The 131,925-nt window shown below is 26.9% G+C and overlaps 2 protein-coding genes across 3 annotated transcripts; one reads left to right on the top strand and one right to left on the bottom strand.

The window, feature by feature from the left end:
• Positions 1–1,277: 1,277 nt before the first annotated feature.
• LOC112597599 (zinc finger protein 436-like) lies at positions 1,278–9,174 on the top strand (the record flags this gene model as incomplete). The annotated part of the gene is given in 6 exon segments (XM_025343710.1): positions 1,278–1,857; positions 3,457–3,594; positions 5,845–5,920; positions 6,966–7,071; positions 7,155–7,333; positions 7,783–9,174. Coding segments are annotated over 6 exon segments (1,863 nt in total). The 3' UTR covers positions 8,949–9,174.
• Positions 9,175–19,373: 10,199 nt separating this feature from the next.
• LOC112597629 (gamma-aminobutyric acid receptor subunit beta-like) lies at positions 19,374–74,528 on the bottom strand. Of its 2 annotated transcripts, none has more exons than XM_025343747.1 (9): positions 74,044–74,528; positions 65,355–65,452; positions 57,678–57,745; positions 27,542–27,768; positions 25,713–25,795; positions 23,851–23,988; positions 21,664–21,948; positions 20,848–21,248; positions 19,374–20,139 (listed from the first exon to the last, which is right to left on the bottom strand). In XM_025343747.1, the coding sequence occupies exons 1-9, from the start codon at positions 74,139–74,141 to the stop codon at positions 19,840–19,842; spliced, it is 1,698 nt and encodes a 565-aa protein (XP_025199532.1). In that variant the 5' UTR covers positions 74,142–74,528; the 3' UTR covers positions 19,374–19,839. The 2 variants fall into 2 exon arrangements, with proteins under 2 accessions (XP_025199532.1, XP_025199533.1); XM_025343748.1 differs by lacking the exon at positions 57,678–57,745 and adding an exon at positions 38,051–38,118.
• Between the last annotated feature and the right edge of the window lie 57,397 nt (positions 74,529–131,925).

Genomic DNA, 131,925 nt, shown 5'->3' with positions numbered 1-131,925 from the left:
CGCGGTGTACTTCGTTCAGTTACGTATTGCTGTGCATCGACGATATGATAAACGATGCAGCAAGGTAAGGTGAGAAGGGCACCGATAATCTGGATTTTATATTTTCATTTTACTACGTTTGTCAGTACATATTTTACGTGCCGTGTCAAAACGGCGCGACGACGACGAGCGGTCCGCCACTCTACACGGCGGCTCAGTTCCCCTCGGGCGCGCGCGCGTCTGTTCGGATAAACCATTAAATTATAAGCCACCAGTTTGGACGAGCAGGGGCACCAGTGTGGTCGCCGCGTGTATAGGCATAAAGCATATTATGATTATTACGTATACGCGTCGGATTCTCGGTCGCCGATCGGGTGCCCTCTCTGTGAGTCGTCCTCGGCTGAATTTCTATTAAATTTTTCGTTATGCGACCCGAGTTTGACGGACCATATCGCGATGCATTCAGTATTGTAGGTGGATACTTGTTATTTTGATCTTACAAACGCGCGTTAGCTACGAAATCTACCGTCGACTCCCCCTCAACGATGATCAGTTTTGTATAATGTATATAAAACGACATGACATCATAGAACAATAATAAACGATTTTAATAGCATCAATTTTAATCATAATAATAATATGTTGTTGAACACGATAATGATAATAATAATATCATAGTATTCATAGGACGATGGTATTGACATATATTGCGGCAGCCAGACCACTGCACAAAACACAAAATAAGCCCGACAACGCATGTTATAGCAGGTACAGTATTTCAACACCCCGCCGCCGACTGGTTTATTTTCGTGTGGCGGCGCTCGCGTACATTTTATAATATATATATATTTTGTACGGTTTTTCCCGTCGCCTCCCGCACCGGCTGGCCTCGCGCTATCCCCAACCCCCAACCGAGTAAATTCTCACCACCGCCGCCAATGACGAAACGCCGCCGGCAGGCGGAACGCCGAACGACCTCTCTCTCGCAACGAACCGGCCGCCCCGGCTCCCCACAATACGCGCGCTCCACACGCACACGTCCCGTCCGCGGCGCCCGCCACCGATATATCAATTATTGTTCTCGGGAAATTTTGGGTAGGGCTGTGCTTCCACCCGTCGCACCATCGCTGCCGTCGCCGAACCGTTCTTGCCCGCACCGCGCCGACAGGCGGTTCGCCCGTTCGCCTCCCACCAATTTTAATGCGCGCGCGCAACACGGTCGTCGCCCGCGGGCCGCCAGGCGCATCATTTTTCTTTTCGCACTCTTTACCATTTTTATCTAATCCACTCGCACACACCCGTCGTCTACGTGGCCCGCCGCCGCCGCTGTGCTCGTCCCCGGCCGCGCTGCGCCGCAGCCCGCAATAATATTATCCGTGAAACTCTTGTAACCGCCGCCGCAGCACACGGTCGTCTGTTTTTCGCGTACGCCGCCGACGTCCGCGGTTCAGTGGTTGGCGCAGCACAAAATTTTGCGACGGCATTCGCGCGGGGCTTCGATTTTCGTCGTCGTCGTCGCGTCGACGACCGTATTGTTCGTTGTGTTAGTCATTAATTCCGTTTGACGTACAGTGTGCGTGCGTTGACGAACAGCGACCGTTAGCCGTCGTCGAGTGTGCGCGACGACCATAAGTCACGACCACGACGACGTTTCACTCGGACCACAGCAGCCGCACACCGATGGCGCACGACGAAGAGGACGATCCGTCTGTTGCCGCTGCGGCTTCGGATTTTTCGACCAGATGCAGATTATGCTCCATGCCTTCGTTGCCCGAAAATCAACGGCATCCAATCATCACGGTCGCAGACGGCTGTGGCGGGACACGCCCCGGCGACAACGACTTGCGCGACACCATTGTCAAGCACCTGCGAATACAGGTGAGCGACCGCGTGTAATGTGTACACAACTGAACGCAGTGGTTGCGTATTGTAATATTGATATATCGCGTAGTTACTCGCCGCCCGAGTTTTCTACATACGTACCTACTTACTTATCTATAACATTTATCCATCGTTTTTCTCGGACCTGGCCATTCGGCCTTTGTCGCGCTCAAATGACGCGTGTATGTAATAATAATAATAATAATACTTCCCACCCGCCGCCGCTGCCTCCTTAACCGACCTTTTGAAATAACAATACTGCTCCGCTATCAATGACGATTGCGTCACACCTGATAACGACGACATTTGCGATTAAACAGCTGCACGGCCGACGTGTTAGCGGCTTTTCTCCTGTCCGACGTGCTCGGCTAACTCTTCCTCTCACAGTTTCCCGACGTTTGCCGGGGTTGCGGTTATCGGTTGAGTTTTCTATTGGCCTTTGACTAGGTTTTCGTCTGCACACATCGTAATATGTACCTGATTTAGATCGAATCCGTTTAAGTCAGCGACCTTTAAGTGTATCCTTCCACTTGATATTATCGATTTTGCTCCACCTAACTCTAAAATGTCTGTCGATTGCATGTTAGAAGTTAGTTATCATCACTTTTATATTATTACATTAAAATTTTGCACTACACTTTTTACTTGACTCATAATTATATTGAGTTATAAATCTTTATCGTCAGTCTAGTGCGACGTAATGTTACCATACGTAGAACATAATATTATGTAATTTGATTTTACTAGTTCATTCCACTCTCATAATATGACATTCCTAGTAGTTCAATTTGTTTGATTTAGTTGTCGTTTATTTATTCTCAGTACTCTACTGATAAACCAATTTGTCATTATTTAAATAAATTTGATTTAGGTACAAGTTAGTTAATGCTTGCAGTTTGTCGATTTCATTACTAGGTATAAGTAGTACTAAACCTACTTTGACTTGGATTTATAAGCAATTCAATTAATTTAGTTGTTATCTAGTATCCTGGACTATTATTATATATTGATTTAAACAAGAGTACCTATCATTTATTTTATATTAAATGATGTTGCCCCTTACAATTATTATCAATTATGAATATTCAAATCAATGTATTAAACTAATAGATGTCCAAATTGAATTGTAATTTATGCTGTAACACAACATGAATTATTAACCATAATAATCTTGAAATTTAAAAAGTACCTATATTTTTCATGTATTGTGGTTAAATCACTAATAAATATTTAATCCAACTAGTTTTTAATTATTAAATAGATAATTTAAAGTTACCTAATTCTGATTTGTCAATAATTCACCAAATTAGTTAGGTACCTACCTTAAAAGAGTAATATTTTATTGAGCGTTTGAAAAAAAAAAATATTTACTTGAACAGATTAAGTAGATTGGTACTTATGATCAGTTCTTGATAGATACTTACTTTACTTGTCAGTAGCAAAATGTGTACATTTAATACCCTTTAACTATCTAATAAATAATTTGAAAATAAATTATAAGAATATTAAGTATAGAAAATTAAAAATATTACTTATTGTATAATATAATTATGTAGGTGCTATGTATATTAATTAAAAATGTCTTATTTTATTTAGGTTTCAGAAGATGACGGTTTATCCAAATTTGTATGCACTGGATGCTCAAAGTTGTTAAATGAGTGGGTTCAATTTTTTGAGATGTGCTCAGTAAATAACAACATACCCTTGAAACGACTGTCAGATGGAGCTGATAAAGTATATTAAATTCAAATTATACAATTATTATTACTTAATACACTTAATGTAAATATATCTACCTATTAGATATTATTAAAGTACCTATATTATTATTATAAGCATAATTATTAATTGATACAGCAATATTAGAACCAAATTATATGGTATTATTATGTGGGTACCTATTATAAATTTATTAAAGAACAACTTGTTGTATTGTTGATATACTTTTATTTCTCTTTGATAATAATTAATAGGTAGGTAATGCATCATAATTATTTAAAAATATTTTATTTTATTTTAATATCAATATTTCTTTACAATGATAACAATATTTATTTGAAAAGTGATTTTATATTATACATTTTCCTAACCTAGCTTATCGGATAAATATTTACTCACATATTCCTAGAAATATGATAATTATTGTTGGGCTATGTAGACAATTTTATAATTTTAATATTTATTGTAATTTAGTTAAATGTGTTTTTTAATTTGAGATTCTTGTATCTATTAAACCATTCTTCTGTAACATTGACTGTTTTCATATTGTTTTTGTATTTAAAAAGACTGGATATTTGATGACCTATATATATATATATTATGGCTGCTATATACTAAGTTCTGATTATCACCACGTGGCCTCGTGACATATTTATTTTATTATTGCACAACCATACTGCTTGGATGTAGACCAGTTTTAGTTATCAAATTAATTCATTTTATTATTCATAATAAATCATTTACGATAATCTCAAAATGAATATAATTTACAGTATTATTTTATGTTTTTTAATTACCGCTGTTATTAGTCAATACAGGGAAATTGGAATTTTGTGAACACTTGTTTACTATCATATCATAATCTTTATCATTAATTTTCATTTGGTTATCAAAAGCTAATACTTTCATAATTACATGTAAATATTGGATGTGCATATTAATTAAAACTGAATTTAATGGTTCTGTATTTTTATCCAACTAGATTTAAATGGTAAATAAAAGTGTGATAACCCTATGTATAAACATCATATGCATAAGATAATATTATAATTGACATATTTCTGGATTATTCTTGTATTACAAAAAAAAATAATTAATCGTAGTCTGACACAATAACAATCATTCTTTTTTCTAATTATGTTTATGTAATGATATATCTAGTCAAATGCCAGTTTGTGTTCATATTTAATCTTTAGATTAAAGATTAAATTTAACATATTTTTTAATTTGGATAAATCATGTCAGTTATGATAATTAAAAATTATATTTTATTTGTAATAATTAATTGGGTAACCTTCAAGTTATTATTTAATTTGGTTTATAAGCTAATACCAATTACAATATTCAATTCAAAATAAATATGTTTCTATTTTTCATAGAAAGGTACAATAGAAATAATTTATAATTATTTTCTTCCATATTTGAAAAAAAAAGTATATTTTATAATTTTGAAATGATTGTAATAAATTCATAGATGATGTGACCCCTTTTTAGAAGTAATTGTCTAAATGGACAAATAATCATATTTTTCATATTTATTTAACAGAATGTCAACTTATGGATTGTTTTTTATCTTAGGCTTTTATACAATATAATAAAAACACATTCACATAACATAATTTTATATGTTTTTAAATAATCTTAGTCCTTAGAGTAAAATCACTTATTTGCAAAATTTATCGAAAATAATATTTTTTAAGTGATTTGTCTGAATATTGCTTCAAACAATTTAATATTTATTAAAATTAATAAAAAACTTCTTTTTTTAAGTCAAATAATAATGAAATTTAAAATTGATATGCCAAATCCTCAACAATATTAATCTCAATAATTTTTGCAATTATATAATTTTACTCTGAATTTATCCAAAAATCATAAAAAACAATTTTATATGAATGTATTTTATCTATGTTACTAGTGAGTTTTTAAGATAGAAATCAAATAATGTACTGTCATATTAGTAATATTGTTTTATCTTACTTCCTGAAAAACAGCTAAGCTAACTTAATTTCGTGAACTACAGGTTGTTTTAATATTTATTAAAATACTAAAATTTTTTTGAAGCAAAACTTCATTAATCATAATTTTTTATCATTTTTATTAACAACAATTTTAAATTTGTATTTAGATATAAATGGTTTAATTTTTTTTTTTTTTTAAATCATTAGGTATTTTAAAAATTAGGTACAATAGTTTAAAGTTACCCATAAATATGAAATTTTTTTATGTAATATTTATATTTATTTTAAATTATTACTTTTATAGAATGATGATGGTGATGAATTAGCGAACAATTTAGTAATAGACATAACTGATGAAGATGATGAACAAAATTATACAAGTATGTAGACAGAAATTTAAATGTTTAAAAATATTGTTATGTATTAGTAAAGGTATTGATTCTGAAGTCTAGATTTTTATGAAAAATAAAGTCAAAATATAATATTATGTATGCTATGATAAAAACCTATATTAATATTATAAATTGTATGATAAAAAATATTACTACTATAAAATAGTTATAGTTGTATAAAGTTTTGAATTTGTGTTCTATTAAATTTTCATTCCAAAAGAAAAAAATGATAAGTTTGAGTAGTTTGACTAGCTAATTAAGCTTAAGATATTATGTGTTTTGGTAAAATTGTGTGATACAATTATTATGTTTAAATAAAATAAATTCTCTGTAAGTATTTGCTGTAATGAAATAATATTATAATACTCATCAATAGAGTATTTAATTTTCATTGTTTAGAAACTAAGAGGCATCCAAATTGCTAATATCTTATCATGTTACAGATACTTTTCTTAGTTTTATAATTCTGAATGTACTTTAAACCTCTAAGGACACATGATTTGATTTGATCAAATGTAATTTCTATTTTTATCTGTGTTTTTACTGTACAATTGTGCTTTATATAAACTGTTTCCAAATCTTCTATACAATTAATCATAGCAATATTACTTAGATAAATAAAGAATCCAGAAATATACCCTACTTTAAATTGTTCTGTTTGTATCAAAAGCTTTAAAAAACTATGATGACTATTAAATTATGAATAATAATTTAAGTAAGGTTTAGGTACACTTGCTAAGTTGCATAGTTAAACTATATATTACCTTATTAATAAATTTATAGCAATTATAAACTTTTAAAAAACGTATTATTATATGTGTTAATATATTTTCATGGATTAAAACATAATATATTTTAATAATATATTATATTAAATGTTAAAGCGATTTTCAAATTTTAAAGTATTTTTATTATTTCTCGTTAAAATTGTATTCATTACTATTAGCTTATAAATTAATGTTTGATTAGTATGTATATTTTATTAAACAATATTATGATATTATTAATTATTATAACTATGTAAATTTAATAGGTAAAGACAAAAGTAAATCAGAAGCACCTAAAAAATCATTCCTTGGTGAACCATCACCTGAAGATTATGTATTGATGAAAGAAGAAACTTTCAATTTAGAACCAGTGTGAGTATTTTTATAGATTCAATATAAATTATTAAATTTGATCTGTTATAGATTTATATTATTATAATTGTTTGGAATTGCAGAAAGAATGGACCAACAGGTGTTTTGGGTGACTATTTAATAGAATATAATAATTCCAAAAAGTTACCAACAGAATTGAGTAATGCTGATAAAGACATTGTTGATAATTTACGCATCCGAAGAGAAGTATTACCATCCATGTGGGATGTATTTGAAAAAACAATTGAGAAGTTAAAATCAGGTAAAATAAAATTATAAATAATTATATACATTATATACTTATTACCTAATAAACTGTCTATCATAACATTTTAATATTTTTAATTTTTTTAAATTATAGATTTTCTTAAATCTTATTCTTTATTGATTTCAATTTGTAATTTTATATCAAGTTTTACATAAACAACATGTTATCAAATTTTTATCTTTATGGATAGTTTGGACTTTAAATGTTTACTATAAATACTCCATTACTCTATTGTTTCTTTATTACAAATTAAAACAAGTAGTTAAATCTTTAAACTGAATATAATAAATATTAGCAATGAAATTGTCAACTCAATTAAAATAAATACTATTTATCTGAGATAAAAATATTTACAAATTTATATTTTTTACAATGGTTTAGTTTATACTATATTTTAAAATTTTTCGATTCTTAAATATATTTTTATTTTACATTTGTTTTAGGAGAGTCATATTCAACAGTAGTAACACATAGGCGTTATATTATCAACAAAGGTGCATTTCCATGCTCGTTGTGTGGTGAATGTTATGAGTTCGATCAGGGTGTTTGTCGTGACGAAGAAGAACCCCAGCCACCAGTTGAAGTTGATATTCAACAACGTTTATTCATTTGTCCTACCTGTGGTAAATCTTTCCCTCGCCGTAGTTCATGGAAACGTCATCAAATGACTCACGAAGACGTAAAACCATATGTATGCCGTATTTGCACTAGTGGTTTCAATCGCAAAGAACATTTGATGCGTCACATGTTATCGCATAGCACTGTTAGACCATTTCCATGTGAACGATGTGGCAAACGTTTTATACGTAAAGAGCATTTAGCCAGACATCTTTTATGCATACCAAGTTGTTCTAATTCATCCGACATGCCGAGACCTTTCTGTTGTGATATTTGCAAACAGAGATTTGTGCGTAAAGAACATTTGTTCAGACATAGGAAAAGAGCTCATGAACATGCATTAATATTGGATAATCAATTAGAAGAGAAACCATTTGTGTGTTGGCAGTGTGGAAAATGTTTTACCCGCTATGAACATCTGCGCAAACATTTGGATATTCATAATGGTATTATTCCTTCATCTTCATCAGAAATACTTCCTGAAGTAACTCTCTCTGAAATAAGACCTGAAAAAACTTCAGCAGATATTAAAACAGAACATTTATCAGATTCTGAAGGTGAACCTGAAGTTCTCCCTCCAGTGAGTGTGCTTGAACTTAATGAACAACAACCAGAACAAGCAAGGCCAAAACCAAGTACACTTTGTACTATTTGCAAAAAGACCTTCTCTCGCCGTAGTCATTTGTTGCGTCATCTAAAGCGCATACATAAAGTAGAGCCAGTGTTGACTAGAAGACGAGTAAATAAATCTGGTGACGAAAATGGAAATTCTATAGAAGATACCAAATGGGAATGTCATACATGTGGAAAGACGTTTTCCAGACAAGCTCATCTTGAAAGGCATGAAAAAAACTTACACAGCGAAGAGCGTATGGTTGCTGCCCCATATGAATGTGTGTCTTGCGGTCAGGCCTTTTTTGATAGCAATTTACTTAACCAACATATGGCAACCCATGGAAATACTGTGACTGATAATTTTGTTTGGATGTGATGTGGTTTAATATTGGTTTTTTTTTTTTTTATCATTTGATTTTAGATGTGTAAATAGCTTACACAAATTTTAACTATCAACTAGGCATAATTTTAAATTATGTTATACCATAGAATGTTAACAAATCAATATTGTATAGCAGTCTATTGGTATTTTAGAGAAAATAAATAATAAAAGAATCAGTTTAATTTTCAATATTGTTCCCTTCATAGTTTAAAATTAAAGACATGTTATATTGTAGTATTTTGTTTTATATATTGGCTGACTATCTTGATTTGCTAATATTTTTATTTTATTATTACTATTATTTTATGTATAAAGAATGGCCCACTATGATTTCCTGTTTTTCTGTCAGTTAAATAAAAAATAAGAAAACTCAGTGGACCAGGCTATCATACATATTTTATAAAATGTTAATATCTTTTGTTTATTTTCATATTTTGTTATCTACGGTGTAGCCTATTCGGACCAAAAGTCAAACAAAGGCTGTAAAGTAATAATTTAAGTAAAAAAAAAAAATTAATAAAATTTAGTTATTATGTGTTAACAATCATTGACGTTATTTACCAAATTGAGAAATTTTTTGTTTACCAATACAGACTTCTAAAAATATTTATAATTATTACTGCATCGATTTATCTTATTGTTATTATATACAGGGTGTACTTTTAGTGCATAAAAAAAAAAAAAAATTGGTATTTTATTATATTTCATCTTAAACTTGTTTTATTTTTTTAAATTTTACAACTTTGTTCAGATTTCAAAGTTTTATTTAATTAATAATAATTAATTTTCATTATTACTTTTGGATTTATTTAATGATTTTATTCATACTGAAAATTGTAAATAGAAAGTTTTATGGACGGGTACTAATAGTTTTGATTTTGACATATTTTATTTAATCATTAATAACATGATATTTTAAGTTTGAAAGAAACGTGATATTTAGCTTATTATTTCAGTCTTCGAATGCGATAAATGAAATAATATTTTTAACAATATTTAAGTAGGATCAATTGTCCATTATGATATCATTATATTCTGTATTTATTGTTTACCTTGATAATTATAATATAGTTATGTTTTGTTTTTTTTTTTTTTCATTATAATTTTTATTATTATATTATTAATATTATTATTATTACTTACCAAGGTGGTTTTTATTTATCATATTTTATATAAATACATTTAATTAAGTATAGTATATACAAATAGTTGTCGTATCACCATTTGGATACCATCTAAAAATTTAAACACATTTAAAGTTTTTTAAATTATGAAATACAATTTGTTTTATATTAAAACACATATTCTACTATCAATCAATAATGTGGCAAATTTAATTTCAAAATTTAAAGAATTTGATCGCTGTTTTTTTTTTAATATTTAAATTTTTGAACACATATATCAATTATTTAATTTGATTATGACAACTATTTTTTCGAATATTTGTGTACTACTATATTTACATTATTATTTATCATCATATTCTACATATATATATTTGTATTAGGTATTCAAGACAAAAATGTTCTCTGGAGATGGTGGGTTTTGGGTTTATTTTTGTTTTTTATCTACACGTTTGCTCAATTTCTATTTTACACCAATAACATATTTACACACGTGTTATTGTAAAGATTGATAGTATTTTATTTTGTTTGTTTTGATTGTTTCAGAACAACTTAAATATAATACTTGAAATATTATTATTTTGTGTTTTCAGATTATTTTATATTTATTTTATTTTATAGTGATAAAACTAATGTTAACATTTATTAAAGCACTTTTTATAAATACTTATTAAGCTGCTATCAAGAATAAGTGTCCCTCCCACCACACTCCATTGTTTTACTCTTATTGTTTGTTTGTTTATTTAATTTTTATTATTATTATTATTATTATTTTGTTTTTCTACTAATTTAATTGCAGCCAATGCACTTACATTTTTATAAATGACTGATATATAACACATTTCGTATGATACATTTTTAATTGTTTTGCTATTTCATAAAGATATATAGTATATCAATTAAATGTTTGAACAACTCAAGATGAGAATGTTTGTTTATTGTAAAACTAACCGTTATAAATTTACTTGATTACATTAAATTAAAGCGTTATGCTAATGTAGGTCTTAATATATTTATTATATTCATCTGTGTAATATATTAATTATCAGTTATTTATCATTGCAATAATTTATTAATATGTTTACCCATTGTTATTTTTTATTTTTATTATTATTATTATTTAACTTCTCAGTAGTTCATGCAGTCTTCAGAAAATTTATGATGTATTTGATTTAATTGTTTTAACAGTGTTGTTAAGCCTTACATATATCTTTAGACCGCAAAGTGATATTAAACGAATAAATTCATTTTTTATAAATTGGTTTTCTTTGTATAGTTTATTTGTGTTTTTTATTGTATTACTAATTAAATTACCTAGCTCACCACTGAAAACTAATAACAGCAACAGCCGATAACTCTATTAAAAAAGCATTTACACATGATTTTGGCTTATAGACATACTTCATATAGATTGTATAAGTAAGCATATGAATATTTAAAAAAATAGTTTGTACAGAACTACCTATCTGAAACTTCTCTTTAAATAGATTTTAGTATCTACCTAAATGAGAAAAATCCAAGAAATTATAATCAAATTCAGTTCGATAATGTTTGAGTATTTAAATCCCAGCCCGAATTATTCCTTCTATCATTACCAGATGTTCAATTTAACACGGGATACGGCCAAATGTCTGTCGGCCGATTGTACCACACCCATTTAACACTATAACAATAATAATTATTACCGTTAATGGAAATATAGGTATTTATCTTATTTTTTTTTATAATTTTGAGCTACTATAAACAACATTTTTTACTTTATGTTAATGATGTAATAATGTTATGCATTTTCGTACATTATTTTGAATAATATCGGCCTAACTTACAAAAATTTAGTAACTTAAGTTTATAAAATAAATGAGTGCTATAGGTTTCAAAAATAATATTAAAAAAAAGATGTTATATAGACTAACAGACCGGCCATACGTTACTGAGCAGTTTTTTTTTTTAATACAATAACTTTATTATCCATAAGTAGGTACTTACAAAAAAAGACAATTTTCATGATTGTAATTATATTATTAAACAGCTTATAAATTCGACCAATTTTGATAAAAATTTCAAACTGTTTTGAAAGAGATGAGAAAGGCTTAGATAGTGTTTGAACCACGTTCAAAGATATATGCTAAGTACGTTCTAACTAATAGAAATACAACATTTAAATCAAGAGTTAGAAAAGTAGTGTTTCAATATTTTAATATTATGTATGTTAATATTACGCTAAGTGTGAAGAATGAAGAGCGGGATCGACGGCTGACTAGATTTTCTGACATGCGTCGTATAGACCATGGTATACAAAAGTATTCGATGTACTCGTATGCTAGGCAAGAGTGAACAAAAGAAATCGAAAGCGACAGAGAAGAAGACTCCGCGACAGTTCACTGGATATCGGTGATGTTCCTAACAACGATGTACCAAATAAATAATTTATGTGAAGGAATGGGTTTTGAACGTCAAATTATCATATACACTATCAGTTGTGGTGTCCGAAAACTATGATCTCAAATAAAACGGAATTTATGCAAATTTTTTTTCCTTCGTGGGCCACTGTCAATTTTTGGCGTTTTTTTATTTTTAATCACAAAATACGATTTTTTAGTGAGTAGGATGATTATAAATTTGTTTGAAACGCTCTAGAATGTTAATTGGTGTGTCGTTTTACGTGTTTATGTAATGATTTATTTGATTTTCGAAATTTTTACAACAAATGGCCCCGAAAATCCGTTTTTCTAATAAAATTACGTTTCATGCGATATTTATGTGAAGGAATGTGTTTTGAACGTCAAATTATCATATACACTATCAGTTGAGGTGCCCGAAAACTATGATCACAAATAAAACGGAACTTATGCAAATTTATTTTTTCTTTAATTGGCCACTGCCACCTGTTGATGTTTTTTGTTAAAAAATTAGATTTACCAATTATTAAGAGTATTGGGTATTTGTTAATTTAATTGTATCAATCTAGAGTGTTAAATTGAGTTTCGTTCTACCTTTTATGCAATTATTAATTTGATTTTTATGTTTATGATATATTTAATATATATGTATATTTAAATATATTTCTATATTTAATATTTTTTTTTTTTTTTTGTCCCACTACCACCTGTTCATTTTATATTGGTTTTTAATGTATTATTTCTACTTTTTTTTAGTGTACTGTATTTGTAAATGTACCTATGGGTCTTGTTAGTACGTGTTTCATTTATTACTTATTAGTTATTACAGATATTAGACAATTTATAATATTTTAAATAACGTTTAATTAAAAGTGCAATGTTATTATTGAAATGATTTTAATTCATTTTTAATAATTTCCTTAGTAACGGAACTAAAAAAAATATTTGTTAAATACAATTGTTATATTTTATTTTTCAAACAGGTATTTTTTGCCTTTTTTCACCTTTTAAAATTTGCTACATGTAGCGGTTGCACCTTTTGCTTCTTTGTTAACGTGGTTCTGAAATTTATAATCTAGTACTTTAATAAACTTTTTTCAATAAATTTTAAGATTAAATCTTAAAATCAACAATTTTCACTAAGAGAATTAATTAGAGTATAATGTTTAGGAATGATTTGCAATTCCTTTTAACTCTTGTCCCATATTTTGATATTTCTTAAAATTTTAGAGTCACACTAGCTGGAACCCACCTACTCTTATTTTCTAGATACCAACTCTTAAACGGTTATATTGCATATTCTGAAAGTGAATTTACAGTGTTTCACAGTCAACTTGCAAAATATTGTTGATGATTTTGAGCCAGAATGTCAATGGAAGTAGTTCGATGTTACTTACAATTTTATTTTAACTTCTACTTAAAATATTCATACTTATGAGAAAAATAATTGAATGAAAATTTTAAAAACAAATTTTCTAATATGGTAAAAATATCTATTATATTTTGTTAAAAAATATAAAATTTGTAGTTCACACACAGTTCCGTGTAATTTGAGAGTGATTAATTATTATAGGTAAAGTTAAAATAATGTGTAAATTATCTCATGGTAAATATATAAACGTATTTATACATATTTTTTCAATAAGCTGTATAAGGTTTCAACGTCAATGGTTATTATGCTACTTTTAGCTTAAATATGGATGGTTTCGTTGAAAATTAAAAATAGTTACATTATTTAAAATGAATTACAATATGTTATACTATTGAGTTAATACTATTGAAAAATAAACAAAGTTCTTGAATTTTTTCTCCATTCAATTTTATTTACAGTGAAATTGCGTTTTTAATTATATTATTTGATAAGATGTTATAATATTTCTATGAATTATACCGAACAATGAGATTTATTTTACCTAAATATTTAAATAATTATGAGACGATAGTAATAATTACTGCTGGATATTATATAATATTAATTTTATTATATAGGTATAGACGTATTGTTTGTTTTAACATGAAAGGATGAATCCAAAGATATCGTTACGATTTTCAATTTTAATTTAGAAATTACATTTTTCAGTTGGAAAAGATATTCTACACATAACTATGTGCAGCGAAAAGCTGACACAATCGTTTCAATTCATTATTGAATTTATAGCTAATCGATCTATTTAGGGATTTTACTGTGAAACGCAATTCCACAACTCTATTGCATATGAAAAAAAAACTTCTTCATGCGGACCAATTGAAATCGGTACAACTAACATATTTTACTAATGCGACTTGAAATAACTTTTTATCGTTTTTGCCAAGCCAGCCATAGTATAAATTTATTATTCTATTTTAAACAATTTAATAATTATGATAAATTTACTATAAGTAATAAAATCATAGATTTTGTGGCTCTGGAATCCAAAGTGCCGATTACTCTATATGACAACGCACCTATGATATGGACTGAGAAAATTGTTGCAGGGTAAAAGGAACAGCAACGACGATGACGCAAAGAAAAATACTCATTCGCTCTTGGCGACTTTTTGGTTCGCTTCACTTTATTTATTGAGCTCAGTGAGATTTAGTAGACTATAATTTATCGTACACTGCAGATATACATATTATTATATGTAATTATATAGTACTTAAACGTATATATTATATTATTATACATTTATATTTTATATTATGTATAACTTAAAATAATATTACCACCGACACGTAAACAATATAAACAATAATAATAATATACATAATATAATACTATATACGTGTACACATAAACACATGCATACAATAATATGCGTTCAATAAATATGTGTAAGCGCATAAGTACATTTATGTCGTTTTACATAATAATATATGTATTATGTTTGCTAACACAGAGAACGGAAGCACCCAAATAGATAATAATAATAATAATAATAATAATAATAATAATAATAATAATAATAATTAGACTTTATAGTGTTCTTTTTCTCATCGACACAATTTTTTTTTTCGCGAAGGTAAAACATAATAATGTAATATTACGTTTTGTCTAACGGAAAATACAATCAGGTGGTAAATAAGTGAATATAAGGTAATAATAATAATACAATATAATAAACAGTAATTATCAATATCGGAACGAACAAAAACAACTTGTGACAATAAACTACACATACAAACTTAAAATTATAACAATATTTTTTCTTATAGATTCACATTAACCTAATACAAGATTTAGAATATCCGATGGTAGTTATTTGTACACTTTAAAACAACTACCGTTTATCGTTTAATTAATTTGTATTATATTATTATTATTATTTTCATACGTTATTAATTCTAAGGAAGTCAAATTTTTTTTTTTTACGTCAATGCATAAATACAAGTATAATATTATTTTATACGACGTACGTACAAACGTATAAATTATGCTTATTACACATTCTAGTATACGCAGCATTGATTTGATATTTATTTTTTTTTTTATATTTAATATCGTTAAAATGTGCGAATCACAATTAGTTGAAAGTGCTTTTAAAAAGTGTACGTAAAATAAATCAAATCGCATAGGCCTATAACGGTCATAATAATAATAATAATAATAATAATAATAATAATAATAATAATAATAACAATAATATTACAGTGATGTCGTCTACGGAGTTAGAATATTATATACCTACTTATATTATTTTATAGCGTTTAAATAATATAATGATATTATATAATGGGTATACTGATTCGTCACTGTTATGTCCCTTACTATTATAAATACATTAATCGTTTTTGTATGATTTCCGTTATAATTTTACACATTTTTTGATACGTTACTTTTTTAGCTAAGAAACGGAAGTGCAGCTGATGCGATACATCATCGTGCCGGCGACACTTCGGCCGAAAATCGACTAATCTCAAACCCCCCAATAATGTTATTGCAAAAACGTGTATCGTACACATGAGATATAGCGTAGCAGGGAGTCAATATCAAGAATAGTCTGTGACGTAGCCAAGAGGTGGGAAGTTGAAGGGGATGCAGTAATTCTGGAAATTCCAGATACATTTTAAATTGCCTAGTGTTTTGTGAACTTATATTACGTGTCAAAATATTAAAATCGTAATTTATATGAAGATAGTTAAAAAATGTTGTACATCTAAGGCGTCATAATACCAATTACATGTTAAGGATACTAATAGCGTACCCCCTCACTCAAAAAAAGAAAATTCTTGGCCACGTCACTGCATATATTATTGAGATATTGTCTAGATTTCTCGAATGGGTTTCATGACACATGACACATTGGGCACGCGACGATATCACTGAAAATGTAAAAAAAAAAATAGATATATTTCGTCTTAATATCATATACGTCATATTTACATAAAATAAATATGTCGATTTGCATTTTTAATTTTAATCATAATAGAATATAATATTGATCAATTGTATAACAATTTATTCATATTGTTATTATTTCGTTATTTATATCATCAATTTTTTTTTTTTGTACACGCGCATTTATTATTCATTATTCATTAATCGTATTATGGAATAATATAATATATATATAGTTTTTTGCTTATAAAAATAATTTCAAGAAATCAAAATTGTGTTCACTATAACGGCTGAAAATGAAAATCGCAATAACACGAAACGACAATAATAAATATAATAATATATATTAATAATAATAATTGAATTGTATTTACTGTTAAAAATGTGTTTAATTTTGTTTTCGTCTTATCGATAATATTATAATCTACTATCTAATACATACGTATTATAGTATAGTATAACATAATCGATGCAACGTGTGCCATAAAATCATCGAATGAGCGATATTACATTCGTCGACAATGAAATCGACTCCGAAACACGTACACTATATTATTTCATATCATTTATGTATAATATCATAATGTTATATTTTATAATTTCAAATATGTAATATTATATTTACACATTATATCATTATGGAGATATCAAATTAATTTTGTGGTAGTTATTATTTTCAAATTTTTTTCTCTTTTTCCAGTATATAAAACGCTACAAAAACCTTATAATTTTATTCATTTTCGTTTTGTTTAATATCAAATAATAATAACAATCATCGTCGTTTTCATTATAATGTTTACACTTAACAATAATAATAATAATAATAATAATAATAAAGGGACCGAAAATTTAAAATGCGTTGATAAATCATATCACTATAATACTACATAACTACAAACTTAATATCATCGTAGAACATATTTTGTGTGCGCTTTTATCGTGCATTAGGGGGACTTAACATAATAAATTAGAATTATAATATTATTTTTGAGATTTAAGACAACGCTCGTGTTTCGTGTCGATCCGCCGATCTTTTTTCGTATGAGTAATAGATGTAAAATAATATTACTTGGATAATGTACCTATGTTATATACAGCTAGTAGAGTGGAATTAGAACCTTTTTGAAACGATCAGGCGGAGGGTGTCATGAATAAAAACAATTATTTTTAAGTTCTAATCGAAATTTGGGTTATTTATAATAGTATCATAACTTCGAATCTGTACAAATTATATATTTTTAATTAAATAAATACAAATTTATAGTAACAAACAAATCTTATTTTCATAAAAAAATTTTAGGCATTTTTAATGTTTTTTTTTTTTAAATTTACAACAAGCAATGGAAGCATATAATTTTTAGGAGTTGAAAATTTACAGAAAATAAGAATAAAATTCAGCTGGAATTAAAAATAAATTTATAAGTAAATTTGTAGGGTGGGATGAGAAATACGCCGCCAAATAAACGCCCAGGTATACACCATTTTTGAGAATGGATTAGGAATATTAACAGCTATATGATAACAATTATTGTTATCATAAGTAAGTGTGAATATCACGATTTAATATCGAACATAAAAACGATGATTGAGCACTGTAGTTAATGGTTTATTAAATCACGCGTTGCTACGAAAATATAATATTGATATAACGTTATGATATATCGAAATTCGAAAACTTGACGTGACAACCGCTACTCCAGAGCTATATAGCCTATATTGTCGTAGTAATAATAATAATGCTACTAATGTAGGTACTATTTTGAATTTTATTTGAAAAATATTTTATTCTGAGAGACGGAAAATAACCGCAGTCAATTCGAATCACGTGATAAATGCCTCTTAAAAACGAAATATCGGTTGGCCGTTGTGAAATGTTGAGATATAGTTATTATAATTATTATCATGACAACGGTCGAATAGTTAGGTCAGATTAGAATAAAGTTTTTAGTTGTATAATAATAATTTAGATAGTCGTTTTACTATTTTAAATCGCAATACATGTTTTTATTTTATAGACGGAATGTTTTCGGAAAGAGGATTTCAAAGTATTTTTTGAGACGGTATTTTTGTTAAGACATTTATTTTGTTTTGTTTTATTTCGTAGCCGACTTTTTTTTGGGGTTGAATTCGTGGACTCTTTTTGTATTAATTAGAGTGATAAAATAGAGATTTGATCACGCGAAAGACCCTGCAGATAAAATAAAGAAGAAAATTCTGTCTATAGGTACCTATATTAATTTATGTTGGTATGACTAGGGTACATTTTATTATGATTTTTAATGTATTTTTGTTGGTTAAGGAAACAAATAGCTGGTTTATAGTTTTATACCAAAATGTGTTTGTGGTTTATATTGCATAGGGAATATTTTTGAATTTCATCCAATTTTAAACTTTAATGTATAATTTAGATTTTTCTAGAATAAATTACCTACTAAAATTTTAATATTTTTTACATTTTAGAAAATAACAAACATTGTGTTTGATTTTCAGGCTCAAAAAAAGTAAAACTTAATCCGTTTTTTAAAGAAATATTATTAATTAATAAGTGAATTTTTTTTTGACATTAAACATTAGAAATTTATTTACCATTTTTATTTTAAAGATCACATTTTTATCATTAGATATCATAGGTAAAAATCAAGGTATTCAAAAAGTAATTAATTTAATATCAAACGTTGGTATTAAAATATTTTCATATAACTACATTAGAATTTACTTTTTTCTTAGAGCATATTTTTGGGCATAATTTGTTAATTTTTAGGGCATATCATCATGAATATTGTTTAGTTAGTTTTTAGGGCATATAATTCTCGGCCCTAATAATCATTTAATAATAATGTTATAATCGTACAATAATTACTATAATAATAATAATAATAATAATAATTTAATATACTCGGGATGCAGTATTTTTTGTAGTTGAGCTCTTATACTAAACCTAGATAAAAATTTTATATTTTATAATAGTATTGTATTATAATATAAATATATTATCAAGTCATTGATGTCGTTATCATCGGTGTGGCGCAAATTTATGAATAAGTCTACTTGTCCGCCTCGAGCAGCACTAGGTCGTCGGCCACCACGTCGCTGATGTGTAGGTAAATGATCCAGTACATAAGATTAAAGCACACGAAGCACACCGGAAACACAATTCTTGAGTACTTGTCAATGTCACTGGGCGTTATTCCGTACAGCTTATTGATGTCCTTGTTGGGGTGCATGACGTGTTGCGGTTGCAATGGGGTAATGTTGCCGTCGTCGTCCCCGCGACCGTTGATAGTGTTTTCCAGTGATCCACCCTTGAGATAGTTCTTTGAATCGTGAGCCTTGAAGCGCACATTCTGGAACCAATGAGAAACCTTACAGTGATGTTGTTACAACAATGATTGTAGATCTCAAAATGAATACTTCATTATATGTTTCTGGGAAAGGGGGTGTACACAATTGTAATTAAATGCATTATGCGTTATTCGTATGTGTTCAAATTTTAGTTTAAGTATAAGATTCAGAAAACATTGGAAATTTATCATTAATTTTCTTTATAAATAGCCTTACATGATAAAAATTGTGAGAACCAAAATAATTATACAACTAATTATAATATTTTAAGACATTTTTTTTATTTATAACTTGGAGCAGTTCATAACTAGAGTATATATTAAGCTAAAAGCAGAAAAACCTTTTATTTAATGGACGTGTAACGTAAAATTACAAGTATATACCTACCTAAATATATGGTAATGTTTATCAATAATTTTTGTTTAAAAAAATGAAATTTTAAACTTTATTATAGACTTATTGAACTTGTAATAGACCACTATGCTACACACATTGTATTGAAGCATATTATATTACTCAATTACAGCAAAACTATGTTTATATTTAAACAATATGTATTTTTGTTACTCGCTGTATCAAACATTTTAGAACTTTAACCGTAAAATTAATCTTGTCAGGAATATATTTGACTCAGGAAAAATATGGCAGCAGTCATTTAATAGAACCTATCTTTTTCCGGTTAAAAAATCACTTGGCACAAAGACACTTACAGCTTGTCTGGGCAGGTGATCCATGTCCCCAGAAAGGAGTTGGCCGCTGTGACCACCGTGGCCGCCATGACTGTGCCGAGAGTGGCTGTCGTGTCCACCATAACCCGCCATCGTCCCGTGGGAAGATGGCAAGCCGTGACTAGACAAGCCGTGTGACAGCGTACCGTGGCCAGAGAGTGTATTATGGCCGGAGAGCGTATTGTGGCCGGAAAGCGTATTGTGGCCGGACATCGTACTGTGACCGGACATGTTTCCATGACTGGAGCGCGGCTGTTGATGAGAATGCACGTGGCCGAGTGTGTCATGGCCGCCTTTCTTCTGTTCAGCGATCTTTTGTATGGCAAGAAAACGATTTTTTCTCATCTGTATCCTCTTCGCCATATACCCGACAGTAGCGTACTCTGTCAAAAACGAATAATGTTTTACGGCATTAGGTGGTATAAGGTATCATAAAATATAATTGAAAATCGTATATACGTAATTGGCATAGCTTTAAGTTGTTGTATAGTAATTCTAAATTATTATAAAAACTAATTTAATACTAAACTTTATCATAACGGTTTTTAATTTTAATTTAATTCATATTTGATATTTTTACCTTTATATAAAAATAAATTGAAAAATTGTAAGTACCTATTCAAATAAATAAAAAGGGCGACAATTTCTCATTTTTAATGCGATGGTAAACGGACAGCGGGGAAAAGTAGTAAATGAATACTGTATCTCATTTTTTGAGAAAAACGGCTAGTTACAGTCATTAAAATGCCGTTAACGTATTACACAATAAAAACGATAACAGTCGTTTTGCACACTAACCCAACAGCGAAGCGAACACCATGACGAAACACGTGCCCAAGTACACGTCGATCGATTTCACGTACGATATCTTCGGCAGTGCTGCGTTTGTAGAAGACATGAGCGTGGTCATGGTCAACACAGTGGTGACGCCCAACGCCACTCTGGCTGGCGTGGCATTTCGGTTCAGCCAAAAGCTCACCCAAGATATGATGACGATCAGTCCGCTGGGTATGTAGATTTGGATTAGATAGTAGCCCATGGATCGCACGAATTGGATCTCGCAAGCCAACCTCGAATAGTTACCTGTATAGCGTATAATTAGCATAATGGACGTGCAAGTTGGATTCGGGTATAGTTAAAAATGTTCTATGACCAGGGCTCGAAACCGTTTTAAAATTAATCAGGTTTAAATCGATTTGAAAGTACGGATTTTGAAATTTTTATGTGAATATCAGTATTTGATATTTTTTAGTTTTGGTTTCAAGAATGGTTTTTTCGATATTTTAGTTTTGGTTTGGGTTTTTTGATCCTTGTTCTTAATAAGGTAGTAATCACTATAGATTAGATATTTATTATTTATAAAAGATTTATTATCTCAAACTTTAAAATGCTATATTATAATATTATGTTCATAGTAAATATTAACAAAACACAAAATATGCATAATAATTCAGTTGTAGGGTAGAGGGACAGAAATATACTATATTTAGTGCCTATACTGGGGTCTGTGACCTTTAGGCTTACAGAGAAATATCTAAAATAACCACAGTTAAATGTAGTGATATAAAACCTTCGTGATATTGTTATCGTAATGATAGTAATAACAGAAATATAATAAATACATTTTACTTCGTTACATAATAAAGATTTTTATTAATAAATTCAAATACAAATAGTATTTACTTCTTATAAAATTACTTATTTTAATTAAAATTGTAAAAGTAATAATTTGCAATTAACTTTTAAAACATTGGAATCAACCAATATGAGTTTTCACTTTTCACTTTAAACGTTTTTGGTTTTATGAGAAGTTTTTTTTTTTAATTCTTAAGTTTTGTAAACAGTTTTTCAGTTTTTGGGTTTAAGTAATGGTTTAACTATGTTTTTTAAGCGTTTAATTTTAGTTGCGGTTTCGGTGATGCTAAATAAAAAAAACCAAGGTTTTAAGAGGTTTTCGATTAACCGATCTCGAGCCCTGACTACTACCATTTTTTGTGGCTTATATAGCTATATTATAAAATATGACGGCACTGTAACGTATACCCTACTAAGACTATCGGTTATATAAATTGATTACTGCCCTCCTAAATAGAACGAAATACATCTCCATAAATCAACGTTGTCGGAAAAACAATTTTTTGATATATACGTTTTCTAATTTAAAAATATTCTTTTCGCTGTTTTTTGCAAATCATAATGTGGGAGTTGTTAATAATAAGTGATATCGATACATAATATATATTATATATTAAATTAAGATTTTCAGTGATATTTACTATTTCAATATTCTAATATAATACGTTAACCAAATATTTTTTTGCAGTAGCTCTGTAACAGTAAAATGTGATTTGCCATTAACCAATATACTCATAAGTGTAGATAACGAATTAATGATTTAATATATATGTTTGATAAGTACTAATTGTATCTAATTAGATATTCAAGTATGTGTTTTGATTCATTAGTGCGTGTGAATACTGTAAATTAATGTTATAGCAAAAAGAATCATTGTAAATAATATCAAGTAAACAATATAAGATTTGAAAAAAGTTAATTTTACAAAAATACTTTTAATTATATCACAGGATATGTCACACAAACTGCATTTTATGGTGGTAGGCTAATGGTGGTGGTCATTTAGTCGAAAAAACATGAAATGTCTTCAATTTTTTCTTTCCAAATTTGCCATGTACTGCGTTTTTTCAGGAGGGCAGAATACTCAATTACTACTGTTGTTGATGATAATATAATTACGTGGCAGTTCATTTTCCAGAAAGTTGTTGAAAATTTAAGTTTGTTATAACGTACATAATTATATAATTGTATGCACGTTATTTTACAACTGAGTATTATTATCAAATAATTCTAACATTATATACGTTGACGTCAAAACACCAAAAACAATACTATTACGTTGCAATACAATTTTTATTCATTATTACTATTATACTTGCGTTGGAAATATTTTTTCGTTCAAAACATTACCTGTTGTCAGGCTAATTTCCATAGCTCTCTGCCGATGTCCCAGCACTTTAAACTGAGGCAAGGACACTTCGTTGGACACGCCCACCGAGTTCGGTCCCTCATTCCACTTATATCGGATGTCTCTCATCGTATAACCAACTGGGGAAATTACAAATGCACACCTCTAACGTTTAGACCTGTCTTCGGAGCCAGAGACCCACCCATCACGTGTCGGGCACGCGCTCGACAGAATATCGAACAATGTATTAATATATTATTTTGTATATCACATAATTATTATGACATTGGGCGTATTACTATCAATTAATATTGTATACAATTGTATAGGTACGCGTGTCGATCACACGTCGTAAATCTTACGTTCATGTATACATAGTAAAAATCTATACAATATTTTATACGTTATTTATTGTAATTATGTGTAATCACGTGATTAAAAGTCGCGTGTGCGTGATGGTTAGGTCGCGTGTCAATAATCTACCTGTAGATAGGTTAATTTCGGTGGCCCTCTGCCTGTGCCCGAGAATTCGGAACTGCGGCAACTGCACCTGGTTGCTAATCCCGACCGATTTAAAACCACTTTTCCACTTGTACCGGATATCACGCATCGTATAACCGACTGTGAAATGACGTGACAAAAAAAAAAAAAAAAAAAAAAAAATGAAAAACAAAAAACCATCAGTACGCGCAGAACGCCGCACGTGGCGCGTCACTCACCACAAGTCGTCGCAACGCAAACGATGATAATGTGACGCGCGCAAAATTTTAAGATAAGTCTTTACATAAATAGCATTTGAAATTTAATTTTTCTTGTTATTTTTGTAATTATTATTAAGTATAAAATATGTATGCGTAATATAAGCATCGTCTTATGTGTGTGTGTGTATGTAGCATATTTTTTAGGTGTGCGAATTTAATAAAAGTTATTTTATACCGGTGATTCATTTAACGTAAAACACTCATTATTTTAAAAATTATTAACATAGTTATTCAGAAATATTATTTTTACATATATTTCGATCGTTAAGAACAACATTTAAAAAATATGCGTTCATAAATGTACATAAATTCTAGTATAATAATTATATTTTTTATTGTGTTTCATTTTTTAAATTGTATACTTTTTTTTAATGACAGTATGCATTTTAAATTATTTATTATAAGTTATAAGAATTTATAGTTTAGATGAGCGGAGTTTATCATATTATAAAGAAATATAACGGGCGTTACCAAAAAATATTGATTCAGTACTCTGCTCATCTAGAATTAAAATAACTATAATAACCAATGAACTACTTGTCTAAAATTTGATTTTTATAGATCGGAATACTTCGAATAATATTCTTCTTTGAATTTTAATGACTTAAAGTTATTTTAATATTTTTAAACTGTTAGTGTTTTCTCAAATAATGATTGTCTTACGTTAAATTGATCTTCCTGTATTGATTATTTAGTAAAAAAACAAAACAAATCATATAATGCGGTATATATTGTGATGCGTGCGCGTTGTAAATTATTGTAAAACGTCAGAGAATCATTTAATAAAATAATACTCGCGTGATGGTTGTATGGCAAAAGTTTATTGATAATAATATATTGTTATATAGCGTAGCTTTATTTTATTTTTGTTTGTATAATATAGTTTAGGTGCAATGTGCCTGGTCCTTCTCTCCTCGGGCACGTGGCTCAGTGCTGTCTGCTGGGTAGAAGGATACCGAAATTAACAAAAAAAAAAAAATGAAAAAAAAAAATGTACAGATAGATTTTTGTTTGCTGTCGTTATCATACGATAACGATAGATTATAAAATATTTAAAATAATAAAAGATGCATCGTATAAAGTTGATACGCATAGACACTTACAGCTCTCGATTTCGATGTGACACAACTGTCGGTCCATCGGGAAGTACTGCAGGTTCATGGGACACGACGCGGTGATCGTCAAACTGTACACAACATGGAAAACGATATATATATATATAGGTATTATTACAATCATTATTTTATACAGGTATGGAAGTACACAAATGCGCATCACGACAATTATTATAATAGTATATATAGTATACTATAATAGTATTAAATTACCATTAAAATACATCAGTTACGTCACACATCCATGACATATCGTATTTTCGCGCTCATCTGGGACCGTATATTGTAGTAATATATTATACAATATGTACAACGTTAGCTATTGGGTAGGTAGCATAATATATTAAACATGTTCGGCCCGAGTATGTATGTATTTATAATTCAATCATTGTCTTGCCAATGCGCACGAAACTGTTTCGTGAAATACGTATAATAATATTACATTAAACGTGTACGACTTGAACGTTTCTACAGGCGATGTATTACGACGAAGGTTACTTTACGAACGGCAAGTACAAAATTATGTAGGGCGATACAATTATTGTATGTTTTATAGTAAAATTACTCATTTTCAAAATACTATATGTATCTATTTTAGACACGGATAACCTATACTCGCGTAGTTGCACTGAAATGTGTATTTAAGCGGCAGATGATGACGAGAGCGATTGATCCCATTTAAAACTTCCTCAAATAAACTTTAAATCTTATGGCTTATACTAATAATATACGTCAAAATTATACTTGATGTTATTTTTTCAGTTTTATAAACAAATATTGAATAATTTAAAAAAAAATAATAAATATTTATTTGTATAGTTATTATATAATATATTGTATAACACATTTATGATACAACTATTCTCACTACAATATGAAAATCTAATTGATTTAAAAGAAAACAAGTTTTTTGCAATTTCACTGGAAAACGAAATATTCTAGACTTTAAACAGCGCTGTACCTACTGTTCCACGTAGTGTTCTAAAATCTTTCATACAAAATATATATTATCGTTACAAGCATTAAGGAAAACACGATATCGAAATAACATAAACAAAAAAGTTACTTACGTACCACGAGAACCACCCCAATAAATATAATATATAGATACTGCAAATTGTAATATATACCAATAATATGATATAGACAATAACTTTCAAAGTACCTACTATAGACTATAATATATATTATTATTTATGACGGCGTGAAAATCATAATTTATGTATCTTTGTGTATACAATAATATGCGTTTTTTCTGTTTTTGTAATCGGAAGATTTGAAATCACAATATTATGATGTAGGTAAGTATATTTATCATGACAAGAGTTCACAGATTATTCCTACGAGTGGTTGCATCTATACTCTTGATATATTTTTCCCAAAATCTGACTAGATTACATCTCCGCAAAGATTTTAAATCTTGCTGATCGCAGATAAGCCGCAAGTCTTGAATTTCTATCTGATTTTCAAACTGGTAAAATGAAATGGACTCTCCAACATTTCTAGCACTCATAATTTTCGACATACTTACTATTTATACCCGTTAACATTATAATACGTTTATGTAACTCAATTTCTTAGGCTAACTATTTCGACGATTTTACAATTATCTGGCTTACGTACAATATAAACCATGAACTCATAAAATTTTTCATTTTAGCTTGTACATTTGTATATTATACTGTATATAAACTATAATCTTATGTTATCGTTCTACATTTTTAACATTGTTATTTTTTTTTGCGCTTTTCTTATATATATATATATGTATAAAAAAATGAAATTAATAATAATAATCTAATAGTCGTAATATTTACCGAATGCTCCGCGTTATGCTCCCTGAATGGTGTATCCGGATGAATTCGTTGCTGGTGGTCGCTATATGGAAATACGACTGCTTCTCGTTGACGAAGAACGTGTCGGGCACCCAGATGTTCTTTATGAACTCTGATCCCACAGATAGGGTCTCAACACCCTGCCGTTTAGTGAACGCCAACCGGGGATCGGTCCAGAATTGTCTGAAGTAGAAATCTAACGTGAAGTCCTATATTTTCGATGCGGGAAAAAAACAACGAAAACGATTAGTTTTATTGCACTGATAAACCAAATACAATAATAAGTCGAGTATTTCAAACCTTTCACAGGATAATTAACTTTACAGGGCCGGATTTAGCGAAGGGGTAACTGAGTGAGCTGCAGATCCAGAATATCCACAGTTTTAAAATTGTTTGACGGAAAATACAGAATATGTAATAAATTTTAACTTATATGACTCTATTTTTCTATTCAAAATTAATTTTTATAAAAAAAAAAAAATTTTTTTTCTATTCTATTTTATTAATTTAAGTTACATTTATGTTAAGGAAATATATATTTAAATAACGTAACTTCAAATGATTTAACTTATACGATTTGAATGTTTTTATAATTTACTATTATGTAAATTAATTAAATAAGTAAGTAGCAAGTTTAAAATATCAAATTAAATTTAATAATAAAAACACGGTGTATGTTTATTTTTTTGGTACCACTACATATGTAAATCCGTCCCTGGTAATAAGCAAAATATTAATAATTATAATATTAAAGCGTGTTTGACAAATTAATTTTTTTAATTTCAATTATATAATATGAAATTATGATACACAATAATTAAACTGTTTTTGAAATATTATCATAAAACACTTAATAGTAGACTTTTTTGATTTCAAATACTCGACGTATTAATGTTAGTATTACGACTAGGAAACTATTATGTTTATATTGCATTTTGATGATGAAAATAGTTTTAATTTTACAATGAAATTATAATGATTTACACGAAGTGTACTACACTATATAATAATAATTTACACGTAGTAATTAATATGAATTTTAACGTAGACTAGGTATATTATTATTGTTTGTAAACTAAAAAATAAAAATGTGTTTACATGCAGCTAGCAAGCCTAAATTCAAAATTGCACGCCAAGGACTTGCGTAAGTGGGTTTGGTAAAATGCCCATTTATTTCTCTTATTAAGTACAGTGATATTCAAACGTTGCGTGTCGTGCAATTTATCTAACATGCGTTGAACATGCAATTTTAATTGACCATGCACCATTTGTCGGCTAGCACGGAACATCCATAGTACAATATATTATTATAATGAAAGCTAAATGGTGTGAAAACGTTTTAATAAAGTATGTATATAGAGGGAAACAACTATTTCACCGTTGATTGCTATAATTAGTATCTGAATTTTTACTAGTCTATAACTGTATATGCATTTACGTAGCCAGATGGAAGGGGTTTTTGAAAGGGTTCATAGGCGTTGAAAACGTTACGGACTCTGTTTTAACTCTAACCACGTTTTCGTTTTGCTTTTTCGGATTATGCCTAAATAATATGTTACCATGATGTTATACATTTACTGGGATTGTTTGCAAAGAAATGCACCTCACCCTCACAATATTACGGCTTTATTTTTTTTTTTTGTATCACTACTGTTCAGTTAGAAATTGTAGTATTTCAGTAATCGAAAATTCTTAAGCAATATACACCATTGTAAAGAATTTTGATTAAGATTTAAATAAATTCATAACTATAATATTGTTTATAATTAAATCATTATTTTTCTGTAGCTATGATTTCAAACTATTCTTGATTTAGTAAATAGTTATGACGTTTAAAATAATTATTATGTAATTGCAAGTGTTGCAAGTTTTATCTAATTATATTCAGTTTTAAAACCCCTCCTACATATGAATCCTGGCTACGCACCTGCTTCTAATGTATAATATGATATTATGTCTTTTAATGGTAAAAAAATATTTTTTAAATTTTTAAGAGATAAAAGCACTATAAACTATAATATTATTTTCATAAATAACGACGTAAGTACGATACTGCTAAAAATCGTATTATTGTTTTTACTGGAAAACATATCAATATTTTATTTACTAGGTAATAAGTTTGTATTCACAACTATGTAGATACATTGTGAATATATAATGTCATAACTTCGATTGACTATTTCATTGATCGTCACAGATAATAATATTTTTATAATTTAATATTAAAATTACTACTAACTGTTATTATTTTATAGAACGGACGAAAAAATAATATAATAAAATTCAGTTGAATTTCGTGTGTTGTAGGTGGGATCTGCCACTGGTGCACAAGCCGAATAAACTCATTGAAATTCAAACGCTAAAACGGATGTGACCTTTGCTGAAAAAATGAACGAGTTTTTGGAAGGTTTTCCGAAAAAAAAAAAATTATAACGTTTGCCCTTTTCTCCACCTCGTTTTACATTTAGTGGTATACTTTATTGGCCCGCTCTCCCGTGATAACGCAATGCGGTGGACGACAATAAAGGTCGTTGAGCGTAAACTTTGTTTAAAATAATAACACATATATTATGTATGTTCGAGTATAATAATTATATAGCGCAGCATGTTGTAGGTATATTATAATATATTATACACTGTTATTTCCGGGGGATGACCAATTATATTATGTGCCTGGGTTAAAGCGGTGAGACTTATCTGTGGCGCCCGGAAACGACGCCGGGTGGTCCGAGTATATTCGGGAAGGGCGAGAGAAAAAAATATTACTGAAAAAATAACGATAAATAAATAAATCAAAATATGAATCGAGCTCGTTTACCGGCCAACCCTTCCGATGCCACCCGCGTCTAGCCGAGCAAAACATGCAAAACGCTTCCCACGCGACAACACCACCAACGTATATTTTATATTCAAACTTAATCGGCCGTATAGTATTATTTCACAGCCTTTGCATGGACTAATCGAAATTATATACCACATACACACACACACACACATACACAAATTACATTTATATAATGTATAAATTGTATACTACATGGTAAACTATTTAACCGGAGGCACTAAATTTCCAAGTCAACAATTTGCATTTTTGAAGAAACATAGTATTTTTACGTGAAGTCAACCCTATATATATTATAGTAGATTAACCAAAAATAAGACAAAACATTTTGGCCCAACTCTAAAAAAAAAAACCTTGAAAATCGTAAAGCGATTTTTGTATTATTTTAGTATCATAGTTTTATAAATAATGTTTTGCATTTTACAACATAAAACAGTTTATTATAAGTTATAACTTATAACTATTAAATTTGGTTTTAATATTTAAATACAAAACAGTAAAAAAATATATTGTTTTTTAATTTTTTTCAGTTAACAGGTTTTTTTTTTTTCACATACCTATCTAATGTATAATAATTTTAAGATAACGGAATTCAAAAAAAAAACTATATACTTAAAAGCATCCTTTCATTTTATATTTGTTATGATAGAAAAACATAATAATGATACCTACTCAAATAAGGAACAAACCCATTTTAAATTACATAATATATAGTTATTGCAGTATACTATAAATAGCTTTACGAAAAACTGTAATTTTAAATTTCATTTAGACTAAAAATGCTTATAATTATTGAAAAGGAAAAAATGTGTCTAGTATTCTATATAAATTTTATATTTTAAATTTTTGTAAAAGTATCGTGTATCTGATTATAAATTTAAAAAAAACACTTATAGATTGTTTTGGATTGGTTTTTTAAAATGATTTATTGTATTTATTTGTTTTATCAAAATAAAAATTAGACATTTTTGTAATTATTAAAATAGCATAAAAATGTTATAAAATAATTTTTATACTAAAAAAAAACAAACATAAAACATGACTTGGGAAATCAGTATACCCAGTTAAACGGATCACTCTGTATATATGCGTATATAGTTTCATATATTATAATATATGTATATATTATGTAATATGTATATGTTGATGTATAATCCTAGTCATTAATTATACATTCGGACTTTTTGTTTTTCGTTTTATTTATGTGTGTTGCCATTTTGTTACGTGTATACTCTATATACATATAAGATATTTATACACACACACGCATTTTACTGCTGACGGACATTCAATTTTGAATAACAAGTGTGGTATAATATATAATATTATATATATTAAATAATAAGGATTTAAGGAGCCGTAGAAAAACCAAATCAAAATACAAAAAAAATATATATATATAATGTAATAAAAACCATCATCGAAAACACCAAAAACAATAATATCGTAATATCGTGTATATTGTTTCACTACTTTACAAAAGTATAATATTGCACACATTTTACTCTTTTAAACGGTCTGTTACCATTCGTTTTCAGCGCAAATGACATGTATAAAGGAATATTCGAAATTCGATGCTCACTGTGAAAAATAATTAAGATATATCTTTACAATAAGTTATTATTATCTTTATATTTGTAATACGAGTCTTTGTGATGCATTGAGTAAATCATATTATTATGTTTGTGGGTACATAATTACTGAATATTGAAAACAAATTCTCAAGCATATAAAAACAATTACTATTGGCGTTTAGTAATTGTAATATAATATTTCGATTATTTTTATTATTTTTCACTAACACGTTTTACAATATTTACGTTGCCTGAAAACATCGGTTATTATACAAGATATAGTATATACGAAATCTACAAAATTACATGTGACAAAAATATAGTGTAGATTATGTCTGTTCTTATATGATTTCCACCATTTTTGTCAAATAAAATTTAAAAGGTCCTGTATGTATACATTTTATTTTAAAGCTCCGAATTTCGAATTACCTTTGGCAGCGAAAACACAACGGTATAATAATATATATAATATTAGGCGTATCAATAATATTATCATAGGCAAGGTGACACACGCTTGCGGTACCATCTGAAATAATAATTTGTAGGTAATAATACATTTAGGGGTTTACTCAAAATGCAAACGAACGCTGGACCAACCAGGACACTTCTATTAACACGAACGCGTTGAATATATTATTATACCTACTGTACTTTTATTACAACGACTGCAGTAACCATACTCATATTAATCATAAAATACATTTTTTAATATTTTTAAAATTTCTTAAATTTGAAATAAAACCTAAGCACAACGTTTATTTTCGGTACAGGAATTGTGTTCGAATTTTAAAATAAATATTTTGTATAATTAATAATATTCATGGTGTGAAAATCTTATTATAATGTGTATAAAATGTATATGTATAATATTTTCAGAAATGCTTAAAAAATTAAATTTTAAGAAGTCAAAAATTTCCTACGAACATTACTACCCATATTTTATTATTCATAGAATATATAATGTATTATACGTATAGATAAAATATAATATCAACTGTAAGTTAGTTATAACGCAGTAAAGAGTGTTAAAAATGTTGATGAATAGCAGTATTGATTTATATTCCGTTAACCGTAGTTAAATATCTTAAAATGTGATACATGAAATCTTCAAAAATTGCTTGTTATGAAATAAAAAGGATAAAATAAGTAGGTAGATGAATCTTATTGATAAAATTCGAGTCGTTTATTTGTTTTAAAAATGTAAAACACTAAGTGAACAGTATAATTATTAAAATAGTTAAATAATTAGAAATATAATGTTTATCATCGATGAAAAATCAAACATAGGCTTAAAACTATTTATTTCTAAATAAATAGTTAATTCGTAGTTATACCTAATAATATGTGGTTTTACGATTATTATTCGTTGCACGAAATCAGATAAACTATATTGATAATAATCACTAACAATTGGCGACAGTCGTGTTAAAATCGAAATATTTATAAATATTTTAATTTAAATATAATGTAAGAACTTGTATAATAATTAAAAAAAAAATAACCGTGAACATAATATGTAATAAAAAACTTAACTCATTTAATTCAGAACCTTTTGAAATATATTTGACACAAGTCAATTTTTTTAAGCTATACTGAAAACATAGTATTATGTGTTTACTGTCTTATATCATACATATGAGCTCGAGTCGTTATTAAAGTAGAAAAGAAATAAATTCACTGACTTGCAAACCCATCATTGATTCAATTCATTTTCTTGGGTATTGAATTGCAAGTACCTATATAAAATATTTAATAATATTTTATCCTTTAGTGCTGTTATTTTTTGAATATTTTAAAACGACTATTTTTTCAATGATCTGACAACAGCTACATGTACATATAATAGAAAATATTATAATAAATCGTCGAAACTGTTTATGATGACATTTCGGTGCGTCATGATATATTATACATGCGTAACATTATATACATTGAGTGTTTCACCGTATTTTTTCGCAGTAATGACTTTTATATTTAAAAAATATTGTAATATAGTTTTGGAAAATAATTATTTTTATCAGAATTTTTTAAAATTGTGTATTTTTATTCGAGTTTCTTTTATTTAATAGTTGTGGATTTTATAAAGATAGTTAATAATACGAGTATTATAGAATTGAATAATTACGCACATTACTATAAAAGTTTAAATACCAATTTTCAAACACTATGATACAGATTTCACAGAATGTAAATACTTTACCTATTCCAAAATACATTGTTATTAAAAAAATAAAAAATGTATTTATGATTCAAATAATATGATATCTACAAGAAAAAAAATTGGTTCATAGACGTTCATAAATTTTAGAATAATTTTGGTCTATCTCTACCCTACGATTTTTTTTCACTTGAACCATTGTGTAAAAATGATACTTACTGGTTTTATTGATAATATCTTAGACGTTAAGATAATCTCATATTTAAATAAGTCTAAAGTAACCGTGATGTAAAAATTTTAGGTAGAATACAATATTGTAAACTCCAAGTGGAAAAATGGGTGATTAGAACTGTTCAAGTTGTCATGTATGTTTGTTTGAAACAAAAAAATAAAAGATCGCTTGTCGTAAATCTCTAAATTCTATAATAATTTTCAAAATATACGTACAATATGTTGTATGCATTATCTGCAGCAGTTGAACACCACTTCAATACCGTGAAACGTCGCAGCATAAATTTTTAAACTGATGTATTCGTTACTACTTAGGTATCTTCAGGGAATCGAATTTAAACGTAAGAATTCGATTACCGCCATCATTCGGGATGCAATGTAATATGTTTTTCTTGTCACCAAAAGCAATTTTACACAAACCATGTTGACTACGCAGTTTATCTGTATCTATCAATATTTTATTTATTGGTCCGTACGTAGCATACAAAAACCACCAACTATATGTACCAGTTATATATACATATTATATGTTATGTTAGTGCTAAAGGAAGATGATAAACTATGTTATAATTTATAATTTAACTCAAAGCCTTAAACTCCCCACCATTGTTCAGTTATATTGTGTACATTGGAAGTAATTAGGATAAAATTTAATTTGAGTGACGTGTAAAATAATTGATAAATAGTTCAGATTATTGATAATTGATCCGACGATTGAATATATTTGTTATTTAATAACAATAATATTTATACATTATGCGTCCAGACAGTAAAATACATAATATTTCTACAATTGACAGTACGCATTGATACGTATATCATAACGAACATATGATGTATGAACATATTGGTTTTATTCACTCCTACAATATTTATTACACTTATAAGAACTGTATGATTCAAAATGTCAGCAAAAGTGAATATTGTAATAATAAACAGTAGGTAGATATTCCACTATCTCTCATTTTAAATTCTGTATTTAATCTTCTGCAATTAGTTAACGATGTGTATATTTTAAAATTAATATTTTAAATCGAAAACTAAGAATGGGACAAATAGTTATACTTGGTTTCATATTTTAACAGTAATATATATATACATACATAAAATGATGTATATTATACAGGGTGTGGTTTTCTGGCGATATTTATCAAATAATATATTCGATTGACGTATGGCATTCGACAATTATATATGCATGACGTGAACCTAGCGAAGGGATCGTAATAGAATATACAATATGCGGATAAGATATTGTTCAGTACCGTTAAAAAAAAAAATACTTTCTATACTGCAATACATAATATATATATATATATAAATAATAATATTATAGTAATGGGAAACTGTATTCGAATTCAATTCAGAACTCACGAAGCAAATAGTCACTTATTTTATAACAATAATATATCGTACACACAATATACAATATGCTATACATATATATTATTGAAGTTATATATATCTACCTGCGAAATAGTAACTGTATAAATAAATATACATTTGTAAATAACGTAAGTATCAAATATCGCGTCGTCTACAGCGCAAGCCACTAGAAACATGAAGTATAGAATATTACACGCATGTCGTTGTAAATATTGTACACAAAACAATATTATATTTTACTCGTTTTGTAAACATTAAGTGCGCATCTTGTATTTGATGGACGAAACGCGATTGCGAACGTTTTACGGTACATTTTATTTGTATACAATCTATTCAAAAAAATGTTGGACTGTATGGTTTGTGTGACGAGAAAGTAAGGAAAATAAAATTTTTTTGCTCACTACACGACTATGTGTACGTTGTCCAATCGTGTTAATTTTTATACACTCACTCGGAGACTTTGAACTACGACAGATCGTGGATACTCCCGAGAGTAATATAAATATAATTAAGCTCTCGTATTCACTCTAAACCTCTTTAGTGTGATTGGTAAATCACACTCGCTCCTATTTTTTCTTTGATAGTAACTTTATTCAAATCATGAATTTTAAAACTTTCAAGTATACCCGAGGATTAAATTATATAATACTAAATTATTTAGATTTGTATATCATTTAAAAAGTGTCCTGTAGCAAGAAGCTACGTATTAAAATTTAATTTTCGAATGAGATCCACTATTTTTACTTAAAAATATCACTCTGTCACAACGTTCAATGTATTATATTATTGTTAAGTCAAATGGTGGAAATAAGTTTATGATAGTCAATGAACAGTATAATACGTTTTTATATAATTATATATAATAACATTAATTATAATTTTGATCTACCTAGTTTTATTAGCCAAAACGAAAAAAAAATCAGATACAACTAGTGATATGAAGAACCACAGTAAATCATGAGACGAGTGAAGAACCCAACAAAAAATACCACAGTTATTACCTTTAGAAAATAGATTTGTAAAAATCGGCTTTAGTTTCACTAAAACCATGTCATACTTTCGCACATTTTAACTAAATAAAATATGATGTAAGCTCAGGTACATAGAAATAATAACAGTACAACAACAACAAAATAAGCAAATAAAACACAGCAAGGTCGTTTGGATGAGGATGCGGGTAGTAAAAACTAAAATAATAAAAAAAAAACGTTCGCAATCGTGGTACATACACGGAAAAAGTTAATCATCCCATATAGGTAATATAATATTCTACCCACAAAGCACAGTATCGTTGGTGTTCATAATAATGTATTATATACAGGGCATAAATCGAATATTATATTAAAGTCTTGTAGAAAGAATTCTATGTTAAATAATATTTTGTTTATGTAAATGGTGCAAATTCGCAATATACCCCGCCATCCCACAATATTATTATATTATTATTTTAGTTGCTGTACGACCGTGCCCAATGAACTGCGGTTTTCGAGCTCTTCCGGTCATGCGCTGCTATAATAATAAATATATATTTTTATCGTAATAAAACAATGTATAATAATAATAATTTCATAAGCGATATATAACGAAAACGTCATTAATATGTTATGTGTAATAGGGAGTGGCACCTGGTTGGCAAAGCAACGGACTTGCATGCAGGGAACGTCATTTAGTCCCATTCTGAAACGCATCGCTTATTGTTATCATAATTTATTATTGTTATTAATTATTGTGTGATCGTTCTTTCGATGTATAATACAACACGAACACTTAGCAACAGTACGAAACATTAATATAATAGTGAGTATACCAATAACGAAAGTATACGCGTTGTTTGTGTATAGGTATAATATGGAAAAACTCGTTTTCGTTTAGGATTCTCAAACGATGAAGCGAAAAAAAGCATCAATATATAATATCAATCATACCGATATAATATAATATTATCATAGACAGGTATGATAGTTGACGATATTGGTATTACATTTTGTTGTTCAAAAAAATATGTAAAACCCAAATACATCGAAATATAATATTATATTATAGGTAGTAAATATTATAATGTATGCGCATAATAATTATATAATATGTAGAAAACACTCTTCAAAAACATCATAAAATAATGCATATTCAATAATTATAATAATATTGTGTCGTTCGTACAATATTATTGTCAATATTACTATCAAAAAAAAAAAAAAAAAAAAAAAACAAAAATAAAACACGAAACATTTAAAAAAAAAGTAACAGTATATATATTATTATTGTATTATATTATTATATTATTATCGTCATATTTGTACCATTAGTACTTCGGACACGGAGCTTATACTGAGAACATACATGGTGACTCCGACCTCTACTGGGGGCCCTGCAACGATATGTTAAAACGTCAGTGCCATATATTATAATAATATAATATAATATTATCACGTATTTTTAAATTATTAAACAATATATTATATTTATTTAGGTATAATATAATGATCATCGTTTTTGACAAACAAACTGAATTCGTACACGATTTAGTATTATATTATTCAAACATACACATATATATATAGTATAAATATAGTATCCGTCGAGACAAGCGTGATTTTAAGTATAGGTACATATAAAGATACAGCAGATTGTTTATGATGAATATTATTTTATTCTATCGAAATAAATTTTTAAATATTAAGAGGTGATACAATTGTTTTACAAATACTTATTAAGTCCACATATTAAAAAAAAATCTTTTTCAAAAAAAAAAAAATCTGAAAATTATCGTTTAAAAAGTTTTAATTATATTTCTATGTTTTTGAATATATTATAAATTGAAATATTTAAGATCGATGAAGATTATAATTGTAACAAAAATAATCACTTAAATTATATTATTTAAAAAGCAGACTATTAAATTAAATAGATTATAACAAAACAATTTATAAATTGAAAAGTAAATTTCTTTTAGTTTGATATTTTTGGGCTAAATAATTTATTTCCACTGCCTAACCTGCATAACTTGTCCCTTAATCACTTGTCAGTCTCATCTCTACTATAAAGTGCTGAAAATTTTGAAATTTAAAACAAAATTTTACATAGTTAAATACTTAACCAATTAATTATTTATTACAATATAATTTATACACAACTAGTTTTTCACAGCACTAAAAAAAGGATCGATATCTCAATATAATATAATAATAAAGTATTATATTATATTTAATTTTATTAAATCGATATTTAATATTAATCGAAATCTTTTTTGTACCTGTTATTATCACAACTATGGAATATTTAACACTCGTTATACCTATATCATATTATTAACAAACGTAGAACAAATAATTTACCTATATTATTATACTGTACAATTATTATATATTTTTATATGGTTCTGTCCATCACAACACGTTAAGTGTTTGTGGTAAAACAGATTGAAAATATTCCATGTGTTCAACATCGTGCCAATCATTGATAAACAATCAAAATTTGTGATTTCGATCGATTTAATTCGACTTATCTGTTATACTTTTATTTCATAATGCATAATAAATATATAACAATGGAAACGTCTCGTGAAAACTAACATGCACACTGTATTTTCAACAAGAAGTTAACTATATTATTAAATACTACTGCAGCTATCGCAAGTATAGAAAATAAGCCCATATAATTTTATACTGATATTTAAATTATGCCATATGATAAATTAGAAAAATTAGAAAAAATATTTATATTATACCAAATTTTAGGATATAATACAAAGATTTCGAAAAATTTGCCGAATTTTACTTAAAAACAATCGTCGTGACAGTGCCGCTTACATACCTACTACCACTTCATTCGCATGCAACTGGAATTCGTCTGACGATGTTAAATTATTTTTATGCGAACTGTTTTACGTATTACATTTCGCAAACACGCCTATTCTATTACAGTTGCATACCTAGGTATTACCTTAATAATATGCGTACATGTCGAGCTGGTACCATTTTTCCTTTTGGTTGTATCGTATTTTTTTTTTTTGTTTTTGTTTTATTACGAGGTTTGGTTATTATTACCGTTGTTGCGACATGCGCGGAGTGGAACGAATTTTATAGTTATCGACATGCAAACCGTAAATGTACCTATATTATACGAAACAACGTGATTTTTCTTGTTCTCCGGCGTATATTGTATCGAGATTTTAAGTCACCCTTATATATTTTTATCAGAGTGAACTGCAGTCTGTGACAGACTATTTATAAGGTGAGAGGCTTTGATGGCTCACCCAACAGCGTCGAATAAATAATAACTGGTAACCGATGTAATATTTATTATTGTCTTGTCAAAAATAAAATTGTTCTTAATTATTTTCAAATATGTTTTTAACTCTATTCGAATTCCATAGGCGTAATATTACAGTATTATTCATAAAAATATATAATTTATTTTTAAGAACCATATGGTATTACGCTAATCAGCCATTAATAGGTGGCTTTAATATTATTGTGACCAAACGTACTAAGGAAAGAACTGTTATAAATTATTATTATTGTTGTATTCGTATTAGCCGGCACTGTGTATAGGCAATTTCGGTACACCAACGTGTAGGCGTTAAATAATATTATACTCTTAGCATAATATTATTATGTATTTGTTACAACATTTTATACATAGGTATATCCAAAACGATATTATTATTATTAGAGATATTTTTGCGGCCATACATAACAAGTTTCTTTTAGTATATCTTTTTAACGTTAAACGAATAATAGTATTGAATTGTTACTTGTAATTAACGCAGTACGCTAAAATAATTATATAGTATTATAATATTATTATACGGATATCGAAAACACGGAGTTTAATCAACGGAAATGATACACGCAGTTGGATATTGTATTATTAAATCGATTCTCACGTTATGGCTGATGGTAGCTGCAGGTTATATAGATACCTATAGGCAATTTGGTCGTATAGTGGTTGTATACGAATGAATTAATTTGTGTTATTAATAAACAGCGCACGTTCACCGAGACCGTTGTGCAGATAAAATTACCTCCACGTCCTCCGATAGAACTGAAGTCTCCGCGCGCATATGCACACACACACACACAGTCACACACAGAAATATTGTATACTGGACGGTGGGGAATTTTAATAACATGGCGCGGTGGGTTGAAGGACTAAATATTATTAATATCCTGCCTGCCTGGCATGCCATCACCACTTCCCTGCCTAAACGATCCTTCACTTTATACATAATAAATATATTTATATATATATATATATATATATATATGCACGTCATACAATTAATAGAATCCCGTTCCGGGCTGCACCAGCACACGGAGAGTCATTGGTTCTGTGCAATATAATAAACATATACACTATACACGACTTCCCACACATAATAATAATATGATCTCTGCGGAATGTCTTCAGTCCCGGAAAGTGTGGTCGAAATAATGCGTACAATATATATTATGTAATGTATAATTGATCGTTGGCCCCGAAAACGGACTCGGTAAGAGCAGTGTACATATATATGTGTGTGTGTGTATTATAGAAGTGGATAACAGTACGACGGGAATTTCTTCGTAGAGGGTTGTAAATAGTCGCGTGGTACTCATGTTTCCGTGCTTATGTATATATATATATATACGAGTTTATATAAATAGTTTATTATATGTAGGTCATGTTTTTCTAGTCCCGTCGCGATGGCGCCGTTATATACATACCAATTCGACGGCATTAATACAGTATAATACAAATACATACGTACATCTTATGATATGCTCTTAGCGAACTGAGCTGGTTCGCTTCAATGTACAACTCGTAACGTGTAACGTGTATATACGGATGTGTTATAAATCGTATGTGTGGCGTATAAATTACGCGTTCTACGACGTTTTTCTGGGCCACAACTATAGTATAAATGTACATATACCGAGTGACCAATTTAATGTAAGACACTCATTATTTAAAAAATATTAATGTTTTAAAAATATTTTTTTGACATACATTCAAGTTGTTAAAAAAAAAAAACATTTTTCTAAACAATTTATGTTTTTATTATTTGTTTTTAATGAAAGCACGCATGTTAAAATTCGAACTATTTCAAAATATTAAACTAAAATTATATGTTTAAATCAGGAAAAATAATTTTTTTTTTCAAATATTTACAATTATGTAAAAAAAAAAAAAATACCAAGTTAACGTTTTCTTAAAATAATAAATGTTTCACGTTAAATAGATCATTTTGTATAAATACATTATACACAAATTTTAAATTAGTTTTATATATCACTATCACAAACCACTGGAACGTGTGCTGCTGTCACCGATGTATAGATTCCATTATTATATATCGTCCTGATGCAGTATTTGAAATGCGCTGAAAGAAGTTATTTCCGAAAAATAACTTTCTTAAAACTGTGTAGAATTTAAAATGTAATTTTTTTTCACATATTTAAACCTATAGAGGCAAATGTGTGTTAATAGATACAACTTCTCTGTGTATTTTTACTGCTCCTATCTGAGTATAGGTAAATAAATAATATCGATGCCAAAAACTGATTATTAGACCTTTATCACGAAATCTAAATCTTTCTAACCAGATCACTTATATAACAGCAATAGTCACTAAAATATATTATTATCTAAGACATATGATTACGATTGAAGACATCCTATTAAACATGATATATTTTCCAAGTTTTTTCAATATTGTATACTTGTATCATGATTAAAATTAAAAATTCAGTGTTTGGTCACGAGTTTAATAAAAAATTTTCCTATACAGTTATTTTGATATAATTTATTTTGTATTGGTGGTTGGTATGTTATAATTTTAGTACCTACCTGCATATAGGGTTTTCTAAATCAATTTCAAGTGGCTCAAATATTATATTTAAATTGAAGTTTCGTGTTCATCGAATTAAAATATTTAAATTTGCTAATCCTAGGACTCAACCCAGTAATTTCGATAAAACTGAATTCAATTCGAATGTATTGACAATTTTTAAAACTATGTCACGGTGTCAAATATTTTTTACTTAACCGATATCGTTGGATATTTATGGTTATATACTGTAATATATTACATTAAATGAACCAATAAATTAGTGTCTGTAGTAAATATTGTATAATTTAGTGTATTAAATGTACACGCATACATAATATAATAGTCGTAGTGCACGGTGTCGACAGTAACTAACAGCTTCTTATTAGTCGTGACTCGTGAGAAACTCCCGTGAAAACATTGATTAATGTTTTATAATTATACGCGTGCACGCATAACTCTGTATTGAATTGATAGGTACACAATTTTGATCAGTATACGTAACACGAATGCCTATCACATTAAAGTCGTGTCATAATGTGTACACACACGTAAGGATACAAAAATAAATAACCATAACTGTGAAAATCGCATGGAAAAAAACGTAAAAACCTTTCTTTCATGATATTAATTTACTGCATTTATTGGTTTAACTATAAATACGTAAGTGACGGGTGGAATCTTGAGCGTTTCATAGTTAAAAATAATTCGTACATAAAATCCAAACTGAATTTTATTAGATTTTTCATAATTTTAAGGTAATTAACTGTAGTGACTTTAGAATTATCCATTAGAGAACGTGAAGTTAGTTGTTAGTAAGTTAGATTTTTGAAATTTTTCCATAATGATATAAGTCTGTATAAAACTGTAACCGTTTACTAAAATTTGTATTTCAATTTTTTTTTTTACAGAATCGAATAATGATCGAGGGCGTGGGAAAGTCAGATGGGTAGGTATGGAAAATTAATTTAAATATTAAATATAGTAATAATTGCATTCATATAATATATACTGTAGTCATTCGAAATTCTTGAGCATGCTATGCAGACTGACATATTATAAATATTTGATGGTTGTTGGTACTATAACAATACATCGTGTTATAACAAATAGAATTATTGAAAATGTTATCGAACGTTTCGCCAACAATATAATAATATATAATATAGGATCCAACCTCTACGTTTGTGATTTATATTGTTAAATATTTAAACGATGTAATGATATAGATATAATACACGACGTTAAGTTTAATTCGGTATACTTTTATTGTTAACAACTATTATGCCGGAATCATGTTGTTGATATTATTGATAAGATCATGAAGTCATTGAAAGTCGAGCGATTAGAACAAAAATAACAAATATAAAATTATGTATGCTACGTATCGAGTATGATATATATTTAGCGTCCTATCATAAAACATTTATTTTAATAACTAGGGCATGGATTTAAATGTAAATATCATATTTTTTTCTAAATATAAAAAAAATGCTTCTCAACAACAAAGTTTATTTTAAACACAAAAAAATTTGAAAATAAAACTTTAAGTTTGGTTTTTTTTAAATTTTAAGGGTGTTTTTTAAAGTTTGAGTAAATATTTACATATTGTATTGATAAATTTAAATAAAAAATTTCTATGGACTACATTAGTAATAGTTAAACTAAATGTTATTTATTTTGTTTCATCAAACTATTTTAAATACATAGATAATTTTACTTATGCATCAGATAACTGGTGCAACTGTACCATAAGTTGCAACTTATGCAACTGTACGATGGTGTGTCAAACAAAATAATTTTTGTCCCATTTATTTAGGTATAAAAAAATAAATAGTTAAACAGTCGTTTTGTTTTAAAAGTACATCAATTGCGATAATGCTAAATAATGTAAATATTTAAATATTATTGCAAATCGGTTTTTGTTTAAAAATTTTATTTTACTTTTTTCAAAGTTTTCTTAAATTACTCGTGTATTAAGCAGTTTATTTTAAAGGCTTTTTTTTTTTTTAGTCCATTAAAAACCGTACCCTAATAATAATAATAATAATAATAATAACGATCTGCTAGATTGGAGGCTGTAAAAAGAGCACAAGGCTTGTTCGCTGCGTGTCGCGTAGCATCGAATTACCAGCACAGGATTGGTTGCCTTAACACAGAAGTGGTGGCGTGTGAGGGAAAATGAGCCATGATACGCGGGGGTGTGACTGGACCAAAAAGCACGAAGTTGCAGTTCATATATATATATATCATATAATAATAACTACATTATACAGGATGCTATAAAGCACACTAACCCCCTTTTTTCTCTTTAATAATGCAGTCATTCAAAATCTAATATTTAAAATTTTGAAATAAATGAAAATACCGTATTTTCAAGTATTAATTTTTGTTACCATATAAATATAACGTTTTGCAATAATACTAATCTTATTCTTTTAAACAAAAATCACCTTTTATATATATATTTTTTTTTTTTAAATTATTAATAGGATAGTCTGTTTAAAAAATTATGATATAATATTAAAATTGGAATTCGAAAGAGTATGGTTTATAAGTTATTTAAGTTTAAGTATTAAGAATAATATTATAAATCTATAATAACGAATTTAGGAAATTTATAAGGTTTGACAATTTGAAAATCTTAGATATTAAATATTTAATTAATTTTTAAAAACGGTTCATGCTCTCATTTTACTCGTATAGTAAATATTAAATCCTACATGACATAGTTCATATTTTTGAAAAATCATTTTCTTATCTTTAATCCTTAAAGTTTTTTAGTGTCTATTCATTTAAATTTTTAGTTAGGTAGGTCTATCAAAATTTTCAAAAAAGTTATAAACTTAAATGATTTATAGTAATAAGGAGATTCTCATTTGACAAATCGAAGTTTATATTGTCATACGACACTCCTCCTTAAGTAGTATAAAAAATATCAAGCATTTGAAAATATGATCTTTAAACTTTTAAAAAAAATCATAATTTGAATAAATACATCATGAGAGAGAAAATTAGGGGTGAGAGTATTAAATGAATCATTCTGTATACGCGCACCATGAGAGCTGACACGCGATTATCTATACTTGTACATAGTCGTATATTATGTACCACTTGGCTTCTTACATATTATTATTATATATACATTATATACTATGATATACACGCGCGCTCAGTTTCTCTCCGTCGCCGAATTGGATTAAAATTATGAACGTCCCTTGATAATGTATTCAAAGAACGTAAGGTTTTATACATTTTGCATGCTCGCGGATTCGCACGCGCGTTTATGGCGGCGGCGGAGGCAACAGTCACTCCGGCGGCCGCGTCCGGAAACCCCATGAATACCAAACACGATGTACAACGCATTCAATAATGCAAAACCATTAAGGTTTACTGGTGCATCGCGTATTACATTAGACCGGCTCGCCAAATATATACATCTACCTGGCTACTTACGCGCGTGACTCACGTGTTCGTATAACGTATTATACAGGGTGTGATTCGTTCATCGTGCTCTTCCTCACTTTTCCCCCGCGACAATGAAGTTATTCAAATTTTGATTTTTGAAATTTTTAAGTGTACTTCATGGCTATATTTTCAAACGATTGGAGTATTGACATCATTCACGGAGTGTCTAGTACCCATATCAATTTGTTTGTTTTTTTTTTTTTTTGTATAACAATCACCCTTTTTCTTTCCAGTTAATATAGTAACTATCAGATGGCTTTTTGAAACTGTCTTTGTATTTAAATTGCAACTAAAAACGAGTAGTTTTTGAGTTATTCTATTTCGTGTACTTATAAAAATTATAATTTTATGATATTATATATAATAGGTTTTGAAGATATAATTCCAAAAATCGTGATGTGAAAAAAATGGGAGTAAGCATGCCTGATAATCGATTTGCGATGATAATAGTTTACATAATTTGTCTATTATAAAATATTATTTGCAGAGCATGTGTGAGTATAATACATAATTCTAAGTACGTTTATGATAGTGAACAGAAATATGGACAAGTTTGACGTTGTATTTTAATAAGATATTATTATGATATCAGTCATTGTTCGATAGGTAAGGCACCATTCAGATATAGATTTAAAGATTTTGTTAATATTTATTTTTTCATGCGTCTATTGAAAACTGTGCATTTTTTTAAAATTAAAACAATTTGGTATTCTGCAAATAGTTTAAATTTAATTTTTGATTTCTATAGTATTTATTATTTTGAGTATAATATATATATATTATACAATGTATTAGATATATTAAACTTGTTTGCGCGCTTAAAAATATATTCAAAAAATATATTGCAGCTTTTAAATATTATTTTGTAATTATTTATTCTAAAAATGTTATTACATAAAAAACGATACAAATTGAATACTATAGTTATGTGATGCAGTGGTCGTTATAGGCTATAAAGCTACCGGCAATGAAATAAAACTAATTAAAATGTTTGTCTATTAAATAATAATAAATAATGGTTATTCATTTTATCATATATTTAAAACATTTTAAAATAAGTAAAAGGGTTCATAAAAAAAATTCAAAATAAAGTTTACTAAGAGCTGGGTTCATTTCCATTGTCTTCTTATCATATAGTCCGTAGGTCAATTATTATCATGGTGATGTGCACATACATTGGATAATGTATAGAATTAATGGATTCATGTCTCGAAAACTTAAAACATTTATTAACGACGAGTCCCTCGATGAAATGTACAATCTATGCATGCATAATGTTGCTTGTACTTAAGATTCTTCCATAATATATTATGAAATAAAAATACCATAGAATAAAGTATATTTATCACCTCATACAAGGACTCATGTAAAATGTATTTTTTAAGATTTCCTGTTAATTATTCTGTGTGTGTCATTACTATCTTAAATCGTGGGAGTAACTGAAACAACTATTTTCATTGGTTTTCTAATCTTTATTGTCTGACTTAAACTATGAATTATTATTGATAAAAATTATTTAAATTTGTTATATTAGTACCTATTACAATTTAAAGTTTTAAAGTTTTAAATATATATTTTGAATGATATATTTATTTTTCAACATTTTAAAAGCAATTTTCGTATTTTTTTCTTGCAAATTTTTATTACATTAGATGACTAATTATAATATAGTACATATTATATAATATGTTAAATTATATACAGACATTTAGGCCGATCCGAATAAAACGAAATTTAATATGTTTGACGTGTCCGACAACGAATGGCGACACTGTGAGAGGTGGATTATGGGATTATAATCCATAGGTACGCCGCAGCGCGTTATCCTTGTCCCCGCACTGACGGATGAGTATAATTTTTAAAATGTTAACCCTTTACACAAAACGAGTGGGAATAAATTAATTTTTTCGGCCCTGGAAATGCTTGTTTTTCGTAAGGTTTTGGGTCATCTGTGTTTTCTATTATTTTATATTCTAATCGACGCGTAATTCATCATGTTAACCAATTGGAAATTTGTCGATATGATTTGGTGGTGTAGCGTGGTGTAACCGGCGACGGCGACGATGGACCGAGTGTAATTTTATAGGTATGCAGTGAAAACTAATAAGGAGAGTGTGAATTAAGTATATGCAACCGAATTAATATGCAACTCGACCACGCACCACCTTTGGAGAGTTCATTGATGAATTTGATGCCCTCACTGTTTATAAAAACACAATTATAATGGAAATTCATTACGAAAATAAGAGATACATATTTAATATCTGATATTTCTCGTAAATGCGTGTTACTTTAAACGGTCTTCTGAAATTTTAAGCTACCTATAGTAAATTAATATTAATAAATTTTAAATAATAGCATAAGACTCCCATTTCTATGATACATTTTTTTATTGTATGTTTTTATTTTTGTAAATTTTGATCGTTCCAGTATCTAAATTAAAATTAATAATGTTTGTTACAGTTTGTAGGTACCTACCTAGAATAATAATTTAAGTATATAACATGAAAGTTTAAACGACTTGAAAAATTATAGTTATTTTATCAAACGTAATTTATCAACGTTCTATAATTTATAAAAACTGTTAATCCAATGTAGGTCCATTGCAAGAGTACATTTTAGAATAGTCACTTTTCAGGCCCACTCATTTACTCCTTAGACACACCAACAGCTATAAGTGAACAATTTCATGAGATATAATTATATATTATATAAACGAAAAGATTATTTATAATAACCAGATGTTCACAGAATTTACACGTTTCGACTAACAATATTTCAGATACGATAATTAAAAATAATATAAAGACGCGCGGTATTGTATTATTGTATATTATAATTTATTATAATCGAAATAGGTATAAAAGGTACAATATTATATTATAAATTATATTATTATTCTATATTGGGTGCGTGCGTGGTTTAATTGAAAAATGTAATTATTACAGCGAACGGGGCATAATAATATTATAATCACGGTCGGCACAAAGGCAAATCCGCCGTCGCATCGCGTGCGCGCCTTTCCGTGACCCAATTTTTGTCGAAGCGCCAACGAGCGCGGATCGTCCTCCCCTTCCCTATCCCATGTTATATAATAAATTATTGTACCTGCAGTGTTAATAGCCGTCGTTTGATTTATAAACACACACACACACACTAACTCATACATATCTATAAATATTATAAAATAGAAATAGAAAACCTCCGCTTTTGACGGATGTAATAACGATTCACACGATAACCTCATAGCTGAAAATCAGTTGTGTAGGGGTCTTTGGCAGGTGTTTGGTAGTTAACACCACTGAAATTTTTTTAAATCTCCCCTCTCTAAAAACAAATTAAAAATAATCATAGTATAATTTTCCGTTATAAATTTTGTCCAAAACGTCCATAGAAAATAACTAAATAATAATAGATAAACAAAATATATTTTTATTACTATTGCAAAATATTTTGAAATTATGAAAATTTCATACCCTCTATTAGACTTTGCAAATAAATGTTTTCTGCAGTTATAATAAGATTACTATTTCTTCTAATATATGTGCTCAGTGTGAGCTACTGCTTCCCTAACGAAAATTAAAAATGGAAATTTCAAAAATCAAGTTAGTAAGAACTAGAACTTAAAACTTTTCAGCTTATGTAAAACAACTGCACATTGACACGGGATAACAATACCTATAAACATAAGCATTGACTAATACAAACACTCAGAAAACAAAAAATTATATAATAAAATAGAAGAAGGTCTCTATTACAAAATATAGCACGAAAAAAAATGGTTTTTATCCTTTTACGAAGACTGTTTAACAACTCACTGACTCGTATTTTATAGACACTGTATTTCAAAACATTTATTATGTTGACTAGTAATAGATTACTGCTGTAAGTTATTATTTTTTAATAACTTAAATATTAAAAATAATTAATCAAGTATAATCTAAAGAGTAGTAGAAAGTAGGGAGGGTGGTTTCTGTATTATAATATTATTACTTTCATCGAGGCGCAAAACCGTTTTTTTTTTTTTATCATTCGGCACAGAGTCCGGACATGGTTGGTTTGGCATGTCCTCTGGGGACTAAAACGTAACTCTATATGTATATACGCGTTCGCCGGAGGTGGATGTTATATATTATAGTAATCCAAAGGGGCAAATAAAAATCGCACGAATTCATAAAATGTAATATGTATGTAACTGCCTTACTACTGGTTAAAGTAGTTACTACAAAAATCAAATATTTGAGGAAATAAAGTTTTGTATTTTTCTTTTCTTAAATATTTTAAGTATACCTTTTTACTGAAATACACGGATCATAATTGTGCCAGAAATTCAAAAGAGCAGTTAATTTTTAGATACATCAAAAATTTAATCAATTTTTTATGAAAAATAATTAATATTTAATAGCTTAAAGGTCATTTATTCAAGTTCTTGATATAGTTATTTTATATTATTAAAAATTATTTAACGAATCATTTTTTGAAAATTTAAATGTACTTAATTCAAAAATCGAACGAGTAGGTAGTGAGTATTTTCATTTTCTAAACCTATTAAAATGAAAATATTATCCTTAATAATTCAAAACTAATAATACTCAAAAACAATTTTCTGATATTCAAAATTGATATTTAAATTAAAAATAAAAATTTAAATCGATAGGAATTTTATGATATATCTTATTAATAATAATAAATTGATTTAAAACTTAAAAAAAGATTTTATTTAAATTAAAATTCAACAAAAACCAACAGATTTATAATATTGTTCATCATTGTCATAATTTATAGGTTATAACTAATAAGAAATTATTATTTCTTTTCTTTTCTTTGGCCTGTCTCGTAACTGAGCGTTTCCAGGCATAAGGTACGTAATAGAAATTAAAATTAAAACCATAAAAACGTAAAAGAGATATTTTAAGTTAAAAAGAAAAAAAAATATGTATGAAATTGAATTATAAATCAGAAAATAATTAAATTTATATTGTACAGCGATATTTATACAAAAAAAAAAAAACCACATGAATATAATTATTATTATAATCGGTATATTACTTAAAAATTAAAACATAAGAAACTAATATCGACATAGTTCAATTTAAAAACTTAAATCGAAAAATATAATTTCGATTTAAAGCTCCGACGGTAGTATGTATAGCTTATTTATATCCAGGCAATCAATTATTCAACTCGTCTGTGGAAAAAAATTGTCGGTTGTTATTATTATATCGTCGTGTATTGTAAATGTCACGCGCGCGTTTCCCGCGAGGGTCGTCGATCGCACGCGTATTCCGGATCACCGTACCATTCGGGTGAATGACAAATAGTAATAATAATAAAAAACCGCTCGTGTCGCTGTACCAATATATTATAATATATACGGGTCACGTTGGTCTTTGATTCCAATGGTCCTCGAGGGGGGTGTGTAAAAAAAAAAAAAAAAAAATCGAAATCGGATTTTTATTCGAATGTATTACCGATAGAGAAAACGTGGTTAAACTCGATATCCGTCGCATTTATACCTTAAACAAAATAATATATTTTTGAGTACTTACATATTTCGAGTATCTCAACAAGTGCTTTTCGTGAGAATTTATTTATAAATAAACGATTAACACACATAAAAAAAAAAAAACAACACAATTATAATAATAATTATTTTGTACACAAATTTTAAAATGAACAAACATCTTGACCAAACAGTTAATTCTAATTGTTTTTTATTTATATTTTAATAACACTAATAATGTAAATAAATATATTTTTAACTATTTAATCCTATATTTCTATGATAGTATATTATTTAAAATTATTAGATTAATTAATTCCCGCTTCATCATAATATCATTAACATTGTACAACGTTCATAACGATATTTCAAATAAATTATCTGACGCAAATAGAACATACAAAAAAAAAAAAAAAAAAATAAACAAATTTTGTTTACCTGTCCTTTGGGCACAATTTACAGTTATTATGCTCGACTTAATATCTCGACCGTAGCCGTAGAAAGTCCATAGTACAATAATTAATTTTATTATTATTATTACACAAATGTGCGTAGGTAGTTTACGTAACTTATCGCTATAACTCAATGAAAGAGTGTCGTAGGTAACTATTTAAAAATATCGCGACACCATCATTTTAAGTACCTATAAATAATACAGTGGTAATACAGATAGTAGTATAGATAATTATTTTTGTGGACATGAACGTTGTAATAATAAATTTAATTCTGAGATACTTAACAGTCTCACGTTTGTATAATAAGGTAAGTTGTTGAAGAAAGAAAAATATTGTTATAATATTAGTATGGTAATGTACTCATATGACTCAGTAAATATGTATGCCGTATGGAAAGAGGGAATTAACTTTGGCGGGAAAATGTAATTATGTAATTGTGAAAATATAATTATCTAAGTTACTAGTTTGGTTTGGACATATACATATAATATAAGCGTCGATGTACCACGCAAAGCAACGACCTGTATAAGCCTTATAAAGTATTGAAAGTAAACTTAGACAATATTAGGCGCATCTATCGACCAACCACCTAAGTCTTGTAGCCTGGAACGATTTTTTAATTTTAATTTTATAGTATAATGAAACCCATAAGTATAATATCTATTAAGACTTGCCAAGTAACACGGCAGAGAAGATCAAAGAAGACCAATCTGCAGACGTTTTCATTGTATAATATATTTTGCATTTTTGTGACTTAAGTAGTTATATAGTATATAAGTAGTACATATAGTTAATACAATGAGTTAAAGATTTAATGAGCGGATTTTTACGAATATTTTTGATAGTTTATTTAGATGTCGAAATTCTTATATTCCTATAAAAAAAAAATTGAAACGACGCTGTTGGGTAATCATGTTTTATGTTAAAAAAAAAACCGCGACAAATTATTTAGATACAGCTTGAAAACAAAACCTCTAACAATTATATAGTTATTTTTATATTATAAATAATATTTTGGTAAAAATATATACTGTTTACATTATGCACAAAAGGTTACCTTTGTTGGAAAGGGTCGGAAGTAATAATCATACACTGTGAAATAGGCAAATAATATGTATTTTTTTCAGTTTATAGAATTTTCTTTTACACATATATCTATAGTAAGTATGTTATTATAAGAAGATAACAGGGTTAAAACAGAACGGGAAAAAAAGTTCTGTTCAAAGTTTGTCGGGGTAAGGGGGCATGATGCTCGAAAAAAGGACAATTCCGTTTTAAATAGAATATGTAGTCACCCTAATTTGTATGATTGCAACACTCGTATAATCAAACAATGATTAATGTTTCATATTCACTATTATGTCCAAATTTAAGCTTCAAAATTAACTGTTTTGGATGTGTTTTAATTTTACAACAGTTATATTACTATATATTATATGCATTATAAATATCTAAATCACTACATATTTATATAGTATAGTGATGATCACACGCTCGGCATTTAAATAATGTATACCCGATAGATAAAAGCGTAAAACGTTACAGTCTATAACATGATAACGTTCTTGACACATACAGAGTGATTCACCAAAGATGCTCAACCCAAAGTTTTCTTTTTATAAACTTTGTATTTTAATTATTTTTATTTTAAGTATTTTTAAATAATTAACTAACTTATATTTTAAAATTGTTGAGAACTTTCATATTACTTAGGCAAAATTCTGTAGCGACACAAACTTCTGTTTTCGAATAAAAACTTTCTTTTTTATTGTAAATTATTTAGTGGGTAGTTTTTTAAAAATTTGAATATACCTAATTTAAAATTTCAACGAATATTTTCTCAGTTATTGAAATAACTAATTCTTAATAATTGATATTATAAGAATAATATTTCTTAAAAATGGTTTTAAAAAATATAAAATTTGAAATCTAGCATTAATTATACTTACATCATACACTTAAACTATCATATCTTCCAAAAACAAAGTTAAATAACTCAAAAAATACTCGTTTAAATTTTGATTTTGAAACGAAAATATTTTCTAAAAAATTATCCACTAAATTATTCTTAATAGAAAAATGGGTTGTCATTTAAAAAACAAAAGTTTGAAACTCTTATTGAATGTTAATTAAATAGTACATTAACGATTTCAAGAATTAAAAAATGTGGATTTTATGTTTTTTTTTTCAAAAATTCCAAAAATAGGATTTTGAACAACTGTATAATTGAAGAAGAAAAGGGTACAAACACCACCGGCGAATCACTTTGCATAATTTTATGCACAAACCTAAACTTACTACATAATTTTACAATTTATAATATATAAAAGCTAACTATTACTACGTTTACCTATGTTTATTATATGATATGCGTTTTATTATTCACTGTAGCCTTCACTATCATAATTTATTATGTACGTATGCTATCATCATATACTGTACGCGTTTTGTTCCAGAGAGGACAATTGAAAAGATAAATAACAATAAAAAATAAAATAAAAACAATGATAATAACGACTCGTGAAACAACTATGCGATATATTGCGTGCTCAACAACCCTACTACACTAACAACAAAACGTTTCTACCGTTTGAATAATACATTTCTTCACTTAATATTACTCGATTGTAGATGAAAATATTTTGTAATCGTTACAGGTATTAATTTTATTGTAACTGACTGTAATGTGAATCATTTAACACGCAAGGTACTGTTGTTTTTATAAATAATTATATAGTTTTTTATATCATTCAATTTTTTTGAAGAGAATATTTCGTCAGTTTTTTGGTTTTTATATGATTTAATTCTAAAAGCTTAAATTATTAGTCAGAATTATTATCTTATTGTATTTAAAAAAAAAAAAAAACAATGAACCTATACTGTTAAGTCAAAGTTAATTCATCGAAGCATCATAAAATAATATAAGAGTATGACACGCACAAACTTACATTATAGTTCAACATTATTGTTGACGAAGGGTTTGTGCAAATATTTATAATTTTCCATTTTAGTATACTTTAAATAATTATTATTTATGATAAATATTATTAAATATAATCGTTGGAATATAGGTAGTCTCTCTAGTTACCTACTTTTGGGTTTCTATTATTTTAACTATTAACGTAAATGTTTTTATATGATACTAAATCAACAAATGTAATTTTCATTTAAAGAAGTTAAATTAATTTTTTTTGTTTTCAATATTATTTTATTAAATTACAAGTGATCTATTTATTATGTTAAAAATAATTTCGTAGCATATAGATGATAATATACTCAATTTCTTTCAAGTTGATAAACAAATGAAACGCCTTATTTCTATAGTATGAATTACTAAAATAATATACGTCTAACATAGTGATGAATCAAAAACATTTGACTATTTCTAGTAAAATATAAGTTTGATAGTTCATAAAGTTGTAATATATTTATTTACTATTTGTACAGGTATCTTTAAAAAATGATATCAGATGTATTAATATTTCGATCAACAATATTATACGCATACTATAAAAACATTTTTTTTTGCAGTAAGGGTTATCTAGATAAAAGTACGAATTCAAAAACGGTGACCGTCCAAATAGTGAATCACTATAAATTTATATTGTACCTATACGAACGGGAAACAATAACAATAAATATTGTTTTCGGAAGGTGAATTACCTACTGTGAAAAAAAATCAAGTTTTTATCGTGCCGTGGCGTGTGTGTATTTTTTTTTTTATTATTACGATAATATATACAGTACATAATGTTACTGACTATATACGTCGTAATAATAATAATAATAATAATAATAATAGTGAGTATATTATAATGTATATTGTATATAATAATAATAATATGTGAACTTGAATGATCGCAGTCGAAAGTGATAATAATAATTTCGTATATCACACGGAAAGAGTAATAACGATAAAAAAAAATTCAAAGTTTGCGATTGCTTTTATGATAAACGCACAAATTGCATGTACATAATATGGAGCGATTGTTGCTAAAGTTTTTTTTTAGCGTTCATAGTCGTTGACCTGACACCTGTAATGTTTTCGAGGGCGTCGAGGTATATAGCGTGTGCCAGACATCGGTGTGTGTATACATATACATAAATATTATACATATTATGTATTATGTACTCGTATATACAATATTTTACAGATATAGGGTGAAGGCAGAATTAAATACCTTAGCGTTTTTATTTGTGCGCTTGAAATATCCACTCGGTCGCCCCGCCGGGAAAATTTATTTGCACGCGATCACGTGACACCGTTTTATACGTGTAGCTTTTCTTTTTCTTTATCGTGTTAAATGTGTTTATTCGTGATAGATATAATATATGTATGTGTAATATTATATGCGTGCACGCGTGTATGTTTGTATGAATTTTGTAGGAAAATGTGTTGTTATTATTATTATTATTATTATTATTTATATCTTTAAAAAAATACAAAATAAAAATAATTACGTTAAGTCCAAGTACTATACCCAAAGTGCACTGTGAAATGCAATAAAAAAAATATGTTCTATGAGTCAGTTATACAGATAGGTACATGTTATGCATACAAGTCAAAAAATTGTACATTAATTATACTATATTATATTAAATGAACAATACGATTTTTATTTTGAAACGATATGATGTCAGTGCCGGCCGTTCAAAATTTATAAATGTATTGATGATTAAAAAAGATCTTTTGAAATAATGCAATATGTCAATATGTGTTGTGCGTTTATGCTTCTACTTATGAAAATATCTATTTAATTATTTAAATAATTTATTTTAGATAACCACTTAAAAATAATTAGTGATATTTAAATAAATGAAAAAAATGCTTTAAATTATTTTTACTTAGATAAAATACACAGATAAATATTTCTACTTAGGTAATGCACAACATTGCCTACAACTAATATAGTCATTATAATATATATTATGTTTCTATGTATATATATTTTTTAAAACTATTAATGGTATAATAAAATTGTCCTCTTCTAATGTACCTAACTATAGATATTTCAGAAATATATAGTATGCCATTTGTACATTAGTATTATCTATAAATTAAGCAAATTTTACTTTTTTATGAGCTCAATAATTGTAATAAAAATAATGATTAAATACATTTTAAAAAGCAAACAATATAATAGACATGGCAGTTAAAAGTACGCGTACTTTCGATTTTTGATCATATTTTATAGATTTTATTTGAAATGTATGTACAGGACACAGGTATATTATTATATTATATTATATTTAAACCGGTGTATGAGTAATTTTACTAAATCAATACCTATGAACTGGTTTTACGTCTTAATATAGGCCTAAATCAAATGCTCGACGATTCTACAGCGTGCTTCTATAGCGTTCTTTCTAGCGGAGAATAATACGTAAGAAATACAAAGCGGAAAGAAGATCGCAATCGCAAAAAAAGACTTATTTTTCTTTAAATAAAATAATATATATAAAAATATCATTATTATATTAAATATTGTATTGTACAAAATACCACGCAACTCTTATTTAAGAAATATTTATAGACACTACTTATTTTTATAATACAGAATGACGTGTAAAAAAATGTTTGTTGTAATACACTATATTATTTAAATAGGCACAAAAAAAAAAAAAATAAAAAATAAAAAAATAAAAAAAAATCATGATTGTTTTGTGTTGTGTTAATATTTTGTGTGTACCATTTTGACTTCTGACAAAGAGCTGATACTCAACACGTACATGGTGACACCGACTTCAATTGGCGTACCTGAAATTCGGTACATTAAAACAAATACATAGATATATTTTGATATGTTTATTTTTCTATTTTTCTAAAGGAACAGGTATAGACGAGACAAGTGTATTGGTAACCGTAATATTAACGCAAGGCCATACTTAAAACAAACTGTCGAAGGGTTTGAAATATTATTATCTCATTCAAACATTTTAATTTCATAACTCACAAAAAACAACACTAACCGATAACCCAATTTCAATGTAAATACGATAGAACGAACCAAATTCGATTTTATTTAATACAAAAAAATAAATATTATATTAATGAGATTGCTATGGTAACGTAATTATATAATTATTAATTGGATGCTAAGGGAAACCTAAGAACTGTAACACAAAAATTCTAATTTTACGTAATTCGAAAAAAATTTTGTGTGTTTGATGACTTGTGGGTGATTAGTTTCATGTACGGCTTTGCATGTACGTATACCAAATACACTGTATTCTACTGCAAGACTATAGTACATTTATAATAGTGTATCTTTTTATATTTTGATTTAATGATAGTTTTGTAGGAGCTCATGAGAGGAATAAAAACACTGACTTAATATTGTTATGTGATTGCATATTTTTAACTTAGATATTATATGAGCGATATCAAACACGTAAAAAATTGATTCTTAGACATTTAAAACTTTTTCCTGCTCCATACCTCGCTCACCGAGCCATAAATTAAATTCGTGACAACGAAACATCGTTAACACTAAACTTAAGTATATATAAAAATAATAGCTCATCCCATAGTTACGGAAAATTAGATTTAAATCTGAACATATAAATAATATCCGCGATATATAAAATGATGATCTTGTAATAAATAAATTATACATATAATAAATATGTATAATTGAAACAAAATATATTAATCTAATGCTGGTATTTAGAAAGGCTGTGAATTTTTAGCGAATTTGTTTTTTTCTCTTTTTGTGACATGACTTTCGTTTTATTATATAACTTTTAATAATATACGATATTTAATTGATATAGGTAATATAATTTTATATTTTTTTCATATTTTTACACCTGTAGATTTTTAAATTATTTATTTTTTTTTTTATGTACAGCCCTTATGGAAATAAATAGATGTTCATATTAAAAAAAAATACATTGTACACAGGAAAGTAGTATACATTATGTGTCAAATGGTTATTAAATAAAATAATGGTTATAATTTGATTAGAAAAGACAATTAAAAATATTAATTATATTCATAATTATATTATGTATTGTGTTAAATTGAAATTTGTAGATTAATTAAGTAAAACGTCGATTTTAGTTATTTTGAATTTAATAGGTTTATTTTTGATATATTTCATGCATAACTTATTTTCATATTCAATGAAAATTTTCAATACGTTTTTTAAATTAATCATTTGAGATTTTATATATATTTAAAAGATTTTATATAGGGTTAAATACATTGAATTTATATAGTAGTTTTATATCAATTATCATATGCACGTGAATAAAATTTATTTTTCAACGAGCGATTATTTTATAGTTATATTCTATTTTCTCGAATAAAATTAAAATAATTTACTTTTTCTTCGGGACGTTTTTTCTCCCTTGTAAAAGTGTTGTTTACTTTTTTTAAATTTACGAGACCTACATATAATATTTTAATACCAACATAATAATATAATAAAAGCACCTCTATGTAGTTGAATATCTTATAAAAAATAAATCAACCACGTACATGAATTCTGGCTGGTTTAATATTCTATTTATGATATACGTGTTAAATAGGGTATGGAAAAAAAATCCGTTTTCATAATATATAATAAACACTTTCTTCGTACAGACAGTTTTCTGGTTTACAGAAAAACTGGCGCTAAGTCTGCACACTTAATGTGTCACGTGATGTCAACGTTTTTTAGACTAAAAGCCACCATGTCATCTGAGACATATCATATACTGCATCGTTCTGTTATATTATGAATAGTGATAAAAACATGCATCATTTCTGCGTAAAGCAAACATGACGCAGCACGAACTTTAAATTGTAATAAAGATAGCTGCCTCATTTTTATTAACAACAATCTGCTGTGGGGTAAATAATATACATATTATAACCGAAGCAATCTTCGATTTTTATTTAATATTGTTGTTATATAAAACGTAGGTATACCGTGGCGTACAGTGAACAAAAGTTCAGTGTACCACTGTATCGATTATTAAAATGTTTTATTGTGCAATTTATTTCGATTATTTGTGTATAATAATAATAATATTTAAATTCATTGTATAGCGAATACGTTTTATAAAAATATTTTATCAGTACCTAAAACGTATTACAGAAATTAAAGTATCATTTTAACATATAACTATAATTTAATATTATACGTATTCGGTAATTATTGGGTTCGATTTATATAACTATTTATATTAGGTAGTCAAACGCGTGATCCACCGGAAAATAGACTTACAATATTGTTTATGCGGCCACACTAATGAATTTAAGCACTTTGTTACACCTAATTAAATATTTAGTAAATATATAATTTGTAGGAATATTTCAAAATTTGAGTCAAATTTTTACGACTTTATTTGTTTTTCCCGTAAACCAAAAAAACTGGTGAATCCAAAATCTTACCGATAACATTGTACTTAAAATAACAAACTAATATAGTGATCTCAATGTCATAATACCATATGCCAATATATCATAATATTATAGATATTATAGCTTTAAATACACAAAAACTATTATCGAATCCATAAAGTTTTAAAATTACGGCTATGTCTTATATTTAAATAATAATTTCCGTAAATTTACATTTGACAAAATTTATAATTTCTATTGGATTGACGTCAAACTATGTTGTCACTTTTTATTTGTATATTTTTAAGAATCCAGATTTTATGTTTCGACTTTTTATTTTGTGCAAAATTACAGTTTTTTTGTTCATGTAAATTTTTTTTCTGTAGCAGAGTAATTTGATTGACAGTAAGTTCCTCAAATCATGAAAAAAAAAATTTGTCATTATTGGTAGGTTACTTTAAAATTACATAAATTGACTTTTATCGAAGAATTAAACCGTTAATCATATTATGGTATTCAGTTATTTTTATCAACTCTCTTAACCGTCACCGATGTTCATTACAGAAACGTATCTGATCATCAGTTTAGTGTCGTGAATATTTAACGCAGTTAAAATCTTTATGGACCTCAATATATCGCATCCTCATGAAAGTAAGTTAATGTGGCTGATACAAAATTATAATGTAAAAAAAAAACCAAATAGCACGCTTCATCGATTGCCCGAATTCAACTGCAGTAAGAGGAATAGAATATAAGTATGATTAGAATAATACTCAATTACCACATATCACTGTTGACGATCTTACAAAACATAAATCACTGTGTATATTAGCCTCCTTTTTTTTTTTTATTTTGATAATGTAATTATAAATCTAATTTTCTGAAATTTTTTAATTTGTTTAGGCTAGATTTTTGAATACTTAAGATTTTCTTATAATATTTAAGGAATATATTGTGGTGGTTCAAACTTCTGTATTTTAAATAAAAATTATCTTTTTGTACTTATACAATAATAAGCAGATATTTTTTTGAAAATGAAGATGTACCTTCGCAATTAAATAAAAACTCAAATTAGTAATTTTCAAGATATTTTATTTTATTGATTACGTATTAAAATATATATATAATATATACTTAGTTAGAAAAAAAATTAAAATATTAATTTGAAATATTTATTTTAGTTTATTTGACAATTATAGTTAATAAATTATATTATGTTAGTATTTTATATTTTATAATAATTGTCTGAACAATGAGTACTTGATAAGAATAGGACTAGACAAATTTTAAATTTGCATACATTTTTATTTTTTATACAACGTACTTGGACTAATATAAATCATGTACAGTTATTGGCATTAGATAATATTAAATTATCATTAGTATATAAGTTGAATAAATCGAGAAATTCTTAAGGGTTTATCTTGTTTGAAAGAAAAAAAATGTTTATATTTTAATACTCTTTAAATGGTATGAAAAAATATGATATTTAACTATATGAAAAATTTAAAAACCAGATTTAGAATAAATGAAAAATTAAATAAAATTAGTGAAAAAAGGGTGTTTGTTCTGGGTAAATTATCTAGTTTATTAGTGCATTAGATTTAGTGCGAAAATTCCGAAGATGAACGAAAATATAGATCACAAAATTACATCAAGGTACCTGTAGATCACGCTTTTGACCTGGGTAATGTTGGTTTAGTTTTCGATTAATACCTATTACTTGGCAAAGATTATTATTTAACGTAATGTCACTATCATCACGGGGCATGCGTTTTAATCCGATATTAATTTTATTATCATATTGATTTCGTTATATAGTCCAACCATATTATTATCATTGTAATGTTTGGCGAGAAAACCACGCGTATGGTCTTATTAATATATTATTATGCAACATTAGAACGCGTTATGTTCTCGCAATCAGTAAAAAAGGGCGGAAAAAAAGTAGGAGTGAATAAACGAACGATGGCGAGCGGCGGCAGCAGCGGCGGTGGCTGAAATCTAAAGTTGTGCACGTACACAATAATAATATAATAATATATACGCGTCGACGACGACGACGACGGCGGCGGCGACGGCCGAAAGGGATGTCGGCGGGCGCTACAGGTCAAATCGATTTCGGCGGCACAAAGATGATGTGGGACCACCGCGAGGTTATAAACGCCCTCGCGCGGGGTGCACGTTCGGCTCGACCACCACCGCTGACGACACATAACTCTCTCTGCGGTTGAGTTTGCGTTATATATATACGTATGTTATACGATAGCATGTCATACAGCGACAACGTTTACGTTATTGTCTTATATCCTATAAATGCAGTAGAGAATTAGAAACCGTTTTTTGGGAAACGTCTTTCTGCCGCGATATTATAATGATAATAATCGTATAGAGAAGAAACGGGCCATGACCGCAGACAATTTGATGTTCATAAAAATATTATTATATAATGTATATTAGGACATGGGATCCGCGAGCCCAAAGAATACCGCGGTGATTACGCGATTATTGAACACGTCTTGGTAACGTCCGATGAGATTTGACGGACGGACAATTTGTACTATGCGTTTTGAGAGGAAGGTCATGACTTATATTGGTGTGTATGAAAAATAAATAATGTTATAAAATGTACCGTGAAAGGAAGGGGAGGGTTCTGTTTTCTGACCGTTTTGTTCTACTGCTGTTTATTTAATAACTATATTACTAATTAATCCTACAATGTTACGGTTGTGCAATTTAGAGCGTTAAATAATACTATACTAAAATAATTGTTCATGTTATTTAAGTTCTACATGTTATTATTATTATTATAATAAACTGTTTAAACATTTTTTTTTCTTTATTTGATATTATATTGTTATTGAAATAATTAATACAAGAAAACAAAATTACTTTTGATTTTAAACCAAAATGTATGCACAATAACAAGATATTATCATCATTAATAATTAAAGTTATAAATTAAGATTTATGTTTGAAATCGATCTTTACCGATATCATTAATTTCGGTAAATCTCCATTAATAATGGATTAATATTTTTTACGATAACTAAAAACGGACAGCCTATCAATTTTCAATTAAATTTATTAAAAAGTAAAATAACGTTCCATGAACTTTTTTATGTACCTATGCGGAAGTAGTCTTATCAAATTACAAGTAAAATATACAGAATGTACGTAAATGGTATTCGCCAAAACTAAAAATTAATTTTTTTAAATTAAAAATATCGTGTGATGTTTTAATAATGAAATAATTTACATTTTCTCTAGAGTATTTTTCTTTTTATTATAAAAGACTTAAAATGTATTAGTTCACAACATGTAATACGTTATTAAAGAAAATAAGTCCGCAAGTCCACTGAGTTTTAATATTAAATTAAACTTTATAAAAATTAAAGTTTTTGGTAGAACAGAGTTTTGTAGCGTCCTTATTAACAATAATAATAAATATTTTAAATTGAATTTAATAACTTTAAGTTAATTAACAAACAATTTTACGGAGTGTATTTGTTTACTTTCGAGGACAGTCCTTCAAGATGGTGAATTGATATGCGATTTTATTTCCAATTTCACAGTGTGGAAATTTCTATAATAATATTATTTTATACGATGAGTTCCCCGAGTGATGGTGATTTGTCACCCCTCGTATAAGACAATCGATTGTACATCTATAAATTAGAACCATATTGAACGATACATATTTTAAAATATTATACTATAGGTATTAGGTATGTATCACACGTCATCAATGTATAAAATGTGATGATTTAACTTAACTATAATTGATTTTTTATAATTAACTTAAGAGCTTAACTAGTTTCATAATTGGATGTTGAAATAGTTCAGGTTTTTTTTTAGTAAACATTGAAAATAATATGTCAAGTTAAAATTAAAAATGTTTTTGAAATGCTCGGTTTTAATGGTTTTGTTCATACATTAATATCTCTTTAAACTTACACGGTTAGGTTAATAATCTGATACTATAAATAGTACTATAATATTAGTGTTATATTTTTAATAAAATAATATTATACATAGATTAACACAAAATATTATTTTTGGGATTCAGATATTAATTGAAAAAGTGGATTATATTTTTCTAAACTGAGTTATATTAATATTTTTTTACACATTAACTTTAATACTTAGAGAGTTAAACTTATTATTTTTTAACTATGTGTTAAATATTCTCTCTAACGGTCTTGTATTAATTTAACTGGAGTTAATTATTTATCTATATTTTAATAAATTAACATGCCGACCTTTGTCAACATAATATCGTGACCGTTCAACACGACCGATTTTCCTGACAAATATTTATCATGTAAATCTGCAAGCTGTAGGGGTTGCAGTGCTGCACTACTGCAGTATAATATTTAATGTAATATACGAATTTGTGTAGTTAAGTGTTTTACAGCAATACCTATAATATGCCTAAAGCCATTGGATTTGGACAATCGCATCTAAAAGACATAACGACGTATATAAAATATGTTTGCTATACAAAATATTAAGTAGGAAATATTATTATCTATGTTTAAAGTACAATATATTATACTATATTAATAAGCACTTTGCGTAATCGCAGTTTATAGAGTGACGACCGATCGAATAGTCGTATATTAAAATGTACACAGGTGTATAATATATGTTGCATGACCTGATCTCCCAGCTTTGTTATCATTGATAACCCGAAGTCGAAATATCGATTTTCTTTTTACCGTGACAATTACCAACGCGCATTGTAAGTCAATTGGACAATACGCGCAACACTATTATTACGTACATGTTATAGGTAATGCATTGTATAATATAATTATATACGTATATATTATCATGATATAATATCCAAGTGATTTTGGAAAATTGAGTTCAAACTATTTAATATTATTATACAATAATAAATGTTAAATAATTTTATTAATTATATTATTAACATAAATTTAACATAATTCATGATATATGTATATATACATATATATATATTTATATGGTTAGTGTAACAATAATAATATTTTAAAACCATGGTAACACTCACCTCCGTAGTTTGGTCTTACTCTTTTGTCATAGCTCAAACTAAACGAATCGAGTATCGCCGATATGTTTACGTCACCGAACATACCACCGCCCTGGGACCTGAAAAATATAATAAATCGGTAAACGTTACATAGGTGTATAGAGGTCTTGAAGCACTCGAATAATATATTTTTATACGTCGAAATGAGAAAACGCCGATCATCTAGACACCTCTTTTACCACTAAGTCGAATTTGAAAATTCATATCACAAATAATGCATTTTATTTATAATAATCAAGTTTAAAAATCATAGAAAGGTATAAAACCTTTAACTCATAGCGAAACATATTATAAAAAATAACGATTGAGCATAATACATTCTAGGTTCACAGATTTAAGCGATAAATAAAATAACACAATTTTAAAAATAAACAGATTTGTGTTATAGACTAATTTTGAAATATAATAAAACGGTAATAATCGAAAAATGAACAAAAAAAAAAAAAGTTAATAAATTACATGTGGATTTGTTATATGATTAAAGCTAATAAAGTTATTGACCATTGTTGTGGTTAAAACGTATTGATTAATATTAATATTAATAAAAAAAGTACATGGCTAGTATATGGCTATCGTTATAGAATCCATCTCTATAGCTACATGAAAAATTTACGATTAGCGGGACTTGTTTAGTTTTGTCAGTTTCATTAAATTTAAAAGTTTAATAACGTATATATAAAATAGTATTCGTTTATTCTCTCATCAGCTTGCTTTTATGATATTTTAACTATAAAGTGAGTTATATAACTTATAAATCCGTAAAAAATTGCGATTAAAAAATCTATATTTCTCGTTTTTAAATTAAATACATAAATTAACCTAATAAGATAACAAATATAATGTTCTAGCATTAATATTTTATTTAACATTTTATTACTAGTGAATTCACTCTAACATTAAAAAAAAAAAAAAATACTAATAAAATAAAATTACGTCGTAAATTTTCTATATTACCCATTTATACGATAGATAAGTGTGAGTGTAACATTCTCTCTCTTAAAAAAAAAAATAAATCAAAAATTTATTACGTTGTCATTAAAAAGAGGAAAAATATAATTTTTTTTTTTTTTTTTAAATGTTGTTCTTTAATGACTTAAAATCATATAAATAAATGTTTTCAAAAATCAAAGCGTGTTTTTTTTTTTTTTAATATTGAGTGTTCACTATTATGTGGATCACTCCGTACAGCATACGATGAAGTCGACAAAAACGCTGCAGCGGAGAGAAACGTACACTACATTGTTGTCCATATAACAACTTCGTACACGTGTATATATTATTTATATCATGTGTATACGACGAAGACGAACTCGTCGCTGATTCGCGGTGCACAGAAAATGAGAGAATACGACAACAAAAAACAAATATATATATATATATAAAGTTTCAGTTCGCGTGCGACGTTACCCCCGATGGCGTCTCTGCAGACGAAAACTTTTCGGAGCGGTAAAAAAATTGTTACGCGAAAAGACGTTCATTTGGTGTATACACACATACCCACATAATATATACATATATATATATAAATGATTTCGAGCAGTTTTGAACGGTGTGCGATTATGTAAATTTCTACACAGCCGAAATACCCTAGGCAAAAAGGTCACCAGTAAAATAAACAAAGCCGCGACACAATACTATGCGTACACATATATTTATATATATATAATGTAATATTACGGTCTGCTGCAGCTCGATATAAATTATTCTTATCATCTCTCTTAGATATTATTTTTCTTTATTTCGTTCTACTTCCCGACAAAACTTAATATACTGTTCAGAACGACCAACGACGACGACGACGACGACGACGACTACAATAAGTACAACAAACAATAACAATGTAAAACGCGTGCTAAAGAAATATAATAATTTATCATAATTATTTATCAATCTATAATATAATATTATATGTATATTATACCGGGTATAATATTTAACGCATAGCACCATTATTATTTCAAAAACATTATTGACATTTTTAAACACTATTTATTTTACCTATTTTCTTTTTATTATTATTATTTTTTTTTATTTTTTCACTTTTTCTAATATCAAAACTCATTTTTGGTTTTTTGTACAAAAGCAGAATACTTTTAGAAGTACTTCGATATATTGCATTTTGAACGAGTAGTAAATGTTTATGAGTTATACGTATTTAAACTTTTAATGAACAGAGTGGAGTGATACGTAGCGGTACCATAAAAAAAAAAGTTGGTCCATTTCAATGTTATTACTAAAACTTTAAATACTTACAGCTAATAAACTAATTACTCAAAATTGTATTTGCATAGATCAAAATACTCCGGATAATATTCTCATTAAAGTATGGAATTAAAAATGTATGTTATAATTTTAAAGAGTAAACTGTCACCATATTTATACTATTTACAGCCACGGTCTCACACGTGTCAATCCCTTACAATATTTATAAACTTGATGGATTTATAAACATTGCTGAATAATATGATTGGTAGTAAACTGTGCAGTTTTATGAAATTATTAACACAACTTTTATAAGGGTTATGATATCTGCACAAGACCTTACTAAATATGGGATGATAAAAAAATATACAAGTAGATTTACTATGATTAGCACATTCTCTTTTTATATTTTAACAATTCTAATTTTTGAAATTTCAAATCAGATATTAATCAGTACATATAGATTTTATATATTCAAAGAAATGTTGATAAAAAGATTATTTTTTTTTTCAAATTTGAACCACTTTTTTAAATATCCAAATTCGAATAATTAGTTTTTAACTTGTTTAAATGTATGTGGGTACTAAGAATAATAGTCTTAAATAAATGATGATAATACATTAAATATAATATTTAAATTATTGTGGGGAAATGTTTACGAATTACAAATAAAATATTAATGTATTAATTGTACAGGTACTACCTAATAAATTATGAATACTTGAAATTGTACGTTTAGTTTTCTTACATAATATTTTATCGGATTGAATAACGGTTTAGAAATGAAAAAAAATGTTAGTTTGTATACCTACCTACATGAAAATAAATAAATATAATAAAATATTTCCAATTATTCAAAACTTCTCAATGTTGATCACAATTTAATTTAAATCGGTGAGAGTACGCAGTTTCTGTTGCATTATAATTTCTTAATTAGAACATTAAAACGAATTATAGATTTTATGATTCAAGCATTTATGACTTAATTATAATAATTTTCTTTGGAGCGTATTTTCTTGCACGTTATACGGAAACGTGAGAAAATCAAATAAACGATATCTTTAAAACACTGCAATTATGTCCAATTTATTAGCGGGGACAAAGATAGAATGAGAACGAGGTGATTGGGACTCTCTCTTCCTAAATTTCTTTTCTAAAAAGAAAAGCGACCAAAGACATATTAAATATAAATAAAAACACATCGTTGTTAAACTAAATATATTAATACATTCCTCGTTTCGCTCTGAATCTATAAAAATGTTTACGACATGAAAACGATTTCAGGCAGCCATGTACCTATACGATGTTTTATTGCGTTCGTTTGAAATAAAACAAAATAAATGTATAACAAGTACAATAAATAAGACCGACGATAATTGAACGCCTAGTATGAATAAATATAATAGAACATGCACATGTAGATACTAGATATACATGAAAAGTTGAAAAACAAAGTACATCGCGTTTCAGCTATAAGGGACGGGCCAAGGATGAGTGTACATGCGGACGACCTTGAGCACTTAATGAGACAAAATGCATTTTATTTTCAGGGTGGTTTTTTTTTTTTTTTTTTTTTAATAACATCGTTACACAGCGTTTCTCCCTTCCTCCCGTGTGGCCTGCGCTGCTTATTACACACCGCTGCAACCGGTGGCGGTGACGTAATAATACTACGACGTTTCGCCGGTGGTTCTCAAATGTCACCCTATTATTGTAGCCCTGACACGAGATAATAAACATAATGATATTCCGTTATAAAATATTGGGCATTTAACAATGTGCACGATAATAATAACATGCGTAATCTTTATACTTTAGTATAGTATGCGATCGTTCAGAATAAAAGTTCGTATGCACGTAGAATATTACAAAATAACGACATACAATTTATATTACTATTATATTAAATCAGGTTTTATACAGTATACTGCAGTACGTATACTTTTATGATCGTAGCTCGACGTTATCTTACACGACTCAAAAGAGACCGCCCTAAGCGATTATATTTACTATAATATATTATGGCATAGGATCCCTAACACGTGACATACAAATTAATAATGTTATTATAGTAATGTATGCTATGAGCATGTTCTGATATTCTAATAAGAAATGTATACGAATAATAAAATATATAAATAATAAGGTTCAAGTAGCATAATGATATTATTATTATGTGATCAAAAACAGCGATGGATCGGCGTGTTGTGTGAATTACGATCGAATAACGTGAAAATAGAATAGACGTGTCGTTGGCGTTACATGAAGGGTGTTGAGTAATTTTGTACGAGAATTGGTGGTTGGGTGGTGAACATCGTCGAATTTACCGATACGGCCGATACGCCACTTAAATCCCATACAATATTAAGGTCGTATAATGTATAGCAGCTATATTTGCGTGTCTTATAATTTGTACACGTCGGTAAGAGACAAAAACTTGGTAATCTACTACATTATTATAATATATTAGGTAACAAAATGTTTATGCTAGATTAATAATATACGATTTTTGTGTGTACTCAATAGTGCTGATTTAAATCGTCCAAGGAGTGATAAATGAAAACATTCAACTATTAGCTTAAATAATATTATTGTTATACTTTAATGGTATTGAATTCTAAAATATTTGAAAATTGTATATTTTTATGATAATTTTGTAATTATTAAATCAAGTATGATCGATTTAAATATTTATCGTTTAATACAAGATGGTAGTATAAAAACTCATGTCTCCATAACAAGCTTAGTTTCTGGAGTTAATCATTTACGTATAAATACTATATTTTTAAAATATAAATATTTGTATTATTTACATGTACCTAAGTATAATATTTAAGTTTTCAACGAAAAAAAAAATAAATATAATATATACATATAAAAATATATATATATATGTATATATCAAGTTGCTGCCTAACCTCTTTTGAAGGGTTTATAAACAGTCATAAACAAAATATATACTCATAAAAAAATAAAAAAAATAAAACACGTAAAAAATTTAATTTATCAGTAATTGTTTCTCCTCTCAACATCCAAAATAATAAAACGTTTCTTAAAATAATATTATATCATTCCATCCATTAATCACTCTAAATTCACTGCAGATATATAACCTATAGAGTACCTATTGTTAAAGTGATCAACAAAACAACTAATATTTAGTGTATTATATTGTACGAAATTTGAAAATTACAAAAACGTTCAATCAATAAGCAGGTGTAAAATATAAATTAGGGAAACCATGGGGGCAAGAGGCAATAACTGTTTCATAATCTTTTCTATTAAATCTGCCGCAAGAAAGATTTGTGACTCATATATATATATTATGATGAAAATATAATACAAAATCATTTTGTAAGAAAACTAGACATGGATTATACACAGATATATTGATCTATACACATATACAATGCTATAAAAATGATTATTTTTGAAAGGACGTTTTCATTTCATGTATTGCGTAATAATACACATTGTATACATTATAGTATTGTACAAAGAAAAAATAAACGATTCAGCACTGTTTTTGTATATTGTATACAACTGCGATGACACCTGTTTTTATATGAATAAATATTGCAGTACATATTAAATTATATGTATATATAATATATTGTATATTTTATAAATATAATATAATATCTATCCATTATATTATAAAAAAAGTTTTGTGAATTTTTTCTTCCACTCAATATAATTGTTACAGAAATCCAAAAATAAATTAATATTTACTTAATACTCTTTATTATTTAAAAAGTTTCGTGTACCAACTTTATTTTTGAATATTTTAAATTTCAAGATGCAAAGGGAGTTGAACGAATCGACCGGGGGTCAGAGTCTACTATAGTGTGCATTATAAATATATATAATATATTGTATTTAGTTATATAATTTATTGTGTAAACTTATTACTTAAACAATAGACTTAATCTTTTATAAGATATACGTATATTGCTATATGCATATATTTTGCAATAATCAATGGTGTTAATATATGATTGGAAACTTGAGAGGAGTGGACTATATCGTCCTTAATGGAAAAAATTAGAAAACAAAAAATGTATACATTGATTTGATTTTATAATTTCTTTAATCAATTGTCATATAAATAATATTGAATATTAAAAAATGAAAATGTTGTGTATACTTATTATTTACATACTAATAAGTATGTTTTATATATCTACAATATCTATATCCGTTGTAACTTTATGGAATCATGAGACATGAGTCTTATATGATATAAAACAACAGTATTATACAATTAGGTATACTGTGCTTTTTTATATATGACATATATTATACTTTTATACAATATAATGACAATTCAATTTTATTTTGGTATGTCGTTCAACGTTTTTAGTGTTTAATTTCACCTGAAAACACAATTATATTATGATATTATATTTTCATATTCTGTTTTTCTTGTATATTTGGTGTAGATAGGTGTAATAGTAAACTTTTTTTCTTTTTCTTTTTTGTAAAAAAATCGAATCAATGTTTACAAACAATTTTTATCGCAACATACTTTTTTTAGATTTGTTTACATTGTGCAATAGCCCATTTATGTTATTAATTTTCTATTACAAATCAGAATATATTAAAAAAAAAAAAAAATACACCGTGCATGAAGTTATAATCAGAGTAGCCGTATTAATTTGTCGTTAAAAATGCCCTTTATAACACATCACCGATTTCCCGACTATTACGTGTGTATTTGTATATGCGTGTGTATATGTGTGTCATACAAACATAATTATATTATAAATGTCATACAAAATGCCGAACACAGCCGTAGACAAGACGTCCCCAAGAGAATGTATTATATATAGTAGATAAGCGTATGTGAAAAAATATTATTGCTACAATGGAAAACGACAGAATAAATGTTTTTAAATATTAAAAAACCTCTTTGAACGTCCGAGTGGAGGGCCGTGCATGTGTGATGCACACACGACGATTCGGAAAGGCGAAAAAAAAAAACGGGGGAAAAACTAACATCCGTTACACGCGCAATAGTATTTATCACGGGCACGCACACTTAAAATACACAATATTATGTAGGTATATAATGCTTGCGTACAACAATAATAGTTTTAATATAAAAGCGATGCAAAGTCAAAGCAGGGATGGTGAAACTCATATTTTCGCCGTTTTTATTGTTCTTCGATAGGTATAGAAAAACTACTGCTGCACTTAGTGACCGTTAAATAAAAGCGTAGGTTTTCCGACCAGCGCTTCTCTGTATGATAATACATACACACATACACGTTGCAGTAGCACATCATAACTATAATATTAACCATTTATTGATCCGTTTAGATCGGTTTTCAAACTCGACTGTGTGTTGTATTTATAATGAATTGATACGTACGTGAGCGGTCAGAAAAACTATTTAATTTCAAAGTGATACTATATTCGTTCATGAAAATTGGCAAGAGGGGAAACAAGGTTAGGTTAGAGTTTTGGTCCACTAAAAAATCGTTTAAGCCTACTATTTATATAATATATTACACAAATTGACAATAGTTGTTTTTCTATATGCATATAGAATATTTTCTTGGTTAATAGAAAAAACACAGAAAAAAAATCTTTATTTTCTTTAAAGCGTGTTTTTGTATACGGCAATCGACTGTCATCATTTTAAACATAGTTAGTAGAGTTTGATTTTTCTGCATAGTTGGTTTCATTAAATTTAATTATTCGGTAATATGAAAAAATAGTTCCAGTGAAGAACACGGAAAGTTTGAACTTGGAACGTTTGTTAAAATACTTTTATTCTCGATATTTTTAAATTTTTTTCATTTATTTGAATTTTAAGAAATTAGATCCTCCAACCATAATAATAGCTGATTTTCACCCATGTCTACTTTTTTCATTAATGCTTTATAACAGTGATAAAATACTAATAAATGTTTTATTCTACTCTAAATCGAATGATCCTAATGTTACCATTAACGTAATAATATAATAATTATGTTGACCGGTCCGCGCCAGTCCGAACTAAAGACTGGGCGGGGTTGGACGAGTGGTTTTATGGATTTCAAACGTCGTCTTCTGCAGAACAACCGACGAATACCGTGATTCCGCGGTCGTGGTATGTCACGACATTATCGTAACTATATGAATATTATTAAGCGCCGGGTTTACCGCTCCGTCGGTTGTCATTTTACCGTGTCAAAAATTCGATAGGTTAGCCCAAGTCTGAAAATGTTGCTGTAGATCGTGGTCAATGAACGATACCGCGATCCCAAAGCAGCCCATCTTTACGTATACGTTAAACGGCAAACCACGCGAAAGTGACTGCGAACCCCCTCCCCCCTCCCCACGTCATTTTTTTGAGGTCCTCAGCAGATCGGCAATATGCCATCCACCCACACCTCGTCTAGTGATCACGTGTATAACGACAAGACAACATAGCAAAATGATTTTCATAATTTGTACTTACGCGGCGTGCGCGTCCGGCGGCGCTATCGGCGCCATAAAGACGACGCAGGCCACGAGCCATGCCGTCGCGGTCACCGTGTGCGTGGCGCGGCCGGTCATCGCGACTCGGGCGTGGCGGTGTGATCGTCGAAGCAGCAGCAGCACGCAGTCACCATCGCCGCCGCCACCTCTGCTCCCGCTAACGTCTTCGGCGTCGTCGTCCTCGTCCTCGTTGTGGTCAGCAGCGGCCCACCGGTGTGCCGTGAACAGGACGCGCAGTAGGATTTCGTCAGCAGCGCTGGTTGCGGACCACTTACATAGTGGTCGGAAGGAAAACGGAAAACGGGCAGGAGAGAGGAAACCGCTCCGGAAAAACGGAAAAACTGCAATAAAGGCGTCCCCCGCGCGCGTCTCGCGAGCGTTTTCCGGGACTGGCCGGAGGATTGGACGGGAAAAGGTTTCTGGGGAAAATAACGGAACGAACGCGACGAGTGTGAAAATCGGGCGCGCACGCGCGCGACGGCGGCGGCGAAAACGATTCAAACAACGACACGACAGCGACAACAACAGCGACAGCAACAACAGCGGTGGTGCGCGCGTCGTGGTCCGCCGCTGTCTCCGGTGCGAACGTTCCCGGAGGATCTCCGCTTTCGAGCAGTGCTTACCCGCAAGCAGCTGCTTGGCGGCGGTGGCGGCGGTGGCGGCAGCAGCGGCGGCGGCGGCGGTGTACGACGACGCCCGCCCCGCCGCAGGTGCCGCCGGCGCGCACCGCCGCGGAATATGTGCACGGCACAAGCGCGGCGGCGGTTACCGTTCATGCGCCGTAAGCACGCCGCCGCCGTATTGATTCAATCGGGCCGACCTCTCCCGTCGCCGCCCGTGCGTTGTCGTTAAACTTCTCTCAGCCCGCGAACACTGCACACACACACACACACACACACACACGCGCGCGCACACACACGCGCGCGCGAGCGTTCTCTCCGGCGCGTCTCCGTCGACCGAAATCTCTAAACGTAAACGACACAAGTACCACCCCTCAGCCCTCAAAACTGAAGAAATATGGCATAATAAGAGGGGTGATTCACCTGCAAGCATGCACCCTCCCTTATTTTTCTTCCGATAAAAGAATTTATTTAAATTTTGATTTCTGAAATTTTCAAGCAGACTTATCAAGGGCTACCGTATCGTTAATATTTATTTTTTCAAAACGCAAACATTTTTCACACTGTATATATGGAGTGTGCTGCGATGGTGATAATTTTTTTTTTTGTTTTTTGACTATGCTTATTTGTGTGTACTTTAAATTATTGTGAACCGGATGATTGTTTTTATTTTATTTTTTTTTTTTTAAACGACAGTTTTATTTTGAATGAGTAGTTTTTGAGTTATTTAATTGTATGGATTATGGATAAAAATCCTCAAACGTGTTTTTACAAAACTATGAAATATATATATATATAATATTTATTATTTATTCTGATGTTTATTCTAGATTAGTGTATTAATCACTTAAATTTTCAAATCATCATATTCTTCACCTTTTCCAAACCTACTATCCCGGACCTATTATCTAACTTCATTTGATAAAAAAAAAGTTTGCATTGAACACTCCTTGAATGGTGTAAAACATCTGAATATTTGTAAATATGCCACTTAAGTATATTGTTATATTGTGCATTAAAAATCCATACGTATAGAATTAAATTAAGAAAATAATTATGCAATAAGTAACTTGCAGATTTAGTAGTAAGCCGTAATTAGTAAACATCAGTAGGCCAATAAAAATTAATTATATAAACATAAGAAACTAGGTTAACCTATGATAATAGGTATATATAATAACAAGAGAAGATTAAAAGGAGGTTTTATGTGGTGACCGCTCTATTCGGTCACTATATAGAACATCATGGTTTAATAAAGTGCTTAAATTTTAAATTGTGTGTGTTTTATTTTTATTCGTGTGCGTCGAAGTAATTGGCGTGTACGACAAAGTGGCGCCAAACTTGGGGCTCGAACCCACGACCCTGATATAACGGGATAAGATTAAGAGTTTTTAAATAAAAAATAATCTAATACTTATAATATACGACAATATTTAAAACCTTTATTAAACAAAACTTGAAAAAAAAATGAATATTTATTACATTAATAATAAACGTTAGCATGTTAGTGAATTACTCTATGGTATATTATAAAAATGTATATTATACAACTAAATTTCTAATCCAAAATTGACCAGTGTTTCATCAATGATTTTTTGGAAAATGGAATTTACACTAATTATGTAAATTATGACGAAAACCACTTTATTGTAAATTCTAAGAAACGTGATAAACGGTCAAATATTTATATAACGTATATAACTGTAATTTTAAATTTTAGTGTAGGTATATTATTATATTTGAGAAATATAGCTTGAAAACACAAAAGTCAGATTTATTTTTATCCTCCTTGATACTCGAGTGGTCATACTTGATTGTACATACATATAATAGGTTTGTATATTTCGGACTAGGGGAATGTGTTGTTGGTGAGATTATATTATTATATATTATCGTTGTGATTTTCTAATATATTATGATTGTTCCCCGTCGATCGAAATCTTTAAACGTAAATGACATAAGTGCCCAGTTGCCAAAGATATTTAAGATTTTATATGATATAATATGTAATGAAATGCATGCATTAAAATCTAAATACGTTTCAAAGATAATTTGACAATCTAATGACATAATATTACGTATACTAATTATGTAAATATAATATGTTCGCGACGAAGACATAAAATATTGTACATAATTAATACGTGACAATTACAGACGAGTCTCAATATGACTCAACTGTCCCTTGAAGTTATATACACTCAATTCTCTGCACCGCGGTTCTTTTAAAAATAATTGTTGTGCAATAATGTTAGTAAAGAGAAATTCTGTAGCCAAATCTGTTTCTATTTAACTGAATTGATATCCGTTTGAAAAACGAATTTTGTTAAAGCGTGTTTAATTGTTTCCCAATTAAACTTGAGATGTATTCACTGACAACTTATACTAGATAAGTTGGTTACCGTTTTTCTTGGTGAGGCAGCCAAAAACGTGTATTTCATTTCTCATTTTTACAGAGAAGATGGGGTGAACACACTCGGTGAATCATCCTATACATAATAATGTGTACAATATGTATTTTTGAACGGAAGAACGTATCTTTGGAGAGATTATAGTACTTAATTATATTTTTATTTAAATATAAACAACTTTATTAAATGTAGATTTTCTTGGTTATGTTTAAAATTATCACATTTCATGATAAGTTGTTAAATATTCCACATACTTTAAATAGGTACATTTTTTCAAATAGTTTACCAATAAGTACATAATAATAATTTATTATACAGTGTTTTAATAAATATAATATATTGTATTTTTATATTTACTTATTTACAGGCATAATATTATATTCAAAAATATTTCTATAAGAAATCTGTTCAATCTGTGTTAATTTTAATTGAGAACGTCCTGATAAATAAGTTAATAATGGTAAACCATTTTTAATATAGCCACACATACTTTATAATTTATTACTTTAATGGCTACTGTTCCTTGCACATTTATTTGTTTTTATTTTTAATTTAATTTTATTTTTATGCGATTATAATTTTAAAAATGAATGTTAAATAAAAACTTTTTTTATAGATATCTGGGCAAAACTAACTTTACAAATATTTACAGTTTTTGACTTTTTTTATTACATAAAAATCCGCTTATTATTGTAATTGTATGATATGTGTGTATATTGGTTGTGAATAAACTATAAACACCAAATTTTTAAAATTGATATTATTTTATATTTGAGATGATTGGATAATTTTGCGTTTTTTCCTTAAGAAAAACACAATTAATCCACTGTAAGTGATTTTTTAAGTTTCAAAGAAATTATAAAATATCCTATTGACCAAAATATCTTCTAATATTAGAGAAAACGTAGTATGTAGCATGTTTTAGAGAATAAAACAGTATTTACAATGGAAACACTTTATATTTTCTTAGTAAACTGATTTTCCAATGCATATTTACCTAGTAATCTTAGCTAAAACCGTTTTGCAGTATGTACACATCCTGTACATACAGAACGTTTTTGTGGAGAGATGTTGCACTTAGCAAAGTTTATTTTTCCCGTAATACACACGATCGCGTACTAGAGGATAACGGAGTATTTCTTCAAAATGTAAGAAAAAAAAAAATGTTTAAAAACGAAGGACGTCTGTGACTAATAACGCGTGCAAAAAAAAACTAAATAAATAAATGAGCGAAAAACGATTGTTACAAAGTGAACAACAAATTAATCGAAAAACTCTGCATTTTCCCAACCGTATATCATGATTTTTTAGTTTCACTATCATCAGGCGGTATATTCATAGCTGTTAATCACCTAATATTTCAAACATCTAGGTATTTGCCGTATTATACGACGTATAACAATATACGGCGTGAATAGAAGACGAGCGCGGCGGGCGGCGAGACCGACAATTTCGCATCTCCACGTCGCGCGAGCCCATTCATACGGAACGAGTTTCGGGGCAGCTGCGGCATCGGCGACGACGACGACGGCGGCGGACCCGAGAGAAGTACACCCAGGCGCCGGGCCCACCCTTGTCGCCCACCCATCGCCGTCGCCGCACCCGCCGCCCGGGTTCGACCCGGCTTTCGTCCGAAACGGTTTTGTCTTCAATGGCAAAACGATCAATGGACAGACGAAAACAATGGCCAACGCGCGTTCTCGACGCTGCCGCCGTTGCTTTTTTTTTCCACCTTCCAACACCCTTCACAACAATATTATTATTGTTTACTAAATATGATGATTTTTATTTATTTGTTATTTTTTTTTTGTCGCTCGTTCGAAAACCGTTCGGAGTGTTTAAAACACAATTTTATTTTCCATCTCTTTTCGCGAAAATGCTAATAGTATTATGATGTACATCGAATAATATTCTAATATTTATATGTTACTCTTGCGACAGTGTATCGACGAGTTACTTCACTTAATAGCTACAAATTACTGTAACGAAATTAATTTTTAATTAATTTGATGGTAATTTAATTACGTTTTACTTTGAGTAATTTATACGCAATTTAAGTTTCTTTTTTGTGATAAAATTATTAAGTTACTCGTTGCTTTTTTTTTCTAATACATACTTATTAAAAATTAATGTATAATATTATATATTTTTTCTGACAGTAATATATATTTTTTTTTTAAGTATTTGATAAATATATACAATAAATGATTATTTAGAAAAAATTTGTTATTTAAAATACATTTAAAAAAAATAAAGAAAAATTTGTTAAGTAATTGTTTTTTTGATTCTTTCATAACATTTTTACATTTTACCATATTGATGATTGTCATTATATCTTGCTAAGATCAGCCAAATGTTGGTCCAATTCATAAGGTCGATATAATGTTTCGTCCACAAATTTTAATCCAATATATTTTTCGTCCAATTTATTCAGTCTAAAAAACTTATTTAAAAAATTCATTATTTGTTCAAATTTTAATTACTTTGGTTTCAACAATAGGATTATATTGATAGGACTTTTTAATTTTAAACTATTATTCTTAATTAATTATTATTTCTTTAAAAATAACGTTTTTAACTTAAAAACCACACAATTAAGTATGATTCAAAGACCTGACCCAAGAAATATTAAATATAAAAAAAAACAAATCTTACTTATAAACAATGGGTTTTGCTATCATTATTTGTTTAACGAAAACTGTCACAAGTAATATTGGAGATGTAAAAACCGATCAGTTTATAACACAAGGTTATATATAACATGAAGTCATTTAGAGAATTTAATTATTTTTAACGTAATGAATCGAAACAGCTACTAAAGAATCACGTAACTCGAAACCAAGAGAAATATTACAAGGTACAGACAATATTTGTAATGAAGAAAATTTTGTAAAATTTATATAATAAAACAGATGAATAATTTACAAAACAATAGAACAAGACCTACTATACCGCATAAGTTATAACTTTCATAAGTTATAATATTACGACACGTGATGAACCATTTGTTGTATGTGATAGTGAAATAATGAGCCTAACAGATTAAAAATACTTTCAACAGAAGAAAATATTTGATTATAGACTGAATGTAACATTATTTCTTCGATGGGACTTTTAAAACCGTATCATGAATGAATAATATAATATAAGCTAGCATTGTTGAATTTGCTATTTATATAAGCTGATATATAGTATATAAAAGTACATTGGATATTACAAATAGTTGATTTAAATTATATTAAAAACAATTTATAATGGACATAATTGGTAGGTGGACTAAAATAAAAATAGACCTTACGTATAGGACCAATATTTTTGTAATATTATTATTAATATATTGAAAAAATTAAAATCATTAAGCTTTAATGATATTTTTGAAAATAAAAAATAAAAATTTGCTTTGTTGTAATGAAATGAAAATTAACATAAGAAACATTTAATTAACATTTTTAAAGGTGATACGCAGTGTAATTTAATTACATAATGAAATAGTTAATTTCCCGGCATTTGATTCGAGTTTTATCAGACATCGTTTACACGAGAAATTTCTAAGATGAATCATCGTGTAATCAATATACACAATTGATTAAAATTTAACAGAAAATTAACGGCATAATATATAGGTAATTCATACCGTACAAAAACGTCTAAGAGTGAACGTGTGAAAATAATATCATTACAACTCGCCACATATTTCGATAGTACAGATATTAAGATAATATTATTACGTGACTGCGCCTTTTTTTATAGTCCAAAATCGTATTTTTCATTTATTATAACCCACTTTATCTTAGCACTGTTGAGTCATTTTGCCTTTAATAATAGCCGTTATGATTAAAAAAAAAAATAATAATAATAATAATAAAATAATATAAAAAAATAATAAAAAAAATAAAATAAAGGACTGTAAATTATATTATATTAAAAAAGACATTGTCATCAATCTGTAATGCTATGCCAATAGCAATTAATTATTCTATATGAATTTGATAACTACATATTTACTCTTGTTTTCGAATAATGTGACGAAAATGTCTACAATGATTTCCAAATGGTTTGTGGAACTTCATAGACATATAAAATATATACTAATAGTTAAGAAAGTAGGTATGGAAAACAGCATACAATTTCGTCCAGTCCATCATTTCACATAACGAGAGAAAATGTGATAACGAAGTTCAACAACATTTTTAGAAAAAGATCCGATTTATAACTTGGTCCTATTCACATCTGTAGAACTATCTACTTTTAATTAGTACCGTGATCCTATCATAATGGTATAAATTAGCTATTTCTTTTTAACAATACTTGCAACACGTTACCTGTAAGTTGTGACGTCACTCAAGTGTTAAGATGAATAGGACGGATGATAACTAATAACCATTGATATATTAATTTGGGATTTGTCTGTTGCTTTATTGCTTGATTTTAAACCCCATCGATATTATAAATATGTTTTATAGAGTCACATAACATAAACTAAAAATACGCGAGTATAAAATACAAAAAATAAAAATAAAATTATTATTAATATTATTATTTTTTTATTGTATAAAATATTATATAATTCTAAAAATAGAGAATAACTGTTAAAAACGATGTATTTATGGAATTATAGGTTAGCTAATAATATCTTAATCAGGACTATTTAAGTACGCGTTCGTGTCTTTGCACAATACACACTATGTCAGTGTTGTATGCTTATAATATGATATAATAATATAATAGATACCAGAGATATCTACTATAATAACAGTACCAATACTGTGAGAAAATTGGGAAAAAATATGATATAATATATTATATCGCTAAAAAACAACTACGACATAGGTATATCGGGCGTATTTTATACCATACCTTTAACTCGTAGATATACGGAGTGATATTTTTAACTGTATACACAATAAACACTAATTTTACAAGTTATTTTTATACGGTTTAAAATATTTATAACACTACATTTTTTTATTTTTTTTTTTTTTGTAAAACTTGTATTTTTAAAAAATATTTTAATCGCATAATCATCATAAAACGAAAGATAATGCTATCTATTATACCTACAGTAAGAAATTATTTTATTTCTTAACATTAAGATGTAACAAAATCAAATATTTCACAAGATGGATATTTTTTTTTGCATTAAGAAACTACACGAAAGCCGAGTGCAAGAGTATACAATATTATACAATTTAAATGGGTAGTAGTCTATATTTTGAACTACGAAATAGAAATTGACAACAGTCAACTCTATAGTGTTGATTTATTATTATTTTAAATCGATTTACTATTGGTGTAATAATCTATCTTATAGATTGATTATAATACATTTTCCAATCATGCAAATTATATATATATATTAATACATTTAATGTTTTGACTCGTACTCTGCTACTCATGTAATCTTCATGGCTTATCACGGGTTGATACAACCCTAAACAACACGGTTACTCGGGCTATATAGTGTACTGCATTATTTTATTCATGTTTCAGACATAATGTGCACGCTGCTTTATCGTGTTAGTTTGAACAGAGGTTTAACGAGTGTTTCTACAACTAGTAAAATATAACTTATGAAAACTTTAATTTTAAGATAACATGTTCTATTTAACAGGACCAGTTTGTGTAATGGAACTATTCAACCAATGCAATTCTCTCATTATTTCAATTAAATCAATTATATTTATTTATACCTAATCCTATCCAGTTGAGGAATAGCTTAAACGACGAGTCAGTAATCTGTTAACTGTTAGGTATACTATACTATTTTCAACGATACAACAATTTATTTATTGGGTAAATAATTAATAATGTATAATTTTAGGCAGTCAAATAGATCACTCTGTATAATATTATAGATATCACGTATAAATACAATACATACATACATACTGTATATGATAACAAAACGTAATAATATATAGAGATACCTACACACAACTTGTCGGAAACCGGCAAAATTGTTTGAGCTCGGCAGCAATAATATGCGTATATTATTATATTGTGTACTATTATACGTATATCGGACTCACCACGTCGCGCATTATTGTGTCCGCGTTTTTGGCTTTTAAAGCACAAAGCCATACACGAGCGAAGCGCAGTATGACTAATGATCGGAGCTCGGGATTTCATGAATTTGCATATTATTATTATAATATTATATCAACGATTAAAATCCGATTCGATGCGATTATACGCAGCCTTTACACATAGCTGCCTAGGTTTTGCAATGACGTGTAGATTTTAATATTATGTACAGCTAGCGTATGTAGGTGTTTATTAATAACTGTTGCGGGTGCTCAAAGGAAAATATAAAAACGTGCATTCATTTATTCGATTTATAGCGTGGTTTTTGAACTTTTATGTTCAAAAAAACTGCAGACAGTTTCGATAAAATAATTTAAATTTACACGTTTAAAGGTTGAAACGTTTGATTTTAATGTAGGTATTCTATAACAATAACTTTGAACTTAGACGGGTGTTATTATAAAATTCACCTACACTGGGAACACAGTCTAGACGCTTTTATGTTATGTCATCGTAACAATATAATAACACTCGTTTAAATATAATAACAAATAAATACAGTAAATAATAATTTGATCACATGATATCCAGGATGGGCTATTTCGTTACACTATTGTCGTATATTAATTTTTTTTTTTAATTGTAGAATATGGAAACTATTTTGTATTTAATAATTTAGTCAATTTTTATATTTAATACATAAAAGGTTAAAAAAAAAAAAACTTAAACAAAGTATTTCATAAGTTTTCATTGCTAAAAATAAAAGGTTCGCGAATTCCTAAATCTACACTATTTTTGATAATATCTAATAAGTTTAATTGCAATAATAACTTTAATATATCATAAACAATAGAATTAATTAATTTTTTATTTACTGGAGTATTGTACTAGGTAGTTAATTATTGTTACTTGAATTAAAATAAATTTAAAGGTTTTATTAACGAATATCGATTTACATCGTGTCTCTGTTTATATTCAACCCACAAATTAAAGTCGATTAATATTTGATTTTCATTTTATTTAAAAATGTATCTATTATCGAAAATAATGTTTTTAATGAAAAAAATCCGACATTACTAAAAAAGTAGGAATGTATTTTATTTTTTAAATCAGAAATAAATTATTGAGATACAAAAAAGATATAAAAAAGTATATTAATCTCCTCATTATCATGTTTACAGATGATATCAAAACTTTTGGTAAAAAACCCACATTAAATGATACGTTATTCATACAAAAATATTTATGATTAATAATAGGTACCTGTATAAGTATTTTGTTGTCTATATTTTTATATTAATAATATACTAATTTGTATCTATATTGTATAGGTATTTTGTATTTACAATTATTATAAAGTAGAAATAAGAAAAAAATTGTTCTATATAATCTAACTTATAATATGAAGGTATTACGTCACTGATTATAATATTTTAGTTCATGTATGATTTTATGATATGAGATATTTAACATAATAAGGAAATATAAATATAAGTTTATTTCTGATTTTTTATATTTATTGATAATTAACACCTAATCAAATCATGTTTTGTTTTTAAATAAATGTTTTAAAATTGGCATATAGAGTTTAAATTTTAATATAAACCTTCAGTTATAAAAATATTTACTTCTTCGATTTCTATTATAATGACGTGCAAAAAATAAATAAATGATGGTTGCTATTTAAGAATCGAAAATTGTTACTCCGTGCGTATTAAATAAGGAGAAGAAGAATAATTATTAAGGAGAGATTTATATACTAAGGTATTTATAACAATATGTAAAAATCATAGTTAAAAAATTGTAATTAGCTTTCAAGAAAAAATGTGTGATCTATATTATACATACGGAACACACGGACAACAGCGTAATGTATACAGACATGGTTTTAATTAATAATTTTAAAAATTATTATTATATTTATTATTTATAACTTTCTAAACAATTTATATTGCCTTTATTTAATATTACAGCTATGTTAGTCTTGTGAAACCATAATAAACTTATACATTTTTGATGATAAATCTATATGTTCTAATATTGGAAAACGTGAAACGGAATACTTTTCTTAACAATTTTATGATATAGACTATTTAACGAGCAATTTTGACTATTTTATTATTCGTATTTATACAAAACACACTTAAATAAAAATACAAATATTATTTATATATTGTACATATAAATAGTTTAACGCTTTCACAATATTATATGTATAAAAAAAAATATTACTAAAATGTTTTAATTAATTAAATATGAATTTAAATAATTTTTATTGGTATCTGTTTTTTTATTTTTCTTCATTGAACTTTTTTCTTTTAAGATTTAGATGAATTTTTAAATTACTTCGATATCAAATCCCGTCAATCTTAATCGTCAGCAACGTCATAAAAATATAAAACTCACAACAGACTTTTATGAAGTATAGCATAAAATCAATTGATTTTATGAACTCGGTTGACAGTTATACGTAGAATAACATTTAAATACCTACACTAAATATTCACAAAAATAATATGTTTGAAATTTACACACAAAATACAATATAACAGCCGAATAAAATCAATAGTAGCTTATTATCATGAATATTAGGGGAGAGAAAATAACTCCTCAGTTTTTAGTAATCTCTTTAAAAGCTGTTCGCATTTTACTAAAGATGAGATAGTAGATTATCTGTATAAATAAGTAGTAACTTTTCAATTCAATAATAATTATATTATTAGTTTTATTAATGTAAAATATGTCATATAATTTAGTTTCACAACTAAAAAGAGTGTAAAAATTATTATTCCTCCTCTACTTCTGTTAGTGTTGTATAGTTTGTCTCAAATAATACATTTTTTTTTTTTCATTATTATTTTTTTCATTGAAACGACTTTTGTAGCCTTTGTTAATGTCCCATTACTTGGGAGGGATAGAGTGTGTATAGTGAACTACAACCCCTTCTCTAGAAGAAAATGTTCACGTGTGTGATCGTCACTCACAATGGTGTAGAATCAGTGTGGCAGGGTAGAGCAATCGAAACGACGATGAAGTAATACAAAGTAGTACTTTTTGCACTGTACAAAGGTTTGAACCGATGACTGCGTGCGTTATAACCAGCTGTGTAACCATTTCATAACATTGCCTCACTCAAATAATATAGCTGATTATATATTACATGTGATACCTAATTTTGATACTATACTAGTTAATATTTTAAAAACTGCTTGCATTTGGCAAGATTATATCCAACTTATTAAAAACTTATCTAAAATTTATTAATAGTCGGTGGATTACTAATAGTTCATTATTTTTACTTTTTGGTATATTGGTTATTTATATCTTTATTGAGCATCCCCTATCTGAACCATCATTGCATCGTTAAAAAACATAAATATAATTTTCTTTAATGCAATAGAATTATGTAATCGTACGATTCTACCGATCCGATATTGTGACAAACTGTATATTATGCGTGATATCAAAAATTGTTTATATACAGAAAATGGAATATCAGATATTTTAAAATGCATTCAGATATTTTGATAAAAATGATTTATGTTATAATAATCTAATAATTAACTGTGTAAGATTCTGCTGTTTCAGGATATTAGGCATTTACTATTAAGAAAATTAGAACAGTATATTATTAGCACTTGTTGAATATTTAATTATACACGGTACATTAAGTTGGGGTGGCCCTGTAATAATATCCTCACACACGTCACGTTACTGCTCAACGCTTGATTTTTGTAAATAAAAAAATAATTAAGTATGATAACTATAAAAACACGAAAATTTGACTAAACATATTATATTATGCATAAACACTTGTAACTAATGTAACTTAAAGCGTAATTAAATAAAAATAATATACACTGCTATGTTTATTTAGCTGTTAAAATCGTTAAATAAATATTCATCAACGATTGCATTATGATAAACTTTCATTTTTAATAAAACCACTGCAGCCGGTTACCATGGCCCGGTCTGTTGATTCAAAAAAAAAAAAAAACTGCAATAGAATCACGGTTCCATTTGATGACGTTAGTGACATTACTGATTGACTATTACTATAAAAAATACGTATGTCCTAAAATGCATGGAATAACTTGCCAGACATTTTTGTACGTGGAAATTTTTTTTGAAATAACTTTTTTTTATTGATCAGTCAAGGTTTTCAATTTCTAGATTTAATTCCTTGTTTAAGGTTTTGAGGTGCTGGTAGGTTTTCTCATTCCAGCCATGGAAATGTGTTATTTCAGTCATAGTATATATGAGTGAATTTACAGTGCGATAGAATTTGTTCAAAATACGATAGGTTATATAATATTTAGTATACTATATCTATATTAGTAGTTACATAGTAACTGTATCTTATTATAATAAATTTCCTAAAGATCTTGCTGCCAGTTCGTTTAACTCATGAACGTATACTTTTTTGATTTACGGAAATAGCCATGGTAAAATAAAGTACCCTTTTTAGTAATTAATATATTGTTGACGTTAAATTCTTTTATTTTAATATGTATTTATTTATATAAATATGTTTTTGAGCTGAATATATTTTTTATTTTTTTATAGTCACAATTAATTTTGCTTTAAGATGTTGCAATCGTTATAGTTTTGCATTACACTATTTATATTACTCCAAGTAACTAATAAATAATATAATTACGTTACAAACAACAACAATAAAAATTTAAAATAGATACCAGAAAAATGTGAGTACAATTTTTTTTTCATAATCGGATATTTCTTAACGTTATACCATAATTTTAAAAAATAAAACATATCTAAGATTGAATTTTTTTTCTATCAAACAAAAATATTAAGTAATACACTACGTTTGCTTCCGAATTACATAATTTTTACCGAAGCCTCTCTTGTAAAAATATTTTAAAAATCAGTCTAAACGATAAACCGTCTATCGAGGTATAAAATATGTACTTATGATGCAACACCTATATAATATCTCAATTATATTCAGGATCAGATAGCAAAACGACGAAACATAATATATTGTCATCTTACATTTTACGTAAAACCCTCGTAAAACCGAAAACTTTTCACATATTATACAAGGTCGTTGTAATTGATGATATATTAAACCAGCTATCTATGCCTTGCACGTTAGTCAATAAGGATGTATCGAAGACATTTCAAGGACTTATTGGAAGGAAAATAACAATAATATTATCTTTCGAAATGTGAAAATTCACGCACCGCATTCTATATAATAATAATAATAATGACGATGACGATAATCTATAATATTATATTATACTACTTAGTATATACGACAAAAGACGTCATTCCACAGACACTCCTGCTGTATCTATATCTAGCTGAGCCCTTGCGAAAATATTTATAAACACGCGCGCGTACATTGTTACGAATTCTCGGCAAATATAAACACACGACGATCGATATAATAAACCGTCGTAGGGAGATAAAATATATAAATTGTGTCTCAATTTCAACTTTAATACAATGCAATAAAGACAGTAGTAATAGAAGTAATATATATATATATTATTATCTTTAAAAACGTATAAACAAATTTTACTAAATAAAGTGTGTAATATACCTATGCCGATTACTATTAATTATTAAATAATTATAACAATAATGACTAGGGTGAATTGACTATACACATAATATTATTGTAATCATGTTATTAAGTGTCACTATTGGGTGGCTGCTTTTATCAGGTACCAATGTCAAGCTATAATATAATTCCGCACACATGCTTATTGTAATAATTTAAGTTACATATTGTAAGCCTTATAATAAAAATAAAAATAAATAAATATATATTATTGTAAGTTTTGTGGTTTATAGGTTTATTGTTTGTATGGTATTATGATTATTTTATGGTTAAGATTTTCATTAATGATTAGTATATCTATCGTCAACGTGTAAAAAAAAGTGAAAAATCGTATAGCCTAGTCAGCATAATCTCATAAATCTTATTTGACTACAACTTCCAATTCATGAAATTTTTTTGTTACCTAAAAACAATTTAATTATTTTGTTCGAATTATTGAAAACAAATTTGGGCTTTGAGTAAATCGTATAATTCTTCTGATAAATTACATATATTTATAATCATGTCTTTAATCATTATCATTTATAAGCCCGGATTGGTCATCTAACTACATAGACAATCTCGATGAGCCGCTCGAAATATATGTACTGGTTATAGGTACTTGTTTGATTGTGATTTTATTTATATTTTTAAGATAAAAATAAATTAATACGAAAAATACCAGAAAATATAATTGAGTCGAATTATTTAATTGTACCGATACTGTAGCTGTAATTAAACGTTAGAAATCCTAAAAATTGCGGTTAGGTCGATATCTTGTCTATTCGGCGCTGATCATTTAAAATCTTCATTTTGTGAGTATAGCATACTAGAATGGATTATATCAAATGACTCAATTTAAAATATGAATTATCAAATAAAATAATTCACTATGTACATATTATTACAATATAATATTCCATCGCATCGTTCAATATTAATATAATTATAGTAATTATAGTTGGGTAATAATAATTAATCACACAATATGCGTTTTGTATTAGATTTTCACGGGCGATAATCAATTAAAAAACGTTTTGAGTAACCGTTCGTCGACTTAACAAATGTTTCGCTTTCAGTTTGGCATATATTCTAGTTAAGAAAATATACGAGTTTATTCAGGGCATGTATTGTTATTATAATATGTGACGAATGCACGCTCAAAAAGCATTTTAGTCGAGATGTTAATTTTTTTCAGTAGCAAGTAAATCGAATCGTTTTATTTTCCACGTATCGCTATAGCCTTGAAAATTAACAATATTCTAACTACAATTTACAAAATAAATATAATAATATTCCATCGTATTTTAGTGTTGTTTATGTACGTACCGCAATGTCCTAACACTTTTAACGTTATTCATACGCAAATCTCGTTTAAACAGCATCATGTGCTCTTGGATCTCAAAGCACTTATCCTATAGTCTATACATAATAAATATCCAATAATAACGTGTTCACATGAAAGAATTGTATCTTTAATAATAATTCAACTCAAATCGCTAAGCTATTTGGAAATATTAAATTCTGAGAACATATTCACGTTTTATAATAATTTCATGAGAGGTGGGTACATTATACATTATTATTCGCTCGTATAATAATTGTATCCAACCGCAATCGCTTCGTTTTTTTATTCTGAAACATTCGTTTGAACATTATATTTTATTATTGTTGCTATTACTCAACCTATCAAATAGTGTGTTAGTGTAAAATATGAATGAACTAATAATATTCAATAGAACAACACTTTCGATGAACGTCTTTATTCAAAAACTTTATAATATAGTCAGTAGTTTTTTCGCTATCAATCAATTTCTTCGATCGCAGAAAAAACATTGTTTATTTTAGAAAATGTAATAGAATAATATTATTTTCTATAACCACAAAAAATTGGCCTAGCTCTCTGACAAAAAAAATTATTCTTCAGATGACGTGGGACGTAGTTTTTCTTGATAACAGCGTTTAATTAATAAATTTCGAGAATTTTACCAAAGTTTTGAACTTAAAAAAAATATATACCTCTTATAATGAGATTGTCTTACCAATTCAGCTATTCACAAGTTAAATACTACGACTGATGTAAATCTTATATAAATTATACTTAGGACGTTTCTAAATATGTCGTCAAATTTACGATTCAAGTATTTATATATTTATGTAATTCATATTTTTTTAATTTTTAAAAATTACGTGTTCCGTGTTTTTGATGAGTTTATTAGCGCTTTGGGACGTTCATTGGCTGTATTTAGGTATTAATTACTCTATTTATATCCATTAATATATTTTTAATTAGCTATTTATCTAATTTATGAAATTCTTTAAAATCCAAGTCTATTGCGTTAACGTCAAGTTCTTGTGTAAACTCATGAATTTAAATCGTTCATTAGTTTTTATTTTTTAATCAGTTTAATTGAAACGGCTTTGATCACATTGTAAATCTTTACACATCGTTTGATGAGTGTAATAATTTGAATCAACAAATATATTTAATTATATAGACATTTTATTGGGGTACATAATGTAATTTTGGGTATTTTGTTATATTATAAAATTGCTAATCATTTATAAGAGACATTAGATTACAGGCGACTTGCAAACGAATCCGAATTAAAGCTAGCAAGTCGGATTTATTTGCAGGCATCAATTTAGTTTCCATCCCAAATTTTGATTGCCTTCGATAATTCACACGATTAATGAAAAAAAAAAAATATTCCAAAAAGGTTTAAAAAGAATATTCTATCATTCAAGTCCAGTATTGATTGTGTAGTAGGTAAAGCATTGCAGATTTAGATTTTATTCGATAAAATGTTAAATCTGTCATTCGAGCCTGTTGCCTTGGTTCACTTGATGGTAATAGAATACAAGTCTTTTGTTTAAAATATATTCAAATGTTATAACGTATGCAAAATAGATTTCTTAGTAGAATTACCCATATTATCAGTATAATTTATAATCTACATGATTATCGATCAGTTCTTAACGCACTTAATCTATCCACACTTAGAAATTGGAAAAGAATCTCTAATTATGAATTTTTTAAAGAGTATACTATTACTATTTGATTTCTATGTTATTTTTACACGAGTTGCTTTTTTTTAATTTCTAGATATAATGCTTGGTTTTACAATTCATACTTTCTAAATCCAATCTAAAGGGGTTTTTGGAGCATGGCCTTTTAAGGTAAGCAATATCTCACTCAAATATCACGAATCATCATAAGGTGGAGAATACGACATAATTTTCATGATAAGTTATCTAATATTTTAATAGAAAATGAGAAAAAATAAATACTATTTATGTATCTTATAAATTTATACTATAATAATTGTACTGTTACATTGTATCACGTTTGTATTATTATACTAAAAAGTTGCAAGGCGTAAACTTTATTAAATAAATATCAATATTTTCTAATAATTTTAAAGAATTAAATACTGTATAACGTGTTCAGTGATTCGGAAATAAAAATAATTATATACTTTGTGGCTGTGACGCAAATAGTAAATACAAATATGCACTTCTAGTGTACTGGCTGACAAGAGAATACTTTTTTCTTCCAAAAAATATGATATTGTGTATCTAATATCGTTAATATTAAGTCCCTTGCAATTTTAAAGATAAAATTCTATGAACGAATGTGTATTTGTGTTAAACTATGTTTCATATTTTCTAATAAAATTTATAAAATAATTTTTTGATTTGTATGTATTTCCTGAAAACTTCACTTCATATTTGAAGTCCTATTGCATTGTCTGTAACTAAAGATTTATTCTTATTAACATTTTAATACATACTTATTTAATGACTTAAACTAAATTACTATATTCAACATTTAGTTCAATGAAATATTCAAAGTTGCTTTTTATATTAAGATTTTGTAAAAACACTATATTTATACTGCGTAATAAATATTATATGCTATTTTATAATATAAATAAATTCGAATATGTTCTTAGTGTGAATTTCAATATGTATGAAAAAAATTGTTGTTTAAAAAAAAATAAAAAATCGGTTATATGTTTATACATTATTTGTTACAATAATGAATTTTAAGTAGATGCAACCAGTCATTTTATGAACGAATGTGCAATGTAAACACGGACATAATATGACAGACATCTATTTTTATCAATTTTCTGTTTCAAATACCTGATGATAATTCCAGTTAACAATGAAAAAGTATAACTATTTTGTGTAAAATACTTAATAGTAACATACTTACATAGGTACCACCAATCGGTAAAAAAAAAAAAATATTAATTTTAGTAAAAGGACCTTTTGTTTCCAAACCCACGAATAGTAATAAAAATAATAATGATAAATGGTTGTTTTGTCGGCGTCTGACGTGGTGACCGGAACATTACCGGACCATTTCAAAATATTCAAAACGATTATATTTTGTTGATAAATACCATTTTTGCTATAAATAAAAGTATGTATTTTTTTTAAATCAAACACTACTCGTATATATATATTTAATTTATAATATTAATATTTAAAAGTAATATATATATATATATAGTATATTATACATTGTTATACAGTTATTTTTGGCGATTTGTTGTTTCATGTCTGCAGAACGTTCGTTGATAAATTATATTATAAAAAAACTCGCTAGTATTATAATAGCATTATTATTTTTTATATGATAAACGATAAAAAATAAATAAAAATATAGGTCGAAGACTGCAGGTAATAGTTAGGTATTGGCTGCTATATACACAACACATACGCATAGATAAAAAGTTGTATTATTTTAGAATTTAAGTTATATCACTGTGAAGACTTTGGTAACAAAGTGTTTATATCGACGTGATGGTTCGCGAAGAAATTAAGTTGCCCTACCTAATTAAATGCACTGCAGTATTATTATTATTATAAACATTTATGAAAACCCAAAAGCGTTGGCGGTGTATAGCTATCAAAATTACCATAATTAAATAAGTAATTTCATAAAGTTTACACAAATTGTATTATATTCGTGTCTGAGATGTTTCCTCGAAAACATTTTATTATATATATATAGATAAACGCTTCACAGTTAATGAAGTACCTACAAAAAGAACTTTTTATTGTACATTCAGTATTTTTGGTTGGTTTATTAAATAGAGTTTTTTTATTACTATTATTATTTTTATGCATTATATTATAATATACATAAGACATATTATTATGATGGTACATGTTTTTAAATAAACCACTGGGAAGGTGGGTTTGTATTATTATTTTTGTTTAATATCACGACAGATTGAACGATAATATTATAGCAATAATATAAGCAATTATTATTTGTTATTTTTTGCAGTTAACCGCACTTACATACATTCTGTATTGTTACGTTTTTAGTGTCATCAATATTGCTCGTTTTACATTTTGAATCTAAAATAATAGAAGAAAACCAAAGTGACATAGCCCTGGATTATAATAAGTTTATTGTCAATGCTTTTGTGTTACTTAATTTATGTTTATTGATGTGAGCAGCAGTAAAATATAATACCTACGTGATTATAATACACTTACGCATTGTAATTAATATTATAATTTTAAAGACTTTTTTGACAAGCTAATTTCTGGTAGATCATTAAAATTATAATAGCTTACTACCTAACTACTTTTAACAGTTAACTAAAAATATACGTAATATATTTTTTACTACTATTTGAAATCCTATAGAGTTTTTTGGTTCCTTTAAAAAATTGTTATGATTTTATTGTTGATGTTATTTTTATTTTTTTTTGTTTTATTATAATATTTAATTAAATAAAACAACAATTATAAATAAAATATATAATACTCATATAGTATGATTATTTAAATCATTTTTATTATATTTCGTTTATGTCTAATAAAATAATATGGAATTTTAAATATATATTAATGATTTATTCGTAGACATATAGGTAAATGTATGCTTATCGAGATTATGTTAAGTGAGATCTTTACTTTAACAAAATGTGTTTTAATTTTATTTTTTTGCTAGTCATAAAACATCAACGAATATAACTATTATCAGATTGGCTATGATTTTAAAGAATAATGGCCATTTTTAATTAATTTTGCTGATGAAACAAATTAAATCACTTGTATGTTCAATTTTGATCAAATTGTAACCCAATTTTTTTAAAAGCATATCATAAAAAATATGTAATAGGAATACGATGTTTTATTGCTGAATGCTGTCAATTGAAATAAATGTAGAATACAAATAGGTTATGGCTATACGAGTATGTATCTACTTAAGAATTATGACATAGATTTGTCAATATTTTACACGTTATAATATCTAATTATAATTTAAAATTGTCAATAAGCATTTTATTATTATTTCCCTAACTTACCAATAAGCGTTTAAAAAAATCGAATACAATCTAATAACATTCTACTAAGTTGTTTTAAAAATATTATATACATAAGCCGCGACGCGTCTGATCGTTCTGAAATAGCTTCTTTTATAGAGGAAACAATTCTTATCGTTTCGATCCTTATTGCCTCGTCGTAAAGAATTCGTCTGCCGCCAACGATGCCACTATCGATACCACTACATGTATATTATTGCTTTACGCGTCACGACAAGGATTTTTTTCAATTCAAAGATAAAGACGTTAGTGTTTTCATTGTTTTTATAATTGGGGTGTTTTTGAAATTCTCTAAACTTAAATCATTCGTTCGTTCGGTATTGATAATAACGGTGTTGTCACTTGCTAATTTTACATTTTTACTACAATTAACTATTTTTAAACAGGTGACTTATTTATAACTCATAATGTACATTTATTAATTTAATGGAAAAATAACTGTTAATCCAACTAGGCCGAATCATACCTATTTTATAATTAACGTTTTAATTGAGTTCCAAAAAAAAAAAAATTACTTTTTAATGGTGGACAAAACCAGATGATACATTCAAAAATTGTAATTTATTTTAATTTTTATGATATTTCAAAAATAAATTTAATAATTGATTTAAATAAATAGAAATTTTTGTTTTTTATAATATTATAATAGATTGTGATGTATGTTTCAACGACAAATTGAATAATTACGCTCAGTGGAATAAACGTCTATATTTGTGTTTTAAACAATAATGTAAAAACAAACTAAGTTGACATGAATTCGTGAGGTTAGGATAAACATTTTGCTAGTCATCAACTGACTAGATTGACCAATAATATGCCGAGACACTGCTGTGTATTACACACTGAAATATTCTTTGTATAATAAAGGTATACGTAAAATTGTATTTTTAGATTCCAATCTAAATGTAGTACTAAAAGATAAACAGTATTTATAGACTATTGCGTGTTTTTCATTCAATTTAATTTAAATCATTTCTATTATTTGAATGATAAGTATGATATTCTAATAGCTGTGCAACCTGTTGTAGAGATATATTTAATATATATATTATATATATTAAATATTTATTTGTATAAAAGAAAAAAGAAAAATATTTAAATAAAATGTTAGTTGCAGAACAGAACAGTTTCAAAACGTAATAACTGAGAATAATAATAATTTAAGATTAAAAAAAAAAAAAGAACAAAGAAATAATCAGATAAGATAAAGAATGGACACAGTGGTGGAAATTATGACTTGGAAGTCGGGACGTGGGGGGGAAAATTTTAAGTACTCTTAGGGTCTTCGTCGCAAAGAATAATTGGTCGTTCTGAATAAAGTGATTGTGGTCATATGACAAATTGTGGACGGACAATGCAGTAGGAAACGTTACGATGGAGCATCATATTGTACAATAAAAAGATTTATTTTTGGTTGAGAGCAAAGCACGACGGGTAATATTATATCAAGAAGATTATGGAACTAGAAATAATAAGAATATAAAATTACATACACTCGTTCAGATATTTTATGTAAAGAATAATTTTTTTTTTTCTTGAACAAACCGTATTTTATGTATTTTTTGACATATTATAAACTGAATCTAAAAATCGATAGTATACATCAATAGATATAAGTGTAATTAATACTGATTTTAAATATTTATTTTTGATTTTGCTATAGTATTTAAAATTACAAACAGTTCTGATCTAATTATCCACAAAAAATTTCTCGATACTAAGTGATTCAAGTATAGTTTATAGTTGTACAATATGTGACTAAAAAAAAAAAAAAAATTAATAATAAAAATATTCAAAACGATCAGAACTATTACTATCAAATAATTTCAAGTGCTCTCAAATGTTAGTTCCGAGTTCTAAAATAAGGTATAGAAAAGGCTCTAATTCAAAAAATTTCATTTTTTTTTACAAATTTAATTCCCAATAGATTGTGAATTGAATATAATATTATAACGGAAAGAAATTTGCAGTGATGGAAGAATGGAAGACTCACTTTGCATTATACGATCATAAAATCACATAATATGATTTCTAACCTCTTTCTATCGTAGAAAAGTGAATAAAGTATTAATAACTATTTTAACTAATCGACACCGGCTTAGATGAACTATATAATATTTTGTCACGAAAAATTTTAAGATTTTGGTAATCCCCTTTTCCTAAGAATTAATATATTATTATAGACCGCATAGATAATATTTTACAACAAGTACCTTTTATCCATGAATAGGAAAGAGATTAATGATTATGTTATCAATACATTTTCAAATTAAGATAAATAAGTCTTATTGTGATTTTATATTTGTATAAAATCTTATTTTATTATGCTTTCACTCATGTAACTTGCATAGTATATGTTCTATGTGAATAAAATTGAAATTAATTATTTATTTCGTATACATTAGTATATTTTTGAATTTTTGTTAAAACTATTGATATGAAACACATTACATTTTTTGATATTAATTTAATGTATTACATTCAATATTTTAATTATTCATCGATTATCTTTAATTATTTTAGTTAAATTTAAAATGATTGGTAAATTATCAATAATTTCTCATATTTTTATATTAAGGTGTTATCAAAATTTAAAATATGTAATATATTGTGATGGAAAATAGAAGTATGATATATTTTTATTCCAGTAATAAACAGCCTCGGTGGAAAACCGGAATGTCGATTTTACTTGTATATAGTAAAAGCCCAAGTTGCTTATACCTAAAATATGATTTTGGTTGCGGAAGAAATGGTTATTTTAAGAGTAGGTGTTTCGATTACGAATATTGTATATACGATTTTTGTACCATATATTGGTTTCTGCGGGTTACATATCTCGTTACTAGCAGCGATTTCAGAATTGCCTGGGACTCGAAGGAATTCATTGCTGTTTTGCGAAAAAAAAAATATAAAGTTTATACTTTACAAGGATATAATAATAAATGTTACACAGAGAACCGAAGAAATTAGCAGTAAATATTTGATTTACAGTGTAAACGGGCTTTTGTTAGAGAGTTAGTATATGATTTTCGAGCGATTTGTTCACGAATCGGAATACATTGAATTAAAACAATTAATACGTTTGTAGGTAAATACTCGTTCGTAAAATCTAATACGACACCGATAAATTGCGTAATAGTCCATCGAACGAGTCTCACTTTTATTTTAAAATTAAGGTAATATAAGCTTTGTTTTAAGTTTAATTATTAAATATTTTTTTTAATATTTTTAAATTTGGATACAATAAAAATTATTCAAGTAGAAATTTCATATAAATAATTGTAATTAATTGTTAATTTTAATTAATGAGTTATAATATATAAGTAGATATTTATATGATATTTTGTAATATCATTTTATTTTATGTTTAATTAAAAAAAAAAAAAAAAAAAAAAAAAATGTATATTATTAAAATTATTAACTGTGTAATGTGAATTAAATTTTGTTTCGAAATATTAACTCTATTAATACTAATTTTGTATCTCAGGTAAATTTCTTTCAAAAATTACTTTAAGCTGCCTTGATTTACAATCTTTATATCTTAATTGTATACAATGTGCGATATTGGATTCACAGACAAGTTGGACAGCAAACCACGCATGTGAAATCAATTAATAGATAAGTAGTATTAAAAAATATATAAATAAAATATAACTCGTTCGGAATAAAACATTAACATATTATTTACAAGGTGTAATCAGCATTGAAAAGTGTATAAATGTTTATAACTACACGTATCTATTTATCAATGAACAAAATAATATAATTAACGATCAACGTATAACATTAACTTAATTTGTGATATTTTACTAAAAAATAAATAAAATAACAAAGTGCACATTAAGTACCTATTAACTATTTTTAATTACCTATTCGTTATTTTTAACAGAAAAATAATACATTTTTCAAGCCTTCAAGCCGTAGCATTCACTGAAATACTACATAATAGTCCATTAGAGAGAAAAATACGTTAGAACAATTTGGCCAAACGCATTACGCCATATTAAAAAAAAAAAGGTCGTCCTATGTAACATAGGTAATATTTTAAAGTCATTTGCCCAAACGCGTATTACGTATACACGATAAATCATTGAAGTTTACACAAACGTAATTCGCAACAAATAACATCGATTTTTGTTGAAGTTGTTCGTTTACAATATTTTTGCACATTCTATGTTAATACAAAAACCTAGGCTAACAAAAGTAAATTTATAAATCACGTGCATTTATGTCTCATATATTTTAAGCCGCGTAGGCAAACCATTTGACATTGTCTGTGCTATAACATCAATAAGTGTTGGATAGTTTCAGTACTTACACTCAATTATGATATTATAAAGTGCTTTTTTTTGTAAAGAAAAATAAAATGATTTTCTTGATGCTAATCATTTTTATATTATTGAGAGTTCTTGTGGATATTGGTACTGTATTCAACGCATTAATAATAATGGACGTGATATTATCGTACTTGGCTTGAGAGGCCATGTCAAAAGTTGACGAGTTTAATTATTGTATAATGGGTTTTTCGCAACTGACGGTTTACGTTAATTAATTCAAACTTTATAAGCTTTTTTTTCAATTCGACGGCGTATCACAAAATAATATTGTAGTCGATTTAATACAACAAAATATATCCTTATAAGAAACGTAAAATGTGATTTTTAAATGTATATTGGTATGGTGTAAATGCATACTCGTAGTTCTAAACTTCATAAAAAAAAAAAAAAAAAACATTAATTGCTTGGAGAAAAAAGCAAATAAAAAAAAATATATATATAAAAAAAAATAAAAATAATTTTACTTACAAACAAATTGTTTGAACATTTTGAAATGTATTGTGTTTTTATGGAGGTAAGACTTAATACCAGTATTTCATGCTTTATATGAAATAACATTTTCTGAAAGTATATATACCTGAAATTTAACAACATTTAATTTAACCAATCAAAGTTCGGTTTAAATGTTTTCTTTTAAGGTTGTAATTAATCCGATGGTTTAATTTGAAATTGTTTAATTTGTTAGTAGACTATATATTTCTAAATTATAATAGTTATACGTATACCTATACATGTACGAAACAAATATTAATTATTAATTATTAATTTTGAAAACGCCTTCTTTCAAACAGTGTATTATTTTTTAAAACGGTCCATTTCCACTTTAATATATTTCTCTTTATATTAAACTAGTATTTTTCATTCTGTCAAATTCCGCCACGAAAAAGGTAATGCATTTAAATAAATAATAGGCACGGTGTAAATATATAAACGAGATACGTGTGATCCATTTCGAACCATAAGTGAAGTAGTAAACTATAGAATACAGAATGGACCATACCATGTACGTTGCTGATATTCTAAAAGCTTTTCGAATTGGAAATTTTAAGTAAAAACTTAAAATATATTTATCCATCTTAACCGCTAATATTTTCACTGAAAAATAATAATTTTGTTAAAAATTCTGAAGAATTTTTACTATGATGAAGTTACAAAATTAATTGCATTATTTAACTTAAAGTTAAATTTTAAAATCAAATTTTACTGTGTTCTATTTATTAAACGAATTATAAAATAATATAAGTTATAAACTTACAGTTTCGTGAAGTATTTTAATGGAAAAAACATTCCTTTATTGCAAATAAAAAAAATGTTTAAAGAAATATTAAATTACATTATTACGTTGTTATTAGTATTTCAAAACGCAGCGACATGTTATGTTATTATTTCCTTTTGGCACGTTTATCTAATCAATTATTATTTGAAACCCGAGAAAAGGGTTACCGCGGACGTGTACGAAACCTAACCGATTATGATGTATCCATCATGAAGTCCGACAGTAAACTTCTCACGCTATAGCCATCAGAGCAATGTTTCAGGAAAGCAAGGTCTCACGATAGTTGATATAATAGTTTGCCTAGTTTGAATATAAATATCTCCTCTATTATATATAATATAACCTATAACTATATAATATTATAATATCATAATAGGTAGGTAGCATGATGGACGAACATAATTCCTTATGGTATATGGGTATATGTATATATGTATAAATATATAATTAAAAAAAAAAAAAAAATCATATTACTGTTGCTGTGCGAAACATTAAATGGTTTAGCAAATCAATATTACCTAATTCCACTATATACTATATTAATGAATCAACATTATATGTATACATCTAATGTGATCTGCATTCAAAATTTCAAAGATCCTTGTTTAATTATTGTTTAATTTAGTTTTATGCACGTAAATCAATCGGCTATAAATTATAAATAACAACAAAATATAACAGTAATTAAACTTTGGCTATTATAACTTCCTACCAACAATTTTTAAAGTTTGTGTTGTAATTTTAATTTCAAATAGACAAAGTTTTACATTATAATATATAGGAAATGTGTTGCGTTATACTCAACTCGTTAAAATTTTCGTGAATAAAATAGTAATAATATCAGCTGTTAATTTTAATTTTAGATAAGTACGACAAACACGTCGAATCAACTAAAATAATAATAATAAATTAGTCACGAAATATATTAGCATTTGAAGGAAAATGTTTTTAATATATATATTAACATAAGAATTTCTATAAATAAATAATACTTAGAGATTCAAATTTTGAACAATAATTAGAACATTAATAAGTAGGTATTAAGTAAATATTATTTATTTATACCATATTAGTTTATTGTAACAGCCCATGATTAATTGTAATTAAATATTAAGAAAAAAAACATTTTTCCAATCTATATACATATCATTCACATTTATTTCAAGTACAACTTAAGTATGCCGCAACTACTTACCAGCATATATGTCATAATTTAAAAGGCAAGAAGTTCCAAAAATAATTATATTATTATGTATTTTTGAATTTGATCAAAATATAAACACAATAGGAATCAACAATAAGTTTGGAATTAATCTAAAACTTAGCATAACAATATCATATCGAAAATGCATCGAAAAATAAATAAAAAAATTGTACAATAGATTAGAATAATAATTATTAAACTAAAATAATTAAAACTATAATAAGTATTACAGCATATATAATACGATGTTATATTATTTTATGAGTTTTTGAATTTCAAAGGTTTTAAAGATAATACATTTTACAGGAACAACCTAGTTTTTGGCATTTATTATTGGAACACTTATTAGTGATTTGAAGAAGTCAAAAGAAATAATAGGTAAATTTTTTCCTATCTTTAATCATGAAAAAGCTAATAAACATTTTAAAAATAATTTCATCAACTAATTAATATTTACATTAATCATGCTTCTTTTCGATAACATAATTAGAAATTAAAAATTATTAATTAACTACACAGGCAAAGTCTCAACTTACTGAATAAACCGAAACATTTATATAGGTATAAAATCGTTCATGATCAATTTTAATATATATTTCAAAAATGTTACCGAACTAATATTTATTACTTATGACCAGAAATTCGAGAACCACTAAGGAATTAAATACATTTGTCCATTATATTAAATTAAAAACGTATTTATATTGTGTCATCATAAAATTAAAACTAATATTTTATTGATTTCGACTTAATTATATCGCTGTTATATTACACATATTCACTATAATTTCGATTCCCGAAAGGTCAGTTAAATAAATAAATCACGCCATTGATATTATTTTATTAACAGAATGTTTAATGACGACTACGAGCTACAGAGACAATTTACTGAAACCAATAAACATTAAACGAATAACGATTTAGTCTTTGAATAAAGTTAAAAGTGTTTGATCGTTGTAATTACGATAATTATGTACATTTTTTTCATATTCTCCACCATTTGTTCGAAATAACAAAAAAAATAAAAGGAACGTTTTTACTGCTTTATCGACAATTTATGTACGTATTATAACGATATATTGTATAGTATGTTATACGTATAGTGCGTTTTTTCACCGTCAGTGGTATTAATAATTATTTTTGTATTCAATAATTTCAAATATTTGATTTTGGAAATTCATAATGATAGTTATATTAAAGATCCATAATAAACCATTAGAAATTATAATACTTTTTTAATTAAACTTAAATTAACTCGAAATGAAACAAAATAATTGGAGGCGAGAAGAATAATATCTAGCGAAATATACTACACACACAATGTATAAATATTATTTACATAAGTCTAACCCAAAAATGCGTATACATTTATTTGTTTAAAAATTAATAACTTCTCCACAACATTAAATATTAAAAAAAATCAATCAAAATCGACTAAAAATTAATACTATTATAGATCTAAATGGCGAAGTACTTAGTGCTAAGGAATTTTATATGTATATATACCAATCTTAAAAAACGTCAGTTTTTATTTCTTTAAATAATATACGTAGTAATGCATACCGATAAATTAAAATTATTTTATTATTTTAATAATAGTTTATAAAACTTATCGTTTGCAATCAAATCAAATCAAACAATATTTGTTTTTTTGATTGAAATATTTATTGGACATTATATACATAACTATACCACGCCCTAAGTTATTAATATACACACAAAATGTATACAATTATTTTTCGTTTATTGTATTCAAAACAATAATTTGTAAATGTCTGCATCAAAACAGTGTCATTAAAAACTTAGTAATAGCTAAAGTCGACCAAAACTAAACCACGAGGTGTTATATTTTTTCTCGTTTTTACACTATATTATAAGAAAAGTTATAATGTTTTTTATGATTTATTCATGTGTTCAAAACTATAGCACGACCAAAGTCAACCCAAAGAGAATATTAGCGTTAAATAAAAACTTTTTTTTTTAAATTCACTTAAACAATGATATGGCGTAGCCTAGTATCAAATATAATATTACAACTACCATAGAACTAAGGTCTCAGATATTCTGAAATTGCTTAATAAAAAAATAAACTATAAGTATTGATCATGCTTAATAATAGTTTATACCATAATATTTTGACGAACAATGACATTTATTTACATCTTTAAACATTTTGTCATGTCAATCAACGTGTATAAGCATTTTTACTATCAATGTTTTTCTTTATTTATTTTATCTTTTAAGCCGAAATATTTATCATATAAGATACTTATTTAAAATTTATTTTTATGTTATCGCTTTGATTTTTTTTTTTTTTTTAATCTTCTTTTTTTTATTATGTTTTCTGAATATCGTTTGTATATATTCTTAATTTTCTTTTCAAAAGAACTTTTAATAGTTTGCATATAGTCCATATATAAATATCTGTGAATAATTCCCAACAGGCACTTGTGCCGAGGACAATTTTAAATTAAAAAAAAGGGAACAGTTAATAAAAATAATAATAAATTATACGTATGATACATTTAAGTTACCTTCTATATTAAGTAATAACTTTTATGAAGCTAGTTTACCAATTGATGAGCACAGCTCGTACCAAATTTTGCAACTGATTTGTAACTTTTTGTAGTTATCACAACAAAATTTGGAATCTAATAATTTATCTAGAATAAATTGTTCAATGTGGTAGAAAAGTCAAATTCAAAAGATTAATTCAATGTAAATGTTCTTCTTTTCTAATATGTTGTTGCAATTTTTTCAAGAATATACAAAAATTCATTTTTTTTTTTTTTTTAAATATTGGCAATAATTATGAGTTATAAAGAATGAAGTATTCAGGGATGGCAGAGAGGCCATGCTTTCTCTCGTTGGCCGTTTTAAAAAATTATATTTTTTATTCGTATACATCGGAGATGGGCAATTGGCGGCCAGCAAGACTTTTTATCTGATAACCTTTTTTTTTGCTTTCTATGCTTTGGTTTGCTTGATTTTTTTTCTTTTTGGTAGTATATTTGGTAAAATTTTAGCTAATATGTGCTCCCCACCTAAATACAATTCTACGTATGCCACTGGTGAAAATCTATTGTGATGACATGTTGAAAGTGTGGGGACAACTTAAAAGACGTAAAGCAATTGACCAGTTATACTTGATTAGTTTCCCGTGATATAACCGGTACATAATTAAATGACTTTTTAAAATTAATATAACGAATTCCTTAATTATTATACAATAACTAAAGAAATGTTTGATAAAAAAAGAACAAAAAATCATAAATAATTTACTATAAGTCATCGATATCTTCCTTTTTCCTATATCATTCTTAAATTATTATTTCGCCAGCATGACCACTCATTATCACTCAACATCCTCCACCTGCGGCATTCCTGTCTACCTCCTGCAACACATATTACAGCACCCACTCTCACTCGTTTCCCAATATTTTAATGCAACATTGAATTATATTTATTTGGGCTCAATATGTTTGCATGCATACATGCGATTTTAAGATTTGTTAATTTGTTAAACATTTTTTATGTCATATTTTTAATTATTATGATGGTTAAATAATAAAAAAATCAAAACGATTTGCATAATTATCTATAGATTTCGTAGATTAAAATTTACATTCAACATTATAGCAACAATAAAAATTGTAGTTATTTATACCTACTTCAAAAATAAATATAATAATTATTGTTATAATCAGCCAATACTATAAAAATCGTACCTTTAATCAATATATGCACATGTGTGGCTAACAATATCCATATACTGCAATCTGCAGTAAACTCGAATTCTCAAAGGGCAGTTAGAGTTAAAAAAAACCCAACTGCGTATCGAAGCAATTCATGTAACACATCGTAAACAACAAGACCTGAAGTGTAAATAATAGAATAATTTAGGACGTACAATTTTAATCAATGTGTACGTATATTTAATATAATATTTACGTCGAGACTTCGTTTGAAATGTATACATTATGTCATAAAACATACATTAACATTGCCCAGCGCAAATGATTATACAAACCGTATTTAATCACGTACTATACAATTATATAGTACAATTTATTTTGTTTTTCAGTGTTATGTAAATATTTATTTCTAATATTATTAGTAATTTGCATATTATTATTTGCAGTAAATAAATTATAGTTATTTTATAGGTAGTAAGTACCTATTTTTATATAAATTTTATGGCGATTGAAATAGCAATATATAATATAATAAATCACATACTTTTAAATACCTAAGCCAATTTTCGGTTCATACAATATTTTGTGGTCTTCAATTGTTTGAATTTTTGATTACTCTCGCATAGTGTTTAATTTGCAAGTTAAAGTGCACGTTACTAATTTTTCGCTGCATAATGATTTATCATAACTGTGGAACATTTCAATGTGTATACGATGAATAAATTAATTACCAAAGTCTGAACGCATAAAATCGTACAATCTTACGTACTTAGTTATTAAGGCCAAGACGGAAAATCCCGCAAAATCATAGTGACTCATTATAATATGATATTCCGCTAATTGAAAGTTAAAAAATTTAAAACACCACTAAATTTAAACAAATGTATAGTCCACTTAAAAATATGAAATATTTTTGACACAAAAAAAAAAAAAATAATAAATAAATAATAATAACAGTTTAAATAAATTCGTCGCGACAATATTATGTGATTCGATTTTTCTGCGAGACCTTTTACTTTAGACATTTTATTATTTATAATGTTAATGAATTTATTGTATTACTTCATTCCAATGACGTTAAAATGTGTACTTGTAAACACTGATATTGACCGAGTCACTGGTAAGTTAAATCCAACATTTACAAAAGACATGCTGCTTATTCAATAACTGTTCTTTGTTTTTTTTTTTACACTATTTACACGAAAAAAATAACTAACGTGTATTATTTATCAAAAATAATCATCTTCGTGTTGATCGTATTATTTCTTATTGCACATAATATTATTAAAAAATATACAGAAAAAATAATTTGTTTTTAATAAACGAGTAATCTTTACATTTTAATTTAACTAGAAACCAAAACATTGAAGTAATTTCTCATCATTCCCATTGGTTATATTATATTCATGTTCGTTTCCAAACCGTCTTTGACAATTATATATCTCAAAATCTTATGATACCTTTACTTCTATACACATATGTAAGGTTAAAAAATATGATATTAAATGTTTAAATAACATAATATGTCAGATGATTGTGATTTTATTACTGTATAACCATTAGATGCAACTCACGGTTAGTTTATGCCACTTTTATTATACAAAGAAAAAATTAGAAGTCCAATAAACATAACTTATTGATTCAGGTTTAAAATAATTTGTAGTTATTCGTTTTGTTCTCGAATGCGGATTAATAATGTGAATACAATATGAAAACCTCTATATGTTCATCTAACTTGTGATTCGTATGCAAGCGCATCATTGTATTTTAAACTCATTGAACTATCAACATGATATTATTAAATTTTTATAATGTTGTGTGTTATTTGTTAACTATCGAACTGAATTTCAGGAATAGAGTGACAAGTGCCATTTTAGTTTTTCAATTATATATCTCTGATTAAATACTATATATTATTGCTAGTTAAATAATAATGTGTACAAAAACGCAATATTGGCATTGATACAATAGGCAATTGTTTTTTTTTTTCATTGTTTTAATCATTTTAATTCGCTAGTCTAGTAATCAACCTCGTGGAAGGAGAAAGAGATAATATTATAATATAACGTTGAAATGGCGTAAATAGTTTCAAATAAATCACGGGTTCGATATTAAATTACATTTTTTCCTATCTACTGCGGAAATCAAGCATTTAGTCACTATACTATTGTAATATATATTACAGTTAACAATGTGCACAGTTTGTGAGTTAATTGCTACCTGTCGAATACTCGTGGATTTGTCAGGTATGACCAATTCACAATTAATTTGTTATAATTTATCCAAAATATTATATTTCATTTTAATTCTTTTAAGTTTTTTTCTTATTTTATTTTTATCGAGTTTAATCAGTGGTTTCGCCAAATATTGTACATGGTTAGATTTTTACAGTTTTTTTTTTTTTCAATATCTATACAGTTTTTCCAGCATGATTGAATTTTGAAGTTTTTGCTAATATTATTTCAGTTTTTGCACAATTGTTGGTTTCTATGTTTAAATTAATACTTAAATTGTATCTCCGTTATTCAAATAGATAGTATGATAAAAAATACAATAGAATTCGATAATTTTTGTTTTTTTATTTGGTTTTTTAGATTTATCACGACTTGGCAAAATTATTTTATGAATTGTATTTTCTGCAGTTTGTTGTATTTACATCGTACACATAAAATATATGCAAATCCAACTATCAAATGTAGATTACTGATGATGATTATTGGAAAATTAAAAAAATTAAAAAACTCATACACTCAAACATTTAAATATAAATGCGTTGCTTAAATATGAACTATTATGTACAAATAAGTGTTGGGATACACTCATGATTTTATCAATTGGTTTTGAATTAACATTGGTACTATATTAAATTTGTAATAATTCTACTATATTCTGAAAATAAATAAATTTTTCAAAGACGTTAAATTTAATATTTTTTTTTTTTAATGGCATTGTCAGTATTTTTATAAAGGAGCGCCTAAGTATTACATTAATTAAAATATTAGGAAGTATATATTTTAGATACAAAATAAAATCGATCCATCTCTTATTTTTATTTATATTTTTTTTTATTCTTATTTTTTATTCAGTAAATATTGTATTATTTATTGAATAGTTATTGTATTTATAAATCGAAATCATTACCTGTCAATAAAATCTAGCCTGAAATTTAATTTAAAATAGTAGTTATATTAATAAATTCTACGATGCCATTTGATATTTTTCCTATAAATCTGCAACTCGATTCGAATCATTTAAGCGTTAATGGTTTATATTACAATACTATTAATTTTTTATTTATTTAAATTTCAATGTATCATATTATAATCCAATTATAATAATATATAATTTATAGTATGACAATTATACAATAACAGAAGTATTTAAATAAAAAAAGCCTGTTTAAATTAAGCATTATTAAATTATTCAATTAAATTAAAATTATACAATTATATTTTTATTTAATTAGCTAATATTAATTATATTATTTAGAGTTGAAGCTAGAGCATAATTCGTTCTACGCGTGATTACTTAAAACATAATGGTAGATCTAGTTTTATATTAGGGAGATTGATAAAGAGAAAGCATAAGATTTCAGGACAATTGATAATACTATAAATAAACTTAAATAAAAATTTCATATCCGTTATTTTCTTTTATTCGGATAAATTTACAATAATAAAGACATTTAATAGTGATTGACAAAGAAAATGTTGCACACGAGTTAAATTACATTTGAAAGTCGTAAATAGAAGAAAACTATTTTGAAAACTATCTAAACACTGATGACTGAATTTTATAATTTAAGTATCGTAATCAAACCTCAGAATCATATCTAGGTAATATAATACATGTTATGCTGTTACTTGCATCCATCAAATTTATATCCAATGGATTGTTCATTACACACGTAAATAATAATAAATTGTCTGCAAGCTAAAAAGACTAGTGTAAGACTGGGCGTGAGTTACTGAATGATATAACTCATATATTATCACATATAATTAAACATTTATTAATAATTAATGTTGCTAAATATATATTTAAATATTATATAAATGTACATATATTATGAAATAATTTTATTATTAGAGTTTAATGAAAAATATATTTTTTTAATTAATTATATTTAAGTACTTAATTCGAATAAATAGTTACATATATCATGTGTATATATATATATATATATATATATATATATATATGCGTGTAATATGATTGACAGCGATTTGGTTGTCAGATAATAGTTGACGTGCATTACAATATGAAAATATAATAATATATTATTAACAAACAAAATATTAAAATGAATATGATTTACATGGCTTAATGCGATAGTATGGTGTATATTTTTATGAATAAAAAATAATAATTAACAACGTTTAAAATTATTATGATGAGGGAGAACTTTTCAACTTTAATAAAAAATTTAATTCAAAATTGACTTGTTATTTATTAGTTGAATATAAGTACTCGGTAATATGCAAAAAAAAAAAAAAAATATAGTAAATTTTTAAAATAAATACATTTATATAAAAATCATATCTTTAATTCAATCATAAAAGGGTTGTTCCTGAGTTAGTTAATTAAAATATATTCATAATTTTAACTATTTTAATTAAAACTATTTATAATTTTTTGAGCTTGCTAGAATTAAGGCAACGAATTTAATAAAATTGAAATTTTACTATTTAAATTTAACCATTAGAATTTATAAAGAAAAAAAAATAGTACTCTAGAATCCATCAAAAAAATACAGTTGTTTTTATTTAAAGAATAAAGTTGATTTTTACGTCGTATTATTTCATGTCTAAAAATAATAAAATTGATCATTAAAAATAAAAAAATAATAGTTTATTTAATTCATACGAGTATTAATCCAAAACCACATAAAGAAGAGAATATAAGATACACCCTATATTATAAAATGGCTGCCTCGGATGTTAAGCCATGGACGCCTTTTTCTGTTGTTCATTTTTCCTCTCCATTCGAAACCTTTCTAATTATCTTTCACCCTCACCCCCTCACCAAAAAAAAAAAAAAAAAAATATACATACCGTTGGAAACTGTCCAAAGCTAATGTTTTCAGTGCTCGGAAATGGCATTCGAGAAATCGCTGAGCCCGTTTATGTTTAGTAATAATTATTCGATTGTCAAAATATTTTGTTAAATTACATATAACTGCCAGAGTCCGAACACAGTGGCGTCGTTTGGGTGAGGGAGACGCGCGTATAAGTGCATTAACTTTTAAAAACAGAACCTACTTCGGTTACGATTGAGATCAACATAAGGCCAACCGCGTGCATAAAATATTATGATATAATATTCGGTTTTATTGATGCTTACAGATTTTTTTTAAAATTTAAAATTCAAGTATTACATTATAGATATTTAAACATAACTAGAACCATTTTATGAGCTTTGATATATATAAATATATACTTCATATTCGTCACAAAATGCGAAAAAAAATATCTGTACCTTAGAATATTTATTATTATGCACAATGTTGCACAATACCTATACAACTTGTATATACATTTTACTATATATTGTTTATATAAAATATTTACAACTAATGGGTTATACACATGACTATATTATAAAGTGTTTGTAAACAAACAAGTTTCTTATAATTGATAATATTACACATGTTATTTTGTGTTTAATATGAAAATGGTTAATCAATGTAACAGCTACTCGTATATTGGAAGTAGAAAAAAAAATGTGTATAATATTTATAATTTATTGCAATTCAAATATTGGTGATAACAATATACAGGTCGATAAGTTTAGATTTAATAAATAAAGATAATATTATAGAGAATTGAAATAGAGTTCCAAGGAATAGTAGATCTTAGTTTGCAGACTAAAAAAAAAAAAAAAAAAGATTTGTATTATTATTTAAAAAAATGAAATAGTTTTTATTCTTAAAATTTTTTGCTGAATAAAATAAATCTGTTATTGACAAAAATATGACTATTGACTTTGGTTGTTATAAACTATAGGTATACAAATTTACAATAGTTAAATTCGGGTAAATAAATCAAAATTGTTATAATAATCCTCAACGTTTTTGATTGAGCTGAATCTGATACTTCCCTTACCACAACTCCTATAGTATTTATTGTAATATTTAATAATATTATTGATCCGTGAAAGACTTGGAGATACAATATGATTATTATAATATTCTTATCCATTCTACATGGCCAAAAGTCTCACTGATCCCAGGTATCCGGCTTGTTTGCGCCTAGATAGGTTGATCGTATAAGTACCTATATGGTACTTAAGGACTAAGTTCATATAATGGATACGCGTGATTTCTGAAAAGGATTAATGCATAATTAAAATGATATAATATATTTATAAATGTTATTAATGTAAATTCTGTCAGGATTTCCCGGATTTGGATCCATATCGTTGTAATAATTATATAATGTATATTATCATAATAAAATGCCTGGTGTCTATCAACATGACCTTTTAACATGTTTATAATATAATTGTCTGTTTAAAACCATTTGCGTGACTTATACGTAACAACCAACTAAACATAATAATATAGGCACACGCACGATAAAGTTGTACATTTATAAATATAGTTTAAATGATTGAAAAGTATAATAATCGCTATTATTATTATTATTTATATTAGAATTGTATGCCCACGAAGTCGCTAGTCAATCAACTTTGATTATGTCAATATTTTTCATATCTTTAAAATCAATTCCAAATTAGTTTTTATAATTTACGAATAAGTCATTAAAATTTAATAATAAGCTGAAGACTATTTTTAACATAAACTCATTTATAGATTTTATAATAGAATTTTATTTATGATTTGAAAATTCTAGAAATAAATATACAATTAAATATTTTCAATTAATTTACAAAATGTTAACACATTTTTATGACGAATAGACAAATTCAAAAGACTACATACAGTTGTCACCCTCATAGTAATTATTAGCTTAAAACCTTTATGATTCATTTGCAAATTTCAAGAATCAATATATGTATGTTTATATATTAATAATTACTATATATTTAATTTATACGGACATAATATTTTTTTTTTTTATTTAATTTTAATAAATTTTACAAAAATAATAAGTTTAGAATATTTAGATAGGTATTTTCAGCAAAATTTTAGTAGTTAACATTTTTTTTAAATTCTAAAACCACAAAACGATAAAAAAGTAAAAAGCATACTCTCTTTACATACATACATTATAATATCGAATATCATAGAATGTGTCTTTCACCGAATTCATGATTAAGTTACAATCAAGAAACTAGTGATAGACCTTCTTAATGATTAACATTAAAAAAAAATTATATATAATGACTATAGAAAAATAAACAAATGGAAGTGCCTTCAATCTATACATGTCAAATCTGTTTATAGCACATATTCTTATTATGCCAAGGGCATAGAATGTATATTTCAAAATAAAAAAAAAAAAAAAAAAGTCACAATTAATAATTTAATACATTTTATTTTATTTCAATACTTGAAAATATTTATATTGAGTTTTTTATAAACGTGACTTGAAATAAGAACAATGTTAATTTGCTAATACTATAAACAAAATATACTTTATCTCAAAATATGTTGTTATTATCAATCCCATAAAACTATTAAAGTTCTTTTTACTAACAATCACATATATAATACAGAGCTATACTAAAAATCTCTCAATATAGTATAGATAATTTGATTTTTTTTCAGCATATATATATATATATTTGTATTAGTTATATTAATAGTTTAATTATGTTACTTATAATTATACATATAATTAAATTAATAACTTATTTGCTTTTTAATTATTTTGTCATTAAAATAATATTTAATTATAGTATACAAAATGTTGTTTAGCATTTCTAGCATATGTATTATATTAATATTTACCCAATATATGATAATATGACAAAAAAAATGTTAGTGGATATGATGTATTATTTATACATTACATATAAAAAATACATAACAGCCACAAATATATTAAATATTAAAAATATCGTAGATGGATTGGGTATTTTGTGTTATCGAGACATTCGAAAAATATATATTAGAAAAATTCGAAACCAATTTTAGCAAAACTTATAGTTTTCTTCTTTTTTTGAACTCTATCGCTATCTCTTTCTTTTTCTCTGAACCGTTCGTTTCTGACGTGCCATGTGCGAAACGTTCGCAGCGGTGGATGGAATAAAATATGATCGAACCGTATTAAAAAAAAAAAAAAAAAAAAAAAATAAAAATAAGTAAATAAATAATAGAAAGTCTGGCGTCGTATGATTCAGACGATTCAACAACCGAGTGGCGACGGCGACGATGTCCATTTGTTTCGTATCCTGCAGGGTCTTTTTTACCACGCCACGGTCGCGGAAAAAGAAAGTTCCGGTCATTAATCATTTTACATTGTACATAACAATATATATACCTACGTTTTATTATTATTATTGTTATTATCCTTATATTTTCCACAAAATATTTTACATTGTGTTGAAAAGGAGAGGAGAGTGCCACGGCAGCTTGAAAGTGGTTTAGGAGAAAACGACACTTGTTTTTAATTCAGTGGGTAGATTAAAACTAATCTACTCATATAAGTTATATATTATATAATATTGCTAATATGTTTATCTTACTTATAATTATTTTTATCTGTAATACCACACGTACGTTTACATTTTAATGGCTATTTTTCTAGCTGCGTTCACCAAATTTACTTGAATTAAAATTAATCTATCTGATAATCGTTTACGTTTTGCTTCATTTGAATTATATAATACAAGTCCTTACGAACATGAAAATGATTAATTTCATGATTTATTTTCTTAAGTATAGACATATTTTTTATTTAAATGCATAAAGATTTATTTTTTTTTTGTAATAATGTTTGGTAATATTAAACTAATGTATCATAGATCTGAACTTAAATTTTTAATGTAAATTTATAATTTGCATTACTATAAATATTTTCAATTAAAATTTAAAATGTTATACTTCGGTTTATTAACGAAAAAAAATAAAAATCGACAATGAGTGCTCTCCTCCTTCTCGAAAACTTTTTAATGATTCTGATGGCATTTTATATTTTATTTATTATAACTTTATTTACAGTACATCAAAGAATGTTTTTAAATGGCTATTTTATTGCTTAACAATACTGACAATTCTAACTCAAATTTTCAGTAAAAACATGAGCATTATTTGAGTAATCAATTGAAACATCGCACTTAAATCTGGATATTTCTTTACACCCTAAAAGACAGAGTGATAAATTAGGAACTTATAGTGTGTAATACTATTTTAACAGAGAGCAATTATTTCTGCTTGTTGTAATGTAGAATGTGTTTAATGTTCTTGTTAAAAATAATTCACTTATCAACAATATGGATTTAACTATTGACAATTGATTTTTTTCATTCAAATGACAACGAAATAATATTATTGTCTCTTGTGTAAAGCGCCAAATACTGAATTTTGTTTTTAGCATTTAATAACATAAAAATAATGGGTGGTTAGTAATTGGGCCATATTTTTTCTACCTGTTTTGTATACAGTATTTTTTTACATTTTGTTACTTAGATATTATGTCACAAATGAAATATATATATTTAAAGAGTACTCTGAGATGGGCGTCGACCGAGTGCGTCCCGTAATCTATATTGTACCTTTTAAATAGCTCAAGTGCGTCCGCCTTAATATCGCTAGTAATTTTAGTATACCTCAAGTGCGTACGTAATGTTATTGCTGATGATACGTATACTATAATAATCTATAATAATATACTATAATGGTACCTATAATATTACTTAATGTCAGTTTTCATCTATACTATAGTATATACTCCATATGCGGATACTTACTATTCGTAAATAGCATTACCTGTTTAGAAATATTAAAAAATTCTAAATAGATGCAAAAAAACTGATTCAAACTTTTAATCATATAGGTATATAAAAAAATTTAATCGCGCTATAAAAAAATAATTAAATTCGTTGAAAAGTATAAAAAAAAATACCAACAGAACATATTTCTGGATTCGATTATGTGAAAATCGTAACATTGAAAAACCAACCCAAAATAAATAATAAATATTAAAATATAAATATTAAATTACAAACATTATTAAAATATTAGTAAGTTTGCCCAATATTTTAAAAATGGTAGTAAGCCAAAATAATTAAATAAATAATAATAACAAAATATTTTTGGGGTTTAATCTAGATCATCTCCACGTGGTGCACCCAAAGTAACCCTAAATGAACTGGGACGCATTCGAGTCACGTCAAAATATGACCTTTTTTGCTTGGAACGCACTCAGGTGATATCTTATTTCGGACACACTGCAAACATTAAATAAAGTCATTTCAGGACGCACTCAAAAAATTCTCTCTGAGATTAGCCCAAAAATGTAGAACACAAAAATATACAAATTTATAACATTTATTAATTACAGAATAATGTTGTACCTATATATTTTAGTTGGACCTTTTTTTTGACACATCGCCAAAAATTTTGTCATATCGACTCTCGTCAGCAAAAGAGTATTTATAATTAGGTATTAAAAATCAATTATTTTATTTTATTTTTTCAGATATTACAACCTTTACTGTAATTATTAGAAAACGGTTATTTTACTTATTTATTAATACATTTTTTTAGAATACTAAATTCGAATGTTATAATTTGCAACCTACGATCACGATATTTCATAATCTTTGTAAATAATTACACTTTTGGCTATTTTTATACATTGAATTTTATGATATCTTATAGCTATTTTCAAAGCTAATAATTCTGTTTTATTTAATATTGGATAATTTATTACATTTTTATAATAAATGTAGTCATTTAAAGTAAGTTTCATGTACCTACGTTGCAGTAATAACACAAATTATATTAAACCATAAAACCTAAAATACATTAAAATATGTTGATCAAGTTACTAGATTAAATAACATTTTAATTGAACCAATCATCATATAATTTTTTTCAAAATAGTTCATTGAAGCTCATTTCTCTAGTGTTTAAATAATAGGCATGACTAAATGTAATAGAAACAGTAATTGAATAGAAAAGTAAGTTACAATATACTTTGAGGTTATGTTATTTAAATGTAAAAACTTTTTAATTTCGAGCGAAACTATATTGACATGAAATTAACAGAAGTAATTTAATCTGTTAAATATAGCCTCAAAACTTAAATTTATGTATAAATTATTATTATTACACTATATCCTAATATTTTAGTCAAAAATTTAAAACTGTTGTATTATTGTTAATATATCTTTTGATACATACAATTTGGTATATCAAGATACTACACAAAAATATTTATTTAACAATTTTAATGTACGACTAGCAAAAAAATATTGTACAAAGGTTTGGTATTTTATATAATTCAACAATTCAAAATAATATCTCTTTTAAAACTGAACACTGATATAATACTATATAAAAATCTATTTCAAAAAATCAACCAGACGAGACGTACAAGAAATAAATCCTTGTGGTACAAATTTATGTTATATCAGTCCATAAATTTATAATATTATTACCATTAAAAATATTAAAAACAGTAATTTTTTTAAGAATAAAATAAATAATATTTATTCTTTGAGTATCTATTATATAAGTATATAAACAACGTATAGGGATAAACACAGAAAGAAATGTAAATATTTTATTTATATTGATATTGTAGGAATGAGAAAAAAAATATTTGAATTAATTAACTATTTAATGAGTTTATATATCAAATTACAAATTTATGGCCACCTATATGAATATGTTTACCGGAATTCATTATATTTTTTATGAATAAATAAAAATTTATCAGTAAAAATTACTTTGCATCTATTCACAAAAACGCCTTAACCTAACTTCGATATTCACCAAGGCATCAGAACCGAAATTCAGAATACCAACTCTTCTTGAGCCATCAAACATTGATGCCCCATTAATATATATATTATGAATTAATAATGAATTAAAAAAAAACAATGCAAGATAAAGAAAAAAAAATTATTTTTAAAAACTATATTATATAAGGTTTTTTTAAATTATTTTTTAAAAATTATATCGTCTAAATGATTGCCTTGACGAGCAACGCACATATGGAGCCGTTCTCGAAAGTTTTCCATCACTTTCGCTAGCCTCTTTTAGTTCTTCAATGGTTCTTGGTCGATGTTTGAAAACTTCAGCTTTGAGGTATCCCCATAAGAAATAATCACATGGGCTCAAATCAGGGGGAGCAGGGAGGCCATGTAATGTTTTCCCTTAAGGAGATCAAGCGACCAGGAAACATTTTTTGCAATATAGCACGAGAACAACGGGCTGTATGAGCTGTAGCCCAATCCTGTTAAACTAGAAGACATCTTTATTTTCGTACTCTTCGATTTTCGGGCATAAAAAGTTCTCCAACATTTCGCAGTACCGGTTGGAAGTCACAGTAAAATGTTTCCTAGTCGCTTGATCTCCTTAAGGGAAAACATTACATGGCTTCCTCGTTCCCTGATTTGAGCCCATGTGATTATTTCTTATGGGGATATCTCAAAGCTGAAGTTTTCAAACATCGACCAATAACCATTGAAGAACTAAAAGAGGCCATCTGTCAAGAAATCTCCGCGATTCCACTCGATATGCTGGCGAAAGTGATGGAAAACTTTCGAGAACGGCTCCATATATGCGTTGCTCGTCAAGGCAATAATTTAGACGATATAATTTTTAAAAAATAATTTTAAAAAACCTTATATAATATAGTTTTTAAAAATAAAATTTTTTTTCTTTATCTTGCATTGTTTTTTTTTTTAATTCACTTCGGAAATGTGGGAGTCCATTATGCCGCACCCTTTACATTTAAATCCAACATTGTCATATTTATACAAAAGCAAAGCTATGCCCAACATTAATAAAAGTGAATTACGATAAATTCTCGAAAGCTATCAAAACTACACAGTTTTTTACTAAAATAGAAGATAGAGTAAGAGGAATGGTGGCATATAATGACATAAAATTAATGCTCAAGCTTTCCTAACTTTTGCTCAATCTACATGACTAAAGCTTTTGAAGTCTTCCGTACACAATAAATGATATGATAAAACAAATTAAATAATTCCATTATACTTAATAACTTTCTCAGCATAAATAAATAGATAAATAAGAATAAAAAACTACTAGAATATCCCAAACAATTTAGAACTAGATTTCTTCCCTTAAAACCAATGCACAGGTCATAAGGATATTCTACAGGAAAATTAATTATCAGACAGCTATGTAAAACAAGCTGTCGCCCCCTTTAATTCACTTAATTTTCGCTCACTTACACTAAAAACATTTTATTAATAATTGCATCTTAAATCAATGCAAAACTCGTAGTTAATTATCTATTTTTTACAATTTAATCTAACATTTCACACGATCGTTGAAGTCGAATAATATAATAATATTATTGCTTTCTTTCTTTAAACATAACGTAAAAATTAATATTAAACATTTTTTTCTACAATGTATACCTAAATACTTTTAAATATAATAAGTCAATAAGCACTGTTATTGCTGGTTTAATAAAAATATAAACAAAATAAACAAATAAATAATATGAAAATGAATTAGCCAAATAAAGTTGTAGTTTACTTGGTAATAATTGTACAGAGTATTTCAACTAGATACACGAGAAAAAATAAATAAGTATTGAAAAATATTTAAAATCAAACGTTATTATAGAGTCCTGCATTGATGTTTATGAAAACGGCAAACATTGTCATATTCAATTTTAATTTATTATTTATAATAAAAAATAATAACTGTATTAAAAAATATATTGCATATCATTTTATAAAGGTTTATCATAATTACTTTGTTACTAATAGAGTAGGTACCACCCTTTTATTTACTTTTAAAGGTAAGAATATGATTGAGCACGGTTCTTTTCATCAGAACATTTTTAAGACCTTTTTGACTATTATGATTGAATGTGCTTAGTTTTTATAATTATACGCAACATTGCCAATTATCGTTATCGTCATCGTTGATGACCACTACTCAAACAGAAATGTTGAAACTCACTACATTAAAATTAAAAATAACTATTCAAAAACTCTTAATAACAGTGTAATTCTATCAAAATTACCTACTATTCAAATAAATCTTTGGAAGAATTAATAAAATATTTACAGTTAGTGGGAAATTTATATTAGTTAATAAAAATATAACCCATTTTTGTTCTTTATTTGTAATATACAATGTATACCTATGAAGTACAACAATTTTATATGAATCGGTTTTTAATTTTTTTATTATTATTATTATTATTATTATTCTTTATAACTTATTGATACATTTTGTAAATTTTTCATATATGTATATATTATGACATACAATTTCTAGTTTAACCACATACATTAACAGAAATGTATTTTTTCAATTACAATAAATATTAGTCATTTATTATTAAACGAATGTTATAATTTAAAAATAATATAAGAGTTTCAATATGAATTGTTTAAATGTAGATACGCCATTGAAACACCATAACTACGTTGCACAGAACTGTATGCTCAATAGTATTGGTTTGTTGGATCTACTATTTTATTGTTTCACTTAGAGCGTGCTCAATTGTAAAGCCAAAAAGGTAAAACGTACTCAATCGAACAATAACAGTTAAAGGTACTTTATTTTAAGTAGAATCCTACCACTTATCAGGTGTATAAACACATGAAAACATAAATGCTCACCCAATTATAATAGCTCATATACTATGATATTATTTCGCTTTATAATTTGTGTATCAGTGGTTCTAATGGAATATTATGATAAAAGTATAAACACCTAAATCAACAACTACATTTTGTTTATCCTCAATAACTATTGCTGCACACTGAATACAAACACAAAAAGTCAGAACGTGACTTAAAAAATGAAGTTAGGATAAACGGTATTTCTGAAAGAACGGACGGTATTCAAACGATTATACTGATTTTTTTAAATTAAAAAAACAAAAACAAAAAAAATAACCCTAAACTATCATTGTCAATTCATTTTTCTACATTATACAACTAAGCGCGTAAAACACCACTGCACCACCATCGTTGTTTTGTTAATTTCAATTTTCAATAGATATTCAAGTCATATTGAACTGGAATCTTTTCTTTGATAGGTAAATATAATAAATATAATAAAGTTAAATATTAAAACACATTTTATGGATCACAAAATATAACCATAAGCTGCAGTCAACGACGGCCATGAATATATTATTCACTCGCCTATATTACCATTATATCTATAAAAATATATATTAAATTTGTAGATAAAAATACTATTCTCAAAACGATGTATTCTTTTCTCACAACTACATACGTACAATTTAATATTGTTGTTATTTAGTTAACACCGTCACAAAATTAATCTACAACTTACGGCTTTTGCCACCAATGCTTTTTACGATATCAATAAAAAAATAAAAAATAGAAGTTTATATAACACTTAAAGTTTATGTATGTATATATACGTATTATTTATGATGGAGTTTTCAAGGTTTATGTGCTATTTTTTATTTTTAATAGCTTAACCATAGGATTACATTTTGAGATATTTATGCCTTCTATGACAATTGTTACATATAAATTAAAAAAAATATTCCGACCACAACATGATTATCTTCGTAAAAGAGACGATTTTCAAACTTACGTTCGTAGTTGTGTCGTTAAAATCATGACAATACTGTTGATTACTTCTAATTATACCTTTCACACCGTAATATCGTGATCAGTACAAAAATTCGTTAATTTACTGAGGCAACGAAATAATTAACAATTATAACATGATACATTATGTAAGGGACTAGTAATATAGACCTTGATAAATTATTAAAACAATATATATTTCATAAACATTAAAAGTCTCTGTCGCACATGCTATGTCGTATGTGTGAACACATTATTACATTTAAAAATTGTATTATATTATTAATATAAATACAGCTATCCCTCTATAATATAGTACCCCAACAGTCACGATTATGATATTATAAATAAGTATTATATTATAAAATTATTATGTTTAATAAAACGAAGGCGAAGGCGTAATAATGTACCTACTTATAAAATTTAATTTACATAATAGTATTATAAAAGGCGATTCATCAATATCCTCACGACCATTTTATCTCTTAAAAATGTATTTGTTAAATTTTAAGTATACTAAAAAACCATATTTTCAAATAATTAGATATTTTTTAATCTTGGCGTGTTTTTTTATAATACAAATTTATTTCTTCAGTCGAAATGATCATGTATTATTGTTACTTTTCTTATTTTTTATTTAAAATCTTAATGATTATGAAAGAAAAGTTTTATAAATTTATGATTTTTCTGAAAATATTAATAAACTGAAATAAAAATTTTAACAAATAGTCCCTAGTAATAATGTTATGGAAATTTAAAAAAAATGATTTAATACTTAGTCTAATTCATTCTACTCAAGCTATTACTCCTTCAACAAAAAATATTTAAAATGAATTAAATTTCAATAAAGATACTTTAATATAAAAAAAAAATAAAAAATACTTCAAAATTTAAATTAAAAATTATTGATGTTTATTTGAAAAAAAAAGGAAATTTATATCACTACGGGACACTTTTTAAATTGGATAAAAAATCTAAGTAATTTATACTAAGGTAAATAATAAAAAAAATTGGAAATTAAATAAATGCATAATACTATAGACAAACATTGAGATGCTCGTGCTTAGTGAATCACTCTGTATATATACCAGTGTACGAGGATAAAAATATCTGCCCGGGTGCCAATGATTAACGGGAAAAGAAGCTAACTAGCTAAGTGAGTACAGCCGCAATCATCCACTAAACATCCCAAAAGCAGCACTCGAAATCCGTCCGCTATAATATATAATTTACGGGTACTGTGTGAGTGAGAAAATTGTGGTGGCGGAACAACAGTTGAGAATGATGTATACGACGGTGATATTATAATATATTATTGTTGTTATGAATTCTGTAAGGGTCGGATTATTTTAGACGTGGCACTAAAAATACTTAAATACTATGCTTATTTTTAAAAGTTTTTCTTTATCAAAAGTTTGAAATCCGCGCAAAACCCATACCTCTTATTGCGATATTTTTGAGCTTATAATATAGTGTTTTTCGGTGTTCTAAAAGTTACACTGAATAATAGTGTTGTATTAACTGCAACTACGACGACAACTGACTACTAAATATTGAAAAACCGTTGTCTAGACTCTTGAGAATGAACACTCAATACGTCGTATGTTATCTACCGTCAATTTATCGGTGTCTTATGCAATCTACATTCAGTGACTGTAGATATTTACTTTTTCTTTCATATTACACAATGATTTTATACCTTTATAATTGACTATACTTACGTTTTGTTAGTGTGTTGTTGGTACTCGTTAAAGGATTCTTATATAATTTATCATATTGTATTATAATTAAATAATAAAATGGATTGATATAAGTCGAGTTTGCGGACTACAATTTTTTAGTTTGCATACTGTTCGAGTCAAGGCTGGCGGTATTCCAAATTTTGATACCGATATCGGGTATTTGTTTACTACGATAAACATGGTAAACGTAGTTATACGTTATATGATATTTTTGGCGCATTTAGAAGTGATTCCGATCCAGGGAATTTTAAAAATAATATTATTGTAATGATAATTTGTTAATGTTTAAAAATGTCACAAAATATACTGAGTTTTTATAAAATTAAAAAAAGTTTAATACTCGATACCGATATTTAAATGATATTATCGGTATACTGAAAATATCAACATCCCTAGTATGAATACAGATGATATTTTTAATCAGCTTTTTTCGTGGCTTATAAGTAAGATCTAGAAATTTAATTATCCATAATAATTTTATAAATAGAACCAGAAATGTCTATTTATTCAGACAAGTGAACCTAACTTAAATTTAAAGTCGTGGTTTTCTCACACATAAAAGTAAAATTTAGTATAACTAGTAAAAGATCACGTAGTGCAATAATATAAATTTACTTGATAGACAGTATCACATTATGAATTTTGGCGTTTTTGGATTATATTATTTTCTTTAACACTTGCACTGAAATGCAATTAATTTCCTAATATTAAAAAGCCGTTTCAAATATACTTGAGTTTGCAGTATAAGTATTTATTTTATTTTCTTAATGAGATGTATTTTGTAGCACTTAAAAATAATATGAACACGACTAAAGTCTTGTATATGAAATTGAACCGTTTAGATGAATTTGTCTTTGTTGTTCATTGTATGTGATATTACGTCTTCATCATTAACTATTTTTAATGAAGTCGTTGAAACATATTTTATCACTAAGCTTGCAAAAAATTTAAATTAAATTAAATGCGATATTTATATGTGCCTATTTATTAACGCATTTAGTCTAATGTTTTATTGAAAATAAAGCATTATATTATTATTTTTAATTTTACAGATTGTCAGCTAAAAATAAATACTTAAATATATGTTAGGTTTATTCAATGGTAAACGTGATGGCTCATCCTGTTTAGAATATTTGTTTAATATGAACATTGAACAATAACAGACTTCTTTCAAGATAAAATTTGGTTAACACCCTGTTTAAATATATATATAATGGAGTTTGCGAACTCTCGCGACGTTTGATAATATATATATATATATGTGTGTGTGTGTGTATTACATACATATAAGTCGACAGCAGTGTGTGCTATAAGTATCGACATTTTTTTTTAGCACCGGGCGGAACACTGAATACGTTATAATGTGTGTACTAGCTACACACCTATAGTACCACCACCAATAACATTTTTGTTTCAACTACTCTGATAAAGTTTATTTTTCTCTCCTATTGATCTTATTCACTGCCGGTCTAGTTTTTCTGGAAAAAAAGTAATAGTAATAAGTAATCCATTAATGTAAGCATTATTACGCGATATCGAGCATTCCCCAATATTTTAAATGTAATTCACAATGAAGACTGACAATGAATTAGAGGAGATATTATTATCAACTAATATTTTTTATGATAATAAATGATAAAATCAATAATATTTATAACATAAAAAATAACTTATAGTTTCTAAATGTCTTTATTTATATATTTAGGTCTTGGTACAAGTCACTTGTATGACTTTATCACTTACATCTTAAAATGTTTTGTGCTTTCTCTCTGTTGGTCGAAATAAACTATAAAATAATTTTTACCAACGTCATTATAATCATTTATACACATTTCTGGTATAGCAAAACAAAAATATGTGTATCACTATTAGTATTTACATATTTATTTTTCTAGGTACTACAACAATATAGTTAATGTGCTTAACGAATAAATAACAAGTTATTATTCTTAGTACTTACATTTTATTTTACTAACTCAAAAGTAGGGAAGAGATTAGGAAAGAAGGGTTTATATGGTTATGTAAATTTGTCAAAATTGGAATATTCAGCAAGCTTACAAACATATATATTTAGTGGTTCTTTTATCTAACAACAATCATTATTTCAAAATCTATAAACATTTTGGAAAATATTTTTTTATTTAATATCCAATCGAAATAAAACAACATATAAAAACTATATATATATATTTTTATCGTTAGATTTTTGAAGTGTCATACTTTTATTGAATAAAAACATACATTTTTTATTTCATATTCTGAAGTAGAATATATTTTTAGAGTATTTCGATTGATTGTAATAATTGTAATTATTTAGACGAGTAATTTAATAAGTTTTAAGTATTTAAAGTTTAGTTAATCAAGACGAAATTGTAGGGGGATACATATAAGTGTTGGTCTAATACTCCGCTCACTTAAGTTTTAAGTACTTATATTATACTATTTGTCCGAATTTGTTTTTTATACATCGAAACATTTTGAAAAATATTCTTCTTTTGCATATGTAATTAAAAATGTATGTTTTATTTCAAAAAATTAAAAAAACTCAAAAAATATATATCAATAAAAAATATATTAAAAAAAAAAAAAAATGTTTTGAAAAATTTTAAACAATTTTTTAAATAATAAGTGTTCAATTAAATAATAAAATTGTCGTAAAATAATCAATACCATAAATCATTATATGACGACGTACAGCTGGTGTATATTCTTGATAAGAAACGATACAATATAATTCAATCTCACGCAGTTATTATCATTGTCATTGTCACTGTTGTTGTTTAATAGTTATGAAAATGTATAATAACATCGGAAAATATCATTTTTAGGATTTATTTGTTTTGTTTTGTTTCGGTATTTTTTTTTTTTTTTTTTTTTAAATAACACGATGTGTTTTACAATATACACATAATATACAATATTAAATTATTTCAAAATCGAAAACAAACCACTCGTATATAATAATATATAAATGTAAATATAAGTGCTGACAATAAAAACTTATTTTTTCCCTGCATTGTCTAAACGTTGTGGTATAAAACGGTAAAGTTTCGTCAGAGGTTTTTCGTAATACTCAGCTGAAATAATACCCACCAGACTTCGACGGAAAAAAAAAAAAAAAAACTAGCTACTCCAGTTTTGTCCTCGAAGTTGTTTCGATTTTTTATCCTACTATTTTATTTTTATTATTCTACTGTTTATACTGAGTATAGTTGTTGCCGTATATCGTATGCATGGCCTGCTGTACACAGACAAAATATAATATTTATACCCACGCGTTACGGTTATTTCATGTTTTTTCGATCTTGAAAGCTCTTTAAACAAATCGTATCTACCGTGTAATATTTTCGTATTTTTAGTTTTTTTTCTTTATCAAATGCATGTAGGATGATCGGAAAATTCGAAAAACGTATTACTAAATAATTTTCAAATGATTGTATTAGTAAATATGACGATGTGTCTCTGGAAAATAAGAGAAAATAAGTTATTCATATTATTTTAATCATGAAATATTATCTATTCATATTTTTATTAGCTTATCCTGCTTAGCGTCTACTAAGACAAATTAAATTCTTGTAGACTTGCTTTATAAAACTAGCACAGTAATTTGATTGATTTTGACCAATAATAAAATGAGCTAATAATCTCCATGTAAACTTCTCTTTAAAATGAGAATTTAAAAAAAAAATTCTTTCTTATTATTTCCTTATATAAATGTATAAAGATAGAATTACAATTATTTAAAGTCTCTATCTATTATATTTTTGTAAGCAAGCGTCACTAGCCACTTATCGGTATTATTTTGAGGTGATCTTTTAACTTCTAACTTGTTTTAAAACTATTTTCTATGGTATAGATGTACACCAAGTTTTTTTTATTTTTTTTTTTTTTTGTTATTTGCGATTAACAGTAGCAATTTTCTGTCACACAAAATTTGATTTTATTAAACACAACGAAGGATTATTTTAACGTGGGGAACTTATACTTATATTTTAAAAATGACACCTAATTTTTGTCTCTTAAGAAATATAATATAAGGATTACTATTGGACTCAATATGCTTTAAAGGTTTTGGCTTTAACAAACTGTAAATTGTTACAACTTTGCAAGTTTTATAGTTTATCCTTTATGAGCGTAAAAAGTACAGACCACTAAAACCGACCTAATTTGTGAAAAACGCTTATACGCTTATATTGAAACAGCTTTTACCGCAGCATCTTAATATTAAATGCAGATTCTTAGTTTATAAAATTTGTAAATGTACAGTTTTGTTTTGGTATTTTAACAGATAAACATTTTACATTTGTTAATTTGTTTTCATTAAAACCGTGGGTAAAATAAGAGTGAAGTTAGTATGCTCAGTAGTAAGCTAACGGTTTTATGAAGAAATTATACTAATACTTATACTTAATAATATGTAATACTCTATTGACATATTATATCAGTAGTTACATATAATAAATTATTGTTTAATATAATATTCTAAATTATATTTGTTTCATTATTTCATTTACAAGTATTTACTAAGTTATATTATCATATTATCATTATACTTTGTTAATTTAATTGTATCTTACGTATTGTGCTAGATTTCAGAAATGCGGACTATGTGATTGCAATTTAGCTAAATGCCTATTCAATATACTATATTATTATTTAAATATAATAATATTATAATATGTTCTATAGTAAAATTGAAGTTTATATTATTTAATATTTAATTTATAATGATATAATATAAACAGAAACCTGACTAAAGCTTGGAAAAATAAGCTCAAACTAAGGATGCAGTGAAAAAAAAAGGCATAAAAGCAAAATTCAAAAATTTCCATGTATTATTAATATTGATAATATATATTTTGTTTAAAATATGCGCAAAGTAGTTATATTTTACATTAATATAAATCAAAAATATAGGGAAATTTTAAGATATTCAAAATAGATTCCCATTAAGTAAGATACAATATAAGTATACGTATAATCAGTAAACAAATATTAAAATAACTTACGACACAAAATATAACATGACGCTATAATATTAATCTGAGTGATAGTAGAGGTGTGGAGGACATTCAGACTTTTATTTGTTGCTAGTAAAATTCTTGCTCAAACTTTCAACTAAATGGAAAATACGCAAAAAAAAAAAAAAAAATTTAGAATGCTAAATTAGACAGAAACAAGATGAACAGTGATGCTGAATTAAAAAAAAAAAAAAAAAAAAAAAAAAAAAAAAAAAAAAAAAAGAACAGTGATGCTGAATTAAAAAAAAAAAAAAAAAAAAAACTAAAAGGAAAGTAAGTATGGAACTCACTAAACATAAATCCAACACAACCTGAAGCTTAACCCGGGATTAAAATTTACAAGTTCAGAAGCATACATGCTTACATAGTTTACAAACTGATAGATCTCAACTCCACATATAATATAGATTTAATATAAAAGTATAAATACCGTACGTAAAAATAATATAATATTAATTATGCTTAAATACTTTTTTAAAATTAGTTATAGATTAGGTTTGTGGTAAAATTGGAACACACCCTGAGTAATACAGTGTTAAGTTTGTCATTTGAGCATCACATACTGTATAACAGATAGTACAGTGGCCGGTGACGCCTAATACCATTTGATAATACACCGATAAAATACTACGAATATATTCGATATTCAAAAATAATAAGATTTAAAATATATAATATATATATAAATATATATTTTTTTTTTTAATTTAGAATTTATACTATATATAAAATAAAAAAATGTAGATAAGCATAATGAATGATTTTCTTTATATGCAGTGGCTTGAGTGACTTAAGGGAAGAACCAACTATCGAAGGTAATTCGGTGTGAATTAACGATTATCAGTTATTTAGATATTTATATTTAGGTAATCATAATATTATGTTATTATTTATAAGGTCACGAGGCTATTGCTGCTTTAATCTTCTGGTAAGGTTTCCGGGGATGGAGATTGATAGTAAACTATTGACATGGAGGTTAAAGTGATTATGAAGGCGATCTTTAAATCTTGAATAGTACAACTTGACTGTTTTAGTGACTTTAGGAATGCGAAAATCGGTGTAAAGAGTGTAATTTGAGATATAAAGAGGAGCTTTAGTTACGAGTTGAAAGATTTTCGATTGGAACACTTGTAATTTTTTTGTATTTGAAATTTTGGCAGCTCTCCAGAGCTGTATACCGTACAGCCATCTGCGTTAAAAAAAAAGATTATAGATATGAATTTTGATTTTAAGGGACAGTTTTCAGGATATACCGAAAATGAGTCTGAGTCAGTAGACACGTTGGCTTAGTTTTAATTTTGTGATATGAATATGTTTAGCCCATGTAAGACGTTTGTCGAAGATTAGACTGATATATTTGGCTATGTCGGAGTTTGAGATAAAATATAATATATAAATTTTAAATAATTCTGTAATTTTATATAAACATAAAAATTGACTAACAAATATAGTCAAGTGCTAAGATCATTTTTCATTTTTTTATTTTTTATTTTATGCAATAGCGATGTGTAAACGTCCTACGCCAGGGTAAAAACTGACTGTGGTTAAGCTAAATCCATATAGAGTCTTATAACTGGTTTAACCAAGAAATTAATATAAATAAAAGAACATTAGACAATAGTACCTTATAAATTATGATAAACAAGAAATTACTTAAATTTAAATTACGAAAAAACTCAAAGTTTAAAATAAAAATAAATATGTCATGTAACGTTAAAACATATTTTAATGTAACAATAGTATATTATGACAATCATATTTTGTAGTAAAATTACCACTATATAATTGTATGCACACCTACTTCGTTAATGTTTTCTTAGTGCGTGTAATGTCTAAAATCGACAAACGAATCAGATTAGCGAGGGAAATGTGTAAGGAGCAAACAGTACTAGTTAAACTAAAAGCGAAGAATTGAGGCCCTGTAAATTATCGTGGTTTAACTTGTATTATTATGCATAGTGCACATAACGTTTCTTATTACGGTCATATATAATGATAACCATCGAGTTTTATGTTATGTTTAGGTACTCTAATTAGCTACATTTGTATATATTTTGTTATTATTACTGTAACAAAAAAAAAAAAAAAAAAAAAAATAGTAATATAAAGAATTATACATAATCATTTTCACTTAAAAATTAAAATATCATAAAAAAATCGTCAATAGATATTAAATAATTTTCTTAATTTTAAATTTTTATAACAGGTTAATTATCATTCTAACATTGAAGTTAACAACAAACAATTGGTTCTACTAAAAAAAAAATGTCCGTATTGTATATGTTTGTAAGCAGAGACAACACATGCAATGCACTATCCTTTTAATGCTGTTATAAATCCAATAATGTTCATTGAGAGTCACCATCTCGGGGCTTGGAAGAAGTCAACAAAAACCACCTTGCACAAACTCCATGAACACTGGCAAGACGTATAGAAATACTGCTGATTAAATTGAACACCAAAAATAGTGACGTCAATTTTCCTTTTCTCACATACGGTACCTATGGCCAATATAAAATGAGACATGTGTTCTTAGAACTTCAGAGATGCTTAACTTATCATCTCAACGTATAAAACTCGTGATACTCACTTTATTAAAAACCCTTTGTATGTATTTTGAAACCTACGCAATGATCCGTTTTAACTACTACGTGTTCCTACATCGCCAATAATATATGAATAAATGTTTGTATTTTGAAAAAAAAGAATACAATATATTTTTGAAATAGAACTTCTGTGCATGTCATGAAATATTTCCAAAAAGATCATATGAGTGAAGTGAATAAAATACGCCAATAGTTAACCCGTAATAATCGTGATCCAAATTGTTCCTGTATAATGATCGCAATGTCATTTACGGAGCATATTTACACTTAACACACATAATTACACATAATTATACCAACTTATTTGTAATTGGATGATAGACAGCGATTACAAAATATAGGTATCTAATAACGCTGTAGAAAAATATTTAAGGATCGGTAACAATGATTCCAGTGTCGTTAGTGCGAAGGAATTTGATAGAATTGTTATGCTTTCAATTTGACCTGATTATTGCCGACATGTTGAGCGCATAGTCGAATTAGAAGCAATTTATTATTTATTCAATGTTATTTTCTATGGCTATTTTATGATTTTTTTGATGTAAAACTAAAAATTTAATTTTGTGATAATTTTAGTCAGTTGAATAAATGATGTCTGCAACAAGTTTCATAACTGCATCAACGCGTTCTTAATATTACCGGGGGAGACATATGTAAATTTAATGTTTCTTAAAAATAATGTGGCATTTATAAGACATTTATGCTTTATATCAAATATGTTTAAGACAAATATTATATTCATGCAATTTTTTGATATTTTGTTGTAATAATAATAATGTAATTTTTAACATGTTTTGAATTTGAATTTAATTAAAAAGAAAGCTAACAAATGCTATCGTTGATGATATAATATTTTTATTTTTATTTTTTTTTTAATTGAAATTATATGTGTATATTACTAAGTACCTACATATAATTTTATTCAATTAATAATAGTATAATTAATTATTATTTTAAACGTATATCTTGTATATAGTAGTTAAATGTAGGGCTTTCAAACGTTACAATAACGTTATATTTGATAAAAACAATTGCAATTTGTAAACGTAATTATAACGGAAAACAATAAACATAAATAATTAAATAACACAAAATACAACATAACCATTAACAAAATATATGATATATCATCAAACAAAACATAACGCAAAATGTTATATATAGTATATCATTAAAAAAAAAATGATTTCAATTTAATTATTTAATTAATAAATTAAAAAATATAATAAAAATTTTAATTCTGAATAATGATAAATGTAAAAGTTGAATAATGTTTTAATTTCAAATAACGTATAACAA

Source organism: Melanaphis sacchari, unplaced genomic scaffold, assembly GCF_002803265.2.
Source record: "Melanaphis sacchari strain LSU unplaced genomic scaffold, SCAv2.0 Contig42_pilon_pilon, whole genome shotgun sequence".
Lineage (NCBI taxonomy): Eukaryota > Metazoa > Arthropoda > Insecta > Hemiptera > Aphididae > Melanaphis > Melanaphis sacchari.
The sequence above is the reverse complement of the archived record's forward strand: the minus strand, read 5'-3'. Positions and strand labels throughout refer to the sequence as shown.

Coding starts and splice junctions, on each gene's coding strand:
- LOC112597629 (XM_025343747.1), bottom strand. CDS start 74,141: ATGACCGGCCGCGCCACGCACACGGTGACCGCGACGGCATGGCTCGTG. Junction 25,796..27,541: donor AGCATAACGCGGAGCATTCG/GTAAATATTACG, acceptor TGTTGTGTACAG/TTTGACGATCACCGCGTCGT. Junction 21,249..21,663: donor GGTGTTCGCTTCGCTGTTGG/GTTAGTGTGCAA, acceptor CGTTTTTGACAG/AGTACGCTACTGTCGGGTAT.